The sequence below is a fragment of the Typopeltis vanoorti genome, chromosome 2, assembly GCF_054136105.1.
Source record: "Typopeltis vanoorti isolate ZY-2024b chromosome 2, IOZ_Tvanoo_1.0, whole genome shotgun sequence".
NCBI lineage: Eukaryota > Metazoa > Arthropoda > Arachnida > Uropygi > Thelyphonidae > Typopeltis > Typopeltis vanoorti.
In genome coordinates, this window is record NC_143550.1 from 60,252,381 (window position 1) to 60,354,611 (window position 102,231).

At 35.9% G+C, this 102,231-nt stretch overlaps 1 protein-coding gene across 15 annotated transcripts; it reads right to left on the reverse strand.

Moving 5' to 3' along the window:
• Window positions 1–504: 504 nt before the first annotated feature.
• On the reverse strand, window positions 505–65,045 carry LOC150109073 (uncharacterized). Of its 15 annotated transcripts, XM_090405427.1 has the most exons (6): window positions 63,805–63,925; window positions 46,506–46,595; window positions 39,166–39,338; window positions 31,517–31,721; window positions 16,474–16,680; window positions 505–1,479 (listed from the first exon to the last, which is right to left on the reverse strand). In XM_090405427.1, exon 6 carries the CDS (start codon window positions 1,471–1,473, stop codon window positions 745–747), a length of 729 nt encoding a protein of 242 aa, XP_090261553.1. In that variant the 5' UTR covers window positions 1,474–1,479; window positions 16,474–16,680; window positions 31,517–31,721; window positions 39,166–39,338; window positions 46,506–46,595; window positions 63,805–63,925; the 3' UTR covers window positions 505–744. The 15 variants fall into 15 exon arrangements, with proteins under 15 accessions (XP_090261553.1, XP_090261496.1, XP_090261504.1 ...); XM_090405370.1 differs by lacking the exons at window positions 16,474–16,680; window positions 31,517–31,721; window positions 63,805–63,925 and adding exons at window positions 21,876–21,966; window positions 64,974–65,045; XM_090405378.1 differs by lacking the exons at window positions 16,474–16,680; window positions 31,517–31,721; window positions 63,805–63,925 and adding exons at window positions 21,876–21,966; window positions 64,105–64,238.
• Window positions 65,046–102,231: the final 37,186 nt, after the last annotated feature.

Below are 102,231 nucleotides of genomic sequence, written 5' to 3' on the forward strand. Positions count from 1 at the left end.
AGAAATAATCTTAGTTACATGCTGTCTAAGTTTTTCACACTGTAATTTCATAGCTACAGAATCCAAAAACTTTCTGGATTAGTTATTAGGAATGAATTACGTGACATTAAACTCCCACAAAACAAACAGAACAAAATAGAATTCACTATTAGTATTATTTTGTGCAAAATAAGATTTTTAAAAACCATAGTGCATCAATATAAATAACCCATTTGTCTGTTATTTGGAATCATTCTCACAAATAGGCTGTAGACATGATCCATAGCAGATGCACAAATATTCATGAACGTCTTTAGTCATCATCCAATGTGAAACTATCCAAATAACTGAAGCCTAAAAATAACTAAATAAAAACACAAAGTTCCGTTTTTGGTCTCCACAGCAATGTCCAGATTATATAACCCATTACATAAATACACTATAGACTATACACAGCCTTTCATGGATGACAAATATCACAAAAGGATTATTCTAATCCTAAGACAAAAAAACAAACCAACTACGAAAGATTAAGTTAATATTTATTTTCTAGTCATGAGTGTTTTAACAAACAAAAACATTTCCAGAGGTCAAGATTTATTTCAACTGTATAAGAAATTGATACATTAATAAGCAAGATAAAGACAAGTGGTAGACAGTTGATTTATACCTCTTATCTATCAGTTGATTTTGCTAAAACATATTTTATATTCTAAGGGGGGAAAAAAACTTCCACAGCTAAAGAACATAATAAATGAAGTGTCTTTAGTTTTTGCCAATATCAGTATCTGAATTTTCTGATGAATGATCATATGACTTTCTTGAATGATTCTTGCCATCATCCAAGCGAGGAGGACTCTGCGAATGTGATTTGGAATGTGTACTTCGTGGAGAAATGCCATCATCAAGATTGTGTGAAGGACTACGTGAACGTGATTTGGAATGTGAACTTTGTGGAGACATGCTCCGCTGGCTTCTTTCTCTTGATGGAGATCCATCCCTTGGCGTACGAGATCGGGAGCGAGATCTAGGTGTATGTGACCTGGACCTACTATTTGAACGAGTCTTCCGACGAGCATAAACAGGGCTCCTATCTCTTGAATATGGTGATCTACTGCGAGATCTTTTGCGGCTGCTTCTGTATCGATCATACCTTCCGCCACTATATGAGGAACGAGACCGACGAGAAGACCCTTCCCTTGATCTCATCTGTGATGGAGTTTTCCGGTCACCTTGGGCAAACTCAATCTCCAATTCTCTTCCATAAAGCCGTGTACGATCCAAAGCATATAGAGCATCTTCAGCATCTCTGACATCTTCAAACTGTACATAAGCAAAGCCCCGAGGTCTACGTGTATAATAGTCCAAGGGTATGTAAACATCACTTAACGGACCATATTTACCAAAGAGTCTTCTTAGTTCTTCTGGTCTTGTTCGATCAGGCACATTGCGAATAAAAAGTGATGAATTGGGTGGTCTTGAGTAACGAGACATGGCTTCCTGCAAAATAGTCATAATGAATAATAGTTAATATCATAAATGAGCAAAAAAGAAAAAAAAAAAATAATGAATAATATAACAGCCAAGACTGGACTGAATGCAAATGTAGACACTTTTTTTGTCAGGCTGTGCAAAACTTGAATAAGTAATGGGATTGAAAATGGATTGGTCAGGCGAAGTTCATGTTGATGAACCAACAGCACAATTTTTGGAATGATTGATATCAAGGGACTGCCTCATGTATGCATGTAACAAACAGAAAATCTTGTATAATGGCTTTTGTGAGAAAAAGATTATTGTATATGATGAGTGTCTTTGCTACAGCTGTAACTAAAGTTTTAAGTGTAGGCTGAAGCATGGTTATTGCTTCAGTGAGAAAGCAATGACTTGGGCAGGCAAAATTTTATTGCTAAAGGATGCATAAAATGCAATGGATGTTAAAGATGTTATTAAAAAATTCAGGAAGTGCAAAATTACCTATTTACAATGTTAAACAGCAAAATGGCTTTTACAAATAAAGGAAGGAAACATCTTTATCATCCAATCATTTGACTTGAGGAATGATACCCATTAAGGTTTGGCAAACTTGCTTGAAAAATTGGTTTATGACCTCATTTCCTTTTTCGATTATGTTTTAAGTTTAGTGGCATTGTGGCCAAAACTGGCTTCTTAGAAACCTAGTTAATGTCCTGAAAACTTATCTGCAAAGTCTGCCAAGTATGTGTTATAGAATGAAGATACAAAAAAAAAAAAAAAAATAGACATTTTTGATGTTATGGACTCTTGCTTTAGTATCTTGACATTCAGGATATATGTGCCACTGGGTGGATCACTGATACAAGAAAAAGAAGCTGACTTTGTAAAGGAACCAGAAATCAATGATTTTACAGGATCGAATAGTTATTGATAAAACGATAATATTCCCTCATGACACCTCCAAGGAGTCCAAAGACTCATTGGAGGTGTCATGAAATAATAAATGATTTTGTTAATTCAGCTGAGGTAACTAAAAAAAATATGCTTCGGGATACATTTATGTAGTTTAGTAAATCATGAAAGGAAAAAAAAAAAAAAAAAAAAAAAAAAAAAAAAAAAAAAAAAATCTCAACTATACAGTACATTGCTTTGCTTAAAGTGGGCTTTACATTCAAAAATTAAACCAAGATCATTCATGATAGCAATGAAAAATAGTGATATTTCTAATGTTTTAGAAATTTTAAGCTTTTTTAGCTGCTGATGTCAATTTTACAATGTCTCATGACGCAAAAATTGCATTCTTCAACTATGGATAATGTGGCCCAGCAAGCTCCTCAAATTTATCAGCATAAAAATGTATTCAAAACTCTGCTGAACTCCCTAATGTATGACAAAGTGAATGTATGATGAAATTATATGTGGTGATAAACATTCCGTTCATTTGAAAAACCTATGCATTCTTGAATCTAAATTAACAAGCACCTCATGGGAAAATTTGGAACAAATACATGACTTTTATTCTGTATCTATTCGAACATGCTCTATGAAAATTACTTTACTGGTCATGCCAAAATCATAAAATCAAATTTGTGTTTTTCTCATATATAATTTCTGGAGGTTCTAAAGTGGATTTGTGCCTAAAAAAATCATTCTGATTCAATATTTTGTAAGGAATTAAAATTAAAACATTTTTACATCGATAAGATAACTCTCAATGTCTAATTTGTAAATTTATAAGCTCAATTTATTCAAAGTGAAAATGCAAGTTTAAATCTCTCATTAATTCATACCAAAATGGTCTTTTCCAAGTTCATTAGTATACATAATAACTTATTAGTCAAGTCATAAAACAAATCATTGGCAATAACATGTTAAGATGAAATGATCGCAAATAGGTCCGATATATATATATATGACTACTACTATTAACTCCGGGTTGAGATATGTTCGTTTTTAATATTAACTGACTTAAAACCCGAGAATTATAACAAAATGAGATTTATTTGAAAACGCAACATGTTTCGTCGAGATTGACTTCATCAGGCGTTAAGAACATAGAAAGATATTAAAAGACACTGAAAATAACATTGAGACACTCTGAAGCTATATAATTATAAAGTTATAATATTCGACTGTGAATTACAGTTATTATGAACTTGAGCTATAGTCCGTGTTAAAGTTCTATTGTTGTACACTTGTGCGTGTGTGGAACCACACGATCTCCAGTATCTGATAGTAGAGCTGAAAGAGTCAGGCAAATTATAGCTGAGATTATTGTTCATATGAAGCGGGTCCAAGGTGATTTCTTTTGACTCCACAATGCGGCGTTCCACCTCATCATGACAAATGTGTAAGTTTGAAATTAGACATCAATAAACTGGACATCAACTTCAAACCTACACATTTGCCATGATGAAGTGGAACGCCGCATTGTGGAGTCAAAAGAAATCACCTTAGACCCGCTTCATATGAACAATAATCTCAGCTATAATTTTCCTGACTCTTTCAGCTCTACTATCAGATACTGGAGATCGTGTGGTTCCACACACGCACAAGTGTACAACAATAGAACTTTAACACGGACTATAGCTCAAGTTCATAATAACTGTAATTCACAGTCGAATATTATAACTTTATAATTATATAGCTTCAGAGTGTCTCAATGTTATTTTCAGTGTCTTTTAATATCTTTCTATGTTCTTAACGCCTGATGAAGTCAATCTCGACGAAACATGTTGCGTTTTCAAATAAATCTCATTTTGTTATAATTCTCGGGTTTTAAGTCAGTTAATATTAAAAATGAATATATATATATATATATATTAATAAAAGGAAGGAAGCAAGCAGCATTTTAGTCCCAACTTTCTTGGAAACCACTGAGTTCTCCTGTTTGTCATCACCAGAGGTACCTACTCTAGCCATAAATGCTGTTACAACAGCACAAACCTTTAATCTTCCAATAAATTACTTGCAGCTTTTAGCATATACAAACCACATGTATAATGTGCATATTGCAGCACTCAATGGTCGAAACATCCCCCTTTTGCCTTCATGCAAACCTAAGGTCAATCTGTGAGGTCACATATCGATGGCAGCAAGCACAACATCCAACGCTGCCACTGCTCGTACCAAATCCACCTTCAGGCTGGCGATGCTGGAGTATTGTTTTGTGCAAGCTACTCTCTCAAGATCTGTCCACAATTTGCAAATTCACATCCAAGGGATTTAGATTGGGACTTCCAGACAGTCAATCAGATGGTGATATGTGGTCGGGCACATTTGCCTCCAACAAGCGTTGTGTGGTCCTGCTAGACGGTCCACTGCCTACAGTAAAACAAGGTGTTCAGCGGCTGTACCACAGGTTTCAGCAGTGTCTTGATACACTTTGGCAGAGGTTTGGATCCATTTCATGCAGAAAAGCAACTTGGATACCTCCAATACATCATCCCCCATCAAACCATCACTGATGCAGGATGATGACATCTCAGAATCCTGAGTGCTATGGCATGCACTGTGCGACCATCTGGGGAATATACCCAATCACCATAGCAGTTCGACTCTTCAATGGTGAAAATCTCATTTGTGAAAAGGATATCTCTATGCCTGTTATTTGCATACTTCCAAAAGTGCCTCATTTACAGATTATCAGTTAGTATATGGCATTCTCTGTGAAATGTTCATCTCATGACATCGCACTCTGCATTCTCACAAGATTATGGCAGAGGCATGCTTTTACAGCCTTCATAAGCTATTGCATCCTAATACAGCATAGTCTATGTGTTCTTTGGCAGCTGGATATATCTTCTGCATCATTATAATGGTTATGTCTGATGTGTAAACATCCTACACTTCAAGTGTTTTTAGCGGGTTGAACAGGTCACTACATTGCAATCATGTGAAATACTAATACAGCTACACATTTCTCATAATCTCCACACTGCATGTTAACCTGCACAACTAGTCAAACATGAGAATCTTGGCTGCACACAGAGTCACTGACAGAACCAGGCTCGCACAATTCTGTGCTGCTCACAGATTTGTGCGAGTGCGGCTGTGTGGAAGTTGTAACAGTATTTATGGTAAGACAACATATTAAATTTCATTACTTTTAACACTTTTCTTCCTCCGATTTTAGTTTATTTTTAATCAGTATTGTTTTAAAAAACTGACAAAAATACAGCAAACTCCTATTAACTTGTGGATATTACACACATATATATTAAACTTCATTGCTTTATCCTATACAGTTTTTTCTCTTTCATTTTTTTTAAATTTTTTAATATTAATTTTTAAAAACCTTTTAAAAGCAGCTGAAATTCTAAACTAAAACTGTAATGTGTATGTCCTAAGTTTTAAATTTTCTTTTAGATAATAGCTACAAAAAGTGATATTTTCTCAAGGTAAGTTAACGATTATTTTCATCTTTAACTTACAAAGACAAGCTACCTCAGCCTCCTGAGAAGCTTTCATATATCTGCTTAAGATGTCATTTAACACCTGAAATTCATATATTTCATATATGAAATTTCTGTTTCATATATTTCCATGTTTAGGATGCCATGCCAAAAATCTTTCACTGTCAATCATACTTGCCAGCTTGACTAGCAAAGTATTTTCCAACCAGTGGGTTATGAATTGAAATCCTACTGTGGTATGTAGTTATGAATGACTTCAGATGATTGAATTTCAATGTCTCTTGAGATACCAACAACTCTGCTTTCTGAAAGTCAACAGTTTGAAAGTACTTTTTGGTCTTTGGAGGTTTCCAGAATGTTAATCCCACAGTAACATACATGTTTACTACCTACTGAGGATATGACCAATATTGAAAAAGTGAATTTAAAAATGCTCGATTCTGTCAAGAATTGAGATATTTTGAATTATGGTCAGAGGCTATGAAGCCAGTGTATTGAGGTCAGTAACTTGTATGCTATATTCTGGCCAAGTTCCCTATTTTGCAGGATGGGAAAACCATGTCACCTCTGCATGAGACCTTCAGCTGTAAAGCTATTATAAGGATTCTTCACATGCTAGACAGAATTTGCAACCAAGTCTTTCCAATCAAAGGCATCATCAATACTGACTTAGTTATATAGAGGAACTTTCTATTCAGGATTAAATGAAGCTCCTCACTCCTTCACATATATTTTTCCCCCAAGGCTTTTCCCCTTACCTGTTCAATAAAAGACTTGTCATTACCTTTCCATTTAGTCCCTGCAACATATCCTTTAATGTGGACAAGTTAACATTTTCTAAGATACTTCCTGAAACTCAAGTAGAACATAATTTTGAAGTAAAAAATAACCACCCCCTGTTGTTTTCGCCAGGGAACCAGAGCAAACAACGAAAAGTCAGCTACTGGAACAAACCCTAAAACACACCCCAACTGAATATCACCAGAGTTGAAGATCAGTACTACCAACATAACAAGCCTGAATGGCAAACAAATGGAGCTAGCTGAGGAATTAGATAAGTACCAGAACAATATAATAGGGAGTGACTGAAACAAAAACTGGTGAGACCTTTCTGAGCAATAAATACAAAATATTATATTCAGGCAATGACAATCAAGGAAAAGAAGAGGTAGCCATAGTATTCAACACTTAATACGAGGCTAATCTTCTTGAATGGCAAGCAGTCTCAAGTAGAGTGATGTGGGCAAATATCAGAATGGGGAATTGGACAATGAGACTTATTTGTACCTATGGTCCCATAGAAGGCTCTACTAAGGTAGAAGTAGAAGAATTTTTCGAGGCTCTAGAGAAAGCTACTGACACAATGAAAAAGGAAAAGTTGGTCCTTGATGGGGATCTAAATAGCAGAGTAGGAAGTGATGTGAGACATACAAAAATGTTTTGGGAAAATTTCGAGAAAAGAGCAAAGCTAATAATAATGGCAAATATCTGTTGGATTTCTGCTCAGGACATGGACTGGTTATTACTAACACCATGTTCCAACATAAAAATGTGCACAAAGAGGCAAGGAATAAGAAAAGTCTCATTCACTATGTTACTGTTGATAGTGATGTTTTCTCCCTGGTGCAGGACACCAGAGTGTACAGAGGATTTGAAATTGGGAGTGATCACTATTTAGTCTTAAGCAGGATAAAATTGAATTTCATATTGAAAAGATGAACATGTAAGAAAGTTTTAAAACGAAAAAAAGTTGAGCAGCGCTCAGATGTGAACTGTAGACTAAAATACACAGACTATTGAAGAAAAGAAAAGAGTTTGAGAACAGGAACCAAACCTTGAAGAAAACCCTGATTGATTCAGCCAGAGAGGCATGTGGTGAGGTTGTCTTCAAGGATAGAAAAATCAGAACTCCATGGTGGACACAAGAAGTAAAAGAAGAAAGCATATCAAAAGTTCCTGTCAAATAAGTCAGCCTGTGCTCTTAGAGAATACAGAGACAAATGTAAGAAAGCTAAACACTGTATAAAACTATCTAAACAAAAGTCATCGGAGGACTTTGGCAAGAACATAGAAAATAAATATCAAGATGGCAAGATATTCTGGAGGTTGTTGAAGAAGCTCAGAATTGGAGGAAAGAGTGCTGTAAAAGAAATTAGAGATGATAAAGGTGACATGAAAACAGAAGAAAAAGATATCCTTGAAGTATGGAGTAATTACTTCGAAAAATTGTTAAAATTAAACAAGCAGTGACAGCACAGTGGTAAAAAACACTCAACAAGCATACATACAGTCAGGAATACATATCCATACTTGAAATAGAAAAAGCCACCAAAGGCTTGAAATGTGGAAAGGCAGCAGGAGTAGATGATATTTGACCAGAAATGCTCAAGTAATGGAGGTATAAAAGTCATAAAGTGACTGCACTACATAGTTCAGAAGGCCTGGACAGAGGGACGAATTCCCGATGATTGGAGTAGAGCTCTCATAGTATCCATATATAAAAAGGAAAATAAAACTGAATGTGAGAATTACAGAGGTATTTCCCTACTGAGTAATCCTGGTAAGATTTATGCTAGTATACTTGAGAAACGGTTGAGAAGAATTGTGGAAGAAAAGCTTGGTGAAGAACAAGCTGGATTCAGGCCAATAGAGACTATCAGGATCAGATCTTCACTTTACGACAAATAGTTGAGAAAGCATGGGAATATAAAAGATCTGTGTTTAAGTTTTGTCGATTTGGAAAAGGCATATGAAAGGGTACCGAGAGAGAAGCTATTCAATATGCTACAGTTATATTGTGTCAATGGGACATTTATATCAAGCAATACTTAGTCTTTATTTGAGTTGTAAATCAGCAGTTAGGATTGAAAGAAGTACAGGAAGATGGTTTAATGTTAAATCTGGCATGAGACAAGGATGTACATTATCCCCTCTTTCATTCATTATCTATATGGATCATGTTATGAAGGAAAGTGGTATTAAACCTGATATCAAAATTGGAGATGTTAATGTCAGCTCTTTGCTTAATGCAGATGTTATACCTCTAAATAAATCTGCTTCAAGTCTGCAAGATTCCTTGATTAAATTGAATAACTGTTGTAATAGATATGGTATGAAGGTCAGCAATAAATAAAGACAATGAAAATAGGCAGAATCGTTGAAAATGTCAACAGATATGAGAGTCCTGAGAAAGATTAGAGGCGTAAACAGATGGCATCAATGGCAATATCATATTAAAAACAAGGATATTAGGAAAGAACTTGACATTGTCATCATCCAGGAATGTGTTAGCAGAGCTAATCTCAGGTGGTATGGTCACTTAAACAGAATGGACGATGAAAGCTTAGCAAAACAACCCAGAGGAAGACCAAGATATAGATGGATTGATATGGTACAAAGTGCCTTAGACAATAGAAATATAAGATCTTATAATGTTGGAGTCTTGACAAGTAACAGATAGGGAGTTAGTAATGATGTAAATTTTTCATGTACTACTATCATATCCTGTACACCCCTTGAGGGTACATGGCAGGAATTTGATGATGATGGAATGAATAATTCCTTCAGTAGTCCTCAACTGTTAATAATGTAAACTATGGTTTGCTGTATATGTTGCATGAAAATGTGATAAGAAATTAAAATTGTTTTTTATCCTATACTCAAATATAAGTGCAAACATTTGCAGATATTCAAGATATATCTTAGGAAATCATTGTAAAGAGAGAAAATTAACTCGTCTTTTCAGCAATGCAGTTATGTGATTTAATAATTCATACCTTAATCATGGCAACCACTTTAGTAAATAACTTCATGGCTACTTAATATGGAAGTAGGTAATTCACATTAAAATGCACTGGTATTATCATGATGTATAGCACATTTCATTTGATGGGAAGTTATCTGCCTATATATATATATATATATATATATATAAAATCAGCTGTATGCATACTTTTGTAAGCAATTTGATGTGAAATCTGCTCAAGTAGCCTAATCATGAAGTTCACTTAATAACTTCTGTTTGCTAACTCAAGTATGCAATAAAAACAAGAATTATTTCTAATCACGTATAACTTTATAACTATGCAAAAAGCTTGCTACAGAATGCCTTCAGTGATGATCTGGACATGAACCTAGTGGTGAACACATTTTTGCAGTGAAATATCACAACATGCACCATTTTACAACTGTGCACAAAAACTTCAGATGATGAAATACTTCTGCTCAGTAAGAATTTAAGAGATGCAACTTCAAGTTTCCTCATCCCCTTAATAATTTTGCTATATATATGGAAAGAGAAGAACAAAATTTAGTTTAGAGAGAAGCTTTCCAGAAAATATTGGGTCAGACATTTTAATTATCATACTCTATTAAGAACCTGTGTAGCTCAGTGGATGTGGCGGTTGTAAACCATGACGCCTGACCGCATGAAGGAAGACTTTGTTTCAAATCTAGTCGTCAACTAGAGGAAATTTTTCTAGGCCTTTTTTCGACTGGTTCCCGAGTTAGTCGACCTCTGGCATGGGCAAGTGGGTTTTTTTCTCCCGGAAACTCAAGAAAATCGACCTTGGAACCCACATTATTTCAGACATTAAATATATTGTGTTAGGGCAGGAGACCACGAGATGCAGCACTTGTTGAGCCGTCTCTCTTCACTGCGTGACGCTTAATTAGTGATAGCCTTGGGCCAGCTATCTCTTATTGGCTGCCAGTGGAGATTGAACTGCCCACTCAGTCTTCAAAAATTAGATAGGGCTAAATGGCCTCGCCTACTCCCTATACGGGAATAAAAAGGCATTAGATGATTTTTTATTATTATTATTAATACAACTGACCAAATGAATTGTGTCAAGACTGCTTCATATTGAAATGAAAAACGAAGTCTCCAAATTCCTTTAGTCGAGAGAAAGGAGGGGAAAAAGCAGGAAGAATTATCAACAGTAGAACTGAATATTACAACTGATGCATGTTGTAATCAATTCCCATATATAAACAATTGACCTTTTTTGAGTTGAATCACACTTGGCCTATCCTAGCAAACACCACATTCATAACCTCCCAATCCTCCAAAAAAAATTATGTATTAATGTTATAAACACTACTTCTCTTGTTCAAATTCATAACACTACATATCTGGCCAACCTTAGAAGTTTTCAAATGTCAGGTGGCGCACTCAAAATCACACTAAGAAGCTTGACTGTATCCAGACGAGGACAGCAATCAGTTTAATAGTTAACACTCTCTCACCGATTCCCTCTGATCACTTTTCATATACTGTTTCTGCATTGTGTTTTTTCATATCTATACATACAGCTCTCAAAATATACTAAACTGCTCTTCTTTCTCCCAATTCTGTTCTTTGGAACAGTTTTCCTTGACTACTTACCCAGAACTGTTGTGTTATAGGTTTTGTGAATTATCATGTGTAGGTTCAATAAATAAAAATAAAAACCCAGGGTAGGAAGAATGGTGTGAAGTACCATTGGCAAACCAAAGGTGGGGGCAAGCAGTCAATGAGAGAAGGTCATTTGTATATAGCAGTGTTTCTCAAAGTGTGGTATGCGAAAGGTCTTCAGGGTGTATTGTGGCAATTTTCAGCTATGCATCATTAATGCATGGAATCATTATTAAAAAAAAAAAAGAATTATTTTAAACATATATATTTCTCAATAAATTATATATTATGTATGATTCTCCTACTCAAATTGCGAGTTACTATCAGTTACTATTTACCACAGATAGTAACTCACTCTCTGTGGTAAACAACACGCCCTCCCCAACAGCATCATTATACTGAAGATGCAAGAAAAACAAGTAGTTTTACTGTATCACTGAATAAGGTACAGAGACATTTGCAGTCTGTGTAATATATTTCTCAACAAATAGTGCAATTAGAGACAACTGGGATAAAACGGCACTAGCTAATGAATTGCATCTTCCCTCCAACAGAAACTGCTGTATAGACTCAAGCAAACCACATGTTGCCGGTGCACCATATGGTTTTGCTTGACACCACCTCCTTCGTGAATGTGTTAAAACTAAGAAATATATAAGTGAATGTGTTTCAGATATTATGGAATTTGGTTGAAGAGAATTAGCATTTCAACTCACCGATTGTCTTGTCTTTGGTTAGCGCGATCTTTTGTTAATACTGCACCAATCATATGCACTTCTTCATAGCTGTTCTCTCTTTCTACTGGCCTACCACTGCTGTCTGTTTTTATTATACTTCTCATTAGTCATATGTGAAGGAATGTTCATTACGTATCTCAAGTCTTGTAAATTACTGGTAATTTTTGATTGAAATAATGGGAAAGAAGATGAATTTATTTTGGTTGATGACTTTGATGATGCACACAAGGAAACTGTCCTTGATGCCAAAATTGCGATAGTGAATAGGAGCTTCTTGGTAAGTCACACCATTTTCAGTTTTTTTCTGAAAACTTTAGTTTCCAAAAATCCCCACATATATCTCGCACCATGATTTTTTAGCTTTAATTTTGGGAAAAAAGTGCGAGTTATATTCGAGTAAATACAGTAATTTTTTTAGCTCTCAAATTCTTAAGTATGGATCATTGGTTAAAGACTGAATATATAAAACACACAAATGAGAGCAATATAGCAGATACAAGTAGCTATAAGCAACAAGAAAATGTTGATATTGTATCTGGATCAAATGAAATTGATAAGGGTGTAATGCCTGACATCTCTAGAGAACCAACTAGGAAGAAGATGAAAAATCTTCGTAAGTATGATATGAATTACTTGAAATGTGGATTTTCATGGATGGGAAATGAAGAGGAACTTATTCCAAATTTTGTTCTATTAAAAAATCATATATTTTTGTTTACATGAACATATAAATTCAAATAAAATAGACATTTACAATGAAATATGCTTTATTTATTTATTTATTATTTTGATAAGAGGGTACTTGGTAATAATGAAAATTTAAGAAGGGGTACGCAGTTATCTGAAGTTTGAGAAACACTGGTATATAGGAAAAACAGCTGTGAAAGATTATTTTAAAGCAATTTGCTTAACTGATGAGCCTTCACTCATGTGGACTCCAATCCATGTTTTCTCATAAAAAAATGTTTTCTTCATTATAATTTTAGGTACTTTCACAGGCACCTCCAGTGAATTGGCCACCACTACCACTCAAATTTTTCCTTTAATCGTGTAAGAACACAAAGTGGCTGCTGATCAATAGCCACATTCAGTTCAGCTTATCAAATCAACTTTTCTTTGCTTCTTTATTTTTTTTTTATTCCATTTATTCTATGGAACAGCCTTCAACATACCGAAAAGCTGGGGATTGTATTCATTGGAGAAGTCATTGGTTATATTCTTAATTCAGTTTTCCAAGCAGCATTGCTGTAATGTTACAAGTTTTGTGACTTCACATAATGGGCCTAAAAGGGAAGTTGCATTACTCTTGAACTAGCCAAAGAAAAATGCATGACTTGTGGTATCTAAGTGGTTTTAAGCCTGGGAATCAAAAATGGAAAAGGGCTTATGTTTTAGTCACTCAATCTGAGTTTTGACCAAAGTTCAGTAGAATCTGGTCAGTACATTGCTACCTTCCTGTAACTACATCTTCATACTGTGACATTCACAATCTTCAGAGAAAAGGCCAAGCTATTCCTCCACTTACTGGAGGCGTAACGCAACCAAAAGATGTTTACTCCACAGCAAAAACTAAATTTATTTTTTTCTGCAGTTCTTCTGGCATGCAGTATGAGTGATAACACAAAATCAAGATGTAAAATAAATAAGTTTTACTACTATATATTTAGAACAACAAATATTTGAAAATGATTCTTTCAGTGCATTAAGCATGTTCTGTGTTTTTTTTTCTTTTTTTTTTTTTTTTTTTAATGCAACAGAACAAGCTTAATGCAGCCAGTCAATGAAAAGCAGTAGAATGATATCACTATTAGGATTCTTTTAGCATGCAGCTGGGAAGTACCATATATTTGGCACACTTCCACAATTTAGACATAGTCCATTGTTCTGATTTAATATAAGATGAAGTAATCCTTACTTTCTTTAGAAAGATGTTGAAATTTAAAACTGCTTCTATGTGATTCAAGTCCTATGACTAATTTTCAGTCCATGTTCTGCACAAGGGCAGACTTATTAAACTTCATAAACCTATTTCAGTATTATGTCAAGAAATTCTAATCACTGTAGACTATCCAAATCTATCCTTAATACAAAGGAATGGTACTTGGTTTACACAATATGAGATAATGGTGGTTAATCTTTCTGGATAACTGCTAATTTGTTTAAGCTTAAAGAGCACAATGAAAGCTAACTCAAAAGGTAGGGCAGCACCAAAATATTTATATCAAGTATTTTTATCTTAATCATTTGCTACCTGGTGAATTTTCATGTTAAGTAAATTGCAGAAAAGAAAGCATCCACATCTTGCATAATTCTGAAAGTTTGCTAATCTGGCACCACACATTTACAGTTCACTATGCACTAACCGTTCTTTCTCCTCTATAAACTAACTGTTAAGAGGATCAGCATCTTTATACACATTCATCACTTATCCCAAACACTCATTGCTAGAAATTTTTTAGAGACAAAAACTGTTAGTAGGGTACTTTCACAATGTCAATAAAACTTGTTTTTCAGATGCTAAAACAGGAGACAGTTGTAATTTATGATACTCTGTTGTTAGTTTGTATCTATTAAAATAAATCATACAATCAAATAATGCACATAACTGTGCATTATTTGCATGCTATCCTTTTTCTGAGAAAACTTTTAGAAAAAGTTTTCTCAGAAAAAGGAGGGGAGAAGGATATTGTTCAAATCAAAAATCACTGCACTGAGCACAAATGTGTTAGGCATATCCAAAAATAGCTTAGAGATAGCAAAGAATCTTTTTTCCCCCCCAAAAAAAAAGTATACTGAGTTAATATTAATAAAGTCAATAATTTCAATTTAACCAGTTTTCAAGACTAAAACCCTTTAATGGTCAGCAGACCTAGTAATGCCCAATACATACTGTAGCTACCTACTAAACTGCAATATCGTTTAATTATGATTTTTTTTTTAACCATGACGCCTTGAATCGGATGAATTTCTGCTTCTCACAAAATTCTCAAATACACCTAACACTGTTGACAGGAATTCAAATTACATTTCAGTTTATAACAACATAAATAAGATAGCCTTAAGAAAAATTATATTAAATACTTAAGCAATTTAATGTTAAATTCTGTATTATGCGACCTTTAAATGTGCATGCTAATCAGTTTTTTTTGGCGTGATTTTGCACAATCATACTTCTTGCTTTCCCCTCCTCCCCCCATAAAAAAATTAAGGTTGGTAAATTCTAGATGAGGACATTAATTTCTGCCTCAAAAACTAAAAGCACTAATTTCATTCAACACTGAATATTTTAATGATAATCTAGCACCATCAATTTATTCTGCATTTCTATGTATTTAGATAATTCCAATAACCTGATTTTATAAGAATGCACAATGAGTACATACTGTCATGCACATTCTACATATCTGAATTCTCCAGGGTCGATTTTAGGTAACTTATTTGCTAAGACTTAAATAAATTTCTTCCATTTTGACATGAATATGAAGTAATTATTTTTTATATTTAGTTTCTTTTTAATAAAATATACTATATTACTAGTTTCCCTGCTTACAAAAGGATGTTGATTCTGAGCTATGCAGTCTTTTTTTAGCAATGCATAATTCTTTAAATACTGATTTTTATCACCGCTGAAGATTTAGACAAAATGAAGTCAATTAGAAGCTCCCATTTCCTTGAAATATTGCTTCTTAAACCAGAAAAACATCCAATGCCTCAGTCAAGAACAGTATGTTTCAATAAATTTCTTAAGCCACAGTGAAAACCATTTGGACTCACTTCCCACTTCCTAGCAGTATTTGTGTAAGTAAGCAACAAATCACAGTCTGTCTGCCCTTCACTGGTATATATAACATAACATTGATTTTTTTTTCATAAAATTTTGTGATGCCTTGCAAATGCCAACTGAAACTGATCCAAAGTACTACTATTCAAAATTGTATTACCTTAAAATAGCTAGTATGGTCTTCTTGTAAATAAAAACAATCTTGAATTCTGTTGGCATTTTTATAGATTAAATAAACAGCATCAATAGGTTACCAGGCACTGCACTTGATGCCTCCTTTTCAAAGCAAGTTTATATTTCTTTTCTTTGATAATCATGAAATGTCTACTTTCTGGATCTTTAAAGACTAGTGTCCATATCTTGAGAAATATTCCTTCAGTCATCTGTATACTGTATGAAATAATCTTTGAACACATGTGAGCTTGTACATGCTAAGTTTCGATATTCTTATAAAAGGAAAACACCAAATGTGCTTACATACTTAAATGGTTTAATCTCACAAGAAGTATTTATAATTTATGGGCCATTCTATATGGCATGCAAGACTTAAACAATTCGTATGTCTTCAAAACATATTTGGTGATTTCAACTGCTAAGAATATTTATTCCCCTCGTCTAATTCGATATTAAAAACGAACAAACCTACATACTATTTATACAAATAGAAGATGGACAAAAATCATAGCATGCCTGCTTTCTTTGTCTTTGCCTTGCTTTTCAAAGTACTGTTACTCAATGTCTTTATTGCTTGAATTTTGAACTTGACAAGGATGTTTTTGTGATTCCTGAGATCTTGGACTTCTTTGAGAGCAACCTCCTCCTTTCTTGTTACTTTAGACATCGAGATAAGCTCTGATGAAGTCATTGTACAGCTCTGTTAGGCCATCCATAGTATGTCTATTTTAGCAAGGGAATTAGAATATTTATTAGTTTGCAAATTGATTTTACAGAATTATAAATATCACTGTAGGATATTTTAAAATGCATAAGTAATAATTATTATTATAAGCTGATAAATTACCAACATTAACATGTGAAGTGGAAAACACATTGAAATATGTTGCCATATAATCACATTAAAGGGAAAAGAATTGCACTCAATGTCTAAAATGGTGAGTGCAATTAATCACCATGCATATTAAATCAATGCACACATGATTTGTTTGTTTAAAAATGAAGCAATATTTCAGATGACTGGGGATATGTTTAGGTCTTAATTTCATTCTTGTCTTAAGGTTATTAGTGTTTCAAATTGAACTCTGATAAGTATGACATTATAAGGAAAGACTGTCTTATAAAGATGGAGGATGACTATTATCAAGAACATGCACAATTTACAGTACAGTGAAAGATCGATGCAAATATAAGAAAACTATATTTCAAGCAGTTTCCCCCTCTTAAAAACTTCGTTCACAGAAATCTGGACAATGAAGGCCTTGCCTAATTGGTACCTAATGAGTTACACATGCTTTCAGGGTAAAATGAATAGCCTAAGCATCCCTATATTTGAGTTAAGGACTTATAGTTTGCATTATTACTTATTACACACTGTATGAAATCATCTTCCATATTAAATACTATGTAATAATAAAAGAAAGAAAAAGCGAAGAGTTAAACTGCAAATTTATCTATTTAACAATAATGTTATTCAACTGACCATCTGAACAAAGAGATTTCAATGTGTTTGAGGGACAGTAATTTATATAATAAGAATTAATTTCCATAAAGCTAGTTTAGTAAAATTAGTGAAGTCAAGATTTCCCATGCCGAAAAACCTGAGAGAAAATCTTCCAAAAGTCACTGTATTTTTATATTTCATGATAGCATAATGGTGAAAATGTTCATATCTAACAAGATTCAAGAATGTAAAGGAAATAAAAATATTATGAGAATAAAGTGAAATCATAAAATGTCAACTAAACAACTCAAGCAAAGAAGATGGATCAAACATAACTTGGTAATATAAAGAGGTGCAAAATGGCGATTCAGACAATGATTAAAGATTTGTTTTTAAATATTTCATATACAGTTATGTTTTGGACAAAATAATTGGCATATTTTATATTTTCTTATGTTTATTATTAACATAATATTAAATAATAAACTTTCATACACAATCATGAAATCTTGAATATCCTTTTATCATAGTTTTATTAGATCACTTTGAATTATGTTTATCCTTTATATTTTGTTATGCAATAAAATGTTTCAAGGATAAACATAACTGACAAATTTTTGGCATGTTATGCATACATCAAGACTGTTAAAACCACATTTACCATCCTGCAATCATAACAATTTTTTGCAATTACAAACTGAACATCAAATATGCAATTAATCTACAATCATGTATATATTATTTCATTTCTTCCTTCATTCCCTTTTCACCCTTGGAGAAAAGGGAATGAAGGAAGAAGGGAATGAGGTGGAAAGGTTCCAGAAACTAAGGTTTTTTTTTTTTCATTCCATTAAATAAGCAATCAGCAGATTGAATAAGACAAGCGATAACAACAAAAAGAATAAGACAAGCAATGTATTAAAAATAGGCATACAAACTGACCTTCATTGCAGTCTGCCATAATCTTAACAAACCTCACTCAGATTCAAAAAGATTAATACTCTTTGCAATAAATGAAAAACCAAACTCATTAAGGCTAGAAATTAAATGCCACATGATCAGTGTCATAAATCAAATGAGCACAACAATAGGAATGAAAGATGTGATATAAAAATTAAGAATATTCTATGGTTGTGTGGAGTAATTTGAAAATTAAATGAGGTAAAAACAATGGAAAAAATTTCAACAGCTGAGTAAGAAAAAGCAACCTGAAAGCTTAAATATACTGGCTGCAAAGGCAGCTATAAGTTATGATCAAAAAATGCTTAGACAATTATGAAATTTTAAATTGACTACACTGCATAATTCAAAAGGTCAAATTCTAAATGACTTTCAAGACATTTTAGCACTATTTTACCAAATGAAAAAGATGGAGTGAATTATCAGCAAAACTGATTATGCATACAGGTAAGGGCATATGCAAAGGAAGTACACGACTAAGACACAAAGAAATCTGATGAAGGAAACTGTTCATGAAACAACGCTTTGAATATAGAAAATGAATATGACTGATCAAAAACTAGAGGTATAAGGTATAATTTTCCTGAGGAAAATTAGAATGAAGAGATGTCACCAATGGCCAAAATCATATTAAAAACAAAAATATCAGAAAAGAACTTCTGATAGTAATTGAGAATGGAGACCGCGCAGTTAGCCTAGTGGCTTTGCACTTCGCAACCATATGCCTGGGGAAGGAGTGTCCCAGGTTCGATTCCCATTGTAGACGTGAGGAATTTGAGAATCTTCCTCAGGCATAGCCAAGTTAGCCGGTCTTGGGCGCAGTCAGTAGGGTTTTTTCTGCCAGTTTATCTGGCGTTTTTCATCCTGCAAACAGGCCCTGTGAACATACGCCTCTACAGCCAAAAATATACCCCCCCCCCTCAGCGGCAGACCAGGCGACAGGTCAGTTGGGAGTAGTACTAAAAAAGAAGTCGCATCTAAAGTAACACGCGGACCCTGCATAGGAAGCGGGAATAATGCGTAGAAGAAGAAGATAGTAATTGAGAATGTAAAGCACAACTAATCTAAGAGAATCCAATCACTTAAATAGAATGGGAGATGAAAATTGGCAATCCAACTGTAAAAGGTGGAAAGTAGACCTGAAGTTGATATGCAAGTCTCTATGCCCGACCAAATCAAATTTTCTGGAAATATCAAGAATTTTTCCAAACCTTTCCACGGTGTGTTCCCAAAATATTGGCTAGACCAACTGTGAATAGAGTAGCAGAATCCATATGGAGTATGCTAATTAACATTGGCCTTCCAGTCAGTAAAGTTAGCTGTTGAAGTTTTAAAGAGAACAGAAATGAGGACTACTACCTTTCATTCCCTTCTTTGGAAAAAGCTATATATACTTGGGTCTCTTTTTATGCGGTAGATACGTTCCACAGAAAACCACATATAAAAAATCGCACAAAAAAGGTCTAACTTACGTTGAAAAATCAGGGATACGTTCCATAATTTTCTAAAACCGCATAACACCGAAGCAATGAATTAAAATAAACCTAAAATCGCATAAAAAAAAGTTATGAAAATTCAGGAAAATAAAAATGCCTAAGTTTGTTTTAAAGCTTTATTCATTTAATTTTATTGAAAAGTAACTTTTTTTTTTTAACATTTTGTCATCAGAATTATCATTGCTATTAGACAATATTCGGCAACGCTTCCGAACTGGTGCAAAATAACTTTCAACACCAGAAAAGATAGCGCATAAGTAAAGTAAAGGCGATGGTTCTTCACAAACAGAATTACCTTCACCCTCCTTCTGTACTGATTTTTTTCTTCTGACAATGTAATCAGTGATTAAACGTTGCGATGATGATTTCACTAATTTTTTATACGGCTCGCGATATCCAGACATACAGTTCTTCAGCTCACGTTGGAATTTAAAGGCTCGTTCAGAATTTGTGACATTAACAAGAAAATGATTTTCCAATGTATTGCACAGTTCAAGACCTTCTCAAATTATATTTGCAGTGAGGGGGGGGGAAGGTTTTTCTTCCGCTTCACTATCGTTTTCTGGATCTTCAACGATATCTAAAGTTAATCAATATCCAATAATATCATCGTCACTTAAGGCATTATCCACAAGATGTTTGCATGGTTGCACTGTTTGCAATACATCCAGGCCAAGCTGCTTTCCAGCAAGCATTTAAAGTTTATGGTCTTATTTCAGTGATAGCAGATGCAACATGATTTAAGCAGTCGAAAATAGAAAATGTTTTCCAAACGCCAGTTACTATTAATGATTCATTTTTTAGTTTATCCAATATAAATTGAAAAGTGTGCTTAACGTAATATTTTTTTAAAAGTAGCAATTATGCCTTGATCTAATGGCTGAATAATGCTTGTTGTATTGGGTGGAAAAAACACTACCTGCACATTTGGATGTTCTAAATGCGGATGACTTGGTGCATTGTCAACAAGTAATAAAATTTTAAAATCGAGAGCTTTTTGCTTTATGTATGTTTCCACCTCTAGTACAAAGCAATTATTGAACCATTCAGTAAATACAGCAGTTGTTACCCAGGACTTTCTATTAGCCATCATGTACCGGCAGCTGTTTTAGATCTTTGCCTTTTAGAGCACGTGGTCTTAGAAATTGATTTACTAGGAGGGGTTTAACATCGATTTCCTGATTGCATTGCTACAAAGTAACAGCATTCCTCGATCTTTGCTTGCTTTAACCCCACTTGCTTTTTTCTCAGACTTTGCGATGCAAGTTCGACTAGGCATTTTCTTCCAAAACAACCCTGTTTCGTCAGTGACTTGATCGGGACAATATCCACCATCTTCAATAATTTTGGCTAACTTCTTAAAAAATTTTGGCTGCTTCTTCATCTGCTGCTGCAACCTCGCTTGTAATCTTCACATTATGAAGTGCATTCCTTTTTAAAAACCTGGTTTACCATCCTTTGCTAGCTGAAAATTCTTTATCAGCCTGGGAAGTGGAAGTAGACGGCTCCAATTGCTTCATCTGTTCATAAAACCGAAGAGCTTTTTCTTTAATTAAATAACCACTTATAGGAATTCCCCTTTGAGTTAATTCTTCAATCCAAATTACGAGTGCTCGTTCCGTGTTTTCTAATGAAGCATTTCTTGAGTAGGATGATAATTTGGCACTTAGTTTTGTGCCAGAAATGACAGATTTTCTTATTGCAACTTCATTCTTTTTAATTGCTCTTATAGTAGATTCGCCTAAATTAAAATGTTTACCAATCACCATAGATCCCTCTCCTTTTGCTAAGCGATCTAAAATTGCAATTTTCATTTCCAAAGAAATTGCTTTTCTTTGGTGCTTTTTTTTTCTCCGCTGGGCCAAATTTAATTAATTATTAATTAATAATAAAAAATCAGCTAAATTAAGAATTAATTATTAATGAATACATTACAAAATAACCAAGGTGTTCCATGAAAATTTCAGGATTTGTGAAGTGTTTCTGTCATAGGAAAAGTTTGGGAAACGCTGGATTACCTTATTATCGGAATGGATTCTCCTTCTGTTGACATGTGCAGAAGTGTCGAAAGGTCTCGTATCTGTGGGCGTGCACCACATAACTTCAAATCTGCATAAAAAGAGACCCGAGTGTATATATATATATATAAAGGCTGGTTTGGTTCATGCTGTAGGTGCTAGACAATTTATAAAAATGAGGGTTTAATTCTAGAACACAGTTGGGAAGTGAGTAAACAAATGGTATATCTTGTGACAAAAGAAATCATGAAGAGTATAATTTGGATAGTTGGGAGACTGAGGTGGCTAGTACTGCCAAGTTGAGTTTCTGTGAGAAATACTAAGTCTGGTTTAAATGCTTGTAAGTGGTGGTGCACATTGTTGACCACCACTTCAAATAAATTCTGAAGCGAATACAGAGGTAACAAATTGTATATTTGTTATGGAATTTTGTTTTTGATGAAGAATTATGATCCAATATTATATTTATTTCTCAAGGCAATTGTGGTTTGGCTAGCCGAAAAACCAGCTCTTAGATGAACCATGGTCATTCACATTAGACAGTGAGAATCATTATCACCTACAAGATAAGATATTCATTAAAAAAAATAGTGACAAACTCAATGCCTGTTGGTTGGAAAGTGGATTAATATCCACTCAGCAAATAAGACATTAAATTCTTTCATTCCCTTAAATAAATCTAATGTCTTCAAGAAACCTTAACAAATTTGGTAAGAAAATGAACAAAGAAAAATGAATTAAAAAAAAAAAAAAACTATGAAAATGGGAATGAAAACAGAAAACAATTGTATGCTCAACAATAAACCAGTACAACAGGTAACACACTGTAGTTATTTAGGTATAATTTTTAGTGAATATGACACATTAAATATAATGATGACATAAAGAAAGGAGGTAACATGGGGAGCCAGTTGAATAAATGCATGTGCACGTGCACAGAGCCAAAATAGTATAAGATAGTGTTCAACCCAATTATAACATATGATCCCGGGCTGGATTAGAAAATGAATGTGACTAATCAAAAACTAGAGGTATAAGATATAATTTTCCTGAGGAAAATTAGAATAAAGAGATGTCACCTATGACCAAAACCATATTAAAACAAAAATATCAGAAAAGAACTTCTGATATTAATATTTGAGAGTGTATAAGCACAACTAATCTAAGAGAATCCAATCACTTATATAGAATGGGAGATGAAAAATTATCATAGTTGTTATGAGACCTAGATAAATAGCAGATGGGTTAATGCACTTAGATAATAGGATATGAATTCTCTGAGGGTAATACAACAGAAAATATGCTGTAAATGGAATTTAACTACCCATAACACAATGGTCAAATATTTGAACTGGTATTGCTCACAAAAAATATAGCCAAAGTTCCTTTTGTCATTTTTAGAAAAGAAACAATTATGGTATGTGGTGTTAATAGCAACTTTTAAGCTATTCCCTGAAAGGAGAAATTCTGACACACCAAGATACAAATATCAATAAAGCAAATACTTGAAAGAACAAACTACATAGCATTCTTGATATAATGAATAACAGCATAAATATGTTAATATCATTCAAAGACTGCAATGTTTTTCACTCCTTAAAAAAGCTTTTTCAGCAAACATTAACTGTGCAACATAACACTGAAGGTAAGCTCTTATAAAATTATGACAGCCATTAACTTGACACAGAAAACAAAGGTCTGGAAGCTTTCATTTTCTGGTTAGAAAAATCCCAATCATAACATTATTATTATGCATTATTTTTTAAGTAACTTCTTTCCCTACTTATTCCAACCACTTCATGCCTCCTTTTCCTATGACTTTTACTGGAATCATTCTCTCTCCCTCCCTCCTCTACATAATATACAAGTTATTTTTTATTTATTTATTATTTTTTTAAGCACACCTGGTTTATCTCACTACTTCCACGACCTTCATAATTAAATTTCTCTTGGCTTTTGAAATTACTTTCCATACTACCATAGTAACATCTTGAATATTCGCATTCTCCTCCCTAAGTTAATGTTTTTCTCATGTAAATTTTTAAGCTAAATGATTCACTTATACCCAGTAACAATTTTCTTAAACACCTATCATAGTTCAAGTGACTTTAGTCAGTTCATCTATAGTATGTTTTCCCACAAATTACCTTACAAAACACACAGAAGTCAAATCCAAAACAACTCATAAAAAAAATAAAGAAAAAGAAAAGAGAGGAGTGAATAAAAATACTGTTTCAGATTATACAACCATGAAGAAACCACCTTCTTAAAAAGGTGAAATCTAAAATGAATGTTATCAAAATTAACAAGTAATTAATTCTTCCACTGGCAATTTTAATCCTTTCATGAGTGTACTTAAAACTAGTTTTTGTGCTGCAGCACAAAAAATACTTAGAATAGATTTTTTTTATTTATGGGAAATATTTTTGTTCTTTTTTGTTCAATAATATTACAAATTTTGAAATTTGCTGCCATATTTCTTCATGATTTCAGTCCAGCTATGGACAAAAACTAAAAAATTCAGTATACAAAAATAAATGTTCTTTATAGAAAATGGTACTTCTTGATTTTGGCTTCTAATGGACAAGCTATGGTGAACATGCTTTAACACCTATAACTAAGAAATTCTAATAAACCAAAGTGATAAGAAAAGCACCAAGAGGGGATGGAATACCTATTGAGCTGCTCAAAGCCCTGGGAGAAGAGACAGTTAAAATTTTAACAGCTCTATGTCAGCAAATTTGAATCACAACTACATGGCCTAGGAAATGGAAAAAATCAGTTTATATACCTTTATTGAAGAAAGGCAATGCAAGAAAGTGCGAAAATTACAGAACTATAGCACTGATTTTTCATGCAAGTAAAGTCTTACTTAAGATCATTCAGAAAAGACTGGAACCATTCATGAAGAGAGAAATGTCAGATGAACAGTCAGGATTTCGAAAAGACAGAGGAACAAGAGATCAGATCGCCAATGTGAAATGGATAATAGAAAGAGCACAAGAATATCAAAAGAATGCCTACCTTTGTTTCCTAGACTATAGTAAGGCTTTTGACTCCGTAGATCATGTGAAACTGTGGAATGTGTTAATAACAAGGAGTACCAGAGCATTTCATTATCCTTCTGAGGAATCTTTATTATGAGCAAGAAGCTACTGTCCAAACAAGATCTTGGAGAAACTGAATATTTCACAATAGGTAACAGGGTGCAACAACGATGTATTTTATCTCCATACATGTTTAACTTGTACAGCAAATACATTTTAAGAATGACAGGGCTGATATACAGATGATACCTTTGCTAGCAGAATGCAAAGAAGATTAGGAAGAACTTATTATGAAAGTTAAAGGTGCTAAATATGACCTTAAACTTAACCTCAAAAAGACAAAAGTTATGGCAACATGTGAACTTAATGATTTTGAAGTAGATGGGGAGAAAATGGAAGTAGTTAACAATTTTGTGCTCCTAGGATCCCGAATTGATAAAGATGGGTATTGTACTGAAGAAGTTGGAAGATTATTACTCAGAAAGAAAGCAATGACAAATTTAAGCAAGATCGTTAATTAAAGATAAATATATTAGCCTCACAACAAAAATCAGAATCGTGAAAGCAATGATATTCCCTGTGGTACTGTATGGATGTGAAAGTTGGATCCTGAGAGTGAAAGAAGGAAGATAGATTATAGGTTTGGAGACGCTTATTAAGAATACTATGGACTGCAAAACAAACCAATAAATCAGTGATAGACAGAATAAAGCCAGATTGCTCCCTCGAAGCTATGATCATCAAGCAAAAACTGTCATACTTTGGACGTATTATACGAACAAATGACAGTCTAGAGAAGATGATGCTTGCTAAAGTTGATGGAAGTAGAAGAGGAAGACCAAGAATTAGATGGGTGGATGGAGTTAAAGAAGCAACTGGAAATTCTGAAAGAGCTGGCTAGGGACAGATCTGAATGGAGAGTGTATGTTCATAGAATCACCAAGAGTTGAAAACAACTCGATGGAACATAACAATAACTAAGTGATAATGCACACATACTCAATCATGCAAAAATCATGGAGAATCTAGAACTACAATAAAATGGATACAACTAAGACACAAAGCTAAAGTCTTACCACTCTATTGAACAAGGAAGTATGCAGTAATTACTTAATAAAGCAACAGCATAAACAGGTATAGTAACTAGTGTGTAAAACAGAAGTGCTAAAAAGGCATATAAAAAGCAAGTCTAAATAAGTTTGTTAAAAAAATCATCATCAAATTCCTGATATGTACCCTCAAGGGGTGTACAGGATATGATAGTTACATTGTATTCTCATTGGCTTAAACCAAAATATAAAATGATAGTACAACATTAAAAAAAAATAGATCTGGAAAAGGCACGTGACAAGGTGCCAAGAGGAAAGCTCTTTAAAACACTAGTACATGGGACATTATATCGAGCAATATATAGTCTCTATTTAAGCTGTAAGTCAGCAGTTAGAATTGAAGGATGTACAGAAAGATGGCTCGATGTTAAATCAGGTGTGTGTGTGTGTGAGAAGGGTGCACATTATCTCCATTGTTATTCACTAACAATATGGATCACATTATGAAGTGGTATTAAATCTGATATCAAAATTGGCAATGTTAATCTTAGCTCTTTACTTTATGCAAGTTTACAAGATTCCCTGACTAAACTGAATAACTGTTGTAATAAATATGGTATGAAAATCAGCAATAGAAAGACAAAGACAATAAAAATAGGCAGAAACAATTAAAACATCAACTGTATCCTGAATGGTGAACCTACAGAACAAGTAAAACAGTTCAGCTATTTATGCACAATTTTTAGTGATGGCAAATTAAATAGGGAAATAGACAACAGAATTAGTAAAGCTGGTATAGTAGGAAGTCAGCTGAATAAATTTATATGAAATAAGAAAGAAATTAATCAAAACGCTAAATTAACTGTATGCAAGTGTTCAAACCAATTTTAACTTATGGATCTGAGATCTGGGTTAGAAATTAAACACTTGATCAAAGACTGGAGACCTCTGATATGAGTTCTGAGAAAGATTAGTGGAGTGACCAGATGGCATCAATGGTAGTATCACATTAAAAATGAGGATATTAGGAAAGAACTTGCCATTGTTAGCATTCAGAACATGTTAGTAGAGCTAATCTCAGATGGTATGGTCACTTAAATAGAATGGGAGAGGAAAGATTAGCAAAAAAGTGTTCTCTGCAGGTTGGCAGGAAAAATACCCAGAGGAAGACCAAGATGTAGATGGATTAATACAGTAAAAAGTATCTTAAAAAACAGAAATATAAGATCTGATAACATTGGAATCTTGACAGATAACAGATTAATTTGGAAGAAAATTGTAGATTGGAAGTTAATAATGGTGCGATTTTTTCATGTAGTACTATCATATTCCAGATATGTACCTGAGGGTACATACAGGAATTTGATGATGATGAATAAAATCAACCAGGTATTAAAAGCCTATATACAATATGTACATGATCTATACACAGTGATACTGATGTTATGTACAAATTATTAAGAAAAGAAAAATGCTTGAGAAATATGATAAAATCTGCCTTAATGTGTACAGAACATAACTAAAATAGAAACTGTGCTCATTGATGGTTAATCACCAGTACAACAGAACTCACACACAGGCATGCCACCATTCTTCAGTGGGATGGAATGTGCAAGATCACCAACCTATGCCAAACAGAGCAAGAACAACTTCCTCTACAGTCCCTGCATAGAGCACACTGTCACAATTTGATTTCAGGCTTGATTTGACGAAGCCTGTTATTGGTCTCACTTCCATGATGACTGCCACTGAGATAAAAGTTTGTCTTATGACTGCCTGCAATCAGTATAAGAACAGGCAAATAGTGGAAGCTTCAGAAACAAGCTGACCTTGATTGGAACCCAACAGAAGCACACATGCAAATGTAGCTTCCATAATTGAGAGGAGGACATGTTGGATAAGAGAGCCCTAGGCATTTCTGCAGCTATAGTCTTCTTATTGTCACGAGTTTTGCAAACCTGTATATATAATGCACCTTTGTAACATTAAAATCTTATGTAGTTTAAGTCAAGGTCTATAGCAAACAGCTCAGCAGTAGCTATTTTCTAGTGGGATCTGAGCAGAAATTATGCAATCTTCAAAGACAGCAGATCTGTCACAAGTCTATGATTTTGAATCACCTGTGTAAATGCCACAAAATAGAGTACTCTTATGTGTCTGAAAGAGCTTCTGGTTGACAAAAGGAGAGGAGAGACAGAACATTTGGATAGCCTGCAGAAAGAAAACTTGTGTGGTGGTATATATGAATGCCACAGCAGTAATGTATCATTACATCTATGCAATATTGTCAGCTCTAAAAAGAGCATTTGTTTTCAAACTAAAGAATAATGAGTCTGATTGGTGCTGTATATTTTTTCCCCACACTGGGCAAAATCATTGGCCACACAGGATATGGCAGGATCTTTATCTTGGCAGTGCATAAGAGAGAGCTACTATTGATGTCAAAGTAATAAGGATGGTCATTTGTCCTAACATCGAGGGATCAGTGAAGTTTGGAATGCTCCAGTTGCAAATTCTTATGGTGATAGTGTCCAGCCATTATAGCGTTCTCCCTGACAGAAGCATAGACTCCAAACACATAATCAAGTTTTGATGTAATCAGTGCATAGTACAAAGAAAGAATGTCTGTCAGCACACCAGGAGGTGGAAGATAGGATGCAAACAATATTCATAGTTTTATAGCATAGCACTTATCTTGGCATATGTGAGGAAAGGGAACTAAATTTCTAGTCAAATATTCAGTCCAAAGAACTGGGCTTTTGTTGCAACTAGGCAACAAGCCCAGACTTCTGCAGCAAAATGCACACAAGCTGTTTTCTGCTGGGAAAATCTGAACCTGTTTGCAAGCACACCCAGAATCTGGGATATGACCATCATATTCCAGAATCTTACATGAATAACAGAAGATGGTAAAAGCCATTCTGCATAAAGAGAATCACGGTCAGGGAAGTTGTTCGGTTATTGAGTTAACATTGATTGCAAAGAGCAAGACACAAAACTGAACCTTTCAGTACTCCCTGTGTGGTTCCTACTCACTCTAAAGACTGGTTTGGATAAAAATTTTTTGATAAAGAGGAAGGTTCCTCTGATAAAGTTGTGTAGGTCTTTCAATATTCAAAATCTTCAAGTAGTGTTGTATGCTTTTCCATCAGACTAACTGATCATGACATATTCACGACTAGGCTACTTGCATATAGAGGCTAATGACTTCACATTAATTGCTTTAATATTGATAAGTGGAAGCCAGACTCAGAAAAGATACCAAGGCTGAAGTAATGCAGAAGTAAATTCCTATATACAAGTAGTGAAAAGGTGTATCACCTTATTATTAAAAACTGACCTACTTCTGACATTTAAACCGGCTCAGAGTTTGGGATGTAGAGCCTAACAGGGCAGTTGAGATAACCTGCTTTCATAGATGGTGGTGGCTTCAGTGTATTGAATGTAACGATGATATCCCTAGTCGGAACCAAGTCCATCCCTATATGTGAGGGTCCTTCAATTCAGAGGAGATCTCTTCATAAGGAAGATTTCAGAGGTCCCATTCCGATGCTACACTTCTAGAAAGTGTTTAAAGTTGTATGTGTGTGTGGGAGGGAGGGACATGATTAGTATTTCCCCTGATGTACTGCACAGTTTCATAGATTGTATCGCTGCTGCTTCAACAAGAACGTCTCCTGAACAGAATTTAATAGATCCTGCCAACCATTCTGGATGAATGGTGACATTCACCAAATTGACGTTCCCCTGTTGCATGTAAAATTAAGAATAATTGTGTTTTTCTTGCTGTCTGATGCTTTGTTTTTTTATTTTGGTTATTGAACTTGGTTGAGGGCCCTAATAAACAAGTGGATGAAAAATTATTCATTCTCAGTAACAACGCTGGTTCAGCACCAGAGCACACCATTCACCACAGAGCCACATTGGGACATCCACTCTCTGGCAAGCAATAACTGTGCTTGGGAGCAGAATGTCAGGGCTAACCTGGATGTCATACCAGCACCACAACAAGCCATGAGGAAGGACACTTACTGCAACACTGTTGATCCTTGAAGATAAGCCTGCTAAGCCAACTGATTCTGGCTGGGCTATCCAGAAGTGCTCTTCTTCTGACCAAAGTGGTCCAAGACCACCACCAGATCTCCTTTCTAGATGTCAATGGGTCACACTGCTCAGCAAACATCAAAGCACTGAAACTCAGTGATGGTGGTGGTCTGGACGATAGAATATAAAAGACTCTGAAGAAGTAGAGCAAAGAACGAACATGGGGGGGAGCATAGAAAATGAATACGAATGAAGCCAGTATCACTGGAGTCCCCTCCCATCATAAGCAGGTACCTCACATTGGGGGCAGGGGCATGAAGATTAGAAGTTTATGCGAGTCATTTCTAATCTTGCATACCAAACAATGACTACATGGAAAGCCTTTCAGAGTGAATGTTAGATATCATCTGAGAAAATATATGGAGGTGCTACCAATGCAATTAAGCATTCCAAAGTCCGCAATTAGTAAAATACTGAAGAAACAGAAGTTAGCAGATACTGAGATGTGACTAAGTAAGCCTAAAAATTACCAAATGACACAAGCCAGAACCCCCCTGAAAAGATTGGCTATTTAATCTTATCATACAGTAAATGTTTTTCTACTATACATATGGAAAGCTGCAGCAAACAGAGGCCATGAAGCAATGAAATTGAGGTGTTTCAAGCTTGGGTATTTTTGTGAATCACACCCACATAAGGTTGTAAACATATTGTCCACTATTGTACACTAAGGGTAAGATAACATGATATATCAAGTTAGAGCCACTAATAAGCAAGATGTACTTTCATATCAGGGAATGAAATTCACATGCATCACATCCATACCTACAGGGGAAGTCAAACTGACAACCTAACCTATTCGTTACAAGATTGTTCAAAGAATCCTATTTATCTGATTGTCCCAGGATGCTTGGAGGTGGCAGTGTAATGCAAGACTTATTAGATTTTCCATATTAGATGCGCTCAGTTTTCTCAAACATCAGCAGTCATGATTGTATATACTACAGTTAGACCTAAATACAATCATGACTGCTGATGTTTGAGAAAACTGAGTGCATCTAATATGGAAAATTGATGGTACTGGTCTTTACATCCTCCAAATCACCAATCTCTACATAAGAAAACAAGGATTGGAAACATAATTTGAAGAAAATATTGCACAACTCTGAGTGCTAGCAACTCAGCGCTGCCCTGAACCAGGTGGAAAATTTGTGAGATGAACACAGAATTAGGGGCAAGGAAAAGATGATGCTTTTTATTAATAGGTCTTGCTAATGCTTTAGTAGTGCACAATCCTAACACCTTTCTACCAGGAACTGGAAGTCTTCCAGAATGCTGAAGCATTTATTACAACCAGTTTCGCAAGGACAAAATTCCTCCACTAGGTTTTGCAAGTGTTTACCAGATTCCTTGCTCCTATGGCTTATTTTATGGATAATCTTTTATCCATTAAGAAAAAAAAAAAAAAAAAAAAAAAAAAACTAATTATTATATTAAGTACCTTGGGCTTGAACAATTGGAGCTTGTTAAACATGAGGATACTCTTTGCCATCTTTACCAAACTCAGTTCTTTGGTGTAAGACTAATTCCTTCATAAGAGTGGACTTTTTATGGAATGTCTTTGTAATGAAACTTGTAGAACGTTACTCCAGTGCCCCAACTTAAATAATTCTGATCCTTCATCTCAGATATCAAAGATTAGCAGACTGAAAAAGTACTAATTTATTAATTAATTATACACTTTAATTTTTTTATACATCTAAGTTAGGAAGATCATTTTCTTTGTTACGTTATTGTAACTACTATGGTGGTGCTTTTTAGAATATTTCTGTTAAATGTATAATTTGCTGTTCCATTACTGTACTAAAGATACCTGTGAAATGTAGGCAAAAATGTTACACAACTAATTATTAGGATTTCCTATGCAAGTTTTCTATATTATTAACATGTGTTCCATATTTTTGGTACTGTCTATAGATTAAAGACTTTAAAATTACAGAAGTGATCAAGACTAATCAGAATACTTTCATGGTATTTGTCAACAGCAGTTTCAGGAATCTTTTTCTCTTGCTAATAATTCAGAATATAAGCATACATATTATGTGTAGGTGGGTGGGTGTACACATGCTAGTTTTTTCCTTTGAGAGCATTCGTTTTAAAAGGGAAAAACTCAAAGAAATTCTTTCACATATAACAATGAGTGTAATAAATTTATTTCCAAGAATTTTTTGATATTCGAAATTTTATGCAATTGCCTGTCCACGAAACAAATGACTGGTTTATTAAACCGAGATGAAAACTAATTGGGTAAATGTAGTTTAACATATTAAAAGATCTATATTTTATCTTACATATATTTCAGAAAACTGACTGTCTTTTATTAGAAAAAGATCTCTCTGTATTCTGAGCTAAGTTTTTATTCATTTATTAGATTTTTCATGTGTTGACTATGTATAAATTTTAATTTGCTTTAAAAGAAAACTTAATGCCCAAAGCCATATAAAAAAAACTCTTAAATCAATGGATATAGAATAGTTATAATATATTGGAAATGAAGATATTCTGTGGTGACTGGTTGTGCAATGCAGTTTCTTTAGTTCATGTCCATCATGGGAGAAACTTTTTTAGGTCATATGTGGTAAGTGTTTCACATATAACACTGAGTGTAATAAATTTATTTCCAAGAATTTTTTGATATTCGAAATTTTATGCAATTGCCTGCCCACGAAACAGATAACTGGTTTATTAAACCGATATGAAATTTTCAGAAAACTGACTGGTCTTTGTGCCTTATCCCATCTATTTGGGGTTGGCCATTTTACATGATGCAACCCCAACCGACTTGTTACAGAGTCTGATGGGAGGGGTATTTTTGTCTGTAGAAGTGTGTGTGTGTGTTCATTCATAGGGTCGGTTTGCCTGTTCTGAGGGACAAAAAAAAAAAAAACTGAATTTCCAGGAGGGGAAAACCTCCACCTCCGTATGAGACTGGCTAACTCACCTTTAGTCGAAAGAGAACAGATAAAGGTTCCTCATGTCATGGACAGGAATCGAATCCAGGTCTTTGTCAATCCTGACTGAGCTAAGGAGGTTGTCTTGTGTGATAAGACAGCGCTTAAAAAAAAAGTATGTGTCATACCCCTTTGTCAATTCAGGTTCTCCTTGGTTCCCCTTCCCCAAAGACTGTCCTTGGATACTATCAAATCTTGGGTATAATACATATGCCTAATTTAGTACCAAAGCTGACTGATATTAAAATTGAAGTTCATGTGTGTACAAGGTGTGACAAATTCCCTAAACACACACAAAAACTATATTTTCTTACCTATAGACCAGCGGCTATTATCACCTTCGAAGTAATTCCCTTGTGCAATAATGTGATTAAACTATGCTGTCACTGTTCAAATTATTTCTAGAGCTCATCTTATGGAATATTTTTTTTATTACTGTCAACAATACACTACTGGATGTCAGAAAATATGCATCCTGTTAAGATATTGGAAATAACTAAAAATCACATGGAGCTAAGTCTGGTGAATATGGAAGATGGTCCAATTTTATGATTGTTTTTTTTTAGCCATAAACTTGTGGGCAGCTATTGCATTACGTGTAGGGGAAATCATGATGGATGAGCGAATTGTGTGAATGTTAATGAAACAGTCGTCTTGATCTGTAATCATAACATTTGTGCGATTTTGGTCTTGGTGAAGATGTTTAATGGAAAATCATCTTATGCCACTCAAATACACTAGATGTGTTTTCATGGAATCATCAAAATAAACCACTATTAGCATGTGCTGAGTTTTAATTATGCTTTTGACTAACTCTGCATAAGTGCATTCAATGAATCAGTGTTCGTGTACTAAGTTCATTGAATATTCTGCTGAAAGCAATTAACATCCATGCAAATTACCACAGCTTGTCAACTACTGGCTTGATTGTATTGATGTGACTCAAGGCAACAGTATACTAAATATGCAACTGCATAGTTCTACCTGAATTTCCATAAATGCAATAGTATGAGGACATTCTAGAATTTAGTTATTACGCCTCATTTAATATGCACCCAATGGTACAGTTCTATCTAGTTCTAGATGAGTAAATAATTTAAATCTTTTTTTTTTTCGATAATTAATTTCATAGTAGTGATTAAATGCCAGATAAGTACAAAAACTATTGCTAGTCTTATTCTAATCAATACTAACAAAAGTCTGCATATCTGCTAGTAATATTGCCATCAATTTCATTTTCATCTGCCACCATCATCTTCAATACAGTTCCATGGATTAGAAATAATGTGCACAAGAGACAGATTATGGTGGAACTTAATCTTGATCTCTGTGAGGTCACAGATGTATTTTTTCCCTAAATGGTGATGCTATTGAAACTCAAGTTTTTTTCCCCCATGCAGTCATGTGAAAGATGATGTACAACTATTGTCCAATAAACTGAGAGACCATGTCACACAGTGAGATGTATTACCCATCCATAAGATGCTTTAAACTGTTATTTCCACATTAGATTTTGCAGGCTACACAGCTTTCAGTCTTATTTCTGAATGTCAGACTATCATACTGCCTTCCATCTACCACCCATTCCATTAACTTTATCAGAACAGGAAAATTTCCACTTTGTTACAAGGCAACATCTGATTTATTTTTTTCACAACTCTAATTAGCCACATTGATGCTGTTGATATGTAGACTTCATGCCTAGATGCTGCAAACTTCAGCATATTTCATACTGCCAATTTTTCAATGAGGTATAACACTAGTCACAAGATCATTTTATTACAAACATAATGTCAAGCACCTTCATAAAATCTGTACAGCTAGATTTCTTGAATGATTTATAACTGATGAGACTCAAGAGTAGTATTTAAGAAGAGATACAAGATGCAAGCACAGTAGTGCGAGTCCAAGTGTAATTAGTGTCCCTTGAAGTAAACTAGAATACTGTTAGCAGTTGTGATTCTTCCTCATTCTAATAACAAGTTGAAGACAGAAGCAAATAAGCTTAAATTTTCTTCCATATTTTATTAGACCAATGAATGTCATTATCTTCTTCAATTTCTTATCTGAAAACCAAGGATTTTGAGAGCTGAAGCCATTCCAGTTTGTTTAGAAAACTGGTATCATTTCACATGAAACAGCTATTCAATTATTATTTTTTTTGCATTCATTGTATTTTCATTTTTTACCTCCATTAATATAAGAAACTCCTCTCTCCCAGTATTACACTAAGAATTATTTGCCTTCCTCTCTCTTCTTTTACCACAAAATTTGCATATGTCGTTTCAACTACCTACCTACCTAGCTAGCTTTCAAAATGTCTTGTCATCTTGAACATTTCAAAACATTATATTTTGTTGTCTTTGGCATACTGCACAACAATACTCCAATTTTCTTATTCTCCACCACACACCTGAATTACCCTCTTATAATCTGATATTACTTCATTTTCTATTATTGAAATCTCATAAGCCTTAAAGCCACGCAACACAAATTACCATACTAAATAAAATCCTTAATGAATTTGTTTTGCACTTGTTCTCAAGGCTTTAGAATCCTGCATTTCAACTTCAGAAAAAAGATTAGTCTTACAATCAAATTCTAAAATTATAAAAACCATTAAAATTCAAAAATGTCAATATACTATGATTAGAATAGCGTTGTAGATCACTGAATTGATAGAAGATTAAAGTATTAGTAAAATACCAGAAATGATTACTAAAATACATACACAAACAACCCAACTTAATAATGAACATAAACTAAAATTTAGCATTCAGTCTTGAAACTATTTAGTGCCTACAGAAAACTACACATATTACAAATGAATAAGCAAACCGAAAACAGCACACAGATTTAAAAGCAAAAGAAACTACTTTCACTTCCAGACAATGATTCCAAAATAATATCCAAATCATGAACCAAGAAGAATACTTAGAAAATTAAATAGCTCATTCTGTAGCAGCAACATAAAACATACATATAGGAGAAATCATTAAATCACATCAATGAAAGAAAGCTAATGTGAATGTTAACACAAAAAGATTTAAACAAATACTCATTATACTAATGAAAAATTCATCCATATTTCTCACTTTCATGTTATGCCATATGTGCTTATTATAAATCCTGCCAGTTCACTGCAAGATGGACAGATGTCAACCTATAGTTGACTTTGGGCTTTTATGCTAAACTTCAAAAGGATATCACATTACTTACTACTCACATTACAGTACATACATATGTGGACCAAAAGAATGATTAACTACAGTAGAAAGTTTGCTATAGTGAATTTCCTTTATTAATATAGCACTATTATAATATAATGCTATTTTGATGAGGATTTCTGGTACTTTGTTATAGTAAGAGATAACTGTAATATGTATAGAAAGATTCAAACAGATGAAATGCATGTCAGTCATATTTCCATCTTACTTAAAGATGTCAGTGCTAAAATTTTACATAGCACGAATCTTTGTGATATACCCATAAATCGGGCTATCTTTACTGCCACTACTAAAGTAATGGGAATTATTTCAGTCTTATGTGGATCTAATGATAAGAACAAGTTATGTAAACTAAAAGATAATAATGGTAATTATATATGCATGCATTTTCTGAGAATAGGTTCTCCAAATTTTTATATATAGTTAGTGGTCACCCATGTTGTTTAGACAATTCTACATGCATGACTGCAATCACTAAAGATAACATAAAAAATGACAGGCATCAACAAGAAAATTGTTGATTTACAGCCAAAGCAACTAAGGATATAAGACCAGCGTACTACATAAATTATGCTTTTCTGGCTGATATGCTTGTTTTAAAGGGGAAAAAATCCTGCGACTGACATAGCAACTTTCATAATAGCAGATAAGTCGATGCTTGAATAATCAACAAAAGTCTAATCTGTGTGGCAGTAGACTAGAGTTACTTTCATAGGTGAAAATCCAAACAGCAAGTAGCATAGAACATGGGATCTCTTTCCATTATTAACTAAATTAAAAAAATATGTTCAAAACAATTATAACAATGTTTCATATGGATTTCAGCAATCTTCTTGAACAGAAAACATCAAATAGCTGATTAAGTATCAATGACACAGCTAAGATCAAGGCTGTCAAATGTACTTGTTCTCATGTCAATTGCTTCTGAGACTCCCATCCTACTGAGAGGGAAAGGAAAATAACTTGGCCTTACTTAGAGAAAATAAATAATTTACACTGAAATATGATCTCTGTCCCAAGAAAATTATGCGAAGCAAATCCATTCAAATTGAATGCAAAAAATTATTTTTAATAATTTTTCTGAAAACAAGGGGCTAATAATCAGTAGAAAAATGCCTTCAGGCAATGAAAATTTCGCTTTAGAGAGGAAAAACAAAAAGGAAAAGTTAAAACATCTGTACATCTGCAAAAGCAATATATTATGATCATTGCAAAACTTCATAATTTTTATCCTAAGTTTAAAATAACTATCAATAGCATACAGTCAACCTTCATTATAGCAAACTTATAGGTGCCAAAAAAGCTGAGCACACTTCTTATCATAAAACACTACTGCTATGGTCAGGACTTTGTAGTAGTTTGTTATAATGAATGAATTCACTATAATAGTTTTAATAGGAAATTAGTGCTATAATGACAGTTAATTGCACAATATAATTATGAAGAAAATTCAAAGTCTCATTTGGCAAATTTCATTAATCCATGCATATCTGTTGATCTCTCTTCATAATATAGCTTTATTTAATCACTAATTCTTTGGGCTTTGCATAGAGAAAATTAACTTTGTTCAGTTGCTTTTTTTCTCCTAAAATATTTTGTAATATTACATTAATAATCAAAATAACTGTAATCTTCTCATTTTTATATATAAGAACATTACAAACTCAAAATTTAAATTTTCTGAATACATAACTTCACTGCAAAAGCAGAACACATAAAAGATTAAATAATTTCTATAATCTATATGTAGAATATTTATCTGCAAAAATTTTGTATAGATGTTCTCAATCACAAATATCCATGCTGTAAGTATAGTTATTATACCCTCTCTTTAATAACTGTCTCATACCCTATAATTAAAGCTGGAACTTCCTACCTCAGTTAGTAACAAACTTCATCAAAAGAGAATTTTGCCCAAATGTTTATATTTGAAAAAAAATTATTAAAAAAAAAAAAATTGCCAAATTATATATTCAGTTTAATGGAGAAAAAAAGCTAACATAAACATACAACATTACAATTATGGGCTCACAAATTTCTCTGAAACAATTAAAAACTTTCATCACTTAGTCTACAAATACATTTTTGGGACCAGAGTGTGCAAGTGAAATGTAAAATCTTCTATCTTTCAATTTTAGTGAAAAATTTAAATTATATTCAGACACTTATGTCTCTCTGTAGAGAATAACAAATGAAGTGTTCCAGGATAATAACACCATCTTTAGAAAGAAACAAAAACAGTAAAAGTTTGTGAAAGAGTTCACACTGAGATATTTCTTCTGAGTGAAATGAAGTCTGCCATTCAGCTATTCTGCTGAGGAACCATCAACTTGCAATTATGAAAAGAGATACTTGAAAGAAGCCTTCAAAAATCATATAATCAAAATTGATCTCCAGGTATGTCTGGAAGTTATCTAATCTAATCATAAAGCACATGGAGAACTAACAACCAGGAGCTGTGAAATATGTTATCTCTAAGCATGTGCATAATGGTATATGCAGGTCAGATTAGCTCAGACATGGAGGTCAGGTGGTTGTCAACAAAAGAAAGAGCAAATATCGATCCAGACTGATCGGATAAAAGTACTTTGCTCATAACTTTGCTTTCTAAAAAATGTTCTGAACAAGTGTAAACAATTCAGGACAATTGAGTGCAAAAAACTGAAAACCCACATGCAGCAAATGAGCATGTGCAGACTGGAGTTCTCCTCAGTAAGCATGGCATATGTGGCACAGCAAACATTTGTGAGGAGCAAACAGTTGGATAAAAACTGCATCAATAAAGCAGGCATAAGGGAATCAAATTAAAAGACTAATTTATATTCATAATAAATTATATAATGTACTGTTCCAAATATAAGTTGATCCCAAATTTCCACATACAATTTTTGGTAAAAACTACTAATACTTACTTTCTTTTATCCAACTTTATTCAACTTTATTTTAATACTTTACTGGTTTGCTTATTCATCATGCCATTCTTGTATTCATCTATTAGAATAAACTGTCCCTTCTTTGGACGTCGAAATGAGTGATGCCTTGAATTTGCATTTTCTTTTTCCAATCACAAACATCTTTTTTTTTTCTAAAAAAACACCACAGTGATTTGTAGCCTGATAATTATTAGGGTTCTGCCGCATAATTATCAATTGTTAACTTAAAATTTCCATCTAATATAATAATTCCAAATTTATTATATTAGAACCAAAAAACCTGAAGTTCGCCCCAGCTCTAATCTTAAGTATTAATATTTCCACCATGCTTTTATAATTTTTACTACTTTTTTTTTCAGTCATCTATTTGAATCATAGTTTTCCATCAATGTCATTCAAACAATTCCATTCTGCTTATTTCCATTCCAGAAATAAGCAGAATGAATAATAAATATTAAGGTTTTACAAATTATTGTTAAAAAAAAAACGGCTAATTTAATATGGTACCACTCTAAATGACCATGTTTTATGGGTTGCAATATGGAAAGCCATTTAGCAATAGTCCTTAAAAATACTGCTTGCCATTTCTTGAGGCATATCAACTGGAATTACATGGTTGCAGCAATGAGGTAAACACAAAGCAAAATATAAACAAACAAGGTTATGGAATTTAGGATAAAGGGTTCCTTGACTGGTTACTGTTTAAACGCACAACTGCTGACTTAAAAATTCTACTTCTGATGTCTGCATATGGTATGAGTGACAATTAATAAACCTTTCTTTTTTAGCTGAAGCAACCATGACTGACACCATGCACACACAGGCAGACAGTTTAACCTTTCAGCAGCATATAGCACTTCATACACCAATATACACAATTTACTTCTTAAAAAATGCATAGGTTGTATTGGAAGTGGAACTAATATAATTCTGAGAATGTCTACCAAGCTTTAAGATTTATATTTATAGAATGTAAACTGAATTTACAGTGTAATTAATTAAAAATATTTTAGCAAGTGATCTGTCCTTGAGATATTAATTAATACTGCTATACTTTTGCACACATTAATATTTGCAAACCAGTTTGATTTAAGTTTATTTTAAATGCAAGACGATTATCATAAAGCTACCTTACAACAAATAAAATGCCTAAAGAATTGATTTTTAAGTTTTTATAGTTCTAAATTACTCAAATATGTCTTGCCTCAAAAATCACAAACCAAAACAAAGCTACCTTGCTTTATATTCCTTGGTTAAGATTGGAATAGTAAACGTATTCATAAATTGATAAATAAGAGCTTTATATACATTTGCAGAATATGTTGATTTCTTTTGACACTTTTGTGCAGACTGGTAAGTCAGGTAAGTATCAATACACTATTTTAGCATCTTTCCTATTTGCTTACATAGTGCATTGTTGATTGTTGGCTGATCATTCATCCCTCAAATAATAGGAGAAACAAAAGTTGCAACTTAAAGCACATCACTAATGTGTGTAACACCATTTCTGACAGCTATTAGGTTTAGCAATATAGGAATACATAGACAAATTCTAAGATTTTTTTTGTGTGTGTGTGTGCGCGCGTGTGTATATATCTGCTACATGATTTCACTTAACCAGCTTACTGTCCTGAAATAACTTGATCAAATGTCACAGCATTTAAAAAAGTACTAAGAATTAAGTTGTTTACATCCTTAAACAAACTGATTATCAATGCAGATTAGAATTCTGGTATATGATCGCTTTATTCCAATCTGACAATGCATATTCATGGGTATAATATATATTCAACAACAAAAAATATGATCTGGGCAAGGACTAAGTACTGAAAAAGCTGCTTGCATGCTATTCCAGATGTATTTATATGTATTCTTGCATTAGTTCTGTAAAAATATAATGCCAATAAAAAATTTTTCTGAAAAATCATGCAAGTATCAACAATGGACAAGTACATTTTAAAATGTCCAGGTGATAATTTTGCTCGGACAACTTAACATATTAAAAAACTAATACTGCTTTAAAAAAAAAAAAAAAAAAAAAAAACAGATAAATCTAATGCTGGTTATTTTATCATGTTATCACATTAAAATAATATATATCCTGCATTACATGTTTTACTATTTATGTTTATTTAAGTAAACTGAATTTTTTCTTCTCATAGGGATTTTTACATAAATAAATTTTCTACCATTAATTACTCCTAGATGATCCAGTTATTACCTTGCTTACTGGATATCTGAAGTAGCATGAAAAAAAAATTAAAAAAAAGACAAGTTGTCTCTAAAGCCAGGTTCGCAGATTATCTGACATTCCATCCACATCACTGCAATTTCCAACCTCTGGAGATAAGTATTTATTTTTTAATGACAATCCTAACTAATGCACAAGAAGGTCATGTATGTATAGCTTTGTTTGATATTTTATTTTTAATACTAGTCTGGAAGAGCATATTTATTTTTATTATTTCTTATTAATGTGACAAAATTGCTGTTTTTTTGATTATAGAATCTTCAGATTATTTAAGTCAAACCAAACAAAATTATAAATAGCATATTTCAATTTTTTTAAGATATCAGGAAATGATGTCATCTAAATATGTCCACCTGTAGATTACAGTTACCAAACTTCAATTCAAAAAATGAGTAGAAGCTTAGTAATAAGTTAATGTTCAGAGACATTTTTGTTTATCCTCTTCTTGTACACACAGCACCAGTTCAAATAACCTGTCTTTAACAAATCTTGGAATACAATTTCTTCTCTGCTGTCTAATGCAATGCTTTTAAAAAAAAAAATAATAATAATAATAAATAAACCAGTAATAAATAAGCCTGGGAGATGGGAAAGTGAGAAGTGGCAGCACACTGTTTTCTTAGAATACCATAAATTGTTTCAGCATTCCTAAAATTCCAATCTACCTATTACTTGAAGATATTCATAATGTTAATATCAAACTGATAATAGATCAGAAACAGCAAAAATATTCTGCAAAAAATGTATGCTTAAAAGACCTAAAAATGTACTGATATCAAGTACTACAAACATTTTCAGACAGGTGCAATTACACCATGCTACCAATATTCTTCTTAGTTTTTTTTTCCCACTCACCCCCCCCAATTGATTTATTGAAAAATTGTTGCTAATAACTTAAAAACTGCACACATACGAATGCTTAATACTAATAATTTTTTCCAGACATGTTTAATTTGTATTTCATTTTTAAGTTTTTTTTTTCTGGAAGGAGGGTAGTGGTCATGATATGTGACAATGAGTTCTGCTTTCAATAGGCACACTGCATATTACTACTAAAACTCAATTACCATAAAGAATGTTTAGAGCTATATATATTATAGTGTCACAAATGAATGTAATAATAATCATTTAATCTTCCATTTAATAAAAGGAAAAATATTGAAAACTCCAGGCAAATAAGTCAGCAGGTACCCATAACAGAATAAAAAGTAAAATATAAGAAAGTCAAGAACTAGATAAGTCATGGGAATACTTTGGGAAACATAAAAGGAAAAAAAAAATGCAAAGGCAACAAAGCATTCAATAATGCTATTGAAGAACCTTAGGAACAGAGGAAAATAGAAAAGTTTTAGATGTCTCAAGTAATATTTTAAGACTTAAGAAATAAGCAGTGATAGAACATGCTAGAACATATTCAAGAGAAATGTAATCAGAGGGTAAAAGGCAGCAGAAATATAAAATGTGGAAAGAAAAGTGGAGCAGATGATATTCAACTAGATATGCTCAATAGATATGCATAAGTTTTGCAGCGATTACGATGTATAATTCAAAAGGTAGGATTAAAAGTCAAATTCCAAATGACTGGAATAGATTCTCAATATACCACCTTTTGAAAAAGGAAAATAAAGAGAAGAAATTTAGGAAAGATCAAGCTGGATTTGGACCGAACAATCATGACAATACTTCAGAAATCATGCTATTTTAACGAGTTTCCATATCTAAATTTTGTAGATCTCAAAAAGGTATGATATGGCAACAAGAGAAAATCTCTTGGAAATGCTGCAATAATATGGTGATGCAAATGGGACATTATGCTTAGCAATATGAAAGACAAAGGCTGATGTAAAATCCAAGTCCTCCTCTGTTGGATCATGTCTTTCATGTAAAAGAAGGGTTAACCCTTTCTCCTTGGTTATTAAATCATTTACATGGATCACATTATGAAGTGGCACTCATATTATGAAGATGTCATATTAAATCAGATTTCAAAACTGGAGATATTAAACTTAGCTTTTAATTATGCCAAGTAAACTGAATAATCTTCATAACACATTTAGTAAAAAAAAAATCAATAACAACAAATATTGTGAAAATGGAAGGAAATATGGAAACTATATTCTCAACAGAGAACTCATAAAACAGGTAAAATATGCTTCCAATATTAGCTGTTAATGCTTCATAACCTACCCTGTAGGAAGAACATACACTACTTACAGCTCTAATGGTAAAAATATGTTTCGAACATGCAGTCTTTCAATTAAAATTTTGAGAAACTTTTTATAATCATGTAAATCACCATCTTTGGCTTCCATTTAACAAGAAAATGAAACAATATCAGACCGAATGGATCTCTGGAACAGAATGACAGCATAAAATGCTATCATATCAAAGTCATGGGACACACGCCTCAAATTAAAGTGATTTTAACTATAACAGCATTTCCCTCCTCCCTAAAAAAAAAAAATCTAATTCATTTCTGAATGACAGAGGTTACCCAAGAAAAATATATGTAGCTGCCATTACAGAGCAAGTTAGCATTTCCAAGTTCATAGCTGGCAAAGCACAAGAAGAAACAAATATTCACCAATGACGGTGAATTAAAAATATGAACCATGTCAAGATGAGTCAACTCATCTCGACATGGCCTCTGAAAATGTCAGGTGATGGTGGTAGCCAAAAAATCATAGCACTGAAGACTAACAAATACTCAAGGCAGTCCATGACAGAGATGGGCTATGGACATGTAAACAATATCACACTACATAATCTTCTATTCTGATGGACAGATCTGGATAGAAGGGATGCTTGAAAGATTCCTTATTCACGAGTGTGCTATCCCGAATGATGCGGGGTTGCTTCATGTACTATAGATTAGGTCCAATGACTGATAGGTCCTTCCGTGAAGTTCCTACATTGTGAAAATTGTGGTTCTGACAATGTTTCGTGTTACAAAGGAATTAATGTAAATATATCATTCGAAGAGAATAATATACATTGGACTTTTGCAATGGGCAGCATAGAACCTCAACATGAATGAGAACAATCTGAGAAGACAAGATGGCCCTTTACACCACTTTTTACTGAGATTAAGTCTGATGCTAGGAAGACCCTTAAAAAGATGGAATTGAGTCTGGAACAGGCCACTTGGCTTATAAGCCTGGAAAGGAAAAAGAAGAAGAAATCTTATGTTCTAAAGCAGTTATAGCCAAATAAACCAAACACTGATTTCTATCAATAAACAGGTTTTGTTTATGCTTGGATGTATCTATATATCTACATTACTTTTAGTAAAAGAGTAAATATATATTTTAACTAAGTAAAGCATTTTTTGGTAGGCAGGAAGACTGCAATTTATGCAACAATGAACACACACACACACACACACACGTGCCTCTGAATTTTATGAAAAGGCACAGTAACAGTAAAACCTAGAACGCATATGCAGTCAACTATACTATCATCCCATCCACTGCAACTTTCTGCGCTCTATTTCTCTGCAATTAAATAAGCTTAAAGTTATAAAAAAAATGTTTAAACTGAAACTATCACCAGATTTTTATCTTTTTTACAAAAATATAAAAAATAAATAAAAGTGAAGTTAGTCATTTTAATTTTGCACAAACAGTAATGTTCACTTTATCCCTTTTTATTTATTTATTTTATTATTATTAAATTCAATCTTCGTAGATGTTTGCCATAAATTAAACGAGCTAAATGAGCTAACACCTTTTTATTTCCATATAGGAAGTAGGCAAGGGCATTTTAGCCCTATCTAACTTTTAGAGGCTGAGTAGGCAGTTCAATCTCCATTGGTAGCCAATCAGAGATAGCTGGCCGAAGGCTATCACTAATGCAGCCCACAGTGAAAAGATGGCTCAACAAGTGCTGCCATCTTGTGGTCCCTTACACACCTTTTTAATGTCTGAAACAGTGTGGTTCTACAGTAGATTTTCTCCTGGAAACTTGACTTTGACAACAAAAGAAAAGGTAATTATGAATATTAATATAATGAAAAATCATACTGCTTTAAATACCATTATATATTATTTTACATGAAGCTAAAATAATGTGCTAAATTAAATAATTTAGTGCAAATTAATTTTCTGAATGCATCAAGCCTCCCTTTATAACATACACACTACTTATTTATAATCAGAAGTAAAAAATGCTGAACTTTTCCCAACTGGGTAACAATTTCCAGATGAATCAAGAAGTTTTCATAAAATAAAATCATTACTAAAGATAAACATATAAATGGATGTTTTTCCCCTCAATTTTAAGGTACTTTTAATTTTAAAAAATTGAATAGCAAAATTGACTTTACAATCCATGTTGCATGATGAGAGTTTGTAAGAATTATAAATTTAATAAAGTGTTATTAAACTGCTTTCATACTTCCCAAACAGCAACCTTTTGCATGTTGGAAAATTAATTTTAGAATTTATCACAAACAGTTGGTTTTCAATCCCATGAAACTATTACCACGCTTATAATAATATTTGAACATTTTATATTTAAACATTTTAAATATTATATTTAAATAAAAGTACTGTCCCCCCCCCCTGCAAGCATATTATTCTACAGAATATTATTTTTTGTAACAATTCATACTTATTTATTCCATATCTTGTAGTGGAGAAAAATCCAATTAAATAACAAAATGGTGAAGATATAAACTTGGTTACTCGACTAATCTACACAGACACCATTAAATAAAGAACCTTTAACTACATGTGCACACGTAGTTAAAGGTTTTACTGAGTTCTCCAACTTCATTGGACATGGTACAAAAAATAAAAATGAAAAAAAAGAGGAAAAAAAAAAAAAAAAAGAAAGAAACTACCACTCAATAATATTACTTATTCAACTTAATCTGAACTTCCATGTACCTGCTGTTTACAGCTCACATCAACTAAAAGATTTTCTGTTTAGACTATTAAATTTTTCAAAATACTATGAAAGCTAACTATTAAAAGAATGTCCTAAACCACCAGCTCTATAAAATCTGGTTAAACAGGAAAATTTTCGCTTAGGAATTCCCCCCCAAAAGCAATAGAACATAACTTACATATAGACAAATAATCCAACTGGCTTCTGTGGTTTATCCTACTTCAAATGACCATATACAAATGCAATTTATGTTGAGACTAAGCAGTAACTAAAAAAGTGAAAAAAAAAATAAACAAATAAAAGAAAAATAATGAGACAATGTTTCTTATTTCATTTCCAATTTAAAGAAAATAGTAAATTGTTTAACAGTTGAAAAATTTAAATATCAAACAGATAAATAATACATATGAAACTTATGTAATTATATATAAATCATGCTTACTATTTAAGAACTAAGTTAATTCCATAAAATTTATCAACAGAAAAATCTGGGTTAAATTACACACACACACACACACAAAAAAAAAAACTTGCAAAACTGTGCTTTGTGTATTAAAATACACAGAAGGGTAATATATGATGCACACTAAGCAAACAAAATATTTATTTTCTTCTTCAGTATTTCTTGGACATAATTTTAAATCAACACACTTCAGTGATGTATTTACTGTTGATAACAATAGCAAAAACAGATGGGGGGGAGAGGCCAGTGACTGTACCCTCTCCCCTTTTTAAGTTACAAAATTCACACAAAACTAATCAAGTTCTGATTAGTTTTGTGTGGATAATTTCCCACCCACCATAATATTAGAAAATTTATCCTCTATAAAAAAGCTTGTTCTGTAATAAACATCACCAGCTGAGGAAAGTGATCATGTAGTTTTGATGTAGGGAGTGGGCTAAGCAAGTATAAATGTTCATTTATTTTCATGGTATTGATGACAACATAGAATAATAAGAAAATAACTAATATTTATTAACTTATTTCCTGATATTATATCCAACATCTTCAGATGCTGAATATAATACCAACACCACTGATCTCAACCTCCCAAACTACTCACACATCCGCTCAGACATACCTTGCCAGAGAGCACCTAACCTAGAATCACCCAACTTTGACCTTCTTTGGTTGAAAATATCCCTTCCCCACTCAGTTCAATTCATCTGCACCTCTATCGCTCCCCCAACGCAACCAACCACCCTGAGCTCTTTAATTTCCTCTCCCTAAAAGTCGACTATCTCCAATCCCACTTTCCCAACAGCGAAATCATCCTTCTAGGAGATGTTAACGTCCACAACACTAGCTGGCTTTCCTCCTCCAGTTGTACAAATCTTGCAGGCAGAGATGCAGAAACATTTGCCATCACCAACGACCTTAAACAACTTGTCCAGATGCCAACCAGAATACCAGATAACCCAAACCACTCACCAATAACCCTTCCAAATACATAATGAAAGTAGTGAGTCCCCTGGGCAATTCTGACCACAACCTAGTGCTCATCTCCTCCTGCATGCAACAACGTTTACACACACTCCCATACAAGAGTAGTTTGGCACTATAACAGTGCCAAGCGGGACAGCCTCCGCAACTTCTATGCCGCATTCCCATGGTTGGACTATTGCTTCCGGCCTTCCAACCCAAACATATGCACCGAGCTTATTACCAAGTAATCCTCACCGGCATGAATACGTACATTCATGCCGGTGATTCACAACACTCTGAACTGCCATTCCCTAATGAATCCCTGGTTCTCCAAAAAATGTGCCAAGGCTGTAGAGATGAAACACCAGAGATACCACAACTGGCTGAAATCAAGAACCTCATCCTCCCTCAAAGCTTACACCGAAGCCTGTAATAGATGGAGAAAAAAAAAAAAACAATCAACACTTCCAAAACAGAGTTCGAAAGAGCAAAAAGCAGGAAACTAGCAGCCTGTCCAAACAGCAGCAAAACCTTTTGGTCTCTTGCCAAAGCAATTGGCCGCAACTTCTGTCCAACACTATTCCCGCCCCTATCACACCCTGATGGCTCTACTGTCTCATCATCCACAGAAAAAGCCAATCTTCTGACCTCATACTTTGTTTCAAATGCACGCATAATTGACAATGGTAAATGTCCTCCAACCACCCCAGACAACCAACATACAATGCCTCCCATATCCTTTTGTCTGGATGAAATCAGAAAAATATTGTCCCAATTGGACACAAAAAAGTCTCTGGCTGTGATGGCATTCCCCCAAATGTTCTGAAAAATTGTGCTCCAGAACTGAACCTATCCTATGTCACCTATATATACTCTCCTACTCCACTGGAATCTATCCCACAAACTGGAAATTGGCCTATATTCAGCCCATTCCCAAGAAGGGTGACAAGTCACTGCCATCCAATTACCGCCTTATCTCGCTTATCTCAGTCCTGTCAAAGGTAATGGAAAAAATCATTAATTCCCACCTCCTACACTATCTTAAAGACACTCACCAAATAAATGACTGCCAGTATGGATTCCACCACTGCTGATCAACAGGGGATCTACTCACATACGTCACCCATCTCTGGACAAATTCTATGGAGAGGTTTGGCAAATCTCAAGTGGTTGTACTAAATATCACCAAAGCTTTTGACTGGGTCTGGCACAAAGGCCTACTAGGCAAACTACCATCATTCGGTCTGACCCAGGACTTCTGTAGGTGGATTGCCAGTTTTTTGTCTGGATGCACTGTGTCTGTGATGGTGGATGGCTCCCTATCCTCACACCACTCAATTAATGCTGGGATCCCACAAGGTTCTGTCATCTCACCAACCCTGTTCCTGTTGTACATCAACGACCTACTGCAATTGACCTAAAACCCAATACACAGTTTTGCAGATGACAGCACACCACACTCCTAGCTTGCATTTGATAAGCCTTACCCTACACAACTCACCTCATCTGACAGAACATCAACCACCACCACCCTCAACTCCGATCTCCAAGCGATCCTACAATGGGGTTCGGATAACCTCATAAATTTCAACGCCAACAAAACCTAGTTCTGTACTATTTCCCATAAAAAAGAACAACTTTTTCCCAGTATTCTTTTCAACGATACCCAAATTTCCAGACAGCCTGAGATCTTGCCCCTCGGAATCACCCTCACATCAAACCTCTCCTGGCATAAACATGCCTCAAACATGCATCCTCAGCCTCAAAAAAACTGGGATTTCTCTTCCGCTCAAGACATTACTTCATCCCTAAACAGCTACTAACATTATACAAGTCACAAATCTGCCCAACTATTGAATACTGCTCCCACATATGGGGTGGGGTCCCTAAAAGCTCTCTCAAAATGCTCGACTCAATACAGAGGAGGGCAATTAGACTTATCAATGATCCATCCCTTACCAACTCTCTCCCCCCACTTTCACACAGATGTTTGGTCTCAGCAGTAAGTATATTCTACAAATATATCCATGGGAAATGCTCATCTGAAATAACATCAATAATTCCCCCACTCAGTACTAAGCTCATTGGAACATGTGCAGCTGCTGCACAACATCCCTTCACAGTACACCTAGAAACAAACAGAACCAATTTCTTTTCCTCTTCCTTCATCCCTGCAACTGCTGCACTGTGAACAGTCTCCCACCTGCTGTGTTTCCCAAGGAATACAATTTAAAGTCATTCAAATCAAATGTAAACAAATTCCTCCTTTTCCAACCCACCACCCATACACAATACTAATGTGCTATAGGTTGACCAATCAACCTCCTGTGTATGGGCCCAACATATTAAAAAAAAAAAAAAAGATGCACAAAAACAACACAGTATGCAAAACAACAGTTTGGTATATCAGCGGAACTAGCTCAAAAAAATTGTAATGGACAACAACACAAGGAACTAAGATCCTAATTAGGCACTGTATATGTTAGAAAAAGAGAGAAAACAGATATTAATTAGATCTTAAAATGACTGTTGCCTAGATTTTTGGTAAATTTATGCAACCATACTTGTTGAGGTTTGGAGATGTTTTAAAGCTTCTGTTGATTCCCAAAACAATCTGACTTATGATTCTATGTAGCACTTCTGTTTTCTTTCAAATGATTCAGTGTGAAAAGGTATTCAAGGCATGGTCTGCCAGACCTACTTGCTATAACAATAGTGTCAGATGTATTTTTTTATGTTCATCAAGGCAGCAGGAGTATAATGCATAGGCTAGAAATGTGATGAACAGTTCTTCCTGGCTGTCCATAGTAAGCCTGGTCAGAAGAACAGGGAAATTCATAAACTCCTGGATGTCATAAAGAAGAGTTTGTCCAGAGGTGAGCAGATATAACTTCAGAGAACAAAAGATGAAGAATTACAGAACACGGGATTATGATAATTTAACAAAACACACCAGTGATATTCAGTGGCTTGATCAACTAAAGGAGATAGATCAGCAATGCCTGAGACTTCATCTAATATCAGTTACTTACATCAGGGTCAGATTGCATTCCTAAGAATGGAGGATAAATAAAATTAGAGGTAAAATGGATGAATCCTGGAGATTCTGAAAAAGAGGGTGTTGTGGAGGAAATATAAAGAACAGGGTATTCCTTGGCAGCAGGAGTATAACGCATAGGCTCAGTGGTGTAGCTAGAACTGTTGCTGTCCCTCTCAATACACATCAAAAATACTACAAAAAGTCAAAACGACATATAGGGAAATAAATTAAAACATTACGTTTATTTTTTAAGTAAAACTTTAATTTCAACATTCTAAAATGTATTTTTCTTGCTTTTCTGTTAGCAAAATCGTCGATGACAAAGTCTATTTCATAATAATGTAGGTAATTCTTTATCAAATTTTATTTAGAAAAACTTCTTTCACAACTAGCAACATTTACAGCAATCATGAGGAAAATTTGCAGTAGTACACCTGGTTGTCAACTTACGACCTATGCGACTTACGACCACAAAAAAAAATTAATTAATTAATTAATAAATTAGGCAGCTGCGCGTACGATAACTATCTCTCACATACACTCAGTCGCTTTCAAGCATCTGTTGCGTGTGGTATATTAATTAAAATTCTACTGAAATACTATCCATAAGATGTCTAGTAAAAGGAAAATGCCTTCATCTACAGATACGCCAGCTAAGTCAAGAAAAATTATTGATTTAGAGTGTAAAATGAAAGTTATCCAAAAATATGAAGGCAGAAAGAAAGTGAATAAGATAGCACGTGATTTGAAGTTATCACATTCCACGGTACCGACGATACTTAAGGACAAAGAAAGAATTCGCGACGCTGTGAAAGGTTCCGCACCTATGAACTCTACAATTTTAACCAAACAACGATTTTAACCCTGACGATCCACAGCCCAGCACAAGCAAAGATTAAAAATCGATTTTGTAAATTTCATTTGTATTAATTTTTACATTAATTTTAGATTGTATTTTTGGGTTTACAGTACAGTATGTACAGTATTATTTTTCACATTATGTACAATATACATAATTATAAATTTAAAAGATTATAAAAATAAATTATAAAGGTTAAAGAATACTGTTAATAAATATATGGCCAACATACGACCTGTCAGCCAGAACGAAAGTCGGTCATAAGTTGACGACCAAGTGTGTTACAATATTTGGAACTGAGTTCTCGAGACTGTATTTTAGAATTAACTGCAAAAGTTCAAAAAAGTTTCAAAGTGCTGTCTGGGGCAGACCGCCCCCTCCACCCCCCCCCTAGCTACGCCACTTCATAGGCTAGAAATGTGATGAACATAGTGAGGAAGGAGAAACTGACATATGAAGCAGTAATGCCAAACTCTAGAGAATTCTATAGTTGTCATCAGAAGAAGGGTAAATATGGAAGACTGACTTTAGTTGCTGTAGATGGAACACACGTCAAGTGTACTGAGACAGTGGAAATATTCAATGAGTATTTATTAGCGTCTGTTTATACCTGAATAACAACAGGGAAGATAGAACACTAATATTAGAATGTTAGTAACCTTGATTGCTTAAAAGCCACAGGACTGGATGGGATATCACCAAATATATTGTAGGAATGTGCAAAAGAACTGGCAGTGTCCCTAGCTCAAGACTTTGTGAGCCTTCTGATGCAATGGAGATGTCTGTTGAAACCAACCAAAAAAACTCAGTAAAGTATCAGGAATGCTCAAGGATCAAAGCTAGGTAACTGTGTAGCCTTTTAAAGAATACAATAAATCTAGTACCAGTTCACCTTCTCAGTATATCCTGTAGTCTTGAGATCTACCTAGATACCAAATGAATAAAGATGGGGTGCTATTTGAGGTTTAGCTAATTAAACCATATTCTGTATTGGCTTAAACTGGGATGTTATCTGATTATACAAGGACCTTCCTGTTTACATTAGGGCCCAGGCAAACTGAAGAAAAGTCAGCTACTGGAACAAACTCAAATAGCAAAATTCAAGAAAGACAGCATATAAATGTGAGAATTATAAGAAAGAACGCACTCAGGAGCACATATCAAAGTTGATATGTACTCAGGAGTACATATCAACTTGTAGAAAAAGCCTCAAAATGTGGAAAGGCAGCAGGAGTAGATGATATTCGACCAGAAATGCTGAAATATTGAGATATAAGTTTTATACCTCTAATTTTATTACGGCACAGGCCCCCAACTTCCAAGGATGACTTCTTCCACTTCCTCATCTCCAAAAAATCCAGGTGACCAGACCTGAGCACAGTAATCCAGATGCGGCCGTATCAAGGCTTTATAAAAAAGAATAACTCCTTGTCTCTGTTAGTGTGTGATCTCCAATAACTAAGTAATCCCATGAGCTACCCTGGCTACTTTAGCAATATGCTCTCTAAACTTTAAACTCCATCTACTGCTACCCCCCCCCCAATCCCTGTACATAAATCTATCTCTATCTACTGCTATCCCCTAATCCCTGTACATAAATCAGGAGTAATACATAAATGGCTACACCAGCTAATTCAGAAGGCCTAGTGAGGTCAAATTCCATATGATTGGAGTAGCTCTCCTAGTATCCATCTATAAAAAGGGAAATGAAACCAAATGTGAGAATTACACAAATTCCTGGTAAGATTTATGCAAGTACTTGAAAATGTGAAAAGGAGTCTTGAAAAGAACAAGCTGAATTTAAGCCAAATAGATTGTCAAGATCAGATTTTAATTTTAAGGCAGATAAGTGAGAAATTGTGGGAATATAACAAGGGTCAAGTTTGCAGTTCTGGAAAAGACATGAGGTGCCAAGAGAAAAGCTGTTCAAAACTCTAATTATATGGCGTAAATGAGATGTTGAGCCAAGTGATACAGTCTATATTCAAGGTACTTCAGCAGTTAGTTTTGAAGGAGGTATAAGGTGGTTTGATGTATAATCAAGGTGTGAGACAAGAGTGAACACTATTCCCACTGTATTCATCATCTTTATGGATCTCATGAAGGAAAATGACACCGAACCTGAGATGTTAATTTCAGCTCTTTATATGTAGATATTATATTCTTAAATAAATCCAGTACAAGTTTGCACTCTTCTTTAACTTAACTGAATAACAAATGTCATAAAAACCAGTAATGCTATTAAATACTACTATTAAGACATACTATTAAAATAGACAGGAACATAAAAAACTTCAACTGCATTCAGAATGGCAAACCTAAAAAACAACAAAAAAACATATCAGCTAAGACTGGAGATTACTGAGTAAAATTAGGGAGGTGAACAGATGGCATCAGTGGCAGAATATTAAAAATGGATATATTAGGAAAGAAAGATTAACAATGTAGTCCTTGCAACAGACTAATTTGGTGAAAAACTGTCAATAGGAAGTCAGTAATAATGTAATTTTTTTATGTAGTACTGTTTTCTGTATGCCCTTTGATGGTACTTATCAGGAATTTGATTATGAGAAAATCATTATGCAGTTGCAATGAAGTATGGGAATCAAGGCTTTCAAACAAATCAAACAAAAATCCCATTTAGCTCACAAAGTAATTCAAAACATGCTTATGAATTTTAAACTATACCTTAAACACGGAAGTGTGCGTGTATTGATCTCTTTTTAATAAAGCAATATTCTAGCATCTCTATATTAACATTACAAAAATTAGACGACATTGTAAAAAATGAATTTGGAAATAATCAATCTGCTTAAAAAATATGCATATAATAATACAAACTATACAGTTTTAAAAAAAGTTCTGTAACAGCATTCATCTACAATGCCATTCATATCACCAAGCCTGAGTTTTAAGAAACATGGATAGCCAATTGGTTTTTTTGTTCTACTTTTTTCCATTAAAATAGTCTGAATGAGATGAGATCCCATCTACCAAATTTCATTAAATTAGATTGAGGAGAAGAGGAATTAAATTCTGTCCAAAACTGAAATAAGGGAAAAAGAGATGGAGGAAGTACTCAAAGGATATTAGTTTCACAATGAACATTACAGCAACATAGTATATGGTGATACACTGGGCTAACATACTATAACTGTATACAAAAGTACAGCGATCCCTCGATTGCTGTACTCTTGTAAACAGTTATAGCATCTCCAATTAGTGAGTTTTCAATAAGTGCATCATTTTTTTCTATACCCAGATACAATTAATGCGCATCTAAAATTCAATTAGTGCGCCTACATACATCTTAAAAATAAATGTTAGATTAACACATACTATTTGGATTACAAAACATTGGTTTTAATACACACATATACAAAAAAAGTCTACTAGTTTCGCTAGCTGTAACTGACCAGCTTTGCCAAGACGAGAAGGTAAAAAACTACTAGTAAATGCAAAAAAAAAAAAAAAAAAAAAAAAAAAAAAAAAAAAAAAAAAAAAAAAGGAATGCAGTAACGGTTAACAACAGACAAAATTACAGCTAGCGAAACTAGTACACGTTTTTTGTATATGTGTATTAAAACCTATGATCTTTTAAACCAAATAGTATGTGCTAATCTTAAAAAATGACCAAATATAACTTTCATAATAAATGTTAGATTTTAAAAATTTTCTATCTAAACGTTTTATGGCTAACTGTTTTAGAAAAACCAATGTAAAACATTTTACAAAGTTATTTTAATTGCATACAGTACTAGACTATTTCCATGTACACTATGTTCATATTTATCACCAAAATTTATGTCATCTGTTAATTACATAGCATTTTGCTGATTATATCTCGTGCATCATCAACATTATCAAATTCCTGCCATGTACCCTTAAGGGGTGTACAGGATATGATAGTACTACATGAAAAAATTACATCGTTACCAACTTCCTATCTATAATTTTTCTCGAAATCAGTCTGTTAGGCACTTTGTACCATATCAATCCACCTATATCTTGGTCTACCTCTGGGTTGTTTTGCTGCCAAACTGGCAGAGAACACTTGTTTTGATAATCTTTCTTCACCCATTCTGTTTACGTGACCATACCACCTGAGATTAGCTCTGCTAACGCATTCCTGGATGCTGACAATGTCAAGTTCTTTCCTAATATCCTCATTTTTAATATGATATTGCCATTGATGCCATCTGTTCATGCCTATAATCTTTCTCAGGCCTCTCATATCTACAGTCTCTAGTCTTTGGTCAAGTGTTTTACTTCTGACCCAGCTCTCAGATCCATAAGTTAAACTGCTTTGAATATTGTCTTGTATACAGCTAATTTAGCGTTTAGACTAATTTCCCTCTTATACCATATTCATTTATTCAATTGACATCCCACCATACCAGCTTTGCTGATTCTGCTGTCTATTTCTATATTTAATTTACCATCTTCACTAAAAATCAAGCCTAAGTAGCTGAAATGTTTTACTTGTTTTCCACAGGTTCTCCATTCACAGCACAGTTGATATTTTCAATGATTCTGCCTATTTTCATTGTCTTTGTCTTTTTAATGCTGACATTCATACCATATCTATTACAACAGTCATTCAATTTAGTCAGTGAATCTTGCAGACTTGTAGCAGATTTATTTAGAAGTATAACATCATCCGCATAAAGCAAAGAGCTGACATTAACATTTCCAATTCTGATATCATTTTAATACCACTTTCCTTCATAATGTGATCCACATAGATAATGAATAACAGAGAGGATAACGTACATCCTTGTCTCGCACCAGATTTAACATTAAACCATCTTCCTGTACTTCCTTCAATCCTAACTGCTGACTTACAACTCAAATAAAGACTAAGTACTGCTTAATATAATGCCCCATTGACACCATAACTGTAGCACATTGAATAGCTTCTCTCTTGGCACTTGTCATTTGCCTTTTCCAAATCGACAAAACTTAAATACAGATCTTTGTTATATTCCCATGCATTCTCGACTATTTGTCGTAAAGTGAAGCAGCCTCTATTTGGCCTGAATCCAGCTTGTTCTTCACCCAGCTTTTCTTCCACAATTCTTCTCAATCATTTCTCAAGTATACTTGCATAGATCTTGCCAGGAACACTTAATAGCGAAATACCTCTGTATTTCTCACATTCAGTTTTATTTCCCTTTTTATATATGGGTATTATGAGAGCTCTACTCCAATCATCGGGAATTCGTCCTTCTGTCCAGGCTTTCTGAACTATGCAGTGCAACCACTGTAAGACTTTTATACCACCATACTTCAATATTTCTGGTCAAATATCATCTACTCCTGCTGCCTTTCCACACTTCAAGCCTTTGATGGCTTTTTCTACTTCAAGCATGGATATGTATTCTTGACTGCATGCCTGGTCAGTGTTTTTTACCACTGTGCTGTCATCACTGCTTGTTTCATTTAGCAGTTTTTCAAAGTAATTACTCCATACTTCAAGGATATCTTTTTCTTCTATTTTTATGTCACCTTTATCATCTCTAACTCCTTTTACAGCACTCTTTCCTCCATTCCTAAGCTTCTTCAACAACCTCCAGAATATTTTGCCACCTTCTTGATATTTATTTTCTATATTCTTGTGCATCATCAATCACCAAAGTCCTCCAATGACTTTTGTTTAGCTAGTTTTACACAGTGTTTAGTGTCTGTATTCTCTAAGAGCACAAGGTGACTTATTTGCCAGGAACTTTTGATATGCTTTCTTCTTTTCCTTCACTGCCTCCTTAACTTCCTGTGTCCACCATGGAGTTCTGATTTTTCTATCCTTGCAGACAACTTCACCACATGCCTCTCTAGCTGAATCAATCACGGCTTTCTTCAAAGCTTGCCACTGAATCTCCAAGGTTTGATTCCTGTTCTCAAACTCTTTCAATTTTTCTTCAATAATCTTTGTGTATTTTAGTCTACAGTTCACATCTGAGAGCTGCTCAACTTTTATTCGCTTTAAAACTTTCTTACATGTCATTCTTTTCAATATGAAATTCAATTTTATCCTGCTCAAGACTAAATAGTGATCACTTCCAATTTCAAATCCTCTGTACAGTCTGGTGTCCTGCACCAGGGAGAAAACCACTATCAACAATATCATAGTCAATGAGACTTTTCTTATTTCTTGCCTCTTTGTGCACATTTTTATGTTGGAACATGGTGTTAGTAATAACCAGTCCATGTCCTGAGCAGAAATCAAACAAATATTTGCCATTATTATTAGCTTTGCTCTTTTCTCCAAGTTTTCCCAATATATTTTTGTATGTCTCACAGTCATTTCCTACTCTGCTATTTAGATCCCCAACAAGAACCAACTTTTCCTTTTTCATTGTGTCAGTTGCTTTCTCTAAAGCATCAAAAAATTCCTCCACTTCTATCTTAGTAGAACCTTCTGTGGGACCATAGGCACAAATAAGTCTCATTGTCCAGTTCCCCATTCTCATATTTGTCCACATTACTCTACTTGAGACTGCCTGCCATTCAAGAAGATTAGCTTCGTATTTTGTGTTGAATACTATGGCTACTCCTTCTTTTCCTTGATTTTCATTGCCTGAATATGATATTTTGTATTTATTGCTCAGAAAGATCTCACCAGTTTTTCTCTTTTTTGTTTCAGTCACCCCTATTATGTCGATCTGGTACTTATCTAATTCCTCGGCTAGCTCCATTTCTTTGCCATTCAGGCTTATGTTGATAGTACCGATCTTTAACTCTGGTGATGTTGAGTTGGGATGCGTTTTCAGATTTGTTCCAGTAGCTGACTTTTCGCTGTTTCAAAGAAAGGGCCTAGCAATGATGATAAAGAAGAATTCCATGCTAGTGCTGGGTGGTTTGAGCGTTTCAAAAAGAGAAATAGCCTAGATAATGTTTGAATCACAGCTAAATATCCAGAGATTTTGAAGACAACTGTGGAAGAAGGGGCTATTGTGACCCAAGTGATTCCTACCTGCTAAATTTAGATGCACAGCAAGAGGATTCAGAATAACATGAAGAAAATTTAACCACTGACAGTCAGCCAAAAGAGATTTCACAGAAATAATTTGAAAATATTTTGCATACAATCAAAGTTTTTAAGCAGCAATGCTTAGAGGCAGAAGAGTAGAAAAGGCAACAGGGCCATATCGTCAGTTGTATGAAAAAAATAGAAATAGAATGCCAGCCAAACTACATTAGCTCAATTCTTTGTTAAGAAGTAGAATAATAAATTTATATTCTGAATATGTTTTATTGTCTTTCAGCTTCATGGTTTTCCTTTAACTAAGCCCTGAGACATATACTAATTCTTTTATAAAAAAAAAAAATTAAGTACCAAGAAAGAAATTTGAGGACCGAATTATACTTTTTCCCCATAGGTTATTATATTGGATTGGTGTTTTTGATTAATACGCCAGTTTTAAACAATGCATTAGGCACATTAATTGAAGGATTGCTGTGTAGCGTTCCAAATTAATAAAAATTTTGAAACTATTTCTTGTAGCTTCTGAAGTACAAATAAAGTTCAGATAAAAACAGCACAATTAACTAGTCTTATAAAATGAAATGAAGATGCTCTTAATATTTCACTATTATTATTTTTTTATATCTGGTCCACACACAAAAAGCCACAAGACCTATAGCACACTATAGTGCCACGTGTGGACAAGATGAATTGGAGAAAGGAGGAGTCTGTTCACATTTTGTTTGAACAGTTAGGGTTGTAATCTTTGGGGAAGGCAGAGGTATGGGGGGTGGGAAGAGAGAGAGAGATTGTTCCACAGGACAAGCAAGTGGAATAAAAAAAGGAGGCAATGAAGTTGGTTCAGTGAGTGTTAAGATGGACTGTAAAAGGGTGTTGGTTAGCAGTGGCTTTTGTTTTGATGATTTTGGAAGAGAGTAGAGGAATAATAGTGGCCAATTTAGCAGAGCACTGTCCATGAAATATCTGTAGAAGAGGAACAAGGCCGAAACTAAACATTTTTATGAAAGAGAGAGATTGAAGTGGGTCTGTGAGAGAGGGATCATTAATTAGCTGGATTGCCCTCTTATAGATAGAATTGAACAATCTTAGAGAGGATTTTGGTGCACTACCCCAAATATTCCATGGCTGGACAGATTTGAGCTTTGTATAGAGTTAGCAGCTGTGAAGATGTGAAGTAGTGTCTTGTACGAAAAAGTACACCAAGTTTTTTGGCAGCTGTAGAAACTATAGTTGAAATATGGTTGTGCCAGGAAAGATTGGATATGCAAGTCAGTCCAAGAAGAGAAATCTGATTGCATTTGGATAGCTCAGTTTTACTGGAGGTAAGGGATGCAAACACTTTCTTGACAGAGATCAGATAAAACTGAGTTTTAGTGGCATTGAAGTTTACAAGGTCCTTGCCCCTAGCCAGATCTGAGTTCAAGTACCTGGTTATGGTAAAACTTGAAGATTCTAATATTTGAGCACTAACAGAGTTGGCGAATGGAAAGGAGGAATGGAGTGCACTATTTTCAGCAAAGCAATGGATAGGATTGTAAGTCTATGAGAGCAAGTTGTTTATATACAAAGATTGAAGAATTTATATACAAGGTCAGTGTCTTGTGTGAAAAGTGTGAAAAAAAAACTGCAGTTTTTTTAGAAGCTGCAGAAGCTATAGTTGAAACATGTTAGTGCCAGGAAAGAAGAGAAGTATAGCTCAGTCCAAGAAGAGAAATCTGATCGTGTTTGAATATCTCAGTATTACTGAAGGTAAGGGGGCAGAATGCAAGCGCTTTCTTGCGAGAGAGCAGACAGGACTCAGTTTTCGTGGCAATGAAGTCTACAAGGTTGTCCTTGTCCTATTGAAATATAGCTAGATCAGTTACTAGTCGTGGTAGATCTTGAGATTTCGAACAATTGAGCATTACAAGGTTTGACAAGGAGGAATGAAGTATACTGTTATTGGCAAAGCAATATAGGATTTGAACTCTGTGAAGTAGATCATTTATAAACAATAGGAAAGAATGGGTGAAAGAATGGAACCTGAGGTATTCCTGTATTGGTGGGGAAATCTGAGGAGTAGAAACTGTCCATCGTGGCACATAGTAAGCAATCAGTGAGAAAGCTGGTGATCCTTGTAGAGTGTGGAAGGCAGACCATAGGATGGCACTTTGTTAAGTAGGTCCTGATCAAATGCCATTCAAATGTTAAGAATGGCCATCATCATCATCATGCATATCAAGGATTTAGGCCTAGCATGGCCTGTTCCGGCCTTAGAAGTCATCGTTGAATCTATAATTCCTCTATAATCTACTCTTTCCCCCTTCAATATACCCTATTCCTCCTATGGGTTAAGAACAACCATGTTTCTTCAAATTTTTCTATGGTATGAGTTGAGAGATGGGTGTTGAAAGCAAGAAGATTAGCTGGAGATTGCAAGTGGAATCGTACTTGCTGGTCACTGATTAGTAGGTAGGTCTCTAGGTGGTTCAAGAGTTAGTTGTTGATGACTTCATAATTTTAGAGAAGAGAAGAGCAAATAAAATACGTTGGTATTTTATCACCTTTCTATGAGATGGGCTGGATTAGGTCCCATTTCTATGTTGTAGAATGGCAGTTGAATAGGATAGATTGAAGGTGATACAGGATATAGGTGCCAATTCTAGGGCACAAGTTTTTAACACAACAGGTGGGATACCATCAGAACAGATGCCTTGTGTTCAGGTTATTAAGGATTCTTTAGATTTCTTTCTAGCAGAAGTATATGGATGACATGGAGAGAACTTTGTCCTGGTCACCAATGCAGGAATTGAAAGAGAAAAGTGATACCAATAAGTCAGCCTTATCTTTAGCAGAAACCTGAGTAGGCAAAAGTTGCATCCAATGGCCTTGACAAGGGTCCAGAAGAAGCAACCGCCATTTGGGCAGGAGGTGAGATTGCAGCTTTTGGCCCTTTCAAAGTCTGATTTGGATTGGGTGACAATTCTTTTACAGCTGTTGTGAGCTGCAATATAGGCAGAGTGAAACAGCTGGGATTTTGGTCTTGAGCCATTTGTAGTATGCAAAGGTTTTTCTATTATTGCATTGACACTTTTTCGAGACTCAAGGCTTGGGTGGTAGCTAGAATTTGAAGTAGAATAAGGGAAGAAAGACTTCATTCCTGTGAGGATGATTTCTGTTATTCATTCTAAGCAGGTGTTTACATCAAAAGAACTGACACAGCCAGTAGTAGGAACATGGGAAGAAGGAATAGAAGTCATGTAGGTGGTCTCATTTGCCGTTCTTGTAGTATAACACGACATGAGCCTGAGAACTGATGGGCAAAGATTATTCTGTGGCAAAAGAGACTTGTATGAGGTTGTGACCTGAGTTACCAAGAAAAGAAGTGATATCCACGGTATACTTTGAAGGGGGAGCTCGTCAGGAAGAGGTCAAGTGTGCTGGCAAATTGGAGGAAGTTGTCAGGTGTTCTGGTAGGAAGACTGATCTCTGATAAGTCATTACTAATTGCAAACACCTCGGCATCCCTATTTGCTTGATCAGTGAAACCGAAGAAGGAAGCTAGTATAAGTTGTGGATGTTGAAATCTCCAAGAAGACTGATGTCACTATTGGGGTATTTCGACTCAAGAAAGTGTAGCTTTAGAGAGATAGCAGAAGAGGTCAGAATGGTAAGAGTTTGCAGAGTGATAAGGAAAACATATGAAAAGGGCAAACAACTAAGATCTACAGTGGTTGTCGAGGTTGCCAGTTGGGATTCCAATAGGAATAGTAATTCCAGTTTAGATGACTGTAGGTAGTGCACATCATTTATATTGCTAATATAGGCTACGGATGTTAAGCAGGAGGTGAAAGTGGACTTTTATGGGGGGAGGAAGAATTGTTTTGTGGGTTATTTGGTTGGATTTTTTTTTGTTTATGATTTTTTTAACCTTTTTGGGAGAATTCTTGTGATGCACAGTAAAACTGCATTTATTTGGGTTGTGATCCATTGTATGTGGCGAAAAGAGATAAAAAGGAGAAGTGGGGCATGAAATGAGAGATGCCAGATCTGCAAACATACTGCCTAGATAGAGAAAACTGGATCTCTCTCTCTCCTATCCATACATGGACTCAACAGTGTCCCTTATAGCCAATGTACTTGGTCTCCTTCACATCACAAAATGGCAAAATACATGGCTGCAGGATTTGAGGCCAGGAAGCCTCCAGATTTGATACTAACTAGGTCAGTCCATGCACTAACCAGTGGAACAATTTTGTTGCTGTACCCCCAAATGGGGAGGATCTGGCCCCCTACAATGCGATCAGTATGTCATTGAGGGTATCACTCTTGCTACGTGTGGGAAAGGGGAAGGAAACATGGTTTGATCCTATAAAACCCTTTTATAGTAACAAATGTTTCTATCCTTCTGCCTATCAACAAACTTTTGCAACCCACAAACTCTCTAGATCACAATGAGTTTTAGAAATGATATTAATATCTTCAATAGAGAATTTCCCTGGAAGAGAGTGAAACTAAAACATAAATTCTTCCAAACAGAATATTCTGTACATTCTTAAAAAAGAATATGGAATCATTTGGAGGTTGACATTGTCAGGAATCAGATTATGCCATTTGTTCAAACTCTATAGATCTTAACTCTGGCCTCATACAATGAAAATATTCTTAAAAGCACACACTGATCAGTACACAATTTTTAACACCAAAGGAAAATTTCTGCCACATTCACTTGTCAAATCAACATTATCTTTCAGCCTATTAATTAATGAATAATGAACATTCTGATAATCTTTGAAAATAATGTGTACCATCAGAACATCCTTTTAATAAATAATCAACTTACGAAATTATTTCATTTTCTATGCTACATTAAGTTCAACAGATGAGTAGTAAATAATTTCCATTAATTCAACTTATAACGGTAAATAATCAAAAAAAGCAAGCATTACGGTACTGTAATTCATCAGTAATCAATGAACTGATAGTTGATCGTTTCATACCAAGGTGATAATTTCTTGATTATATAGATAAACTTATCGTTTGGTATGGCAATAAAAATCAAGCTAACATTCCTACAATTATCAAGCAATACTATATACAATATTATTTCCCATTGTTTATATTGTAATATTCTGTTCTAAAATTTATTCTAAAACGCATATACCAATACACTATTACTCGCACAAACCTGGAAAACCGTTAATCGTGATTATATGATGTTGAGTAAAATTGCAATATTATCTCATTTACATGCAACTTAACGTTCTTCACCCAGCTAGAAATTTTGTTTAAACATCATTCGTCTGTCCTTTGCTTTGTTATGACAAGCCGACAACTAGCATAAGCCGCATAGCCGTAATACCGTACTCAATGGGAAAATACTAATTCCTTTAAAATTATCATCGTAATATTTATCTCACTTAATTTTGTAGAATCGTACTATATTTCATATTTATAAAAATATCACTCAAAATTCTATCACAATTACCTAATATATTATCTTAGTCATCTACTTATTGTGATAGAAGAAAGCGAAGACATTAATTCTCACACGTATATTATTAATGAACACATAATACGAGCCATAAATAAATAAATTAAAACAAAGTTTACAATGATTTCCTACATAAGTGCAACTAATTTTGATGAAACAGCGTTAACTTTTCACTACACTTCAATATTTCCTTATAAGTAGCGGTAACTTGGTTTCGTACTAATTATAGCCAACTAGTAAATGCGCGCGCGCGCCAATACAACTTTCTTTCTTTGAAGCTTTCTGCCATATAAATCGGGCTCTTAGTTACAAAGAAAAAGTGGGGAGAGCATATTTCAGTCCCGGAAACGGTTTAACGAAACAAATAATGCCGCGTAAATCTTTCTAACAGTAACATAAAAGAATTATTGGAATGAACTCAATTTATTAGAAGCAATATACCGATACACGTTAAAACCTGGGTATTGTGTAAAGAGGTTTTAGTTTACTTTCGGATTTAAAGCGTGCTGATCCTTAATAATATAAAGAGCGCCAGTGTACCTAATGCGTAGCGAACTCATAATTTAGAAAATAATAATAATGATAAAATAAAAAAGCCAATATATCTATCTTCACTACAAATATGATAACAAAAGCAATATCACATTTAGTAGTACAAAAAATTACTCATAAAACAACGGCGTAATATCCTCACGTGTAATGGCCTGTGAATCTACCACGTGGAATTACACATTATGACGCCAGGATTCCCTTTCAAAAATTTGAACATAGCATTATTGTGCTTTACGATGCATCAAACACAACGAATACCTAAAAAATAACACATTCATATTTTGTATTCAAAAATATCATTTCAAACTCACCTAATACGCATCCAACAAAGCCTGCAATAATTCAAACGTTACTAATAACAATCGGTTTGAAAGCCACCACAAGAGGGCGGAAGAGGAGCATCAAATTTTATTCGGAATATAATAATTGCAATAACAGTATTACATAAATGCCCCATAGGTCAGTATTGAAACAAACGAGAATATTCAAAATAAATTATCTTTCGAAATCCGAGAATAAAACTAATTATTAGAAAGATGACGTGGAATTCGAAAAAGTGAGAAGCATTAAGAAGAACATAGGGATGACAAAAAAGTTTATTATTATTATCTGAGACCTCCAGTGAATCAATGACTCATCAAGAGAGGCTATAAATCACACAAATCAGCTGTCATACGTTCCCTTAAATTCATTCAGGCAAGATGCACTCAGTACCTCCTAAAGGAAAACTATTCCATGCACACGCAGCTCTGTAAGAGAAAAACCTAAATCTTACCCCTTTCTTGACTATAAACGCAATTAACTTTCAAGGATGCCCCGTGTTCTCTCCCAGCCTTCCGTATAACCAAAAATTTATCAGACGATATCCAAAAAAATCCATTCAGAATTTAGAGACCTATCATATCACCCTTATTTCTACTGCTAACTAAAGACTGTAATCCACATACACACACTCTGTCCTCATAATCTAAATCCCATAATCAGCTATGTAGCTGTTCTTTGCAAACTTTCCACAACTTCTTTAATTCCTGGAAGACCCGCTCCTCTCCTATGACTTCTGTCATTTCTAAAAATAGTATACCCATTACACTTGATCCCAGTTATATCTGATCCTGATAGCCAGGTTTCACTAATGTCAACAATCTTAGTCCACATTGTATTCAATAAAACAATGAACTCAACTCCTTTGTTTCTGATACTCCTGACATTTGTGTATACACATAAAAAATTACTACCTACTCAATTCTTATAATTAGATGTGCAATTAGAAGTTTCTCTTTTCCCTCCATAGACATACTCAAAAGGTCTCAACCCAAATTATATATTTCAACCCCTATGCCAGATGAATAACCATATTCAAAAGTCTTTGATATCTCTATCGGGTATGCATGCCATAGCTGAACTTCCAGACACATTTTCTCCATTCCTCTCTTGATGATCTAGTTTGCCTGCTCTCTGCATTAGGTCTCATTTCAATAACTAAATTTTCCCAGTTAAGGAGCGAAATGTAAGACAACAAAACACAAGTAGATAAGATACTATTGAGTAATGATAATCAGCTATGTGAAGAAAGATAAGCGTCTCCCTAGCGCAAATTGAACAATGGGGACATTGCACCCTCGAATAGAAAACGAATTTGATTCTCATCACGACGAAAGGATCTTTATATGGGTGAAGAGTTAGTCGATCTCGAACGGAGTAGTACGCTTTTCCTCCCTTTATTCCTTATTAGGGAATAAAAGGCGTTAGCTGATTAACTGTGTAACTCACTGGAAGTGGAGTGTATCGTTCATGTCAGTAGACCACCGGAGAAAGAACGTCTTAAGTTCGATTCTGGCCACCTCAAGTCGGCGACTAGAATTGAACTTATCTCAGGCATGGTCATTCCGGTTTTTCATCACGTACATTCAAGAAAATCGCCCGTAGAACCCACACTATTTTCAGATAATAACTGTAATGTTACAATGAGGGACCACGAGATTGTGGTATATGTCAGCCGCCTCTCATCAGATGCCGTGTATAATTAGTGAAATTCTTGGGCTAGCTATCTCTGATTAGCTACTGGTGCAGATCAAACTGTCCTGTAATTCTCCAAAAATTTGATGACAACAGCAGTATTCTCTATGATTGTCAGCATAGGTTTGTTAAAGGGAGGTCATGGATCATATTTTATCAACTTGCTAATGTACCTTAACAAGGTGATGAATGATAAAAAAATACGCTGTTCTGCACAAGTGAGATGCATAATACATATACAGAGGTCTACTTTAGATTTTGTAAAGGCTTTTGATAGATTTAGTTACAGTTCATAACTAAATTGGAGCATATGTGATTGGATAATGGTGACTTTGGATGAGCAACTGATTCCCTGATAGATATCAGCAAGTTGTGTATACGGGGTTCAGTATAAGGATCTGTTTTGAGAAGATGGTTGTTTAATTTGTATATTAATCATATTGGTATAGGTTTAACTGGTGATATGAACAGCTGTTGGTAGATTATGCAAAACTGGGAACATGATGGGGAATCAAGTAGACATTGTGGCCTTAGAGGAGAACTTGAATAGGTTGTATGAGTGGGCAACAGTATGGAACTGTCAATGCAAAGTTGCCAAGTGTAGGGTGCTGGTAGGCAACAATATGATTGAAACTATATATTTGCTTGTTAGGGAAATTTTGGCAGAAGTTGAGGAGATAACGGAGATAACAGCCCTTGGTGGATAAGGATTTGAACTTCAGAGATGACAATGTACAAGTTGTGAAGTCATCATATCAGATTATGTTAACGATCTAGAGGACCTTAACATGCAGAAATAAAGAGGTTATGGTTCCCGTGTATAAGGCCTTGGTATGGATTATTGTGCACAGATTTCGTCACCTGTTTTTCATTATAATGAGGATATATTGGAAAAGTGCCAAAGAAGATTGACTAAGGTTGTAACTGGTCTTTGGGACATAAGATACGAGGACAGATTGATGTAATGCAGGTTGTTGCAAAAGCCTAGTGAATAAGAGGAAGAGAGGGGATATGACAGAGGCATTTAAGTTGGTGAGAGTTGTTACCAAGTTAGTGTGGAAGAAATTTTCATAGAATCGAAGAAAGGAAGGTAGAATAAGGAGATACTGCATAAGGAGAGTATGAACAGCAGCGAGCAGGTGCTTTGCATGGAGAGTGGTTGGTTAGTGCAATGCATTGCCTGACATTGTGGTGAATACAGATACATTGAATGAGCTTCAAGTTTGATGGACTTTGTGTGTAACAGTGTGTACCTCCCACAATGAGTCTTTTGATTCCATAGAGGTTTACTGTTAATAATAATAATAATAATTTCATTTTAGACATTAAATATATTGTGTTAGGGTTAGGGATCACGAGATGGCGCCACTTGTTGAGCCATCTCTTTTCACTGCATGCTGCTTAATTAATGATAGCTTTGGGCAAGCTATCTCTGATTGGGTACAAGTGGAGATTGAACTCCCACTATCTCCAAAAGTTAGTTAGGGCTAAAACGGCCTTGCCTACTCCGGGAATAAAAAGGCGTTAGTTCATTTTTTTTTTGTTTGATAATTTTATTTTCTAGAATATTAATTATAAAAAAAAAATCAGCTAACGCTTTTTTGTTCCCGTATGGGAAGTAGGCGAGGCCGTTTTTTATTCCTAACTAACTTTTGGAGACTGAGTGGGCAGTTCAATATCCACTGGTAGCCAATCAGAGATAGCTGGCTCAAGGCTATCACTAATTAATCGGCACGCAGTGCAGAAGGGGATAGTAAGTGTCGCCATCTGGTGGTCCCTAACCCTAACACAATATTTTTAATGTCTGAAAATAGTGTGGGTTCGATGGCGATTTTCTTGAGTTTACGGGACAAAAAACCGAGTTTCCGAGAGAAAAAACCCTCTAGACCGTGTCAGAGATCGACTAACTCTGGAACCGGTCGAGAAAGGCTTAGAAAAAGTTCCTCTAGTCGGCGACTAGATTCGAACGCCTTTCGTCATCCGGTCAAGCGCTATAGAGTGCAAAAGCCACTTCTACTGAGCTACACAGGTTCTTATTAAAATGAAATAAATAAATAAATAAAAACTTAATTAATACCTTCTAGTATTTTAGCAATGTTACATAGCCATCATCAGGATCACAAAAAAAAAACAATGATATGTGAATAAATAAGCAAATGAGGTTGAATACAAGCTAGAGTTCTAAACCATGCCTCTTAGTGGGCTAAATTCAGAAGGCCTTTCGGCTGACGATCTTCTCTTGGCCTTTGGGCTGACGATCTTAAAATGTATGCTTCCTAAATTTGCAGCAGTTTTATGCACTCAAATTTGTTGAGATATGGAATATTTTTCAGAGCTGAGGCAGATTTGATGGATAGTCTTTCATACTTGCATTTGCTGCAGTGTAATAGAGTGGCTTATTTCAGAATATCCTCTGGTGGATGTCCAAAGTATGGTCAGCAAGTTCTGATATTCGCTATCCTGCCTGTTTGGTTATATCGTAGTTGGAAGGAGGGATACATTTACAGACCCACTATCTTCACTCTTCTGCGGGAGCAGATTGCTGCCACTCACGTTCTCCTGGCCTATACCAACGAAACTATCCATGCACTAGATGTAGAGCTTGCAGGGACGTTGAACGTCAACCTTTGGACAATCCTTTCCAATGTCTCGAATGCTTCAGCAGGCAGAATTTCAAAGAGTATGATTTTGACACTTTAAGAAATTTGAAAGTCTACAAAAGTACTCGCCTACTCCCGTATATACGGGAATAAAAAGGCGTTAGCTGATTTTTTTTTTTTTTTTACAAAAGTACTCAGCTTCCAAACCTCAACTACCTCCAAGCAATGTAATAAACCTATCATCCCTTTCCCTGAAGCCTGAAGCAATAACTCACTCACATGTGGGCATAAATTTGCAATAGCACCTGAGAAAATTCCTGCAGAAGAAATAATAACACAGGTAGAACGTGCTATCTGCATTCTTCCCAAGCATATTACCAACAACACCAGACTGAATGTAGCGAGTACTGTCACGCAAGCCAAACCTCCAAAAAGCAACCTATCAAAAAACCAATTTGAAGCTCTGCAAAAGATTAAAAGCAACAACAGAATAATAATTACCAAACAGATAAAGTAAATGCCACGGTTACAGGCAAATTCATCAAAAAATAATTAATCGAAATACAATTCATCGAACAGCAATTCATCGAAAAAGCAATTCGCGCCGAATAAACAATTCATCGAACGACAATTTTAACGAATGGCAATTCGTCGAAAATGCAATTCGTCGAAAAAACAATTCATCGAAAAATTGCGAAGAAATCGATGAATTGTCTTCGGTTAACTGTTTTTCGGTGAACTCTCTGGATACCCACTCGGATAACTGCGCGGACATCAACTTATGGCTGACCTCATCTATGGAGATATAGACTGGAAGGAGGGAAGAAAGATCACATAGCAGGAAGGAAATATAATTTATACACTTGCTAAGAGAGAATTACTTAAGGCAACATGTGATGGAGGGGACTAGGAGTGGGAGAGTATTGGACTTGGTCATAGGATGAGAAGAGATATCCATAACCAAGGCGACAACATTGCCTCCAAATGGTTAAAGTGACCATGCGGTCTTGACTTGGAAGATTGCAAAACATGGGGAATATTCTATCAAGAAGGGGTATTTGTGGAACTACAAGGCACGTGATTATGACATGCTTAGGAAGGAGCTTAAATCTGTACGATGGCATAAAGCACTGCAGAGTAAGGATGTATGTTTTGCATGGGATACTGTTAAGGGCCACCTAGAGGAAGGAGTATTAAATCGTATACCAACGGGAGGGTTAATCGGGTAGGTGTTAGATGGATGAGTAATTTAAGCACGATCTGCAAAGAAGAAAGTGCCGTGGAGGAAATATAAACTGACCAGCAAACTCTTGAATAGTAAGGCTCAGGCCAAGAAGGCAAAATCAGATAATGGGAAGAATATAGCCTAGCAGGCCAAAGGAAATCCTAAAGAGTTCTTTCATTATCTGGTAAGTAAGAGGAAGAATGACTATAGGTACTTAACCTTAATGATTGTGATAATCATGAGAACACAGAAGGAAATAAAATAGTTTAACTTGCTTGACAGGCACTAATATGGTTACAGGGGTTGATGAATTGGAGGTACTTTAGGACATTGCAGAATTCCAATAGAAATACAGCTGTGGGATTAAATGGGATATCAGCTAGGATTTTGCGAGAAAGTGCAAGGAAACTGGCAATGCCTTTCACTATGTTCTTAAATTTAAGTCTCAGCTCTAGCAGAGTTCCGAGGGAGTGAAAAGAGGGCAAATTAATTCTTTACATAAGAGTGGTTCTAATACTGCAGTAGTAAATTAATGAGTAATCAGTATCTCAGGTATGGTGGTAAAAGTGCTAGAAAGATTGGTAAAAAAGAGAATTAAAGAATGGTTAGATAAAAATTTGATACTGTACGAAGGTCAACATGGCTTTGTGATAGATCGATCATGCATTAGTAATTTTCTGACAATTTATAATTGAGCAACAGCTGATTTTTTAAAGGAAATGGCTGCAGGCATTTGACAGAATACCACATGGAACACTGTTATGCAAATTAGAACAAATTGTGATAGATATTCCACTGATTAAGCGGATAAGAGGATGTCTGCTGGATAGATATCAAAAAGTGGTATATGGAAAGTCAGAATAGAGGTGAAAACAGATGACAGGTGCTGTGCTGCATGATTCAGTGCTGGGACCATTACTGTTCAACTTTTACAAAAGTGATATAGGAAATAATCTCAAAGAAAATATTCAGTTGTTTGCTGATGATGCAAAAAAAGGTAGAGTAATACTTAATCAGGGGAATGTGGAGAGTTTGCATGACGATTAAAATAGGCTGTCAGTCTGAACAAAAGTTAATGGGTGTCAGTTAAATGATAAGAAATGTGAAGTTATGCATTTTGGGATAAATAGAGTACAAGCCGTATATTACATTGATGGCACTATACTCCAGAAAATAGATGAAGCTAGAGATTTAGAGGTAGTGGTAGACAGAGAGTTTAGAGGACATATTGCTAAGGTTGCCAATAAGATTAATTGGCTATTGAAAAAACATATTAACAAGTAGATATAATGAAGTTGTTATTCCTTTTTATTATGCCTTGATACCACCACATCTGGATTACTTTGCTCAAATGTAGTCCCCTGGGCTTCTTGGGGAAGTAGTGGAGAGGATTCAGAGGTGAGTGACCAAGATTGTGAGTGGTCTGTGAAAATTTCTATGGAATTGGAAAGGGTATGATAGAAACATTTAAATTGCTTAAAGTGTTTTTTTGGATAGATGCAAGGGAAATCTTTTGGCTAGAGGGACAGAACAAGGGGGGAGGATCAACCCTGAAAATTTAATAAAGTTGTGTATTGTGGGGGGGGTGAACTAGATTTTTTGTTTGGGGAATTGTGAATAAGTGGAATGGGGTTGCCAGAGTCAGTTGTGAGTGCTTTTTCTGTTAATGGGTTTCAGGAGAAGTATGATAGTTGGTGTGGATAGATTGGGCCTCCCGCGATGAGCCTACGAACTCCATGGAGGTACCTGTATAATAATAATAATAATAATAATAATAATAATAATAATAATAATAATAATAATAATAATAATAAACTAGTAACTTATATATAGCCTCGGAAAAAACGTCGTCAGATGAACAGAGTAAGACTTTGTGTGAGATTCCTGCATGGTTTAAAATTATGTTAAATCGAGTTTGACTAGTTCGAGATTAATGTTTAGTAATCTATTTTATTTAATTGCCAAGAGGACGAGATCAGATGGAGTCTTTGTGTGTGTGTGTGTGTGTGTGTGTGTGTGTGTGTGTGTGTGTGTGTGTGTGTGTGTGTGTGTGTGTGTGTGTGTGTGTATTTATAACATCCTGATTGGTTAATTAAAATAATAAAAAGCCAAAAGGCTAGTTTTCTGGCAATTGAATAGATATTAAATGGATAAGAATCCTATATTGTTATATAGCCAGTAAGTGAAACTCAAGATCGATAACTACGATCTATGAGTTTCAATGCCGAAAAACTATCGGCGAAGGCAATTCGAAGCAAAGGGGGAGCAAGCTCCCTCACTATTCTTGATATTCTCCCATAATGTAAAACACAGCTCCTAGGAGATGTAATACTGTCATTACATCATGAGGGGAGGTCACTACCCAGACCGGTTTCAACCTTTTTTAAGGTCTCATCAGTGAGTAGGTAGACCTGGAAAATATCAAACATAACATAACATCATTGGCCAGAAGGGTGAAGCAAGATGCTTTTATTCCCCGTTGTCTGATAAGGAGGATGAATTGAAGGAAAGATTTATGAGCTGAGACCTCGCTCTGGGGGGCACGGAGATTAGACATTGTTGCAAGTATTTAGGATGGCTTTTGGCCTCTTGTATTTGAAGAGGTCAGTCTCTTCATAGTTTGCTGCTTGTTTAACTAGATCGTTGGGGTGTATAGAGATCTTTGAGAAAACTTTTTCTGCTGTAGTTAATAGGAAGGAGTAGATGTAACGGATGTTTGTATCTCTATGCAGTTGCACGTTCCTTACAAACCACGGTGCGTCCAATATCATGCGTAAACACCTATTTTGCACTCTCTGCAGTCTGAGGATGTTGGAGTTGGATGCGTAGCTCCAGGCTGGAGAGGCATATGTCAACATAGGGCGGATCGTCAACAGGTAGAGGAGCACTTTGATTCTAGTATTCAGTCTACTTTTTCTATTTATTAGAGGGTAAAGTTGTGCAATAGTTTTAGATGCTTTCGTACATAAGGCTTTGGTGTGTGGGTTGAACGTTAATCTTTTGTCCAGAATTACTCCAAGATATTTTGTTTCTGTTTGCCAGGGGATTTTGGTGTTGAAAAGATAAAGGTCCCCCATGGGAGTTGCCATTCCTCTGGTAAAAAATATTGCTACACTCTTCTGGGGATTCACTTGTAATCTCCATTTGGAGAACCAATGTTCTAGTTGTAGCAGGTTTTCTTGCAACTTTTTGGTGACAAGATGAGGTCGTAGAGATCTGGCAAGAACTGCTGTGTCGTCCGCATAAAGTGCTAAGATAGATGACATTGAGTTGTGCGGGATGTCTGCCATATATATTGAGAATAAGATCGGAGCCAGTAGGGAACCTTGAGGAACTCCCGCAGAGATCCGTCGCTGACTTGAAACTGTACCATTTATTTTGACTTGTATGTGTCTGTCCTGGAGGTAAGATTTAATTAGGTGGACGATACTTGATGGTATACCTGCTGAAATGAGTTTGTGTAGTAATCCCAAGTGCCCTATTTTGTCAAAAGCTTTCGCTATGTCAAGGAAGACTGCTCCGGTGTGCTGGTGCCAATTGTATCCGGTGGTGATATACTCAATTATCCTATAAATTTGTTGAGTAGTACTGTGATGTTGTCTGAATCCAAATTGTTCCTTAGGAATGATATTTAACTCATTTGCTGAGGCGTGGAGTTTAGAGAGAATGATTTTTTCAGCAATTTTGCCTAAGTTTGAGATTAGGTTGATGGACGATAGCTTTCAGGCAGGTGTGGATCTTTACCTGGTTTATGCATTGGGACTACATCTGCGACTTTCCAATAGCTGGGGAAATAGTTAAATCGGAACATGGCGTTGATTATGGTGGTGAGATGTACAACAGCTCTTCGGGGCAGCAGTTTTATTACTCTATTTGTTATGCCATCTGGGCCAGGGGCTTTTTTATCCTTTAGCTTCTTTAGAATTTCATAGATTTCCGCTGGTGAGGTGTTTGGAGGTATGTTGTTGCAGGTATCGGTGACTTTCAGTGCATGTCTGACATGGAGGTGGATTTTATAGACATGTTTAAAGTCCAAGTTGTCATATGTAGGGCTACACTGTTTTTCTAAGTTCTTTGCTATCTCTTCAGCTTTTTCTGCGTCCGTGTGTACTAGTCCCGTGTCTGACTTGAGTGGGGGAAGAGATTTGCTTTTGTTTCTCAGACTTCTTAATATGTTCCAGATGGAGTGATCGCCGGGTGATACAGAGGCTAGTTTGGCTTCCCAAGTTTTGTTCCTATAAGCTTTAATCGCTTCTCTAACTTCATTGTTCAGTTTATTGAGAATCCCCTTGTCCTGAGGTGCACAGGTGTTGTGGTACCTTTTCCTTGCTTTGTTTTTTTTGTTCCTAATTAGATCGATGATGTCTTCTGGAAGTCGGTTTGGCTTAAACGTGGTTTTGGTAGAGGTGACAACCTTTATGGCTGAGGTGATTTGCTGTGTCAGACGTTTGACAGCATTTTCAATTTCTTTTATGGAGCTGATGTGAGGGACAGGTCCAATGTGTTCTGATAGTACTTCTGGAAGTTTTTTCCATAAGATAAAGGAGTGGGGAGGAGGCAGCAGTTGTTCTTGCTTTCCCAGCTGGAGCAGGATTGGGTTATGATCAGATGTCAGCTCGTTTAAAGAGACTAGGCTATACTGTAGCTTAATATTTTGTAATATAGCAATATCAAGTATGTCAGCTGTGCCATACGTACTGTGATGGGATGGTTCTGCAGGGCCTGCCACCACTACATAATTTGAACTGGAGTAGCTAAAGACTGTGTAGCCATTTCTGTTTGTAGTTTTACTGTTCCATGCCGGGTGTTTCGTGCTTAGATCACCGGCAATGATGACTTGATCATTATTGCCTAGGACGGCATCTAGATCTGAATATAATAGATTCTTTGATGGAGGGTTGTTTCTTTTAGTGAAAAGAACTTACATACCTTCACTATACGAATGCCATAAAGGTGTGCTTGTATTTTTAATTAAAATAAAAAGCCAAAAGGCTAGTTTTCTGGCAATTGAATAGATATTAAATGGATAAGAATCCCATATTGTTATATAGCCAGTAAGTGAAACTCAAGATCGATAACTACGATCTATGAGTTTCAATGCCGAAAAACTATCGGCGAAGGCAATTCGAAGCAAAGGTAGTGCAAGCTCCCTCACTTATCAAGAATAGTGATATCAGATATCAGAAACAGTCATAGTCAATCGTCTCTTTTCTGACATCTCCTTGACCCTTTCTGACATCTCTTCGTACTTTGAAAATCTTTTGAAATCCGGCTAACAAATGTGTGCACAGTCGTCCATGTGTGGCATGGACGACATGGAGACATAAAATGGAAAAAGAATCTCCTTCCTTCTCAAGTCAGTGTCCTCCACATCGTTCCCAGAATTCGTTGTGTTGCAATCAAAATTTTGGCAATGTGCCCTCTAAATTTTAAGATCCTCTACCTGGCATTGTCCCCACCAAACGTTTTTAATGTAGGTGTATAATTTTTTTTGTTCATTAAATCTATCTTTTCCTTTGAATGTTCTGTTCATCTTTTAAAAAAAATGTGCATATTTTGATTTTGTTCATCGAGGAATTTCATTTTTCATAACTTTCAGCATAGCTGCATTTGAATTCAATAGATTTGGGTGATCCTATATATATATATATATATATATATATATATATATATATATATATATATATATATATAATTGTTTCAGTGATTTTTTTTCTTTTGCAATTTATGGCATTCTATTTCTTCTTTTCCAATACCGGTTTTCAAGTTCTGTATCATATCCTAAGCTAACCCGAGTCCGTTTTTTTTTATCTATATTTTTGGTTTAGGTTATGTAGTATCTGTGCAAATGGCACTTGATGTCATAGAGCTTGGCTTACAGTAGAAAAGAAAGTTGCAAGTTCAATCATAATCGCCAAATCGAACCTTTTCTAGGTTTCTTCAGCCAGCTCCTAACCTCGTCAATCTTCGATAAGCCAAGAGGGTTCTCTCTTCCAGAAAGAGGTTTTATAGAACTCGTGTTATTACAGTAAAAAAGGACGTTTATGTTCGCTGTCTTCAATTGTACTTTCTTCCCTGAAAGCCTGGGTACAATGATTGCTTCACATCACTTTCAGTGAAGGCTGAATGATGATGAGTGGCTTTCCAGCTGTTTTCAAGTTAGCACTAAAGTGAAGAGTTGGGGAGTAGATTTCTGGAACAGGGCTCCAGAAATCCGCTCTCTCATTCGCAGTAGCTGAATTATCTGGGACAAGTGGCGACTGAATTGAAATATATTTTGAATACATTTAGAACAAGGCTTTATTTCCCCATTCTTTTTAATCATAATTCACACATTTATTTCATTTTAAAACATCGTTTTATTCACTAACGAGTTATTTGCCCGTGGCAGTGTACAGTGCAGAAAACGCAGAACGATACTGTTTTGATGGGTGAAGCATAAATTCGTATCATGTTCCCCTCCATCTGAAAAGGAAAGTTCTTTGGGTGGAGAATTATTGAGCTTTAAGCTAGCCCGGAAAGGGCAGTGAGATTAACTCTGTTCAGCTGAGCATAGAATTGATTTCGGTCTCTTGTATTTGCAGAAATCTGCTTCATTATAGTCTGAAGCTTGCTTGCTCAGTAATTTCGGATGATTAATTGTCTTGATGAAGAACTTTTCAGCTAGGTCGTGAAGGAGAGATGTGATGCAGGGAATGTTGACGTCCCTGCGAATTTGGGAGTTTCTGATAAACCATGGAGCATCCAAACTCATTCTCAAACATTTGTTCTGTATTCTCTGCAGCTTTTGAATATTTGTTTTCGAAGTATGACTACATGCAGGAGATGCGTAAGTGATGACTGGGCGTATTACCACCTTGTATATGAGAAGTTTGTTCTGAGTATCGAATTTACTTTTTCTGTTGATCGTGGGAAGAGCTACGCTGTTACTTTGGATGTCTTTGAACTTGTGTTCTATATGATTGGTGAATTGTAGTTTTTTATCGAGCATTACTCCGAGATATTTGACTGTATTCTGCCATGGGATTTTAACACCTAGTAAATGTATATCTTCCTTGATTTGAGGCTTTTTTCTAGTGAACAGTATGGCTCAGCTCTTCTGTGGATTGGTTTGAATTCTCCAGTCCATAAACCATTCCAGCGTGTGAATGCTGCTTTGGAGTCTCTTGATAGCTAGTTTTGGGCTGAGAGATCTTGATAATAATGCAGTGTTATCAGCATATAATGTAGTGATTGTTGAGCTTGGGTTTTGAGGGATATCAGCAATTTAGATAGAAAACAGCAAGGGGGGGGGGTCAAGAGTGAGCCCTGCGGCACTCCCGCCGGAACCTTGCGTCTGGCTGATACAGTTTCATTTATTTTGACTTGCATGTATCTGTCTCTGAGGTAAGAGTGAATTATTCTAACTAGATTAGTAGGCATATCGAAGGCGATGAGCTTGTAGAGGAGACCCTGATGGAGACCTTATCAAAAGCCTTTGCAGCATCTAAAAAGACTGCAGCTGTATGAAGGTTCCGGTTGAAGCCTTCGGAGAGATATTCGATCATCCTGTGGATCTGCTGAACGGTGGAGTGGTATTTTCTAAATCCAAATTGCTCATTTGGGATTATACGTAGTTGGTCGGTTTGTGATTGAAGCCTAGTAAGGACTTCTTTTTCTGCGATCTTTCCAAGATTAGTCAGAAATCTGATAGGTCTGTAGCTTTCAGGGAGTTGGGCATTTTTTCCAATCTTTTTGATTAGTGTGACATCTGCTATTTTCCATGTTAAAGAGAAATACTTGAGTCTGAGGATGGCATTAATAATGTTGACTAGATGTACAATGGCTTTTCTGGGGAGTAGTTTAATTATTTTGTTTATAATTCCATCTGAACCTAGAGCTTTATTGTTGTTCAGGTGGGTTATAATGTTAATAACTTCTGTTGGAGAAGTGGGTATGAGAGGTTCTAGGTCATCTTTTTGTTGTGTTATGGCCTGCCTAACTGGGCGGTGAATCTTGTAGATGAGATTGATGTTCAAATTTTCATATGAGGGGGTTGCATCGAGTGTCCAAGCTGTCGGCCAGAGCCTCTGCCTTTTCCTTGTCAGTATGAGCTATTCCTTTGGTGGTCTGAATTGGGGGTAAAAGTTGACTTTTAGTGCAGAAGGTTCTCAGAAACTTCCAAATGGAGTTCTCTTCTGAGTTTAATTTCGTTAGCTTAGATTCCCATTCTTGGTTTCGATGTTTTTGGAGGGCTTCACGGACTTGTCTCTTTAATTTATTCAAATTTGTTTTATCTTGAGGGGCTCTTGTGTTATGATACCTCTTTCTGGTTTTGATTTACAGTCTGATTAAATCCATGATTTCCTTGGGGATCCGACCACTCGGATGAAAGACTGTAGTTTGGGTGATTGACTTTATTGCATTTTTGATTTCACTGGTAAGGTTGTTTGGAGCCATTTCTATCTCCTCTTTAGTGGGAATAGTAGGGACTGGGCCAATGATCAGGTAGGATTATGGACAGTTTGTCCCAAGATATGAAAGTGGGTAGGGGAGAATTGTTCTTGTACCAAGTTGAAGCAGAATAGGGTTGTGATCGGACGAAATTTCATTTATTGTTTCCAGCTGATATTGGTATCTGATGTTTTTGAGAACGACTATGTCCAGTACATCTGAACTTCCAGTTGAGCTGTGATGGGTGGGCTCTGTGGGTCCTGTTACAACAATAGAATGTTGCGTTGAGTAATGGTTTAGAGTTGGACCTTTGTCGTTGATTGTGGAGCTATGCCAGGCTGTATGTTTGGCGTTTAAGTCACCAGCCATGATGATGGAGTCTGTGGAGCTGAGAATGGAGTCCAAGCCAGATACCAGCAATGGAATGCTGGGTGAATTATATACCGCATAGATTTTGATATTATGAGCATTGTTGGTATTAACTTCAGTGCCTGTTATTTCTAGGTTCTTTGTTTGGGGGATTGGTAAGAACATTGTGGCTTAGGTAGTTTTTAATGTATATAGCTGTTCCTCCTCCGCTGCTGGTGAGTCTATCTGTTTTGTACATAATATAGTTCCGTAATTTGGGATTATTAGCTGGCCTGAGATGAGTTTGATTTATCAGTATTATGTCTGTGAGAGAGCTCTTGCAGGTCCAGAATTTTGTTGTTGAGTCCGTTAGCATTCCATGCAGTGATCATGAGAGAGTTGAGGTGGAATTTTCTTTTATTTATTGTTGATGGCTGTCAGAATTGAGTGGGTATTTTATAGGAATCTTTTCGTGGAGGAGCGAAGGATTCGTCATACTGAATTCTTGTAACATGGTAGCTAGTGAGGCAGTTAGTACTGATGTTAGATTTGAGCCTATATGGTCATGAGATGGAGTAGCCTTTGTTCGTGCTGCCTCTGATAAGTTTTAGGCATTTGTTTCCTTTCTTGAGTTGTCGGGTTAGAGATAGTTTGGACTGGGATGTGACTAGCACGGCTGTCTTGAGCATCGTTGAATTGTGTTGGAACGGTAGTTTTTCGTAACCCTCGGTTATTTGGGTGTGTAATGCATCCCTTGTAGTTTGCAGGGTGACGTCCTCCACAATTGGCGCATTTAGCTGGAGTGGATCTGAGTTTTATACACATGACGATCTGGTGGCCCTGGCCACATTTTAAACACCTGTAATTTGCCTTGCAAAGTTTTTGGGCATGGCTAAACCTTTGGCACCTATGGCACTGCCAAGCTGTCGACTTCTTCCTTAGTGGAGTAGAAATGCTGAGGCCACATATCGTTGTCAGTTCATAAATCTCTTTCTGTGTCTTATCAATTTCTATGAGTACAGGAGCATTGGTCATTTATCTTCCCTAAGCATCCTGCTCACTTTCACTGGTGCTAGGCCTCGACTCATAAGATCAGTGGTGATTTCTTTACAGGTGACACCCTTGGTCACTCCGTGAAGCACAACCTTGAGATTCTTCTCACTGAGTAAAGCAAAAGTATGATATGGAAGACTCTTGTTATCCATTAATCTTGTCAGCTGTCTGTAGTCAGTGACTGAGGCAGGCTGGATTTTGGCTACTTCATCTTGATTTTTAGCCCAGGAATATGCGATTTTATGTTCCCTAAGGGCTGATATGACAGTGATCCATTTGTCCTTGTCCCTTAGTATTACTGGTGGAACCTTTTCGGTGATCCTCGGGACTTCTAATGTTGGTATGTCTTCATCCATCTGGTCTTTTATAGTTCTTCTTTTGTTGGAGTGCTCCCCTTGAGAAATGTTTTGACAGGGAAATTTTGGTGACAGAGCAGCAATGAGTTCATCTTGTGAGATCTCATTCTCCTCCTCCTTTCCATCCTGATCATTAGAGTGAATATATTGTTTTATAAATCCTGGCTAGTCAGATTCTAGTTTGCCTATTTTGAGTTTGAGTACCTCTAGGGACTGCTCCTTATTAAGGGTATGTTCTTTGATGTTTTCCATGTCAAATCAGCGATTTCCTGCCAGCAGAAATTGGTTAATAGCAGTACAAATAATCCCGCAGGGCCAGGGGCCTGCCAGCAAAGTATCCTGTAGACCTAGATGGACTACTAGCAGTGTATAATCCCGCAGGGCTTGAAGCCTGCCAGGAAGTGTCCTGTAGACTGAGTTGGTCTACTAGCAAAGTCTTGTTAGAACCTACTAATTGGGGAAAAGGAGTATCAATATCTCACTTAGCCACAGTTTACCTACCTACCTATAAAACCTTAATTCCACCACTGACCCTCATTGCAGGTGTGGTCTGCCGGCCATTTGAATTCTTGCAGATTTCGTGCAGAGGGGGAGACAGTAGGAATCACACTGTGTTAGCACCAGTGCAATGTGCGATTAATTCGCAGTGTACAGTGAACATAACAAATAAGATTTATTTTCGGCCAGTATCTAATGTACTCATTTAATAAGTTAATTTTTTCGCACTTTCCCCCTGCTAAAAGTTAACTTGCACGAAGATAATCGTCATCACGAACCACGGGCTTACTGCCCGTTGGTGTTCGATGCCTCCTTCACTGTCTTCTTCTTTGTCCGATGCAGTGTCTGTACACCCATTCCACACGTCCTTTATATCGTCTATCCATTCTTTGTATGATCTACCTCTTCTGTTTAAACCATCCATAATACCAAATATAATGTCTTCATCTTCCGGTCCTCACTCATTCTACAGATGTGTCCAAATAATTGCAGCTGCCGTTTTTTAATCTTCTGCATTAGATTCTCCTTTGGTTGTATCATCCGACAGAGCTCTTCATTTGTGATTTTCTGTACCCATCCTATTCTTAGACTCTTCGTGTAACAAGTTCTTTCAAATGCCAAATTTTTTTTTTCTTGATTCCTTATTTATTACCCACGTTTTAGATCCATACAGTACACCGCTAAAGATGCATGTTTCCAGTACTTTTAGTTTTGTTTGCAGGCTGATCACTTTACTTTTCCAAATGTTATCCATGGCCTTCAGATTTGTTCTTCCCTTTCAATCCTGATCTTTATTGCACGAAGATACTTGATATTATTTTAATAGTAAATTGATAGATACGATTATCTGTGCACATGGCCCCCATAAAGAGGAATACAAAGATGGTGTCCGGGTCACCAAATTTGTCTAAAAATTTTAACTTAAAGGATTTGATTCAGTGTACCGTTTGCGAAATGTATGCATTGAGGAGAGCGGTTGGTGTCTGTTTAAACAACGATAGTGGAGTGAATGTGTGCAAAAAGTGTAAAGAATGTGAGGATTTAAAGAGTGTTTCAGGTGGTGTGAGTGATATCGTTGTTGAAAGTGAGAATCTAGATAACAGTGATATGCGAGGTTTGAATGGTGATATTTGTGAGGTAGTACCTGATAGCTGTGAGAGTGACGTTGAAAGTGAGAATGAAGGTAAACATACAGAACGATTGAATGAATCATCGGAGAATAAAAATGATGACACTGGCGCAATGAGTGAGATCGCTCTATTACGCAGAGCGATACATAGGGTAAATCGGCAGCTGAAGCGTTGGCAAAAATGTTTACCAAGCGTACCGACTAATAATCAGCAAAAGTATGATAGAAAAAATAAGGGTATGATAGTGAGTGTAAATTAAATGAAAGAGCGAGTGTTATATGGAGATTTCTTTGTAAGAGGTGTGTCAGTTGAGAGATTAACAAAATCGCACCAACCTGGTGCGAACGTTAAGAATGTAAGCGAGTCAATTAGAATGCAAAAGCAGCGGGTGAAAGAATTGATAGTGGTGGCAGGTACAAATGATTTGAAAGGAAACAAAATGGCTATGAGTGAAGATGTGAAGGAATTGCTTGAGGTAGCAAAAGGGAAGAGTGAGAGAGTTAGGATGGTGAGTCTGTTGCCGCGGTATGACAGTGAAGAGTATAGGACGGCCATAATTGCTAATAACTTTATGTGTGAATTATGCAGTATGAGTGGTGTGGAATTTGTGGAATGAGTTCAATGGGCGAAAGGATTTATATAAAGTGGATGGTTTACATTTGAATGGATTTGGTGTACGGAGACTTGAAAAGGTGTTGTCGAATGTAATGGAAGTGAATGTGCAGAATCAGGGAAACTAGTTATTAAGGGGGGGGGGAAGTAGATATGAAGACTTTAGGGAGACAGTTTAGTGTGTGAAGGTGTGTAATATGCCCAAATAAGGCATCAAAATAGGAATGGGACAAATCGGCTTCTACAATTCATGTATACTAATGCCAGAAGCATTAGGAACAAGATGGAAGAATTTTTGGCCTTGGTTGGCACTTCCAGACCACAGGTTATTGGCATTAGTGAAACATGGCTGACAGAAGATGACACAGCTAATGGGATTGAATGTCAGGGGGTATGGTGTGTTCAGGAGTGACAGGGAGAATAAAATGGGGGAGGAGTGTTATTCATGATAGCTGATGAGCTACAGCCAAGGGGAATAGAAGTGGAACTGCAGGATAGAGAAAAGAGCACATTTGAGGCTATTTGGTAAGAGATTGGAACTAGCAGAACAAAATATACATTTGAGTGCTGCTATAGACCAGGTGATGGAATAGAAGGTGAAGATAGTATGCATAAGCAAATAGAAGAAATGAGTGGAAGGAGGGTAATTATTATGGGAGATTTCAACTATGGCAACATTGATTGGAAGGAGGAGAGGACACATGGGAGGAAGGAATTGGATTTTATGCAATTATTAAGGGATAACTATCTGCGACAGCATGTAATGGAATATACTAGGGGTCAGAGAGTGCTTGACCTAGTAATTGCATCTGAGAATTTGGCTGAAACGAATATGACCACATTGCCACCAATTGGTGAGAGTGATCATAGGGTCTTGACTTGGGAGGTGGCTAAAGGTGTAGAATTTTCAAATAAGACAGGGTACATGTGGAATTATCGGGCTGGAAAGTATGACAAGCTTAGGAGTTTGATTGGCTCAGTGCCATGGCATGTACAACTGCAAGGACTAGAAGTTGATAGTGCATGGGAGGTAGTTAAGAAGTGCTTGCATGAAGCAATGGCTGACTGTATACCTAGAGTCCGAATAATAAATCAAGTAGGGGTCAAATGGATGAATAACACCATTAAGCTTCAGCTGCAAAAAAAGAAACAACTATGGAGGGAATTTAAGGAGAAAGGTGACCGGCAGGCACATGAACGGTATAAGGCGCAGGCCAGAAGGGTGACGAGTGTGGTAAGAAAAGCAAAAAAGGATTACGAAAGAACATTGGCCATGCAGGCAAAAGAGAATCCCAGTTTTTTCAATATGTTGCAAGTAAAAGGAAAAATGTGTATGGCAAAATGATTTTAAAGAATGCCGATGGTAGTGAGGTAACCGAATCAGTTGATGTAGTTGAATTACTGAGCGAGCTCTTTGCAAGAATATATCATCCAGGTGGTGACATTGCAGAAATGAATGAACCAATAGATTACATGGGAATTGTGGTGAATGAAGTGGAGGTGAGTAGTCTATTGCAAAACCTCAATGTCAATACACCTGTGGGGTTGGATGGTATACCAGCTCGTGTCGTATGTGAAGTGGCTAAAGAATTGTCAGTACCCCTGACCATTTTGTTTAATTTGAGTCTCGAGTCTGGCTTAGTCCCGAGGGGGTGGAAAGAGGGGAAAACAGTTCCACTGCATAAAGGAGATTCCAAGACTGCTGTTGTAAATTACCGACCGATTAGCATATCAGGAATCGTTGTCAAGGTCTTGGAGAAATTAGTCAAGAGAAGAATACAGGATTGGATAGATGAAAATGGGATACTGTATGGGGGACAACATGGTTTTGTGAAGGGTAGATCACGCCTCAGTAACTTACGTTTTTTAACAGAGTGATGGCTGAACTGGATAAGGGTAATGGGTTTACAGTAATTCTACTGGACCTTGCCAAGGCCTTTGACAAGATACCACATGGAGCTCTAATCAGTAAATTGGAGCAGATGGATAGGAGGGCGGTTGATGGAGAGATACCAGTGGTTTATTCAGGAGTTGAGTTCAAAAGACAGCTTGTGACTAGTGGTGTGCCGCAGGGTTCTGTTCTTGGACCATTACTTTTCAATTTGTTCATTAACGATACAGGAAAGGATCTGAGAGGAAGTGTTCACTTGTTTACTGATGATGCAAAGTTGGGTAGAGCAATCGTGAGTGCACAGGATGTCAAAATTTTGCAAGATGAGTTGAATAGTTTGGAGGACTGGGCTAAGGAAAATGAATGTCAATTTAATGTGGCAAAGTGTAAGGTTATGCATTTTGGGGTGAAAAGATTAGCAGCAGTGTATCACATTGGTGGAACAATACTCCAGGAGATTGATGAGGCCAGGAATTTGGGAGTGTTGGTAAATAGTGAGTTGAAGTTTAGGGGGAACATCGCAAACGTGGCTAAATCAGTTCATCAAATCACATGGCTTCTGATTTAACAAGATTTAACTTTAACAAGCAGAGACAAACAAGTTATGGTTCCTCTATATCGAGCCAGGGTTTTTTCTTGATGGGGAGGAGGTGGAGAAGATGCAGAGACGAGTGACTAAGATGATAGCAGGTCTGTGGAATGAACCTTATTGAGAACAGGTTGAAGATTTGTGGGTTGCAAAAATTGGTTGATAGGTAGAAAAGGAGTGATATTATTGAGACATTCAAATTACTGAAGGGTTTCTCTCTATAGGATTAATCCAGAAGATATTTTTGAGAATAGGACTGGTGGTGGGAGGACTAGGGGTCATACATGGAAGCTGGGCAAGAATGTGGTCAGCAGGGGTGTTAGAGCTAGGTTTTTACTTGGAGAGTGGTGAATGAGTGGAATAAGCTGCCAGTCTGTTGTGGGTGCTATGACCGTGAATGAGTTCAAGGCGAGGTATGATAGATACTGTGTGAATGTCGAATACTTGTTTTTGACATGATGTTAGGGCGTCCCTCGATGAGTCAGACTCCTTGGAGTTGCCTGACATAATAATAATAATATTATATATATAATTTAAGGCGGCCGATTTTTATTTGTTTTACTGTCAACTAAAATACGAAATAAGGCAAATTTATATGCTTATTTTCCCAACATCTTTAACCTTCAAGTAGGTATGGGTTGTAATGGAATATTCACATAAATTTATTTATTTACACAATTCACATGAATTGGCTTGGCGTAATTATATACCTGAAGAGTTGCTCGGTATAACATCAGGAATGGGGCCACCCGAGGATAAGGAGGCATGGTGGTGGAATGAGGAGGTGCAGTTGGAGATCAGGGAAAAGAAAGAGGCAAAAAAAAAATGGGACATGAATGGAACCAGAGCTGACAAGGAGGCATATAGATTAGCGAAAAAAAGTGCAAAGAGAGCTGTGGCAAGGGCAGTTGAAGAGGTTTATGAAATACTGGAGAGAAACGGTGGTGAAGCTAAGTTGTTGAGAATAGTGAAAGCTAGAGATAAGACCTGAAAAGACATAACATCAGTTAAGTAGATAAAGGACACCACAGGAGTAGTACTACAAGAGGACAAAATCAGAGGAAGATGGGAAGAATATTTTCGTAATCTACTAAATGAGGAGTACCCAAGAGAGAGGTGTGAGGGTGGAGAGACAAACGAAGGATCGGTGCAGGACATAAGCAGAGAGGAAGTATATTGGGCACTGAGAAAAACGAAGAATGGAAAGGCTGTGGGTGCGGACCAGATACCTGGAGAAGCTTAGACAATGACATGTTATGGGATCTGATAAGGAAAATAGCACAATAGGAAAAGATACCAGAGGAATGGAGGAAAAGCATTCTTGTCCCAATCTACAAGGGAAAAGGAGATGTTCAAGATTGTGGCAACTATAAGCGGGATCAAGCTTTTATCACACACGTTGAAGATATGGGAAAGAGAAATTGAAGGAAGGTTATGGCAGGAAATCAAAATTGGTGAGGAGCAGTTTGGATTTATGCCAGGAAGAGGGACAACAGATGCAATATTTGCACTAAGGCGATGGAGAAATATAGGGAGATACAGGCGAAGCTACATATGGTGTTTATAGACCTGGAAAAGGCATATGACAGAGTGGCCAGACAGGAGGTATGGAGGTGTATGAGGAAGAAGAGGGTGTTGGAAAAGTACGTGAGTTTAGTGAAGGATGTATGAGGAAGCGAAAACTCAGGTCAGGTCTAGTGTTGGCATGACAGAGGGGTTCCCCATTGTTGTAGGGCTCCATCAGAGTTGATCCCTGATGGAGCCCTACAACCACAACCCCTACCTCTTTGATCTGGTCATGGATGTACGAGTGGAGGATGTCAGATGCCTCCTTATCCCACAGATGGAGGGATAAGGAGGCACCAGGGAGCATGTTTGTTGATGATATCATCCTCTGCGAATATCCTGAGAGAAGCTTGAAAAAACCCTGGAAGAGTGGAGAAAGGTATTGGAGGAGAGAGGCATGAAAATTAACCAGGTAAAGACCGAATATATGTCAACGGGGAGTGACGAGGATATGATCATACGACTCCAGGGAAGAAATTCAAGTAGCTTGGGTCGGTCGTCGAGAGGAATGGTGACCTGGATGAGGCAAATACAGCACCGAATAACATGCGGCTTGATGAACTGGAGGAAGATGAGCGGGATCCTCTGTGACAAGAGTGAGTTGTAAGATGAAAGAAAAGCTGTATAATGGTGGTGAGGCCGGCGATGCTCCATTGTGCAGACATAGCCTATAACAAAGGCACAGGAGAGGAAGATGGAGGTGGTGGAGATGCGGATGTTGAGATGGATGAGTGGTGTGACAAAGGACAGGATAAGGAATGACTACATCAGAGGGACGATTAAGGTGGGCCCGATCGGTAAGAAGGTACAAGAAAGCAGGATGAGGTGGTTCGGTCATGTAGAGAGGAGTATGTTGGTAAACGAGTGGAGCGTATGGAGGTAGAGGGAAGGAGGAAAAGAGGCAGCCCCAAACTCAGATGGAGGGATAAGGTGGTAGAGGATCTTAGGGAGAAAGGATGGAGTCGGGAGATGCCCTGGACCGGATATTTATGTAAAGTTTCTGTCAGCAGTTCCTGGTTATTGCACACTGCTAGTCGAACTTTGAGCCATTTGTCTTTGAAAGCAAGTATAAAAATAAAGATGAAACATGTATTATTGTTTTTAGTTGATAATACGACAACTATTTTCTCCAGTATTTTTAATTTAATAATTTCCCTTACCTTCACCTTTAGTTTTGAACTGTTTCAGTAAACTGAAAAGTGTAGTTTACATTTCCTATCATCTGTTGTGTGCAATGATGGTGGATTCATCATTAACTGGTGTTTGCAAGAGAATTATTTCTTAAATACCACTTAAAAAAAGCTTTTCCATCATATAAAAATATTCAGGTATACAATTTTTCTTCTTCTTCTTTTGCTATGCCTTATCCCGTGTTAAACTGTTTTTTAATAGGTGTTTGCAAGAGAATTGTTTCTTAAATACCACTTAAAAAACAGTTCAAAACTAAAGGTGAGAGTAAGGGAAATTATTAAATTAAAAATACTGGAGAAAATAGTTGTATTATTAACTAAAAACAATAATGCATGTCTCATCTTTATCTTTACACTTGCTTTCAAAGATTAAAGATGGGAACGCCGACCCCATTTAACACGGGATAAGGCATAGCAAAAGAAGAATTATATACCTGAATATTTTTATATGATGGAAAAGTTTTTTTAAGTGGTATTTTTTATTATTATTATTATTATTATTATTGTTCCGGGAAACTCCAAGGAGTCGACAGACTCATCGAGGGAGGCCCTAACATCATGTCTGGAACAACTATTCAACATTCACACAGTATCTATCATATCTTGCCTTGAACTCATTCACAGTCGTAGCACCCACAACAGACTCTGGAAGCTTATTCCACTCATTCACCACTCTCCAAGTAAAAAACCTAGCTCTAACACCCTTGCCCAGTTTCCATGCATGGCCCCTAGTCCTCCCACCACCAGTCATATTTTCAAAAATATCTTCTGGATCAATCCTATAAAAACCCTTCAGTAATTTGAATGTCTCAATCATATCACCCCTCCTTCGCCTATCGTCCAATTTCTGCAACCCACAAATCCTCAACCTATTCTCATAAGGTTCATTCAACAGACCTGCTATCATCTTGGTCACTTGTCTCTGGACCCTCACCACCTGCTCCCCATCACGAAGAAACCCTGGTGCCCATAACTGGGCACAGAAGTCCAGATGGGGTCTTATCAAGACTCGATACAGAGGAACAACAACTTGCTTCTCTCTGCATGTTAAAGTATTTTTCATAAGCCAAGTGATTTGGTGAGCTGTTTTAGTTACTTTTGCAATGTGTCCCCTAAACTTCAACTCCCTATCCACCAGCACTCCCAAATCCCTGGCCTCAATCTCCTGGAGTACGGTTCCACCTATGCGATATACTGCTGCTATTCTTTTCACCCCAAAGTGCATAACCTTAGACTTTGCCACATTAAACTGACATTCATTTTTCCCAGCCCAGTCCTCAAAACTATCCATATCATCCTGTAAAATTTTGACATCCTGCGCACTCACAATTGCTCTACCCAACTTTGCATCATCAGCAAACAAGTGAACACTTCCTCTCAAATCCTTTCCAATATCACTGATGAACAAATTGAAAAGCAGTGGTCCAAGAACAGAGCCCTGCGGCACTCCACTAGTCACAAGACGTCTTTATGACTCCACTCCTGAATAAACCACTCTCTGGTATCTCTCCTTCAACCACCCTCCTATCCATCTTACCAACCCTATAGCTATCCCCATCTGCTCCAGTTTACTGATTAGGGTTCCATGTGGTATCCTGTCAAAGGCCTTGGCAAGGTCCAGTAGTATCACTGTAAACCCATTACCCCTATCCAGTTCAGCTGTCACTGTGTTATAAAACGTGAGCAAGTTACGGAGGCATGATCTACCCTTCACAAAACCATGTTGTCCCATACAATATCCCATTTCATCTATCCAATCCTGTATTCTTTTCTTGACTAATTTCTCTAAGACCTTGACAATGATTCCTGATATGCTAATCGGTCGGTAATTTACAACAGCAGTCTTGGAACCACCTTTATGCAGTGGAACTATTTTCCCCTCCTTCCACCCGCTCGGGACTAACCCAGACCCGAGACTCAAATTAAACAAAACGGTCAAGGGTACTGACAATTCATTAGCTGCTTCTCGTACTACACGAGCTGGTATACCATCCAACCCCACAGATGTATTGACATTGAGGTTATACAATAGACTACTCACCTCCACTTCATTCACCACAATTCCCGTATAATCTACTGGTTTATTCGTTTCTGCAATGTCACCACCTGGATGATATATTCTTGCAAAGTGCTCACTCAGTAACTCAGCTATCTCAACTGATTCAGTTACCTCCCTACCATCGGCATTCTTTAAAATCATTCTGCCATGTACATTTTTCCTTTTACTTGCAACATATTGAAAAAACTGGGATTCTCTTTTGCCTGCATGGCCAATGTTCTTTCGTAATCCTTTTTTGCTTTTCTTACCACACTCGTCACCCTTCTGGCCTGCGCCTTATACCGTTCATGTGCCTGCCGGTCACCTTTCTCCTTAAATTCCCTCCATAGTTGTTTCTTTTTTTGCAGCTCAAGCTTAATGGTGTTATTCATCCATTTGACCCCTACTTGATTTATTATTCGGACTCTAGGTATACAGTCAGCCATTGCTTCATGCAAGCACTTCTTAACCACCTCCCATGCACTATCAACTTCTAGTCCTTGCAGTTGTACATGCCATGGCACTGAGCCAATCAAACTCCTAAGCTTGTCATACTTTCCAGCTCGATAATTCCACATGTACCCTGTCTTAATTGAAAATTCTACACCTTTAGCCACCTCCCAAGTCAAGACCCTATGATCACTCTCACCAATTGGTGGCAATGTGGTCATATTCGTTTCAGCCAAATTCTCAGATGCAATTACTAGGTCAAGCACTCTCAGACCCCTAGTATATTCCATTACATGCCGTCACAGATAGTTATCCCTTAATAACTGCATAAAATCCAATTCCTTCCTCCCGTGTGTCCTCTCCTCACTCCAATCAATGCGACCATAGTTGAAATCTCCCATAATAATTACCCTCCTTCCACTCATTTCTTCTATTTGCTTGTGCATACTGTCACCACCATCTTTTCCATCACCTGGTCATTGCTTCATGCAAGCACTTCTTAACCACCTCCCATGCACTATCAACTTCTAGTCCTTGCAGTTGTACATGCCATGGCACTGAGCCAATCAAACTCCTAAGCTTGTCATACTTTCCAGCTCGATAATTCCACATGTACCCTGTCTTAATTGAAAATTCTACACCTTTAGCCACCTCCCAAGTCAAGACCCTATGATCACTCTCACCAATTGGTGGCAATGTGGTCATATTCGTTTCAGCCAAATTCTCAGATGCAATTACTAGGTCAAGCACTCTCAGACCCCTAGTATATTCCATTACATGCCGTCACAGATAGTTATCCCTTAATAACCGCATAAAATCCAATTCCTTCCTCCTGTGTGTCCTCTCCTCACTCGAATCAATGCGACCATAGTTGAAATCTCCCATAATAATTACCCTCCTTCCACTCATTTCTTCTATTTGCTTGTGCATACTGTCACCACCATCTTTTCCATCACCTGGTCATTGCTTCATGCAAGCACTTCTTAACCACCTCCCATGCACTATCAACTTCTAGTCCTTGCAGTTGTACATGCCATGGCATTGAGCCAATCAAACTCCTAAGCTTGTCATACTTTCCAGCCCGATAATTCCACATGTACCCTGTCTTAATTGAAAATTCTACACCTTTAGCCACCTCCCAAGTCAAGACCCTATGATCACTCTCACCGATTGGTGGCAATGTGGTCATATTTGTTACAGCCAAATCCTCAGATGTAATTACTAGGTCAAGCACTCTCTGACTCCTAGTATATTCCATTACATGCCGTCACAGATAGTTATCCCTTAATAACCGCATAAAATCCAATTCCTTCCTCCCGTGTGTCCTCTCCTCACTCCAATCAATGCGACCATAGTTGAAATCTCCCATAATAATTACCCTCCTTCCACTCATTTCTTCTATTTGCTTGTGCATACTGTCACCACCATCTTTTACATCACCTGGTCTATAGCAGCACCCAATTGTATATTTAGTTCTGCTAGCCACAATTCTCTTGCAAACACCAGTTAATGATGAATCCACCATCATTGCACGCACAACAGATGATAGGAAATGTAAACTACACTTTTTAGTTTAGTGAAACAGTTCAAAACTAAAGGTGAAGGGAAATTATTAAATTAAAAATACTGGAGAAAATAGTTGTCATATTATCAACTAAAAACAATAATACATGTTTCATCTTTATTTTTATACTTGCTTTCAAAGACAAATGGCGCAAAGAATTTAAGTAGCAGTGTGCAATAACCAGGAACTGCTGACAGAAACTTTACAGAAATATAAGATTTCAAAACAATTTAAGGATATAGACTTTTAGACTCTTCATGGGAGGTTTAATTTGCACGAAAAATGCTGTGCCCAAGACTTTACCAGAAACTGCATGAGTAACACACCTCTAACCACTTTTCAAAGAAAGATGGATTTTAACTAATTCATAGTCTCAATAGTAGAACAGTATCAAAATGTTATGAAATATACTGAATTTGGGAAACTTTCTCCATGCAATTGTTGATGTTAAAACAATTAGTTAAGGAAATTAGACTGTAGTTGTGCACCATCTTCTGTAGATATTTCAAATCAGAGGAAACTCGTCCATTATTGAGATGCACAGATAAAAAGCAGAAGAGATATTTGGTTACATAATTCCTCTCCAAATCCCAGCTGCACTGAACTTTGATAGGTAAACTGTTTCGTTATATATATATATATTTACAGAATATGTATTTATTCCATAAAGGAGCATGCATGTATGTATACATATATACACTCCTTTACATAATTTATACTATGGGTGAGTATATGCTTTTTGTGTCCTGGTGGTAGTACTAACTTTTTTTTTGTACATCCAAAATTATTTTAAAGCATGTTTTTTAATTTTTTAAAAAAAATGTTTTTATAAGCACTTTCTTAAGGGAATGTTCCAAGGAGTTCCAGCATCAGCTTGGATTACCTGTTTAATTATAGCTGTAAGAGCACAAGTTCCAAAAAAGTGGAAGGAAAATTAATTTGTTTCACTTTGCAAAGGTATTAATAAGGCTAAGGCTACTTACACATATGTATGTCGATCTGTATATCTGGGGTTGTAGTTAAGGTACTGAAGAGGTTGCTGAGAGATCAGATACACGTGGGTTGATAGCAGTGGCATTCTTAGTAGTCAGAATAGGTTTGTTAAAGGGAAGTTGTGTTTTACCAACTTGCTTATGTATTATAACAAGGTAATGAATGCATTGGAAAAGAGAGATGCATACATAGCGATATACACTGTTGACGAAAGTATTTGGACACGTAGTTGTGAGAAAAAATGCATTTTAATTACATTTCTAGTACCGAGTGGGACCACCTTTGGCCTGAATGGCAGCAACTACCCTTCGGGACATGCTTTTAACCAATTTCTAATGTCACAACAGGGATATTTTTCAATTCCATATGCAAATTCCACGTGTACCCCCATTGCTGATGACTGCTGCTGTGGTCCTGCAGTGAATTCGGTATTCTATTTCGATAATTCCAAGGATGATCTATGGGGGATCAGGTCTGGACTCTGAGCAGGCCAGTCCAACACTTCAACATTATTTTGTGGAAACCAGTCTCGGACACGCATTACAGTAAGCCATGGAGCACTGACTGTAAAGAAATGGATAATAAACAGAAGAGAACATTCTGAATACAAATATGAAACCAAGTACTAAAAGTTTAATTGGATAGCCATGTAACCACATAGAAGTGATGTACAACGAACATTGTTCAAACAGGTCTGCAATCCAAGCAGAAAAGAAGACCATGGTAAAAGCTGGCAGTTTCACAACACAGCAACTTGATATGGTTGGAAAATTTTGAACAAGGAGATGAAAGTTAAATGGAAGCACAAATATTATTAACGCCAGACCTTCATAGAGTCAGGTAAACACTGCTACACATCAAACCATACTTTAAACTCATTCAATATGTCTGAATTCACAATATCAGGCAACACATTCCACCCATCAACCACTCTCCATGCACAGAATCTGCTGCTTATGCTCCGTTATAATGAAAAACCAGACCCTCTTTATTTCTGAATGTTAAATTCTCCTGCATCATTGTCATTATCTGGAGAACTTCTTCAATGAGACCTATGAACTTTAGATCCTTGTCCTCCACCACTCCAAGGTCTGTCTCCTCAACTTCCTCCAGAATTTCCCCACCAAGTGTATACTTTGCATCTGATTGTTGCTTACAAATTTTAGAACCTTACACCTTACAAAACTGAACTGACATTCCAAACTCTTGTCCACTCATACAGTTTATTCAAGTCCTCCTGTAAGTCCACATCTGCTTGGTTCCTCATCTCTCCCCAGTTTGCATCATCTGCAGTTGTATATCACCAGTTTAACATACCCCAATATCATTAATATAAAAATTAAATACCAATGGTCCCAAGACAGACCTATGTGGCACACCACTAGTGATTTCTGCATCCTAATAGACAACTTGCTGATACCTATCAGAGAGCCAGTTGCTTTACCAACTCACTAATTTATCATCCAGTCCCACCTGTTTCAGTTTAATTACCAGTGTGTGGTGTGGCCAATCTATCAAAAGTCTTTGCAAAATCAAAATACACTATGTTCATAAAAGTATTTGGACACCTTACTTGCTATTCAAATTTCAGATCCTACCACATGCAAATATTCAGGGAGTGTCTGCGTAAGTGGCAATAAAAGTTGGGATGTGCTGCATTTTGCAATGTACTTGATGTCAAGATGTTCAGCTGAAATGACAGACTTCCATGTGGGATGGTAGTTGGGTGTCACATCAGTGGTCTGTCTGTCACAGACAGACAGACCACTGATGTGAAACCCAACTCATCTCAGCATTTTCCTGCTGTGGTAGCACACCATTACTCATCTCAGCATGAAAATACCATGGGAGGCCACCGACACTCACTGACCAAGATGGATGAACTGTCTTGGAGTGTTTGAGTATTCCATATCATTAGCGGTAGACCTCACAATCAACCTGTAAAATGCTGAAGTTCATCTGTCAGAACTAGAACTGTACGCATAGTTACATGCTTTAGATTACTTTAGCAGAGCTGTTGTGAACAAGCCGCACATCACCTTCCTCAACACCAAATGATGTTTTGACTGGTGCAGTGGCGGCCCGTGAAGTTTTAAGTGGGGGTACTGCCTATACAAAATAATTTAAAAAAATTCTTTTTTTCCTAATCAGTAACCAATTTATTAATAAATAAATCTACAGATTTATTTATTTATTAATAAATTGGTTACTAATTAGGAAAAAAAGAATGATTTTTTAAAATTTTGTATAGGCAGCACCCCCACTTAAAACTTCACAGGCCACCACTGGACTGGTGTCTTTCACACCACATTCCTGGACCATAAATAATTATAAAAGGGTTCTGTGAACCAATGAATCATGCTTCCAAGCATTTGACTCTGATGGCTGTGTTTAGATCTAGAGATTATTATTATTATTACATGACACCTCCAGGGAGTCGGAAGACTCTACAGCTCTTTGTCTCCACCACTCAATCCAACTTCAATGAACCACAACTACACCAATGCCTTCTACTGCCCACCACCACTAGTATTTTCACAGGCAATCACAAACATCCATGCCTATGGCGGGATTTGAACCCACAGCCTTTTGGCTGGAGAGCGGATACACCTAGCCACTCAGCCAACCAGGCCAGAGATTACCCAGGGAATGGTTCTGGCAGAACTGCATCATTCCAACTGTGAAGTTTGGTAATGGTATGGGGTGTTTCAGTTGGATGGAACCTAGTGCATTGGTAGACATGTCCAAAACTATGATATCCAATGGCTACCTGGACATCTAGGAGTACATGCTTCTGACAGTGGAAGTACTTTGGTTGAAAGAAATAGTTTACGCAACTAATGCTGGAAAGGAGTAACAACAGGATACAGTGGTGTATATTTAAACAAATATGACTAGATTTCAACCTTAGTTGTACTGTTTGAACACTGCATGTTATGCAGTATATTACCTTGTTATATTTGTTACCTTGCACCAATAAAACCTTAAACAACCAACCTTATTACAAAGGACTTCTTCAAGTACAGAAAATTACACAAGAAGCAGCACACTGAAAACAGCATATCAATATATCGACCCAGACTACACTCAAAGTCTCATCATATGTGTAATGTTGACACATTAGAGGATGTATTTCTCACCTAATGATATAATCATGTAATCACAAGAAAGATATTTATTTAACCAAATATTTCAGTCTGGAAATAGCAGACCATCGTCAGTGGTAATACAAGAACAGTTTAAAAAATACAAGCTAGAATACTAACAATAGATCGTTAAAATTATAACACGCCGCATGATGTTAAATCACTAAGTATGAAACGGAATATTTTGAAGTACAAACATGATTGAATTTGCTATTTAAAAAAAAAAAAAAAAAAAAAAAAAAAAAATTAATTAATGAGTAATCTTGATTAGACTTTCCCAGATTTTTGATATAGATATTACAGTCATTACGATTCAGGTTGGGGCGATGGAGCAAGGCCGCCACACTTTCCTTGAACAAACGTTCGAACCTATAATGGGATCTATGTAAGAGGCGAGTCTTGGACCAAAGGATGCTGTGGTTAGTTTCAATCCCGTGTTGAGCCAATCCAGACTTTTCAGGTTTGTTGTGAAGAATGGATGATTGATGTTCTTGGATTCTTTTTTCAAGAGAACGTCCAGTTTGTTCAAAATAAAAGAGATAACAGTTGCATGGAATTTGATAAACTCCAGGAAGAGATAAAGTTGAGCGTTTGTCTTTAGGAGAAGGAAAATGAGAAGACAATTTGTTAAATCATATTTCTTTAAAATTCTTGCGATAGGTTCTGAAATACCGGATATATAAGTAATAGGCACTCGACGTGTTGAAACTTTGTTTTGTAGAGGATTATAAGAATTGAGAAGACGTTGAGTACTTTTTTCAGAAAAGCCACTGAGTTTCATGTGTTGTTGGATAGTAGAAAGTTCTTTCTGTAGATAATCAAAAGTAGAACAATTAGTTTTGGCTCTTCTGATGAGGCATTTTAAAATTCCTGTTTTTTGACATGGATGATGGGCTGATTCTTTAAGAATATAACGACCTGTGAATGTTGGTTTCCTGTATACTGTAGTTGTAAGAATATTTGAAGGTGATTGGATGAGGAGAACGTCTAAAAAAGATAACTGGTTGTTTTCTTCTAATTCCATAGTAAACTTTATGCAATGATTCAAGGAATTAATACTGTTTAAAAAGGAAGGTAAAGCATTTTTGCTGTGAGGCCAAATAGTAAATATGTCATCTATATATCTTACCCAAAAAGATGGTTGAGGGAAAATAGATGCAAAGAGGACTTTTTCTAAATGTTCTAAATAAAAGTTGGCTAAAGCCGGAGAAAGAGGCTATAAAATTTGTTTTGATATACGAAATATCCAGAATGTATTACGAAATCAAATAGTTTTATAATATCTTGAGGAAAGATGTCAGCAAGTAATTTTAAAGTTTCCTTGAGAAGTACATTGGTATATAAAGATTCTATATCAAAACTAACCATAAGATCTGTAGGTTGTAATGAGACATTTTTTAATTTTTCTAAGAAATCTGAGGAGTTTTTTATAAAAGAATTAGAGTTGCCAATGTGAGATTTCAATAATTTAGCTAGATATTTGGCTATACGGTAAGTAGGAGAATCAATACAATCTACTATTGGACGAAGAGGATAGTCAATCTTATGGAATTTTGGAAGGCCATAAAATCTAGGAGGTCTTGCAAAATGATTTTAAGTCTCAATTGTGAATTCAAGTCATCCAAACTGATGACTTCATCAAGGAGAGAATTTAATTTCTTTAGTTGTCTGTTGGTTGGATTATAATCAATTTCTTGATATGTGGAGCGATCTCGAAGCAAAAGAGAAAGTTTTCTTCTGTAATTTGCTGAGTCCATAACTACTGTTGCTTTCTTGTGATTACGTGATTATATCATTCAGCCTTATGTCGCAAGTATCCTTGAAACAACATATTTCTCACCTAGTATTTGTCTATATTACTTACCAATCTAGCCAGTTATCTGATAAAATTACTTTGATATAATGACAATATTTGTTTCAATCTGTTAAGTGATCATCTCTGTTAGATCAGATTTTGATAATCTTAAATAGCTCCAGTTAGTTTATTTGAAGGGAGAGGAGCAGTGAACCAACTGTCTGTTTTTTCTAGTACAATGGATACAGAAACATGCATGCTCAAGCCTGAATTCAAAAAAAGATTTACTAATGCAATTTTCTTTCCATGTAGCCATGATCAGCAATTGCTTTAACATTTTTTACCACACATCAAATAACCAACACTCCAAAATAAAATTTACTACTAAATTATAAACAAAAAAGTTGCTAATACCTTTTTACAAAACAGTCACATCATTCCAGTAAAAAATGAAGCCACTACTACTACTATATATTTTTCTCCTTAAAAAAAAAAAAAAAAAAAAAAAACCTGCAATTCTGACCTAATGTTCAGTCCTCGCCTTCTTCTGATGGTCTGGCAATCTGATCCAATTGTAATCTGCAATGGCATTAAAAAAAAATGTAAAACAATGAAATGCTAGCTGGAGCAACATCTGATGAAACAAGGTCCTCAATGTTTTCATTTGGGGAATAGGGACAAACAGCAAGATTCCACTCTGAAATAAATGTCACCAGAATTGATAATAGACAACATAAACCTAAAAATTATCAAAAAAAAGTGAAACTGACAGAAGAATCAGATAAGTATTTGCCTATTTTCCTACAGAAGGTTATTCTACTAAGGAATAACCTAAGGAATTTTTCAGTCATTACAGAAGCAGTTAACATAAGGAAAATCTGCCTTAGTTAGAGATATAATTAGTAGAGTAGGAAATACAGGTGGACATGAAGTGATATCCTCAGATTGTCATTTGAGCAGGGGGAAATCTTATTGCATGAAGACTGCTTTGGATTTGCTGATGATCTTGCACCTGTTTTCAGATTGCAGTGTGTGTGTGTGTGTGAGAGAGAGAGGTGGGGGGGGGAGACTAGTGTTTTTACTGGCTGGGAAAAGATCAATCTGTAGAAAAGGAAGTGTGGATAAGGTTATAAGCAGAATTGCTTAGAGGAGAACAAACAGCAACAGTGTATATGGAAGGGGTTGCTTAAGAAAAGATCCAGGTGCTGGAAGAATGGCAAAGATTATCTGGTATTTCGTTGGGTTAGCAGGTTAAACATTTGTGTTGATTCATGGCCAATAGCAAATAATTTCGCTTCCGTTTTGGCTTCATCTGTGAAGTTAGAGAAGCCAGTTTGGAATTATCAATATTAAAATATCCCAGGAAGATAATCTTACAGTTTGGATAAATAAACTATATAAGATCAACTTTCAGAGATAAATAGTCAAAGAAGTCAGCATGGCTGTCTGAAATAGGAGAGTAGGTAAAGGCAGCAAATGAAACCATAAGTGAGACAAGGGAATTTTGAACCACAGCAGGCTGCATAGCAAGAATTCCAAATTTAACAACCATTTGCAATGAATGTCTGATTTGACAAAAACACATCTCTGCCCTTTTTCAGAAAAGGCATCATGCATGATGTAGTTGGGATAGCTGAGATGAACAGCAGTTGTAGATGATGCTAGTGTTATAATTTGTTTAGGAATAGCAGACTGAGTTCTGATGCCTGGAAATGGTGGTGCACATCATTAATGTTTGTATGCTAATTACAGGCACGGAGCTCTTAACATTAGTGGGCATATTACTGAGCATTATTATTATTGTTACAAGAATAGAATATGATGGGTTCAATTTATTCAAGAGGTAGATACAAATAGGAGGGGGCAGTGAGATATTGCTAATGCTTGTAAAAAAGTTAAATCCAACCAAAGTACACATCTCCAATGTTTGGGGAAGGAACATGAATAATATAGGCAATGGATTTGAGGTGTTTGGTGTGAGATGGACAGGACAAAATAAACAACTGGATACTATTACAGACCAGGACCATCTGAAGAGGATTGTGAACTGCATAATCTTATGGCTATCCATAAGATTAATCATACTCTATTCCTATAACAATAACCTCTTCTTGTCAACCAGATCTTGCTATGCCACCAATAAGTGCTTTCTAATACCAGTACTAATGTTAAGCGTTCCTTACCTTTATTCCAAATGCTTCTGGTATTGGCATACAAACATTAATGATGTGGACCACCACCTTACAGGCACCAGAATTTAATCTGCCATTCCTAAACAAATTCAAACCTGGTGTCCCCCTACAACTAATGTTCATCTAGGCTATCCCAACTACATCAACTAAATCATGCATGATGCTTTCTCTGGGTTATTAAACTTAGAACCTCCACTATGCAATCTACATCGTGGGGATTCTAAGTGCCTCTAAATGATGAATAATCATGAAGTGTTGACTTGGGTGGTGACAATGCATGTGAAAACTTTGAATAAGAATTGCATAAGTGAAATTATAAGGTGAGTGATTATAATATAAAGTGAGAAGGAAACTTACAATTGTGCATTGGCACAAGAAACTGCATGACAGAGAAATTGATTGTGCATAGGAAGTAATTAAAGAATGTCTGAAGGAAGCAATATTTGAGTGCAATCCCAGAATTAAATGAATGAATAATGGTTTAAAGCAGGAGCTGCATAAAAAGAGAATGATGCAGATGTTATATTATGAGAAGAGCGATGATGATGATGATGAGTGATGATAATGGTCGCACATTATCATCACTCTTTGAAGGTGAGATATATACATATACTTCGTCGTAAGTCATCCATCTCTACAGCTCTTATATGACTCTTCTGCCTTGCATTCATTGTCCATCCTTCTCCCCCATACATCAGAACATTCTCTACTATCATTTGGAGTATTATCTTCCTGGTTTCTGGTTGAATGTCTTGACTCCACAACACACCATTCAATTGTTTTGTAGCATTACATATTGGCTGACACAATCATCTACATCTTTCTCATGTTTCCACCTTATATATAATAGATCCTAAAATTACCTTTTAGTCCTTACATGCTGTAAACATCAACCAGTTTCCTCATCACGAGCATTTATCACTTGATCATTGGCAAACAACAGTGAATATATGCCATTGTTTCCAATCTCAATTCCCATAGCTCTAAATGAAGCATTCCAGTGGGTCAGCACTGCATCAAGGTAAGTTCATGATGTCCGACATCTTTGTCTCAGCCTTTGGATGTCACAACTTAGCTGAGCTGACACCAGTCCCCCACACTTCACAGCTACTCTGTGCCTTCTATATATTCTCTTAATCACACTGATGATAGAATCACTCACATTCATCTTCCTCATCAACCTCCAGAGACTGCTAATGGGAATTGAATCACAGGCCTTTTCAACATCCACAATATGAGCCTTATTCTACTGCCTATTTTCCAAGCAATTTGCCATCGTCACTAAAAATTGTGCCTAACTAACTGAAATATTTTACTTGTTGTACAGGTTCTCCAACTAAAATTCCTATTTTTCTCTATTTAAAAAACAAATAAAGAAAGACAATATTTTGATTGTTATGGGGACTTAAATGCAAAAGTTGGATGCATGCAGAGGGAGACGAGCATTTCTAATAACTGGTAATTTTGTACCTGGTAATATGAATGACAGAGGTTTATGACAATATTATTTTTGTTTTGTAAAAAGGATCTGATTATAACACTTCTTTCAACAACCAATAAGATAATATGCCTGGAAAAAACACCAATGGTACAATCAGAAACCAGACTGATGAAAAATATTCAGAAGTAGTATGTGCAAACAAAAAAAAAACTTATCCAAGAATAGATATAGATTCTGACCATGTTCCAAGTGTGTCAATATTAAGATTAACAATCACTACAAGAAGAAATAAAGAATGATCATACCAAAAATAAATATGTAAAAATTAACAATTACTTAATATTAAGTTAAAATTAACATAATATTAAGATTAATAATCACTACAAGAAGAAATAAAGAATGATCATACCAAAAATAATATGTAACTAAAATTAAATCATTTG

Bases quoted from the DNA above. Each gene is read 5' to 3' on its own strand.
- LOC150109073 (XM_090405400.1), bottom strand. From the start codon at position 21,956: ATGTGGTGCACGCCCACAGATACGAGACCTTTCGACACTTCTGCACAT. The intron at 1,480-21,875 runs GTAATCCAGCGT...ACTATTTTGCAG, and splicing joins GAATCCATTCCGATAATAAG to GAAGCCATGTCTCGTTACTC.